Source organism: Nomascus leucogenys, chromosome 3 (assembly GCF_006542625.1).
Source record: "Nomascus leucogenys isolate Asia chromosome 3, Asia_NLE_v1, whole genome shotgun sequence".
Classification (NCBI taxonomy): domain Eukaryota; kingdom Metazoa; phylum Chordata; class Mammalia; order Primates; family Hylobatidae; genus Nomascus; species Nomascus leucogenys.
In genome coordinates, this window is record NC_044383.1 from 37,366,663 (window position 1) to 37,510,841 (window position 144,179).

At 40.8% G+C, this 144,179-nt stretch overlaps 2 protein-coding genes and 1 pseudogene across 5 annotated transcripts; 2 read left to right on the forward strand and 1 right to left on the reverse strand.

The window, feature by feature from the left end:
* Positions 1-2,388: 2,388 nt before the first annotated feature.
* Positions 2,389-81,718, forward strand: BLNK (B cell linker). The gene is made up of 17 exons (XM_030809132.1): positions 2,389-2,624; positions 26,843-26,908; positions 31,394-31,443; positions 43,243-43,283; positions 46,459-46,615; positions 49,502-49,665; positions 56,738-56,819; positions 58,226-58,294; positions 63,647-63,716; positions 65,659-65,686; positions 66,505-66,547; positions 68,933-69,017; positions 69,461-69,492; positions 72,426-72,502; positions 73,323-73,406; positions 76,377-76,532; positions 81,326-81,718. Exons 1-17 carry the CDS (start codon positions 2,578-2,580, stop codon positions 81,443-81,445), a joined length of 1,371 nt encoding a protein of 456 aa, XP_030664992.1. The 5' UTR covers positions 2,389-2,577; the 3' UTR covers positions 81,446-81,718.
* Positions 81,719-83,187: 1,469 nt separating this feature from the next.
* On the forward strand, positions 83,188-84,031 carry LOC100579308 (annotated as a pseudogene).
* A 25,970-nt stretch (positions 84,032-110,001) lies between these two features.
* ZNF518A (zinc finger protein 518A) lies at positions 110,002-143,998 on the reverse strand. Of its 4 annotated transcripts, none has more exons than XM_030809112.1 (6): positions 143,938-143,998; positions 141,399-141,483; positions 140,426-140,491; positions 122,211-122,357; positions 117,715-117,838; positions 110,002-117,564 (listed from the first exon to the last, which is right to left on the reverse strand). In XM_030809112.1, exon 6 carries the CDS (start codon positions 117,436-117,438, stop codon positions 112,990-112,992), a length of 4,449 nt encoding a protein of 1,482 aa, XP_030664972.1. In that variant the 5' UTR covers positions 117,439-117,564; positions 117,715-117,838; positions 122,211-122,357; positions 140,426-140,491; positions 141,399-141,483; positions 143,938-143,998; the 3' UTR covers positions 110,002-112,989. The 4 variants fall into 4 exon arrangements, with proteins under 4 accessions (XP_030664972.1, XP_030664978.1, XP_030664989.1 ...); XM_030809118.1 differs by lacking the exon at positions 143,938-143,998 and adding an exon at positions 143,303-143,369; XM_030809129.1 differs by lacking the exons at positions 122,211-122,357; positions 140,426-140,491; positions 141,399-141,483; positions 143,938-143,998 and adding an exon at positions 118,385-118,543.
* Between the last annotated feature and the right edge of the window lie 181 nt (positions 143,999-144,179).

Here is a 144,179-nt window from a genome sequence, read left to right on the forward strand (position 1 = left end):
GGGCAGATCACAAGGTGAGGAGATCGAGACCATCCTGGCTAACATGGTGAAACCCCGTCTCTACTAAAAAATACAAAAAATTAGCTGGGCGTGGTGGTGGGTGCCTGTAGTCCCAGCTACTCAGGAAGCTGAGGCAGGAGAATGGTGTGAACCCGGGAGCCGGAGCTTGCAGTGAGCCAAGATCGTGCCACTGCACTCCAGCCTGGGCCGTCTCAAAAAAAAAAAAAAAAAAAAAAAAAAAAAAAAAAAAGGTTTTCCGCACTTCAAAATTAGAGTCAAATAATTTAAAATTTTCATTTAGTCATGGAGCAACTTAGAAGCCAAAGCAGTTGTGGCAGGCCTGGAACATTAGGCTGTCACACTGTACTTCACATGGGGCAAAATGTCCAGTCTGGAAACGCAGTCTCTCATTTTCATCATGTTCGACTAAATACAGTAAAAAGAAGAAAGACAAGTGGCTGTAAAAAGAAAAAGCAGAAGTGTAACCTTTGCCTCTGGTCTTTTTCTCTGGGGAAATATGAAGTTGTCAGCCAGGTGTTGAGCAAAGTTGTTGGTGGAGAGAAAAGTCAAGTGACTTATGGGGTGCATTTTACAATAATTCAGAAAGAACGAGCTGACTATTATCATCTCATTCAGTGAAGCCTGAATTTCCTGATCTTTGATGACACTGTATGTGCTTTTACCATGCTAGTCTACTTGTTTCTTTCAGTTATGAACTATGGGAGAGGAGGAGGAGGCAGGGTCTAGAGCTCCTTCAGGATGCACTGCAAGAAAATTGAGCAGCCAGATTGGGGAAAAATGAATGATGGCAGGAGACAAGCACTTGCATTTTTCTCATGCAACATTGCTCTCTTGCTGGCCTGGCCAAGTCAGTGGCCTGGCCAAGCAGAAGGGCCCCACCCTTCAACAGCTCTGAAGATTCTGCTCCTAAACATCTGGTCAAACCAGAAATTCATAGGCAGTGATGAATGTGAATAATCAAGGTTACCTGGAGAAAGACAGAACATCCATTTGTGCAAAGAAGAGGCACAGGAGGGAAGAAATCCATCCACGGTTTCCACCTCTACCATTGCCGCTGTTCCTTCTCCCCCTCTGTCTCCTCCTCCTCCGCTTCTTCCTCCTCCTCCTCCTCTTCCTCCACCTCCTTCTCCTCTTCTGTCTTCTCCTCTTTCCCCACTGTCTTCAGCCAGATCTTGGGTCTGCAACAGGAGAGGTAACTGAGAGCTCTTTACTTTGTCCCGCTGTGTATTCTGACCCAGGAGAAGACTGGTTCCCTTGATAAATGTTGGAAATGTGTACTTTATTCCACAAGCGTGAGCAGGGCATTCTCAATGGCTGCAGAAAAGTGTGTCCAGGTACAAAAGGTCCCTTCCCTCCCATTTTCTTCCTCCCTGAGCCTAGACTGCGGGCTGCTCTTTAAACAACAGATAAATCAGCATTTTTCAGATTAGGCAGAAGGAAATATAAAGTCTTCCAGGAGGGAAGTAGAGTTCTCTGAATAGGTTCAGCCCCTACAGGTATGGCTCCCTCCTCCCAGCCTCACCCCACCTGTCCGAGCTCGAGATGGCCTCGTGTCTGGCGTGTCACTGGGTGTGATGAGCAAGTGGTGGACAGGACAGGAAGAGGCAAATGCAAGGAGGGGAGTGGCATTCTGCTTTTAGGACTTCAGAATGGCCTGATGTAGGAATTGCATTGTTGTGAAACTGTTAGATTTGTTCTCATCTGACTTTTGGGTACATCCTGGTTTGTTTGAAAGCAACTGGCTATCGGCAAGCTAACTCCTGACTCTATCAGGCAATAAGGAGGCTGCATATCTTACAATGGAGTTCATCTCCCCTTTCCTGAGTCATCCATCCCTACCCCCAGATGAACAGAGAATTGCCCATCCCATTTTAAATAGAGCTCCAGAAAAAGAGAGACTCTAATTCTCTGAGTAAACTGTTACCACCATGCCACTGCCAACCTGATATTTATTTTTAAACGTATTGCCCGCATCGGGGGGTAGGAAAAAGCACAAAAATGCGATTTTTATGTAATGGTTCTGTAAGTAGAAAAAGCTTATCCATGACTTTATGCAAATAAGCAGAAAGTCTCCAAGAGAGGTTCAGATGGACTTGATTACTCTGCTTTTCCTTGAGCCCAGGAAGTTCCCAGTTATAGCACGCACCTGCTGGAAACAGACTATATGTGTTTGGGACAAACAGGAAGTAGTGACCAGCCAGAAACTTGTCCTAACCTGGTTACAAATCTGATTGTAAAAGAAAGCAGCTGGAAAGAAATTTGCATGCCCAATAGGTTTCATTATTAAAGTTTACACAAAGTGGAGTAATCACCAAGCTGGCTGGCTATCCAGATCACATGATTATGTAGAAACATGAAACTTGATTATGTGCTCGGGCAAGTTTTACTTCTCCCTAGAGCAGGGGTGTTTGCCAGCAGCCTGCACTCTCGGAAATCAGACTTGAGTGGCCGGAACCCTTAAGACCAGAGGCTTACCATGCTGCTCCCTAGGAGGGCCAGGAACTGCTGACGTGACCACTGGACAGTTATTCGTGTCTCTTACAATTACCAAACAGAATGGACAAGCTTAATAAAATAACCGTCCCCGCCAGTCAGAAGTTGAGGTAAGATTTTCCCCACCCAATACTTACCCTTCTTCATCTCCTTTTTTTTCCCCCAATGCTCTTATGGCATCTCAGAAATACTGAAATCCTGGCATGCTTTGCTAGTTTCCAGTGAGTGGCACTTACTATAGGGAAGTGGACTGAGCTTTTGGGAAAAGCATTGGGTGGCACTTGCTATAGGGGAGTGGACTGAGTTCTTAAAGGAATGTGTAGGAACAAGAGAGACTTGCTTTAGCTGCCTCTTACAATAAAGTGTAAAGCTCTGGAAAGACAATAAAACAAATGCCAAGGGCTTAGATTCTACTGAAGGTCAACTTTTAGAATCTGAATGCAACCAACTTTTCTAAGGAAGGGTTTCTCTAAACTGAGTCCTCACCCATTTTATTGCAGGTTACTATTTAATTTTAAGGATAGCTGTAATCATTTGTTATTCATTGTTTTATTGTCTCATTTATTTTGTGGTTGTATATTACAAGTGTGTTTGGGGGGATTAGATCTGTCTTTCCAACGCCCTCATGTCAATGTAACAATGATCTATAACAAGTCTCTCAAAAAGAATAAACCAGAAGCGGCCCCATGGGCGTGAGTCAAGGAGCTATGGAAAAGACAACTTCCCCAAATGTTGCTTTTGAAGGTCTTCTTTTTGTCTCATTGTAATAGCATCATGGCTTTCAGAGACTGGAACTTTTAAAGTTCAGGGAGTGTTTTTTTTTTTTTTCACATTTTTAACAGTTTTTTTAAATTATACTTTTAAGTTCTGGGGTACGCGTACAGAAGGTGCAGGTTTGTTACATAGGTATACATGTCCCATGGTGGTTTGCTGCACCCATCAACCCGTCATCTACATTAGGTATTTCTCCTAATGCTCTCCCTCCCCTAGCTCCCCACCCTGACAGGCCCCGGTGCGTGATGTTCCCCTCCGTTCAGGGAGTGTTTTCTATTCTGACTACATATTGGAAATTAGCCAAATGTTCAGGGGGTGATGTGACACGTGTAGCAGACAAGTAATCACAGATAACAAGGAGCCAGAGAATTGAAGCTTTTGAGACAATATTTAAGAGAAAGTCTGGAATTGGCAGAGGGACAGCCCTTCACAGTAGAATACAGGTCTTATGCGTAGGAGGTGCTTGGTAAAAGGTAATGTGAAATGCACCAATGGTCTGGGATCAGTAGGCAACATCAGCTGCGTTCAACCATTTCAAGAACATTCTGTTGAGTGCTGCTGTGTGATCAGCACTGACGGGACAAGAAGGCACCTCATTCTTGCCCTTGGTCTCAAATAGCTACACCCTCATGAGGGGCGGGGGTGATACAATGGAAGCTGTAAGTGACTGAAGAAATATAAGAAGAGACTTAGAGTAGCGGGAGGAGGTTTCATAGAGAAGATACTTTTAAGGGGTAGGCTTTGAGAGGTGGGTAAAATTATAAAATACCAGAGAATTGGAGGAAACATGTTATGTGCTGGCAGGGAGGAAATACAGAGGCTGTCACTCAAAGCTTAACACAAGTATGGTCCATTTGTGGGATGGTGAGGAGAGTTTTCTGTCCAGCGGAAACTAAAGAGTAGGGAATGTGGAACCTGAAGGTCCTGGTATGATGGGACACATAGGGTGGGTCCAGGTTGCAATGGATGGTGAGTGCCCTAACCAAAGGAAGTTGGAGAACAGGTTATGTTGTTAGCGATGTCATGACAGTAGGCTTAAAAGAGCCTGGTAGGATGCATTGGAGTGGGAGGGACACTGGAGGCAGGGATCTGGTGGGAGGGAGGAGCGCTTAAGTAACCCAAGCATCCAGGGTTGTAGGCCTGGACTTGGGACATGGCAGTGAGAAGGAAGAGGGAAAGGGAGGGCAGAAAGACATGGCAAAGAAACTAACTAGGCACACTCCTCTGAAAGAACAGGAGGATTCCAAATGTTTTTTTTTCAGACATATTCCATAATGTAGAACTATACAGAAACGTATTCTCTTTCAGGGAATCTAGATGGGAATTTAAGTAAAGGTGCTAGAACTTAAACTCATTTTATGATTCCTCCCTTTGGGACAAAGTCCAGCTTGATCACAGAGCAGCTGATGGGCAATATACAACCATAGATTATGGGATAGAAGACCAAAATTATACCATGAATAATCATACACTACACTCATCTGCTTACATAAAAGTAACTTTTTTTCCACTTGATTACTCAGTTGTCTTTATAGAATCATCCTGTTGTGGTAAAATGTACTGTTGACGTGGAACTTTTCAAAGAAATAAAATTGTAAACTCAATGGGCTCGAAGCACCATCTTAACTCTTTTCCATAATCAGATAGATGGGATGGTGAGGAGTCAATAGATGAAATACTTGCCTCCTGTGATTTGTGTCCTCTGTCCTGACTGGTTGACATCAATTCTGAAGGTTGATTAACCATGTAATTATTTGGCACCAGATGACCATAAAAGTGGACAGTTATGTTTATACTCTTAGGCTTAGGTGAGAATTTGCTCAAATTTTTAGCCACAAAAATAGAAAGACGGTGAGTGTCTAACCAGAGGACTGAAAAGAATGACCTTGATCCAGGGAGTATATTCCCAGGACTGACAAGAGAGTGGAGCAGAAGGAATTACTAGGAGGAGAGGGGAAGCAGAGTCGTCCAAGGAAAGGAGGGCATGCAGGATTGGAAGGAGACAAGGAATTCTCAAAATGAAGAAGAAAAGGAATGTTCTGGATGAACCCAGTTGGGGACAGGTCATCACCTTGAGAGTTTCTGCTGTATAAGAATAGAGATAGGTGAGATGGCTAAGTTGCTTGTGACCACAGAGAGGTGTGAGCACAGATTCTCATGTTTTTGCTCCCACCGAGGCCTGCTAAAGTAGGCTTCTCTGTTAGTAGGAGTCCATAGACACTTAGGGTCTTTTTGTTGATTCTTAGCCATGATTTTCCCTTAATTGTATAAGGTAAAGATATCATCAGAAACCCAGCTAGACCTGGGTTCTCAATCGTTCCACAGTAAACATTCCTATGATCATAAAAATTTCACCTTTCTAGGGGAACATTTCAAAATTTACAATCCTGAATCACTTTGCAAGTATCCCTTTTCAAATTAGTAAAACTAACTTGAAAATGACATGTTTAGTTTTTAATAACCTCCCAATTGACTCATCATCTGTGCTTGTGTATTTTTCTTTGTAGCATAAACAAACACATACCTCCTCATTTTTACAACTAGAAAAGGTCTTTGACACAAGTGTGGTCAAATTGGGTCTCCCCAGTTATCTTACTGATTAAAGAATATGGCATTTTTCCATTAGAAAAATCAAGATTTGTGTGATTTTAGGCAAGACTGCCTAATCTCCTTGGTTTCCTCACCTGTAAGATAAAGATAATAATAACAGTACCAATGTCATAGGGCTATTGTAAGGTTTAAATAAATTTTTCTGTGAAGCAACTGGCACATAGTGATTATAGGATTTTTAAAATAGTAGCTATTAATATCATTACTGTTGTTATTCTAATTCTATAGTTGTGTAATTGATTTTCTGAAGATAAACAGGGGCTTTCCATTGATCCCCGATAAGTTTCATGTTGGTTCCATTTCTTCTTTCTGGCTATTTTGACTATTTTGTCTATTGATTCTGACATCTGTGACACTTGGCTTTGCACGGACTGCAGATGTGACAAACATTCCTTCTCTGCCTTCATCTAAGTGACTGATAATATTAAGCATGACAGAGCCCTGCCGTGGGTGTCTGGGTCTTCCTGGTAGGGGTCTCACTGAGACCTTATCTAATGGATTCTGAGACATGCCCTCTCTTCTCAGGGCTTGGAGTTTTCAACTGGAGTTTTTAGTTCCTTGATTTTTCTGGTTCAGTTCTTCAGAAACAAATTCACCTTCTTTTCACCTTTCCACAACTAGCTGCCTCTCAGATCCTCCCTGTTTGGTCGATGGTATCCTCGTCAGCCCTCACACTGACTCACCCTTCCCTCTCCACTTCAGCTGACACCCACTCCCGTACCACACCCTGCAGGTTTTCTTTATGGCTCTTCCATATATGCCTTTTCTTTCCTTTTCTTCCACAACACCCTGGATAGGTTCTTAGCTCCCCCATGTCCCCTATGTTTGTTTGGTTCAAACTACAAAATGAGAACATTTCCCAAAGTCCCTCTCAGCTCTGATGCTGTGATCCTTTAAGCACAGAGACCACGTCTGACATATGTTACATTCTCGAAGGCTACCATTTTGTCTCAGGACTCTCAGGAAATATTTCTTGATATATTTAGAAGGAGCATGCCATTGGGGCCCAACAGGGCTGATTCTAATGGCAAGTTACTAGCTGAAGCCATTCAGTTTCTCTACACCTCAGTTTTCCCAGCTGCCAAACGAAACTAGAGATGCCTTCCTCACAGGCTTGTGTGAAGACCAAATGAGACAACATGGACTGAAGTTCCCAGAACAGTATTTGCCCCTTAGTCAGTATACCAAGTCAATAAAAAGCAAACACAACCACCAGTACCTCAACCCACCCATGCTGAGTGGCATTTGCTGTCTCTCTTGCTCTTCATATTTGTGGTTCCAACTCCTTTTAACTGGGGTGGCAAAGTTCAGAGGAGCTGCAGGCAGGAGGCGCAGCATCTAGTGGTGGAGATTAGATCCACTTCCTGGACAGTCTGGTTTCCCATCCCCTCACACTGCCTATCTGCATCCCATTGGATGAGAAGCCACTTAACTGGGCCATCTTGCACCACACCAATGGCTGGACTACCCAGAGCAGCTGAGAAGGGTTCTTTCTCCCTGTGCGCAAGCCACATGGGAGCCACGTTATCAGAAACTGGCTTAGTGCGAGTGGACTTCAGAGTCATCAGCCAAGAAAACGCAAGGCAACCTCCTCACCCACTCTGGGCATGGCTGTGCTAAGAAAACCCTAAACCAGAGTCCACATGTCCGAAGAACCTCTCTCTCTCTTCTGGACCCAGTGATTGTGTACCATGGCTGAAAAACACCCTCCTCTTCACACAACATGTTTCCAAATGGACTATGATACAATCGATTCGGTTTCCAAGGACCAAATCACAGTTATTTTCCAGCCTTGCCTCCTAGATTACTGGATTGAAAAGAACTGGACTAGTGCCAAACTCTTCAGGCATGTATTTACAGACCATCTCTTGTTTTCTCCCTACAGGTGATTTAACCCCATCTGTTCTTGGGAGAATTTATCAGCTTGGTTCATTTTCAAAGAAGGTCTTACATGAGCAAGAAAAAAAGGGAGAGAAAAATTAAAGGATAGCTTATTCTAGGGAAATTAAAACACTTGGCTTTCTTTGGCTTCTTAATAGATTCCACGGAAGCATCCTTCCCCAGCCTCCCGCAAGACATAGCTGGATCATTTTGATCAATGGTTCTCCATCAGGGACAATTTTGTCCCCTAGGGAGCATCTGGTTGTCACAACTGGGGAGTGTTACAGACACTAGTAGTTAGCCCCCAAGGATACTGCTAAATATCCTACATTGTACAGGGCAGTCTCCACAACAGAGAATCATCTGGCCCAAAATGTCTATATTGCCACGTTGAGAAACCCTGATTCAGACTAAGTGGAATGTTCTCTTCAGAACAATAAGCAAATATTCATTTCTATTTGCTTATAGTGACAATATGTATTTAAAGTTCAGCATAGGCAATACATATCTTTGCCATTGTTGTGGTCTTTGCTCAGATCACACTGGGTTTCCTGTCTGGCATGATTTGGATGAGGGACTGCCTAGAGGAGGGGCAATAAATCCTTAGGCCTGCCTTTCAATTTGATGTTCCTTTTAAAAAGTTGTGTCAAACAAAACTAGATCCCATGAATTATATGCACCACTGAGGTATAAATTGCTCTCTCCTGGGTAGAAAAGTGAGAGCAGGAAAAGATTTCCAGACATAAGGTCATCTTGGAATAAATAGTCTGTTTCCACTTCTTCAAGTAGACTGAGCAAATCTTGAGTGGAAATTCTTAATGTTGAGGTAAAAAACATATTATGTGATAATAAGCCATTAAGAAGTTCAAGGGCTTGTGAGTCTGATCCAATGGCCAAATTCTGGCTGGGTGTAGTGAGTCGTGCCTGCAACCCCAGCACTTTGGGAGGCTGAGGCACGAGGATTGCTTGGAGCCAGAAGTTCAAGACCAGCCGGGTCAACATAACGAGACACCCATCTCTACAAAAATAAATAAATAAATAAATTAGTCTGGTGTGGTGGCATGCATCTGCAGTCCTGGCTACTTAGGAGGCTGAAATGGGAGGATCACCCAGGAGGTCGAGGCTGCAATGAGCCAAGATCATGCCACTGCACTCCAGCCTGGTGAAAGAATGAGACCATGTCTCAAAAATAATAATAATAATAAGCCTGAATTCTGGACAGAGGTGCACACGCTGTGCTTGTCCTAGAGCAGAATATGTTGCCTGAGGACATTGGATAAAAGACAAAGCAGCTGGTGGAGGAGAGATGAAATGCGTTTGCTTGTCCATCCTTTAATCTTCTTGGTTATATGTGAAAATTCTGTGGCAGTATCCAAGAGGCATGTATTTGGAATAATTCTTCCATGAGCTGGGAGAGTTTCTGGAGCAGGATTCACCCTGTCTTGTCTCGTCTCCCTGTGGCCAGTGTGTATATATTTTTTTGAAACCGATGGGTAGGTTTTAAGGGTTCAATCTTTTTCATTAAAGACTTTTTTCCAGCTCTATTAAGCATTTCTATGTCTCCCCTGCCCCCCTCCAAAATAACTCTTTAAATTGGTTTTGATTGTATCTAGATCTCAGGAAACGCTTTGTGTGATTGTTCTGCATATTAGGAATGATGAGAGGAGGTCTATGTGAAGGACCCAGGGTCCTGTGCTCAGAAGAGCCTGTGTTGTCTGTTGTAATGTCAGATGCTCAAGGCTTTTGGGTAATCCTGCCTCCAGGCTTGCAGGGCTGTGGTGCTCTTGCCCACTGTAGACAGAGCCTCACTAAGGAGGCCTTTTAAGTCCACCTAACCAAGACTCCGTCTCTGCAGAATGGAGGTCAGAGAGGTACTGCTACTGCCTCCCATTGGACACCCTGTGTCTCTGGATTGGTGATTACATTCCATCAGGTCCCCCTTAAATCTCACAGACTTGGGACCATTCTGCTTCTTGAGGGTGACCTTGCTTCTCTGTGTTTGCTCTGCCAGATGTTGAGGTTTAAGCGCTCAAAGGCAGCCTTAGTTTTTTCATTCCAAGTTTGTGCTGGGCTTCCTAGGCCCCTAGGAACCATGTACATTATTAAGAATTAAGAATATGATTCACCTGTTACTCCAGAAATGGGCCTCAGCTGCTGATGGTGGAATTCCAGCTCCTACCCAAGTCCCTGCTCCAGATCAAGGGAGCAGAGAACCCTGAAGTGTGATGCTGGCTGCTGTCCTCTAGGTCCCACATGACCTCAGGGTTCCCCAGCACAGCTGTAGGGAAGCAGCTTTTGTGTTGGGCTGACACTGGACACTGGGGTTGGCTGCTGCGGCGGAAACCCTCTCTCAGGAGGTTGCTCCTCTTCACTGTGTGTTGAGCCTCCTGGTTACTGGTGTATTTGTCTCCATCTAGCAATGAGCAAGAAAGTCTGACTTCACCTCTTTCCTCCCTGTGCTTTGTTCCACAGCTGAGGGCTATCTGCTGCCGCATAAAGAGCCCTCCCCACAAGCCCCTCCTCCTCCTTATTTCACCACCTTTTCCTACCTGTCCTGCCTTCACCTCCCTTCTGAAAGGGAGTCCACCGGAAGCTACACCTGCAGCCTTATTTTTTAACCTGATGTTTTCACAACACTTTTGCAGCACTATGGTTTAGGCCTCCAAACAGACCATTTCCCTCAGCCCAGCATGGCTATTTCAATGCTTATTTCAAAAGCAAGACAAAGAAGCCAGCTTGAGGGACATGTGGTGACTGCTTGCTGAGCCACACTTCTCTGTTGACCCGTTTCCTAAGGAAGGCCCTCATTACCCCAGGAGCATCCCTGCCTCCCATGCTGGCTGGGGGCCCCAGACCTACTCCAGATTCCCTTCCTTCATACATTGTAGGGAACACGCAGCACAGGTCCCTAGCTTCCTGGGCATGTGGCCATACAGTCGCACAGGGTCCTGTGCTCAGAGCTTGTGCCTGGTTTAATGCTCTGCTGTTGCAGTCCTGAAATTCTTAACAATTTCAACCAAGGGGCCCTGCATTTTCATTTTACACTGGGCCCCAGAAATTATGCAGCCAGTGCTGGTCGGGAGTTCCATGAGGACTCGGGCCTTGCCTGCTTCTACAATGTGCAGAGACACAGGCTTCCATGGAGAAGCACAGAGATTCGCCTTGCGAGGACTGAAAGGACACCTCTCCAGCTCCTTTATTCCACAGGTGAGAAAGCTGAGGCCCAGAGAGGCCAGGTCACCTGTTCAAGCTCTAGAACGACCCCTCCACGTCTGCCTGTGTAATTTACTGGCCAATGTAACATTCAGGCTTTGTCTGTGTTCTTTACTTTTCATAGACGTTTGTTTTAAAATTTAAAAAGCAGTCACTTAACTAGTCAGAAAGCCTTCTGAGGATTCCTGCTGTCAGTATTTCAGGCAATTGTGTGTTCCAGGCCCAAACTTGAATTCCACACTGACTCAGGCGTGTCTGGTATCCTACTGCTATATATTTTGCAAAGAATGCTCCCACAATTGTTCATGTAATCTGAGAGTGAGTTATAATTATGAAGAGCAGAGCCGGTCTTATATAAAGACCAAGCACACAGCACCAACGTGGTATTTTAAGAGGTGCCCCTGGAAGGTGTTTTTGTCTTACTGAAAAGAAAGAATCTGGCAGACGTGGATTTGAACATTTGCTCTGCACTTACCAGCTCATGGTCTTTGAGAAGATCACTTAATCCCTTTTAGCCTCAGGTTTTTCATCTGAATAATGGGAATAATAATATCTCAATAATATATAACATAAAGCAGGGGTATTAGAACGGTACCTCTGTATACTGGAGAGTAAGAGCTCAATGAATGCCCACTTCCTCCTGGTCTGTGCTTCCCTGGTGCCCTGGATTGTGTTGTTAGAGAGGCATCTACGTGGGATACGGCAGTGTCTCAATGTTCTGGTTCAAAATTAAACATCATTAAGTGTAACAGGTTCAGGCACTGAGTCATCTGTCACTAGCACCCACGCAGGACTCATTTATCTGATAACCAACTCAGATCAAGGGGGCAGAGAGCTCTCCTACCCACTCACAGAGGTGGTTCAATCAACAGTCTAGCTGGATAAATGGAACACTGTTCAAGAACATGGTGATAAGAAGGAGGGAAAGGCCAGAGGTGGGAGACCACACCTAAGTAAACGGGAGTTCCCCAGAGGGAGGTTATGACCAAGGGCGCTTGGAGTAGAAGACAAGAAAGTCTGAGCTCATACCTAGAGTGAAATGACCCCCAGCCCCATTCCATTTTTTACCCCTTCATTTTACAACCTAACTTGGTTCAAAGTATAAAAAGCTTCAGTATGAAAAATAATTTTTAAGCATAAAAAGTGTATTAATGTCCCTACTCAATATTGAACATAACCGGAAGGAAAGAGTATTTCATTTTAGTGCAAATAACTATTAGAATCACATACAAACATGAGAACTATAATTTCAAAAAAGAAAATGGCAAATGTAATACAAAATCATGGAAAAAAATGAACTGTCTACATATATATGATTGTTTCGGCTTTTAGATGATCTTTACAGCCTGTTCAGGGTCAAAGTTCTCTTTTTTACCATGGCAGGACTTCTGATTTCACATCATCTTCATACTCGAAGATCATCACAGTTGCCAAACCAATCTTAGATGATTGGGCTTAATATACCCGATGCTACCTATTAGGGTAAATTCTGTTAACAACCTCATAGCATGATGAAAACAAAAGCTATTCATGAAAATACCTCAAAAGTAAATTATTTTGAAAATCTGCTTTAAAATTGCTAATGACTGCTTCATGGGTCTGGGGTTTTATTTAGGGGTGATGAAAATATTCTGGAACTAGGTAGTGGTGGTGATTGCACAATATTGTGAATTTACTAAATGCCACTGAGTTGTACACTTTAAAATGGGTGAAATGGTGAATTTTACATTATGTATGTTTTACCACAATTAAAAAATTGATAATTAAACAATTTCCTATATTTACCATAAATGAGTGTATTTTGGGGACCCATGATTATATGTTTTTTTGACCCACTAGATATTGTTGGCCGGGCACAGTAGCTCATATCTGTAATCCCAGTACTTTGGGAGGCCAACGTGGACAAAGCCCTTGAGCTCAGGAGTTTGAGACCAGTCTGGGCAACATGGCGAAACCCCATCTCTACAAAAAATACAAAAAATTAGCTGGGCATGATGGCACATGCCTGTAGTTCTAGCTACTCAGGAGGCTGAGGTGGGAGGATCACTTGAGCCAGGGAGGTTGAGGCTTTAGTGAGCCGAGATAATGCCACTATACTCCAGCCTGGATGACAGAGTGAGACCCTGTCTCAAAAAAAAAGATATTGTTTCAAAGTTTTTATTTAAATGTATTATTGACAAACATTTGTAGATGCTTTTAATGAATTACAATGCTTCCTTTCACCCCTACCCCTACATACAAGACATTCCCAATATCTTTGTTTTCTCAGAGCCAAGAAGAATTTAACTGGGTCAAACTTTTTCAATAGATAAGAAATGCCATCCCTTAAAATCACTCTTTACTTCTTGAAAATATCTTTGCTTTTACCTGCAGAAATGGATGTCAGGACAAGTAGATGACAATACTATATATATCATGCCATGTAGATATAGCCAAAGTTCCTTTTTCCCCCATTAAGTTAATTTTTAAAAGAACATATTCAAATTCTTAAGACACTTTTATTTTCTGGAATTATGTAGAATTGCATTTTCAGAAACATGGCTAGAACTACTTATCAGTCGCTTGGTTTTACAAACCTGTTGGCAGCTGGTTCGATTTAAGAGACATCAGTTTCGCATTTTTATGCTGGTAGAGGACAGACAGTGAACACAGGCACAGTGCAGCTGTCAGCCCCTCATCAGAACAATGAGCACATCAGAGTCAGACACAGTGAAGGGACTCAATGACATAACCTCTTAGCGTTCTTCCAAACCTAAGAGTCTGTGTCATCTATGAACACGGGAGTCTCCCTTAACTTTTTTGGTTTTTGCAATCTGCTCTTATGAGGAAGTTTCCCTTTATCCAAGACCTCTGCCGGGTGGGTGGTGGCAGCAGGGTCCAGCAAGCATTCCAATGTGCTAAAGGAAAGGAAGGTGTTGTATCCCTGGAGGCCCCAAGGACTACTGGCCCCTGAAGTCAGAGAGGGGAAGGGCCATGCCAATTTCAGCCGTCAAATCAAGTGACCAAGCTTCTAAGAACTTCTTAAGGCAGGTATGGCATCATTTCCTTGCCATCTCATCAGTCCCAGGGTGGTGCGCCTGACGCCTAACTGCCTCTGATAGCGTAAATCCTACCAGGGTTTTTGAAGGACACAGGGTATTAGTGGAATCATCCCTACTCCTGCTTGTGCCAAGTCAGCCCAATTTCTGACTGCTTATAACCAAGCTCAGCCGTTCAGACATGCCAAAGATTACCACAAAATATCTGCAGATCTCAGTAGGAAAAAAAAGAAACAAGAAAAAAAAAAGGTAGGGTGTGAACTGCTTGGAGAAACTTACAAATTACTTTACACGGTTAATAAGTGGATAGTAAGAAAAGCCCTGGCAGCAAGATGCTCGTGTGTAAGGGAACACAGCCCCTCCACTCCAGGACCCTCAGGGGGCCTTTCTGCCTCGGGTGTTGAGAAAGGATGCATGGATTATGGTGGTGTCCTTCCAGCTGCTCTGTTCAGCCACCCTACTTCTGAGCACATTCCAGACCCTAGAGGGCCGCTACCGCTTTCCCTCCTGACTCCCACGTGCCCTACCCCCTCTCCTTCCCATTTCCCCTGCCATCTGTCCCTTCTTCTTTTTACTCTCCCTCTTCCTCCCAAAGTCTGAAACAGGCGCTTAAGAGCCAACGCTCCCCTCTAGAAAAACGTCTAACCTTGGGGACCAATAGCAAGGCAGGGGTGGGGGCACATGTGTCACAGTGAAGATTACTGGGCTGGTAGAGGGAATGAATGCTGTCTCCAGGGACAGAGAGGAAGGTATCCAGAGAGGTACATAGGTGCTGAAGCCAGTCACCTGCCCTGGTAAGGGGCCAAGTTGAAACAAGTTAGCCTGTATCATCCAGAGTGGGTTGAGAGCATGGGCTCTGGAGTCAGACCTGATTTTGAATTCCAGCTCTATCATTTATTTGCTGTAGGATCTGGGCAAATTATTTAACCTCTCTGAGTTAAATTTTCTCATCTATAAAAACAGGGATAACTACAACTATGTGAATATATTAATGCTATTGAACTGGACACTTAAAAATGGTTAAGACGGTAAATTTTTTGTTATGTGTTTTTTTTATCACAATATAAACATGGGGATAATAGGACCTCCCTCACAGGGTAGTTGTGAGGGTTAATGAGATAATGCTCACAAAGTACCTAGTACATAGTGAATGCTCAATAAATGCTGGCTTTTGCCGTTATTGATTTTCCAAGTCTGATCACTGGCATGCATGATGCTTCTTTCAACAATGGCTTACTGGGCTTGTACTATAAACACAGCTCTGAACTATGGCATAAGAAGGTGGGGGGTATCTCTGGCCATGGAGGTACCCCCCACCTTCTCTAGCAGGGGGCTCAAGCCTTGTGTGGAAGGGGAAGGAACCGGTATGACTAAAAGAGTTGGAGGAGTCCTCAACTAAATTAACCTCAGGGCAATCACAAAATTTCCCTGGAATTTAATTTCCTCCCTTGGTATAACAGGAGGTTAACCCAGGATATTCCCAAAGTCTCTCTCACTTCCAAATTGCTGTGACTACCTTAATTATAGGCAAAATTCAGAGTCAGCTGTATAGTCTGAGACACTCATGATCTCTGATCTCTTTGGGCTTCAGTATCTGCATCTGTGAAATGGAGGAGAAGGCCACTAACTCGACCTTGAGGGGTTTGTTCATATTATCACACCATGGAAGGGACTGCCAAAGCTGTCAAAACTCTGCCAGCTCCACCATGAGCTCACTCACCAGAAGGAAGCAGCCTCTAGTGCTGAATTTGCAAATCTAAATATAATTCTTGTTATTTCATAGCAAGGCCAGGCTGGAGGAAGTGAGCATTAGGAAGTCGGTGCCAGAAATGGACAAGGCTTTAGAAAGAGTGGAGGGGGAGAAGTTGTCATAGGAGTCCTGCTGCATGCAAATAACAGGATAGTCACTAAAAAGTATCATGCTGCTTCAAAACGATGGGTTGGTGGCCAAAGACTTCAGCTTTAAGACAGAAGTGACCTGACAGGAGGATGTTTTGTGTGAATCAGAGAATTCTCCAGTCTGCCTATATCTGTCCTCTGGCTTCACATAGGCCAGAAGGTTTCTGTCATGTGATAAGGTGGTAAAAGGGGCCCCTTTCCTGCATTACAAGAGGGTCAGTTTGTGTTCAGGTTAGCTCTGTCGTCTGCATGTGCCATGCCCAGTGTGCACACACTGAATATTTGTGGAATAAAACAAAATGAGTCATGTATAAAACAGCAAATCATGATATTAAATTTTAAGGGGTAACCCTCACTAATAAATTGATACAAATAGTATTTAATATAATATTTTAAAAATCAAAATGAATGCCCAAAAATCCATGACGAAGAAACTACTGGAATTTTAAAGGAAGACAGAATCAGTCCTGCTGATTTATTTTGTCTCAGGCCCCAGTATGGTCAACATGGCACTTTGTCTCAGTAATGTCCTCTTTGAGAGTTGTTGGTCCTTTCACACAGCTGAGGCCCACAGGGCACTCCTAGTGTTATTCCATTGCCTTTGGTACCACGCTGTCATGAGCTTGAGGCTTGGGCCTGGCAGAGTTGCCTCCATACTGGTGTTCCAGCCACCACTGTCCCAGGCCGAGGTCCTCCTCCATTCTTCCACCCTCATCATGACACACCCTGAGGAAAGGTCTCCAAGGGCTTCCAGCAGGAAGCCTGTAACCCCCCATCTCCTTGGCCTAACACATCCCTTGACTATCTGTCTCTGCTCCCATCTTTGTCTTATAAACATCCCCTCAACACCTACTTTCCTGACACTCTCAGCTGCTCACTGGACCTGAAACATCTCAGACAGTTTCACCTCTGAGCCTTTGCACTTGCTGTTCCTGGTAACTGGCTGCTGTTCCTCACCCTTTTGATGTGACTGGAGATGTGAGATGAAAAGTCAAAGAGAAAGAGAAAGGGTTAAAGAACATTCAGAAGTTTCAAGCCTGAAGATCCAAGGATGCCAGCTTATAAACTCCATTTTCTTCCTCTTCTTCTTTTTTTTTTTTGAGATGGAGTCTCACTGTGTTGCCCAGGGTGGAGTGCAGTGGCCCTATCTTGTCTCACTGCAACCTCTGCATCCCGGGTTCAAGTGATTCTCAGGCCTCAGCCTCCCAAGTAGCTGGGATTACAGGCACACGCCACCACTCCCAGCCGATTTTTCTATTTTTAGTAGAGCAAGGGTTTCACCATGTTGGCCAGGCTGGTCTTGAACTCCTGACCTCAAGTGATCCACCCTCCTTGGCTTCCCAAAGTGCTGGGATTACAGGCATAAGCCACCATGCCTGGCCCTTTTTCTTTTTCTTATTGTCAGTTTTCGATTTTCTATCATACAGCTGTTTTAAAATTTAGTAACAAAAATAAAATATACTATATTAGTGGCATCTTAAAAAGAAACCCAGAGTCAATTATATTAAACATGTAAAAAAGGAGGAAGTCAACTAGAGAATCAGCAGACCTAATGAGGAACATTAATTTTTTTATTTTTAAATTAAATGCATTTAAATGTATTTAAATTTTAAGTTTAAAAAAGTGTTTTTAAAAATCCATTCATAGTAAAAAGTATTCATGGATGCATTTTTGTTTCTATATAGGCCAAGGAAAACATTACAGAGATTTCTACTCCAAATTGATTTTAGAAACATATAAATTGGAGATACCAGGTCAATTGTACCAGCACAGATGTTCTAAGGATACCCAAGTATATGTGGATAAAGCAAAGGGCTGAGCCAGCAGCCCCCAGGGGTTCTTGCAGTACTTGAACTCCTGACCTCAAGTGATCCACCCTCCTCAGCCTCCCAAAGTGCTGGGATTACAGGCATGAACCACCACGCCCGGCCCTTTTCCTTTTTCTTATTGGCAGTTTTCAATTTTCTATCATCAAGCTGTTTTAAAATTTAGTAACAAAAATAAAATTTCTATATGAGCACGGAGCTCACGGTGAGACTGAGTGACTCTGAGCCATGACAAAAAGCTCAGGCTTGATTCAGTAGACGCCGGGGAGCTGCTGCACTCTTGAGGAGGGAGTGATCTGTTGAAATCCAGGTTTTAGAAACATTCGCTGAAAGAGGCCCTAACAAGCCCTCACAGCATGTATGGGAGGGCCCTGCTGCCAGCTGCTGCATTTGCCTGTTGTAAAGGGGAAAGTGTAGGCTTAGGTCTTGGCTCAGAGAGGAGGACCAGCCCTATGAACATTGAAAGGATGAAACTCAAGAACTGGACCTGAGGTTAAGATGCGGGGGATGAAGAAGGAAGGATTTATTTGTTCTGTTTGTTTACAAAGAGTCACTTTCATCTGAGACACTCTTTAATCCATTCCTACATGCAAATTAAACAGGGGTTTTCTCTGATTAGCAATGCTTTGCATTCCACCCTTTCTGAAAGACAAATGAAAAAAAAATCCTGAAACCTGCCTTTCATTTTCCTCTGTGACAGCACTAAAGAGCTACAAGGAAAACAAGATGTTTTTTGATCTTCTTATTTCTACTAAACTTTTTAAAAAAGTACTTCTTACAGATAATATCATCTGTTAAATCATCTCCTGTATTTAATAAAAATTATTGGAAAAGTGTTTTTGTCAAATATGTAATTTCTTGGACACCTCTTGTGATCTGGCCGAAATATCTGCATGAAGCTGCCCTCCCCGTGCCCTCTTGGCCCTGGAAGAGCTCGCTGTCCTTCAACTCCATCCTTCCTGAACTTGTTTATTCTTCTACGTGCCTGTGGCTGTTCTCAGCCTGCAGATACCCTTCTGTGGATTCTCTCTATGGATTCCTCTTGTGCTCTCATGGCCAGACGATCTTCCCTGGGGTATGTACAAAGTTCTCCTATCCTGATAACACTGTCAGTGGTTCTTAACCTTGGCTGCACATTGGATCCCCTGAGAGCCAATGATTCTGGTTTAAATGGTCGGGGGCAAGGCCTGGGTATCAAGATTATTAAAAGTCCCCTAAGTGATTCTAATGTGCAGCCAAAGTCAAGACCGTTTCTTTAACCTACCTTTTCATCCAAGGAGATGCAGAAAGATTGCCAATTGATGTAAGGTCTAAACTTCAATTCATAAAGGACTCATTGAAGGGCCAGGTGTGGTGGCTCACGCTTGTAATCCCAGCACTTTGGGAAGCCGAGGCGGGCGGATTACCTGAGGTCAGAAGTTCGAGACCAGCCTGGCCAACATGGTGAAACCCCGTCTCTACTAAAAATACAAAAGTTAGCCAGGCGTGGTGGCAGGTGCCTGTAATCCCAGCCACTCGGGAGGCTGAAGTAGGAGAATCGCTTGAACCTGGGAGGCGGAGGTTGCAGTGAGCCGAGATCACGCCATTGTACTACAGCCTGGGGGACAAGAGTGAGACTTCGTCTCAAAAAAAAAAAAAAAGACTCATTGAAGAAGGCTGGGCTGTATACATTCAGCTCCTGGGGTCAGAGTCCCTGCTCTGCCACCAGGCTGCCTGGGAAGAGAAGGCAGGCAGGCTGGAAGCATCACTGTGCCCGACTTGTATTAATCTGAGTCCAGGTAAAGGTGAATGCCTGGCCATTGGCAACCACAGCCAATTCCTTCTGCTGTCTTCCCCTTGTTGAAAGCAGACATCATACCATTGACTAAAATTCCATTGCCAGAGTCTTTCCTTTCCTGGGAAAATGCCTGGGTAAGCCTTTGGCCACTCATTATGGAGAAAAGAGTAAGATTTGTTGTTGAAGCTATTCCAGGCTATGGTGGATGGGGGAAGATACTCTGGAGGTTGGGGAGTCATCTTTTTGCTCTTTCCATTTAAACTTAGCCTAGAAGGAGATAAACCTGGCCTAATCCTTTTTTTTCCCTTTATATATATATATTTTTTGAGACAGAGTCTCGCTCTGTCGCCCAAGCTGGAGTGCAGTGGCACGATCTTAGCTCACTGCAAGCTCCACCTCCTGAGTTCAGGCCATTCTCCTGCCTCAGCCTCCCGAGTAGCTGGGACTACAGGTGCCCGCCACCATACCTGGCTAAATTTTTTTTGTGTTTTTAGTAGAGACAGGGTTTCACCGTGTTAGACAGCATGGTCTTGATCTCCTGACCTCGTGATCGACCCGCCTCAGCCTCCCAAAGTGCTGGGATTACAGGCTTGAGCCACCGCACCAGCCTGGCCTAATCCTTTAAAAATGGCTCTCAACCTTCTGTGTGCGTAAGAGTCACCAGGCCTAGAAAATTTGTTAAAATGCAGATTGCTGGGCCCTACCTGGAATTTTTATTCTATTGATATGGTTTAGGGTCCAGCAATCTGAATTTCTAATAAATAAATACAGGCAATCTTTAGACCTTACTCCAGAAAACACTGTTTCTGAGCGTGATCTGGAAGAGAGGCTGGGTGTGAAGGCACAAGAGGGAACCTGAGATTGTCCCCTCCCTCCCTGCCCCTCAGGTCCAAGCCTCTTGATCCCAGGCTCCCAGAAGCAAGGCATTCGGCACTTATTCTCACACAGCCTTTGCTTCTCCTGGTCTCAGATTGCCATGTGGTCTGGTCATCTCTCTGCTCCCTCAAGCTGAGGGGTCCTGATTCACTGCTTGTTGTCACACCTACTTGGATCAGAGTTTCAGCTATTTAAAAGCCTCTCAGTTTGCAGAGGAAGGAAAGGTGCAGGTAAAGCCTAAGGATGGTGCTCACTTATGAAAATATTCACAATATAGTAAGTGGAACACACAGATTTCAAAATGTCAAGAGTGATCTTAGTTGTGTAAAATCTGTACATCTTATGCATGGGTAGTAAAAATTGGAAAGCTATTCAATGGGAATCCTTCTAGAAGGTTCCTCTATTCAACCTGCAGCACAGGGACCAACAACCAGGAGGCCCCAGGAAGACAGGAAACATCACAGTACCAAGCCTGAGGCCTGCCTGCCACATCCTCATTTTCTTACATCCTTTTTCTAGGTTGGAGTCTTTGCAGGATGAGTGACAGTAAAGACAGCCCACCCCCACCAACAGGGATGAGGTCGAGTCTTAGTGCCACTGCCACTGCATTCTGTGTTGGTCACTTAGAGCACGATATTATAATAGCAATGGCAAAATGGTCCCGACCGTGGCACTCTGCTCCAAGAAGGGCCAGTCCCTTTTCCATTGTCACGCAAGGAGAGGGGCATGTTCTGCCTGTAGTCACTTCATCTCCATTCTACAGCTTTTGCAAACTGTGGCTCAAGAAGAAAGTACATGGCTATAAAATAAATTACAATATATAGGCATAGGTTTGTCTGAATTCATACAGAGAAAAGTCAGCAGTCCTGCAAAGAAGCTGCAGACTGAAAAGCACACACCCAAATTATGCTTCCAATTGACCACCCAACTTATTTGTCTGAAACTTTGCACTTGAGTTAATGAGAACTTAGTTTTTCCCCCAAACAGGTATTTGCTTTATTTGCACACAACTAAAAGGCCCACAATAGAAAAAGGCATGATCTATCATAGCCGTGCACAAAGGATGGTCTCCCAACTGGTAGCATCAGCACCACCTGGGAATTTGTTAGAAATGCAGGGGCTGGGCATGGTGGCTCATGCCTGTAATCCCAGCATTTTGGGAGGCCGGGGCAGGCAGATCACAAGGTCAGGAGTTCAAGACTAGCCTGGCCAACATAGTGAAACCCCATCTCTACTAAAAATACAAAAAATTAGCCCGGCATGGTGACAGGCGCCTGTATTCTCAGCTACTCGGGAGGCTGAGGCAGGAGAATCGCTTGAACCCTGGAGGCGGAAGTTGCAGTGAGCCGAGATTGCGCCATCGCACCCCAGCCTGGGCAACAAGAGTGAGACTCTGTCTCAAAATAATAATAATAACAAAAATTAAAAAATAAATGCAGATTTTCTGACGCACCACAGACAACCCAGTGAGAATCTCCAGGGGTGAGGCCCAGCCAGTTGTGATCCAATAGCCCTCCTGAGGTCTATCGGATTCTAAAGTAAGACACTTTAAAGGCAAAAAAACCGCTGTAACTTTCAAATGGTGACTTTTCTACTCTCAATGCATCCTGGAATTTAAATCTCTCAAGATTCAGACTTACCCAGGGTCACAATACTACAGTGTGACTAAGTTACATGTCTTAATTCAAAGCTTGAAAATTAAAAATAAAAGAGAGAATATAAAATTTGATTTGGTTTACACAAGTATTATAATTATTTATATGACCTGCTCACCATTTTTAAATACCAAAATGCCATACTGCTTAAAATTACAATACTAACATATATTTTAAAACATGTATTAGATAAGCTTTGTTCTTCATTTTATTTTGTTACATGAGCATGGCTGTCTCTCTATGACTTTAGAAGATTAGGACATTGTGACCTTATTATCCATCTCCCCACCATGGAAGGATATCTCTGAATGAGATAATCAAAGTGAAGCTGTTTTATGCCTTACCTATCTTTACCTACACACAACTCATCTCAGTAAAAGGATTGCTGTTTGAATCCAGAACAACCCCTCCTGGAACAGACCAGTTGTGCATTCTTTTGCTATGGCATGTGCTATAAGTTGTAATAAGGAGCAAAAAGCACTTCAAAATGAAATGGCCAATGCTAGAGAGCAGCAGAGCTGTGCGTCACCAGATGCATGGACAGTTGATATAATGAGCTAACAGCATCACAGTAAATCTTGGTTTGGGGTCACTATGTCTTCCCAGATCACAGAAGTTTGGCAGTTGTAACAAAGCAGTCTATAGACATCAGAATTTGTGTGAACGAGATACAGAGAGAGAAGAAAACTTTAAAATATAAAAAGTATAATTTATCTAGGGTGACTATAGTTAACTATAATTTATTGTATATTTCAAAATAGCTAGAAGAAAAGATTTGGAATGTGCTCAGCACAAAGAAATGATAAATGTTTGAGGTGAGGTGATGGGTTTCCCCATTATCCTTATCTGATCATTACACATTGTATGCATGTATCAAAATATCACATGCACCCATAAATATCTACTGCTATTATGCATCAACTTTAAAAAGTATAGTTTATGTAACACTTCAGTAACTTACTGTAATTATATAGTTACGTAGTATAATTGTTATTGTTATAATAATACACAATAAAAAGTAATTAGGAAATGCCAAGAAGCACCAAATGCCAAATTGAGCAAATGACAAAATTGCATCCAATTCTTTTGCAACATTTTGCATCTGTTTATTTACATCCACAGCAAAATCACTTATGCAAATTGGCCCCTGGTTCCCTATTACTCTGCCTGTGTCCCACTCTTGACAAATTTCTGATAGGATTCTTCACTGCTGGCTCATTTTGCTCCTCAACCTGGTTAAGCATTAACTTAGGCTAAAGATACTCCATCCAGTTACAGTCAGCTTACAATCAGAGCTGCCCTCTGCCCTCCATATGAGATTATTGAGTTTTTTCCAATCAATCCACTTCAACCTCTCTTTCTCTCTTTCTCTCTTCCTCTCTCTCTCTCTTTCTCCCCCTCTCTCTCTGTCTGTCTCTCAATCTCTCTTTCTCCCCACTGCCAGATCCATTATTTTCATTTCCTTCTTTCCTCTATCTCGAAGATTCTCTATAATTCCTCAGGAAAAGGAGAAAAGGGTTTGGCATACAGTATATGTGAACAAATTCTAGAAAACTGTAGCGTTCTGAGGCAACTCAAGGGCCCATCTGAGGGACCCTCTGTGTGTCTCTCAACCATCCTTTTCTCTCTGCTACTGAGCCCATAATATGTGCCTGGCTCTTTCCTGAGCTCTTACACTTGTATCATCAGTGTGCCTGGCCTCCCTAGCTAGGGAGTATAAGATGTGGTCTCATTTCCTTTGTTACCCAAATTACAATGACTTGGCACAAGACCCCTGACACATACATTTGAACGTGGGCCCCTCAGTGGGTCCCTCACTTATGTAGATAATTCTCCAAGATGCAGCCATACGGCTGTCCCAAAAGAAGTTTCTCCTATCCTTCTACTTCACACTCCAGCCTGTCCTCCCTCCACCCTTCCATGCCAGTGGAACACTCTCTTCCCCAAGGCCCAGCTGAGGCCGGGCTGCAGCTACTACAAGATCTTACTGAAGATTCAGGGACAGCAGAGAGGGATTATGTGGTTGAAAATAGCTAGCGATGGCTCTGGCTATGGCTTTTCTCAGAGCAGAGGCGCAGACCCAGCCTCAGATTCAGGGATATCACCCCCTGCCATCGCCCCAACCCCCACCACTGAAAATCCCTCAGGTTTGTCTGTGCTCTTCAGCACTCTAGCGCCTAACAGCCATTAGCCCTAGAAGGAGAGAGATCTCCCCAAAATCCGCAGCTTAAGTTCGCATTTTACGTTTGAGCAATCTCCCTTTTCCCAATTCCCTATCCAGTAAATTTCACTCCACTCCCTAAGTGCTAGATGGCCTGCCCTCAATAGAGCAGCCCCGGCAGAGCACCAGCATCACTGCACTGTTTAGCTTTAAATTAACACTTGGTAGAGGACAGCCACAGGCCTGCCCAGGCAGAGTTCTGAGAAGCTGTCCTCTTACCCTCTAAACTGCTCCACTGCTGCACAAAAAAGTAACCCTTCTGCCGCACGGGCGTTCTAAATTCACAAAGGGCCAAGGTATTATTTCTCCCAGATGTCCTCAACCGACAGTTTCCTAGACCTATGCTAAACTATTTCTATTACCTAACCCAAGGCCTAGCTCCCAGAGTCAGAGAAATCTGCCTTCAGGATTATGGGAAAATCACCATTTCCTACAAGAACAATAGCTGTGTACAGCTCATTATCTCAAGGGTCCAGTCAAGTGGTTTTCTCAGAACAAAGGAAGCATTTACCTGAAAGGTGAATTAAAACATCCTACTCTTTCAGGGAAGAACCATGTGAAATTTTATTATACATTTTTTAAGTCAGAAAATTATTATGAGGAAAACATAACATGGCCCTATCCTCCCATTTAATATTTTTCTCCATATTTGTATATAACACAGATAATACAAATGATATCTACACATGCTATAAAAATTCAAATATTTTAAAACATCATAAAGTAATAATCCCTTTTTTAGAAAGTAGAAGTTCCAGGCAGCAATATAGATGTATATTCCTCTTTTTTTTAGGGTTCTGTGGCATTCCATTGCATGGATCTATCAGAATTTATTTAACTAGTTCCCTTTTAATGATTAATGAGCATTGGGTTGTTTTCAGAGTTATGGTTGTGGCGGAGGGGGGGTGGGGCAGAAGAAGCAGGGAGAGGATTAGAGAGTTCTTACACATCATGCTGCAATAAACATGCTTATATGTATATACTGATATCATTTTGTGACCATTTTCATAAGACAAATTCCTAGCAGTCCAATTGCTGGGTCAAAAGTCATGGATGTTTTAAATCTTGACAGATTTGATTGTAACCATTTACCTTCTTAACACTGGATATTATCACACTTGTTATGTTTTGCCAGTCTGACAGGCGAAAAGACATCTCACTGTTGTTTAGATTTAGATTTGTTTAAATATAAGTTATGTTCAATGTCTTTTCATTGGTCTATTGGCCACTTGTATTTGTTTTCTGTTAGCTGTGTGTTCATATCTTTTGCTCATTTTTCTATTGAATTATTTCTCTTTTTCTTACTGAGTGGTAAGATTTCTTTGTAAATCGAGAAAGGCTGGTGCAAAAATAATCGTAGTTTTTGCCATTACTTTCAGTGGCAAAAACCGTGATTACTTTTGCAGCAAACTCATATGTAGTTCTTATTATTATTACTATATACTGCAAATATTTCTTTCAGCATGTCATTTATCTTTTGATTTTGTACATATTCTTACCAGTGGAGGGTCTTGATACATATTGTTACCAGTGGAGGGTCTTGACAATGAGTCTTCAAGGTTCTTGGCATTTTGAACAAAGAATTGGACAAAATGCACAAACAAAGCAACAAAAGAATGAAACAATGAAAGCATAGATTTACTGAAATGAAAGTACACTCTACAGAGTGGGAATGGGCTTGACCAAGTGGCTCAAGAGCGCTGGTTACAGTATTTTCCTTCTAGGGGTTTCCCATTGGTTACTTGGTTACATCCTATGTAAATGAAGGAGTGGCCTACGACCAGTCTGATTGGTTGCAGAAGTTGATCAGTCAGAGGCTGAAGTTAAGGTACAAAGTTACACAGGAAGACTTGGCCTGGGACCAGTCTGATTGGTTACAGGAGGGGATCAATCAGAAGCACTTTCCATTTTTCATCTATAACACAGTGCAAAGGTAGTAGCCTCTGATCCTTTTGTTACTTGTGCATGGAGAGGTGGGGTTTTCCATTTGATTCAGTTCTAGAAAGTCAGTGCAAATTGGCCTTAGGTTCCCTGCCTCCAGACCCTATTCTCCTGCCTCAATATTACTTTTTGTTCTACAGAAGTTTCAAATATCAGCCAGATTTAATAGTCATTTTCTTTATGACTCCTAGGTAAGGAATAACTTTTAAATGGAAGTTTTAATAGATGCTACCTACTAACATTTAACGAAAAAGAACCTTGGGCCTGATTGAAGCCTCTGCTGTGTCCACAGAGTAGCATCTATATTCGTAATGTGGATGCTCTAAGACAATGAGCAAGGAATCAGAATATCTTTCGTCACAGCCTGAGACTGGTCCAGACATCCCAGCGGAGGGGGACACAGCCCAGTGACCACATTCCTTATAGAATCAGTCATGCTTCTCCTTTGCTAAAGTAGCAGATGGTCAATTTAATTAAATACAATATAATTCATCCTATTTGGAGGTTGTTTTGGTAGGGGTTTTTCCCCTTCTTTTTTGTATTCGAGAAGAGTAGAAGACTTTTTTAAAAAGTCAGACCAGTTATTAATATCTTATATTTAATTTTGTTTTTTACAGGCAGCTTCAAAAGATGGTCCATGATATTAAAAACAATGAAGGTGGAATAATGAATAAAATTAAAAAGTAAGTTCGACTCTATTTAAATAATTATATAAAATAAGTCAACATGTGCTACATGGAAGAAAACAAATTTCTCTGTTACCTGGATGAGAAGTTTCAGCCTCTTTAGCATGTAACCCTTCTTTACTGTTGGCTGGAATCCATGGTGGCCGGGTCTACATTCTGGAACAGGACAAGTGAGTACGGTGGTACTCAGTGGACTTTGATTTTCCTTCTCACTGCAGGGAAGGTGAGCTATGCCCATTCAAGGTACCTAACAAATGTCAAAGCAGGAAAATCATTTATATAACCATTTAGCTAAGTGCTATGAAAACACGTATGGAGAAATCCAAATGAAAAGTTACAAAACACAGCCCTAGCTTCTTCAAGATGCCATGTGAGTTTTCCTTTTTTGGTTTTCTTTCTTTCTTTTTTTTTTGAGATGGAGTTTTGCTCTTGTTGCCCAGGCTGGAGTACAATGGCACAATATCAGCTCACCACAACCTCCGCCTCCTGGGTTCAAGCGATTCTCTTGCCTCGGCCTCCCGAGTAGCTGGAATTACAGGCACCCGCCAGCATACCTGGCTAATTTTGTATTTTTAGTAGAGACAGGGTTTCTCCATGTTGGTCAGGCTGGTCTTGAACTCCCGACCTCAGGTGATCCGCCCGCCTCAGCCTCCCAAAATGCTGGGATTACAGGTGTGAGCCACTGCCCTCAGCCAGTTTTCCATATTTTGATTTCTGCTTTTTGAATTATTACCTGAAAATGAACTTTTCGGTTGGCACTTGGAGAGGGAAAGCTAGCATCTCAAAACTTCTTGTACATCAAAAACTCTTAAGGTTTTTTTTTTAAAAAGAGAATAAAAATTGTACATATCTGCATTTGCCACTCAAAATCTAAGGTAGACGTACCTTAGTAGGTCTTATATACCTTAGTAGGTAAGTCTCTTTCAAGAGAAAATGGGAAATGGTATTCTGTTAAGTCTTTAAATTTTTTAAATAAAACTAATACAGATTCACCAGGGAAAAAAAATCAAACAGGCCAGAATTTTATGAAGTCAAAATCTCCCATTTCCTTATATCTCCATCTTAACCCACTCCCCAGAAAGGGACATTGTCATGGTAAGTTCAATGTGTGTATATATGTATGTATGTGTGTATAAGTATGTATATATGTATGTATGTGTATGCTTAAACACATACATACATACACTGACATGTACATACTATACACATACATTTTGGTCATAAATGGTATAATAGTGCATACACCATTCTACCAACTTGCTTTGTTGGTTTTACTTAAGCTATTTCATGGACATCTTTATTTGTTAGTAAGTAAAAATTAACCATATTCTTTTCTGAACAGATGATTTAATAGTCTACCTTAGGCCGGGCGCGGTGGCTCACGTTTGTAATCCCAGCACTTTGGGAGGCCGAGGGGGGCGGATCACGAGGTCAGGACATCGAGATCACGGTGAAACCCCATCTCTACTAAAAAATACAAAAAATTAGCCGGGCATGGTGGCGGGCGCCTGTAGTCCCAGCTACTCGGAGAGGCTGAGGCAGGAGAATGGCGTGAACCCAGGAGGCGGAGCTTGCAGTGAGCCGAGATTGCGCCACTGCACTCCAGCCTGGGCGACAGAGCGAGACTCCGTCTCAAAAAAAAAAAAAAAAAAAAGTCTACCTTAAATGTATTACAATTCAATTAACTAGCTATATATTGGTGGCCATCTTTAAGGGGGGATTTGAATTTAAACTGGTACAACATTTGTGGATAGCAATTTGATAATAGCAATCAAAATTCTCTGGTTGTTTCTTCCAATTTAAATGTCATGAATAATACTTTAATAAATGTTCATTGCAGACCTTGAATATACCAGTAGGCTAAATTCCTAAAATGAAATTTCCAAATGGAAGAAGTTGTGTCCTTAAAGTTTTGATTGCTATTACCAAATTTTTCTCCCCAAATTTTGGACCAAAAAGTAGTTTATAGAAGTTCATTTCTCTATGCATTCAAAAGAGCATCCTTATTCTTTTTAATCTATGCTAAAATTAAAAGTAAGAAATCACTTTTGGTGGTATTTCCAGGCTATGAAATGTAAATGAGTCTCTATGCATAAGTGATCATCATAAAACATAAATGGCCTTCTGCTTTTGAGGTGGTGGTCGTCTTACAGAGGAGGAGAATTTGGCTTCATGTTCTGTCTGATGAGTGGGAGAGGTGTGTGATGATTTTCGCTTATTATTTCTGCTACAGATAGAATCTCATTCTTTATGAGACAGTCCTTGTTACAATCACTAGCAATTCTAGTTGCCAGTTTTACAATACACCAGTTCTCAATAACATGAAGCCTCTGCATAAAATGTTTCTCTATTCCTTGGCCCCCAGTTGCCAGTTTTACAATACACCAGTTCTCAGTAACATGAAGCCTCTGCATAAAATGTCTCTCTATTCCATGGCCAGTCATATTTACAGCAGCTGTGGAGCTCAAGTTTTTTCTAACAGCCTCTATTTCAAACGTTCTGCCCATTGGATGACCAAAGCACTTTTACATGACAAACCATGTTTCTTCTCAGCCTGGAAATTATGGCCACCATAGTCATTACCCCGGGTGACGTCAGGGGCCCTTTAGCTCAAAGTGACTTGCAGTTACACTTTTACTTGAAGCCAGGCCACAGGTGCTACCCTGAATGGAGGAAGCACGCTTGAACACGCTGGTTCCCTAACACAAGACTGTGACAGAGTTTTCACTGGTCTACGGCCGCGTGAGAAAATAAGGACCATGAAGTGCTGGGGGTTGTGTGCAGCAGCCAGCTACAGAGCAAAGTTCAACTACGCCTTTTATTCCTAGTGTTGAGTGGCCAACAGTCCTTTAGTGAGTTTTTCCTTTATTCTGAGATGATTTGGGGGTGTTAAAATACCCTTCCTTTTCTTTTATGAAATGATAGTAATAATGGATAACAGGTGGTTTGTACTTTTGGAAATTTTACTATTCCTTGAACCAACCTGGGCACCAGACCCAGTTTTGTTTTTGTTTTTCTTCCTTGCAACACCTTGGATGATCTCTGTCTCTGTGCCTCATCATGTGCCTAATGATAGTATCTTCCCAGCCCACCCTGCTGGCTTGTGAGGAGAATTGAATGAAATAATAGATATTGAGAGCCTATGAGAAAAAGAAAACCAGAATTTCTATGTAAATATATGTATATTTTTGCAAATTACAATTTTGGTTTGTAAATTCTTTTTGTGTGCGTTTTTTAATCAAACACAAATTTCTATGCTTTTTTTTTTCAAAACATGAAAAGTTTATATATAATAGCAGTTATACTGCTTCTATTGAAGGATATGATATTTTAGTAAATAAAGGATACTGGATATAAGTTTTATTTATGTATATTTTAAATTTCATTAAGCAAATAATTCTTAGTTAAAATGGGTAATAATTATTCAAAAATAATTGACTATAAACCTTACTCATTTCAAGTAGTGGAAAGGGAGGTATCAGAACTTACAAAACTTGGAATAGTTTTCTAAAATGTAATTTCAATTTTCTTCTTTTATTGAACGAAGAAGGATCGTGACTATTTAGCACATTTCATATGAGCATAAAGGTACTAAAGTACCTTTATTTTAGTAAAGTTTTGAGAGTGCTTAAAACAAGTTGAATACTAAATATGCTAAGTCTCATAATCTCCAATCCTGAGACACTCACTGTTCACTTGTTCGGCTTTTTTTTCTTTTTAAAGACAGTGTCTCGCTCTGTCGCCCAAGCTGGAGTGCAGGGGCGTGATCATGGCTCACTTCAGCTTTGACCTCTGGGGCCCAAGTGATCCTCCCACCTTAGCCCCTCAAGTAGCTGGGACCACAGGTGCATGCCACCATGGCTGGCTCATTTTGTTTATTTTTTTGTAGAGATGAAGTCTCACTATGTTACCCAAGCTGGTTTTGAACTCCTAGGTACAAGTGATCCTCCTGCCTTGGCCTCCCAAACTGCTGGGATTACAGAAATGAGCCAGTGTGTCTGGCTTACTTGCATTTTTAAAATGGTGCAAACGTAATTTTAGCCCAACCTACAACCAAAATGCTTACTGTAGCTGATTTTTTCCTGTTAAACATTTGTAAGTCATTAAAATATAGTTCATCTTATCTAACCTTCTTATCAACACGTACCTTACCAACCAATCAACACTTATCTTCCTTGAACCTCTGAACTCAGTGCTTACTATTATCATATTCTGACCTCTCTGAGCCCTTCTCCACCTGACTTCACCTTTGCCAAGTCTTAGCCACATTGTGCATGCATTGGGGAGATGGGGAGAGGTGGAAAACCCCTGACTAATGGCTTCACTACATTTACAATACATCAGATCTGTGCATTGATGGGTCCAAGAGAAGCCATTATGCTATTAGTTGTCTATCTATTCTCTCTATATCAGCTTCTAGCATCGGCTTTGACCATCATTGTTCTGCTCACTGACCTTTTGTCTTACGGTTGTTACCTCCAGGCTAAAAGTCAAAGCACCTCCAAGTGTTCCTCGAAGGGACTATGCTTCAGGTAAGGTATTTCTCAGATACTTTAACTGACTCTTGACTAATTTAATGTTCATATTTACATTGATGCTTATGGAGAGGGAAATATGCTATCCTCATTTGAAAACAAAAGGTATCTTTTCTAATTTCAAGAATGACTAAATCTATTAGGCATTTTGACTACAGTGGAGATGTAGTTTTTTTATCCATCCATCCACCCACCTATTTATTGGTTACGTATTAAACATCTTCCATGTGCCAGGCACATGCAGATCTGAGGCAGGAATACAGTGCTAAAAGTTAAAGATAGACTCTACATTTGAGGAATTTATAGTCTAGAAAGGAAGATAGATTATTGTATTAGTCTGTTTTCACACTGCTGATAAAGATATACCCGAGACTGGGTAATTTATAAAGAAAAAGAGGTTTAATGGACTCACAGTTCCACATGGCTGGGGAGGCCTCACAATCATAGTAGAAGGCAAAAGGCATGTCTTACATGGCAGCAGGCAAGGTAGAATGAGAGCCAAGAGAAAGGGGAAACCCTGGATAAAATCATCAGATTTTGTGAGCCTTATTCACTGCCACCAGAACAGTATAGGGGAAACTGCACCCATGATTCAATTATCTCCTACAAGGTCCCTCCCACAACATGTGGGAATTATGGGAGCTACAATTCAAGATGAGATTTGGGGGTTACAAAGCCAAACCATATCAATTATGTTAAAAGTAATTATAGGCCCAGGTGCAGTGGCTCACACCTGCAATCCTAGCATTTTGGGAGGTTGAGGAAGGCAGATTACTTGAGCCCAGGAGTTTGAGATCAGCCTGGGCAACATGGCAAAACCCTGTCTCTACAAAAAATGCAAATTATCCAGGTGTGGTGGCATGCACCTGTAGTCCCAGCTACTCAGGATGCTGAGGTGGGAGGATCACTGAGGTCAAGGCTGCAGTGAGCTGTGATCATGCTACTGCAATCCAGCCAGGGCAACAGAGTGAGACCCTGTCTCAAAAAAAAAAAAAAAAAAAAAGAAAGAAAGAAAAGAAAAGTAATTACAATTCAGTGATAGGGGAAGCACAAAGTTCTGTGGAATTCCACAGCAGCACTAATGAATCTAATCTGTGGCTGGGAGTGTGGGGGAAGTGGGGAAGAGACTACTTCCTCCATCAAAAGCTGTTTAAATTGATACTTGAGGATTGTTGAAGGGGTGGGGGTAATAAATTATTGCTGGCACATTGCTGACACTCAATCCTGACACTCAATCCTCTCCAAGTTTAGCCTGCAACCTCATTCCAACTAGGATCAACTTTGGCAGGAAAGAAGGGTTGAGATTTGTAGTGTTTCTGGCAGTGGTGAGCCAAATAAAATATTCAATACACGTTTCTTTATTAGAACAAATACGTTGGAGGATAGTTTTAAAATCTCTTTCTATAGCGTTAATTATAAAGATTTCCTGAATATCCCTTAGTGAAAACCACAGAGCTACAGACATCATTGATGATTCTCAACAGGGCAACAGCCTAAAATCAAACCATAACCTTAAATGAAGCTTACTATTTTATTTTATTTTTTCTGCCACTGATCAAGATAGCAATAAGTCAGATAGTGCAGTTCCTCCTAAGGGAATCTTATCACACTGAGAAATGCTGACCAACCTGCCCAAGTCTGGTTACAGGCCTGTTGGACCACTCACTAATTCACAGAGTAGTTATTGGCATCACCCTGCCAATCAGTCAGCAAGTTTAGACAGTTGGCCAGGGGATGCCAGTACAGTCTGGCGCTAAAAGAGAGACCCTGTTCTGGGCTTTAATATCTACCTAATCAATAAGTCAAGGAAGCTTCCTACTTATATGAGAACAAACACATTCTTCCTTCCAAGTTCTAAATAAAGAAAAGAAACAAAAGCAGACTCAACCTGTTAAAGAACTAAATAAGTTTGATGGGAAAATTATAAAATCATGGAGTCTTGGGTTTAAAAGGAACCCCAGAGGTCATGTAGATCAATATCTGATCCAGGGCTTAACCCCTATCCCACCACCATGCACCTCCACACACAAGGCCCAGCTTCTGCTTGGACACTTTCTGTGATGGTTTCCCATGGTCTAGCAAGGGACAGACAGCCCTGGCTGGATATAGATACAATCCATTTCCTTATGGCTTCCTATGTCTCTCCTGATGGCCACACAGTTCAAGCCTTTAAATATTAAGAAAAGTAGAGCCAGGCACGGTGGCTCACACCTGTAATCCCAGCACTTTGGGAGGCCAAGATGGGAGGATCGCTTGAGGCCAGGAGTTTAAGACCAGCTTGGTCAATACAGTGAGATCCCATCTCTTAAAGTATAAGAAAAAAATATTAAGAAAAATAGGAATAGAGTTGTCCTGTGCAACTTCAAAGGAGAGAATTAAGAAGTTAGGCCATCTGAGTGGTTTCTTCTCTGGGATAAACATCTCCAGGTGCTTCAGCTGTTTCGCACATTTTCTGATTCATTCAACACGTGTTTCATGAGTGTGTCCTGTGTGACTCTCACTGTGCTAGATCTGGAGTGGGGAACAAAATACAACCCCTGACCTTACAGTGCTGAGTGACTAGTGGGGAGTCAGATAAGAAACAAGAAAGCAAACAGGTAAATATAAATTAGCAAACATGGTACCTGCTGTGAGGGAAGATGGAAGGGTGCAATGATGGGGAATCAGTGTGGGGTAGGAGAAGAGCTTAGGTGGTCTGGGAAGGTCTGTCTGAGAAGGTGATATTTAATTCGAGGATTTGGGGACAAATGTGCAGGAATATTTGCCACTTTTAGATGAACCAACAGCATCAGAGATACTGGACACAGATGCCAGGAGTTCAGAGTCAATTGTTGGAAACCTAAATGGACTGACATATCTGATTTCAGGGCGGACATCTCTCCTGATTGTCCCCTCACACTCACCTGTCTGCCTGCTCATCCACCCACCCAGGCCCTCTCCTTTCCGTCTATTTCTGCTTAGGGAAAAGGGAGGTAGCATCCATCTATTATTCATCCTTTTGCCTAATGCACACACTTGGGATCAACCTTGATGCCTCCTTTTCCCTCACCTTCTACAAAAATTAATCTTCAAATCTCATTGATTTGCTCTTAAATGCCTCTTAAATATTTTTTCCCTCTCTATTCCCATTGCTACAGCTAAGGCCTTCATCATCTCTTGCTTGTCCTAGGGTAGAAGGCTCTAAGTAATCTGCTTAATTCCTGATTGCATGTAGTACTCTCAAATTCCACCAGAAAATTATTCTGAAATAAAATTCTCTTTAAATCTTTTCATGGCTCTACATTGCCAACAAGAGGAACTGCAAACCACTGAGCCCACATACAAGGTCTTTCAGCTTAGCCACTAACTGGCTGTGTAACCTTGGGCATCTCATGCTCCTTTCCTCATCTATATTATGCAGGCCTGAACTAGAAGATCTGTCAGTTTCCCTCTAATACTAATTGTTCTGCACTCCTGCAGAAACACAGATCTCTGGGGCTCGGGGCCCAGTGATGAAGTGAGCCTCTCCTAACATTCCCTGGCTTTAGGAATTCACATCTTCCAATCTCCCTGATGCTCTGAAGTGTTCTCTTTTTTGTCCTCAGACACCTGCTCCCTATCCTGGAACCCTTCCAAATAGTCTTGATGTCAGAACATTTAATCCCTCCTGGAATGCAGAAGTGTGGCCCAACAGGATCTTCTAAGCCTTGGCAACACAAAGTTTGATTCCCAGCTAGACAGCATCAACCTCATCTGGAGCTTCTTAGAAATGCAGAATCTTGGCCCCACCCTAGAACTACTGGATCAGAATTTACGTTTGAGCAAGATCTCCTGGGGATCTGAATGTAAATCACACTTAAGAAACCCTGCTATAAACCACCATCTCTGTCCCTACTGCCTTTCCTGAACTAAAAGACAAGTAGATTTTACTCCCTCAATCCCTGACCCCTGCAAATCCATTGATGTTCCAGGGTCTCAGAAATGCATCTTATTGCTTTGCCAGATGACTGGGGCCTTGCCCGGTTTCCCCTGCTCTTACACTCAATCCCCGGAAATGGTCCAAAACCACCATCACCACCTGCAGTTAGCATCCTTCCTTGCCGTTCTCTCCCCCACCCTAGCTCACGTCCCAGGAGCATTTCCAGCTGCTTCCCCTGAGCCTTGAGGTTTCTGCACAGCTGCATGTCCAGAGCCTCAGAAATCAGCCCTGAGAGCTCCTCCCGAACCTGGGGAGTCTTTAGGATCTTGGAAACCGTAGTGTGTGGAGGCCAGAGCCCACCAGACCTCCTGAGCCTGGGAGGCCAATCATGTGTCCTATGGAGCACTTGAACCACTAAAGCCTCCTGAAGTGCTCCAGCTATTTTCCCCCCACACGCTGGATTTATGTCCTCTTTCCAGTTCTGGAAACAAGTGGCTTCCCAAAACCCTCTAAGCCAAGAGTGCGTTGACCTTGGTGATGCTGACCTTCAGAGGGCAGAGGATAGAGAAGACCAGCAACTGCCCCGCAGGAGGTCAGTAAAAGAGTCACCATACCCTCTTCCCTAGTTAGAGTACAGAAGGACAAAGCTTGAATTACACAAAGCATGGAGACCTGGGTCTCCTCCAGGGATGCAGATCAGGCCAGTGTGGAGCCTGCTGCCTTCAGTTCAGACCCAGCAATCCCAGTTCAGTCCTTCCCCGAGGAGGAAACATCGCCGCTAAGGAATTGCTGGCCCACTGGGCAGAATGCATTGCCCCAAGCAGCTGGCATTGCTGTGGGAAGGGAAGATATCCAAAATCTGTTGAGTATTGACTCTGTTCTGGGCATTAAGCTAAGCTCTTCACAGACATATCTCATTTAATCTTCTCATTAGCACTGTTATATAGAAATTACGATCTCGGTTTTGCAGATGAGGAAAATGTGTCTCAAGGACATTAAGTATCCTGTCCAAGGTGACTGCAGCCACTAAGAGGAAAACCCATCCCAGACTCCCATTTTGCAGCTCCTTGCTTTGACCGAAGCTCAAGTGTTTACGCTTTTGGGGGAAATTTTTTTCTTATTCTGAAGGCACTAGAGCTCCTGACATTAACGCAAGAACTCGCTTCCCAGTTCCTGAGCTTTCACAGTTGAACAGCCTTCGGTATCTTTGAAGTCTGAGGTCTGGCTGGGGATGGAGGTCAGGGGGAGACCAGTCATGGTGCCCGAGAGTCTACTGGGATCACTGCAGATGCCCCATTGGTTACCCCACAAGTCCCTGAGGAGTCAGAACTGAACAGAGCCCCTCTCTTGTACCCTTGGGCTCTGATGTCCAGGGCTCTGATGGGGTAGCACCCCTGGGAGGTCCACCTGTGACTCCTCCTCTGGCTCTGCTAACACGCAGGGAGGAGATCAGAGCAAATATGTGGTGGAGGGGCGGCAAACTCACTTACATGGAAAAAATAAAAATCCAGAGCAAAGAAGGCACTTGGACAGGGATTCTTGGGTAAATGCCCACACAGAAATATGGGGTATGCATAACGATCCTTTGTCCACTAAAGAAGTGAGATTTAACATTGCTTTTGTCATGGGCCTGGTGCTCCTAGTGGAGCCAGCATTTACCTAGTTTTCTGTCTCCCTGTTCACATTCCCCTGGAGGTACTGGTCTTACGCTGACATGGGAGAGCTATATCCAACATCAGTCCTGCCACAGGGAACTAAGAATAGAGGAATGACACTTGGGCTCAAAGGTATTTTAAAGCTTAGAAAGTCCTGAAGGATTGTCCAACCCAAGCTTCTCATTTTAGGAATAACTGGAGACCAGAGAGGCAAAGTGACTCCTGAGGTCATGCAGTGAGGTGATGGCTGAGCCAGGACTATGTCCGCCATTGCTGTACCCCCAACCCTCTGTTAATGATCCTGTGAAGGGATGAATAGACATACAGACAAAGGGAGTTTCTATGATGATAAGTATTTCTTTTTTCGCCCTGTCACCCAGGCTGGGGTCCAGGGGTACAATCATGGCTCACTGCAGCCTCATCCTCCTGGGCTCAAGTGATCCTCCTGCTTCAGCCTCCTGAGTAGCTGGGACCACAGGCATGTGCCACCATGCCTGGCTAATTTTCTAAAATCTTTTTTGTAGAGACAATGTCTCACTATGTTGTCCAGGGTGTTCTCAAATTCCTGGGCTCAAGCGATCCTCCTGCCCTGGCCTCCCAAAGTGCTGGGATTACAGGTGTGAGCCCACCATGCCCGGCCTAAGATGTTCAGTATTTAGACTCAGAACACCTCTCCCAGCCAGCCTGAATCTGGGTCTTGTCCTCAGTTCCCCATATTAAATCATGTCCCTTTCTCCTCTTAGGGCGGCACTGGTGGGACTGGCCACCCACCTCCTCCCCTGCAGCCTCTGTAGTTCTGCTTTCTGTTCCTTTTCGGTGTCTGTCCCCACCACCACAGCCGGCCCACCCTCCTTCTTTCCTTCCTTCTGTGTCCCACTGCAGTCTTCCTGCTGGCTCCCTGCATGCCACCACCTGCTCTTTTGGGGGAGAGATGGGCAGGGTCTGGCAGCTGGGTAGCCTCCAGAGCAGGACCAGGGCTGCAGCTGAGGCAGAATGTCAGTCATGCTGTGATGCCACCAGCATCTGCCCCAGGGGCTCTGGTGCTCCTATTGACTCAGAACTGAGAGGCTGGATTCATACTCCCTTTGCCCCAGCCACCACCACAGAGTCCTGTACTGTCCTTCCAGCCATGCCTTCCCATTCCCAGACCCCCTGGTCTGGATCAGCTTTCGTCTCTCCATGCCTGAGTTCCTAAACACCAACCACATCAGCTCCCCATCTCAGCTTGTCACTGGAGCCTGCGGTGTCCACTATGGCTGGAGCCCCCATTGGCCGGCAGCACATCAGATTTGTGTGAGCGCTCAGCAGAATCTCCTCTCCCTCTCCAGCCCAGCACATTCATTCTGCACACATCTGCCTCTAAGCCCTGCTTCTGGGGCTGACACATAAGCCCCTCTCTCAGATGATGGAGGAGGACACACTCCTTCATCCTTATTCTCTCACCCAAATCCTGCTCATCCTTCAAGGCCCCATTCGGCCCCACCTCGGGCACATGGCCTGATGCAAATTTTTGGCTGTCACTGGGCACACCTTTCTCTGACCCTTCCCTGCTCCTGGCAATAATTCCAGATGTGGGGACATTTCTCAGAAAACTACATGGCCCCGAGTTGTCCTCAGTCTCATGTGGTCATTCTTCTGGCCCTTAGTCTTTATTTGTATTATGCAACGTGGCTTGGTGAGAAGACCTTGGACTCTAAGGTCCTTTAGGCCTGGGTTGGAATCCTGGCTTTGCTCCCTAAGCACTGTGTGAGCTTGGAACAGTTTTGTAACTTGAGTGAGCCTACAATTTCTGACCTGGGGATAAGAATACCTATCCTTTAGATTGTTCTGAGAATTGCAGAGACTGTAAGTTCATTGTAATAGCTAACATTCATTGAGCCCTTTACTCTATGTCAGATACTTTTCTAAGCACGATTAATAAATAATGTCCATTTTAGCAAAGGGGAAGCTGAGGCCCAGAGGTGAAGCAATTCAGCTAGGATCTCACTCCTAGAAAATGGCAGAATAAGGATTCTAAGTTAGGCAGTCTGACCCCAGAGCCTAAGCCCAAATGTGGGCCGCTGTGGCCATTCTCACATCTCCTCACGTCTGGTGCTGTGCCCACAGGCTGGGGAGGGCTACATGAATCTTAAAACCTGGGTCAGGCAAAGGGAGGAGTCCCTCTATTGTGTGGCATGGGATTATGACATGGTGAATGGAGCATAAGCCCCAAACCAGGTAAACCACACCATAGGAAAGGCTTTACCTAACAAGAGGGCCCGCCCAGGACCTCAGCTTCCTGGCAGAGACCATGGAATCACACACACAAAATCAAACCACCTGGCCTACATGAAGCTTGAACTTCTCCTCCCCCAAATTTTACTCACTACAATAGAGGCTTTCTTGGATCCATGCCTTTGTGGTAGCCACAGTGTGTGATTGACGTGGGAGTAAATTAGAATCAGTGGTGTTTTCAGTGTTAATTGAGGCATTCTTTGCAATGCTCAAGATGACAGTAACATTACTAAAGCATTACTGTGTGCCAGGCTTTGCTAAGAGCTTCAGATATATTTTATTATTTGATTCTCACAAAAATATGATGCAGGCACTGTTCTTATCCTTGCTTTACAGGTGAGGAAATGAAGCTTTAAACAATATTAAATTATTGGTCCAAGACCAAGCAGCTTGTAAAGGGCAGAGCCAGGATTTGAACCTAGAAAGCCTGGCTCTAAACTATCACCTGTGCACTTTGGGAAGCTCCCTGAGATACTGGAAAACTGACTACTGTTTTGGACCTAATACCTTGGACTCCCATGCTTTTTAGTCTTGGCAATTGCCTGCAAGGCTGTAACTTTATGAATATGATGCTGCGAGTTGCACTTGGGACCTGAAGTAGATAGTCTAGCTAGGGATCGATGGGGTACCAACAAACAACCTCTATCCCATACCATATGATGCTTTTCTCTTTTCTGTCTCCATGTGCCAAGATGTCTGGATTGGGTCATTCTCGTTTCACCATGGTTTTATCTAAGTGCTCAGCAGAGGGCTAAGTGGCTCACATGAGATTTCAGCTGCAGGAGCCAACACAGCCTGGCTTCCAACCCAGCTCCCAGACTCACTAGCCAAGTAGCCTCAGGCAGGTTTTACAACCTCTTTCAAAACCAAGTTTCTCCACTGTAAAACAGAGATAAAGATAACACCTACCACATAGTGCTGTTATAAGAATATACTTTTATAACACTTAGCCTGGCACCCAGCACACAGCAAGTGTTCAGTAAATGAAATCTATTGTTGCTATCCTAATGTTCCTTTATTTGAGTCATTTATTAATTCACACTTTTATTAATACATTAATTACAAATGCAAAATTCTGTCCAGATGCAAAGATAAATTAGATAGGCCCTACTTTTCAGTACAGAGAGACATGAATGACTTAATCACAGCACAGGACAGAACGAAATACATGTGACATCACGGTGCCACTAGCCTCCAGGAGGGCCCAGACAAAGAAGTGATTGATTATGACAAGAGACTGTGGTAGACTTTGTGGAGGAGGAGTGATAGGGATTTCCATGGAAGAAGGAAGATGGGCTGCAGGAACGGCACGAGCAGAGCAGAGAATCAGCAAAGTGCACGACGGGAGGAGGAAGCTGTCTGGTGTTACTGCCAGTGAGCGTGGGAGCCTGCTGCAAGAAGTCGGTGGTGGGACAGAAGGTGGAGGCATTGGAATGTGTTGACACGGAACCTCGACTTGATTCCATAGGGAGTCACTGATGACTCTTAAGGAAAGGAACAGCATAATCCAAACTTTATTTTAATAAAATAACTACAAACAGTAGGATGGATGGATTGGAGAAGAAAGAAAATGGAGATAGGGACACTAGTTAGATAGCTAATGTGCTACTTTCACCAGTGACTGATCATAAAGTAGGCCCCCACTCACTGAGGAAGGGTGGAGCAAATGCAGTTATCCAGGCAGGGAAGTGGGTTTCATAAAGGCATTTTATAAAGGTTTCTATTTAAATGGTTGTTACAAAAACTCTTGCCATCTTAAGTGTTGATCTTCAGTGATCCCCAGACTTAAGGTATTAGAAACACACTGACCAGATGCGGTGGCTTATGCCTGTAATCCCAGCACTTTTGGAAGCAGAGGCGGGTGAGTCATTTGAATCCAGGAGTTCAAGACCAGCCTGGGCAACATGGCAAATCCCCATCTCTACAAAAAATACAAAAGTTAGCTGGGCATGGTGGCACGTGCCAGCTACTCAGGAGGCTGAGGTAGCAGGATCGCTTGCACCAAGGAGGTTGAGGCTGCAGTGAGCCACGATTGTGCCACTGCACTCCCACCTGGGCAACAGAGTGAGACTGTCTCAAAAAAAAAAAAAAAAAGAAAAAGAAAAGAAAAGAAAAAGAAATGTACTCCCCCATTGTGCCAGGTAATCATATTGGGAAGAGGATTTATTCACCCCATCTTCTAGAGTTTCTTGGCCAACACCAATGATTGCAGTACACTCTAATTCAGCATTAGTCAACCCAAAGAATAATGTAAGAATTCTTTTCTGTGCACGTCAAAGTGTGACCCATGTTTGGCTTATAGAGTGAGGCTCTTTCTTAGCACCTATCATGTTTTTCCCAAAAGAGGGTGCTGCTGCCGCCATTGCTTAAAATGCGGCCACTCCGATCCCACAGTCTCCTTCCTGACCTCTGCAATTCCTTGCTAGTGCCTTTGGAGACCCCAAATGTTTGACTCTCTGGAGTCTGGTGGTCTGCTGTGGCAGGGGTAGAAATAGCAAAAACAGAAAAATAAAACTAGAAAAGGTTCTGTTAGGTTCTGGGGAATTTAGGAACATCTACTGGGTCCTCTGTGGCAGTGGCTGCTCAGCGGGGCAGGAGGGAGCTGGGACCCTCTGTGGTGCTGTCGTGGAGCCACTCTGCCACATGGGCCTGTGTCTGCTTGATTCCTACACAGCAGAGTGAATCCCGTTTAACCTCTAAGGTCAGTTTATGTGATAGACTAGATGCTAAGTTTCTCATATTCGAAATGTGTTTTGGAGGGAAAGGGGTCATATATTCGCCTGGGCTGTCATAATTCAGACTTATTTTATTCTACAAGCTCATAAACTACTTAAGGGCCACAACCTGTCATATACATTTTTCTATGCCCATGCAGAGCCCAGGACGGCACCTCCTGCCCCTGGAGCGAGGCAGCACCATGTGGGGGCTCAGCGCATGCCCGTGGAAGGCAACCTGTAGGGTTCAACTCCTGGCTTCGCCATTTATTACACTATCTGACCTTGGGCATGTGACTTATCTGCTCTAGGCCTCAGTTTTCTCACAAGGTTTAGGTGATTTTTTTTTTTTTTTTTTTTCTGAGACAGGGTCTTACTCTGTCACCCTAGCTAGAGAGCAATGGCACGATCACAGCTCACTGCAGCTTCGACCTCCTGGGCTCAAGCAATCCTCCCACCTCAGCCTGCTAAGTAGCTGGAACTACAGATGTGAACCACCACACTCAGCTAATTATTTTATTTTTTGTAGAGATGGGGCCTTGCCATGTTGCCCAGACTGGTCTTGAACTCCTGGGCTCAAGCAACCCTCTTGCCTTGGCCTCTCAAAGTGCTGGGACTACAGTGCTGAGATTACAGGCATAAGTCCCAATGCCCAGCCCCTCACAGGGTCTTTGAGAGGGCTAAAAGACGGCAAAGCTCTGATAATATTGCCTGGCACATTCTAAGGCATTGGATAATTTTTTTTTTAACAAGAAAAGTCAAAGTAAGAGCCAGAGAGGATCACAGAAATGATCCCCTCATTGTATAGATCTGGAAACTGAGGCTCAGAGATGGTAGAGGTCTTGCCCACACTCCAACGCATTTGGAACAGAGCCTGGGTAAGAACTTAGGTCTGTCTGATTCCCTGTCCGGTGCTGTTCCTACTACACCATCCTCTGAAGTCCTTAGAAGCCACATAGTATGAATTGTAGGTCTCTACTGGGGGACCCAGAAATGTCCCTTAACAAAGCCCACACATGGATCAGACGCACATTGCTCTGCCCAGTGGGACTTCTCTCTATGCTTTGAGAATTAATATTTTTTAAAAAGTCAAAAGCAAGTGAACATATGGTTATAGTAACCAACCCAAGGTCAAGTATATGGCACCAGAAAGCCCAAAGGGAAGGGAAGGCAGGTGCAAAGTGTGTGTGGATGGGCTGGGGCTGGCCAGCTGAGGCTCACACTTGTGCCTTCTGCTTCTCCCCTGCTGTTGCAGAGAGCCCCGCTGACGAAGAGGAGCAGTGGTCCGATGACTTTGTAAGTATTTGCTCCTGGGACCAGGAGGGCATCAGGGTCCTATGGGAGGCCTTTTGATGGTCTTATTTCTGAATTGCATGCTGGTGGTCAGCCGCATGTCCCAAGAGGGAAGACTCGGAAAGGTCAACTACAGGCAAGGCATACTGCATACCAGCTGACTTGATTGGCACTCAGTGTGTGCCTGGCTAAGAGCTTTCCACACATAACCCCATTTAAACCTTTGAGGTAGGTGTTCTTATGCCCACCTTCAGTGCTGGTGTTCAGAGTACTCACCAGCACATCCAAAACAGGTGTAAAAATGTTTAAATGTTTCCATATCAGTTAGCAAATGCCTCTGCCCTAAACTCCCCAGTGCCCATCACTGCCTGACTCCTGCCCAGGAGCCCTAAACAAACCAACAACTAAAGAATAAGTGTCTGGCACATCACGGGGCCTCCAGGACCAAGGTATAGAAAGTTTCAGTCACTTGCAGTTCCACAGTTCAGACTCAGGCCCTCAGATCTCAGGACCAGGCTCTTTGCCACCAAGGTGCTTGCTGTGATCAAGAGAACATTAGCAGAGCTCCGGAGCCACAGAGAGAGGGACCTGGCCATGATGACACTGGGGATGTTGTATCAGAATTACCTCTTTGAGGTAGCTCTGAAATCTGCAAGGCCCGACATCCTAAAAACTTTTCTTCACAATAATTATTCCTCACTTACATCAAATTCATCCAGAATGTTAGCCTGCTCCAACCTGTGAGTTTTAGATCTGGAAGGGGCCCAAGAAGTCTTCTATACAACCAATTACCCATTTCACAGGTAAGAAAACTGAGGCCAAGAGAATGAAAATCACCCAGGTCAGTGGAATGAGAACCTAGGACTCAGACCTCCAGTCCTGTGCCCGGCTCTAGGCTGTGCACACTACCTGGAGTTTATACAGAGTCTCAGTAGGGAGTTCCTCCTTCCTCAACTGCAGAAAAAGAAAAGAAAAATGAGGGGAAGTGGTGACTTTTCTGCCCATCTCTTGGTCATGGAGCTCCTCCTGGGGCCCAGCAGCCGCAGCTCCCTGAGATGCACTGCAGCTGCGCCCCCTGCTGGCTGCACACACACACAGGGCCACATGTAAAGCAAAGAAATTGGTCGGTTCCACATCCAGAGGTAAGAGAAGAAAACTGAGCAAGCTGGCTGGATGAAAAAGAGCACACAAGGGGACTTAGAAAGCACAGAATAAAATCAGCCTGGAGAGGAGGGAATGACTTGCCCCAAAATCAAACAACCAAAATGAAGATACCAGCTGTACTAAAGACTGAATAAGCATTCACTCACAACTCTTTTGACTTCAGTAGATGGATCCCCACTGCATGCAGAATGAAAACCAGGCTTGTTAATAAAGCCTCCAGGATTTCTTGATTTAAAAAAAAAAATCCTGCTATATGTTCTCATTCATTTGTAGGAGCTAAAAATTAAAACACTTGAACTCATAAAGACAGGCAGTAGAATGATGTTTACCAGAGGCTGGGAAGGGTGGTCGAGGGGGCAGCAGGTGGGGGAGGGAAATGGGGACAGTTAATGGGTGCAAAAATATAGTTAGGATGAATAAGACCTAGTGTTTGACAACAGGGTAACTAGAGTCAACAATAATTTATCGTACATTTAAAAATAACTAAAAGAATATAATTGGAATGTTTATAACACAAAAAAAGATGAATGCCTGAGTGATGGATACCCCATTTACCCAGATGTTATTACTACACATTGTACGCCTGTTTCAAAATATCTCATATGCCCCATACATATATCTACCTACTATGTACCTCTACAATTCTTTTTTTTAAAAGACCAACAGGAAAAAAAGAATCCTGCCATATAAAATTGCTCATGAAAGGCGACAGGCCAAAGAGCAAGTGGAAAGTCATGTACAGATCATGCAATGTGATAGGCAGAGTGTGGGGGCGGTGGACACAGAGGCCAGAGGACCTCTTATGTCCTGAGTCAAATATTCCCTCCACATTAATGTATGTACAAATGGTATATACATAAACTACCTCTGAAAAACATGCACAAGAAGCCTAGTAACTCTTTTTGCCTCTGCGGTGAGAAGCAGAGGGGCTGAGAAGGAGACTGCACTTTATATCCTTCTAAGCCATTTGGACTTCAGACCATGACAATGTATTTTCAGTGTGGACTTAAATAAAATGTGGATTTTTAAAAAACACGCCGGGCGCGGTGGCTCATGCCTGTAATCTCAGCGCTTTGGGAGGCCAAGGTTGGCGGATCACCTGAGGTCAGGAGTTTGAGACCAGCCTGGCCAACATGGTGAAACCCCATCTTTACTAAAAGCACAAAAATTAGCCCGGCGTGGTGGTGCAATTTGTAATCCCAGCTACTTGAGAGACTGAGACAGGAGAATAACTTGAACCCAGGAAGTAGAGGTTGCAGTGAGCTGAAATCCTGCCACTGCACTCTAGCCTAGGTGACAAAGCAATACTCGGTTTCAAAAAAAAAAAAAAATTAGCCAGGCACGGTGGTGCATGCCTGTAATCCCAGCTACTTGGGAGACTGGGGCAGGAGAATCGCTGGAACCCAGGAGGCAGAGGCTGCAGTGAGCTGAGATTGCGCCACTGCACTCCAGCCTGGGCAACAGAGCGAGACTCCATCTCAAAAAAAGAAAAAAAACAAAAACAAAGAGTCCGTTTGAAGCCTTGACCCTGCAGCTTACCAACTCTGCTTGAAATTTAAAAAAAAATCTCATCTGAAAGCTATCTAGCTGGCCCTGTGTGTCTCCTCACCCTCTTCGTATTAAACCTACTTTCTCTTCAGTGATCAGCATTCTTAATAGATAAAACCCATTGGTTATTCTATTTTATTGGGTCCTTTTTCTATCTTTTAAAAATATGTTTTATTATCTCCTATTGTTACTCTTTGTGGATCTACAGAGTGTCAGCTCCCGTTAGCGTTAAGTAGTTCCTGTGTACCCCCAGGACAGCGCAGTGGTGGAGACAATAAACTTTGGAGGCAGAAAGGCCTGCTTCAAACCCCACCTTTGCCTCTTATCGGCTGCCTAGCCTTGTGAAATCAACCTCTCCAAGCCTCGTCTCCTGTCACTGCTCTGGCCTCCCAAGGCAGGAGTGGTCCTGACGGCCAGGCAGCACAGACAGGGACGCTGAGCACAGTGTCTGCATCTGCACTTGCAGGACAGCGACTATGAAAATCCAGACGAGCACTCGGACTCAGAGATGTACGTGATGCCCGCCGAGGAGAATGCTGATGACAGCTATGAGCCGCCTCCAGTAGAGCAGGAAACCAGGCCGGTTCACCCAGCCCTGCCCTTCGCCAGGGGCGAGTATATAGGTGAGGTCCCCCGCAGACCCGGGCATTCTGCCTTCCAGGCCCATGGGGAGGTGGGGGTGGCCAAGATTGCAGGGTGGGGACAAACCTGGCTGCTGCCTGAGGGCCTCTGCCTGCGGGCCTCTGCCTGCCTCCAGCTCCCACCACCTCCAAGCAGGGGATCTGGGCTCCGAGGTAAAGGATCCCAAGCTGTAGGGCTTTCCCATTCCAGGGGAAGAGCCGTCTTTCCTAGATTGGGAACACTGAAAGCAGGCATAAACAAACAAACAAACCCAGCATACCCTGATGGTTGCGCCCCTGCCCAACACTCCAAGGGAAAGCAACCCTGAGATTAGTCCCACTTTTAGGGCTTTGTGTGCTCAAGGTTCTGGGATTTATCTTAAGAAGTCTGTACAGAACAATGACCTTCGAGGATCCCAGTGTCTGCCTTACCTTCCTCCCATGCCTAGTCCAGTCTGTGGGGTTTTACCAGGGGGTACAGGTGCTCAGGAGCCCCAAGCCTGGAATCAGCCTCATGGGTTAAATGGACACAGCTTGGGTCTGGCCGAGTATGCTTTTTTTTTTTTTTTTTTTTTTTTGAGACAGAGTCTAACTCTGTCACCCAGGCTGGAATGCAGGGGCATGAACTCGCCTCACTGCAACCTCTGCCTCCTGGGTTCAACCTCCTACCTCAGCCTCCTGAGTAGCTGGGACGACAGGCACCCACCACCATGCCCGGCTAACTTTTGTATTTTTAGTAGAGAGTGAACTGACTGGGCCAAGATTCTCTAAGTGATGGAGCTGGGATACAAGCCAGGTATCATCACAACTCTGCTCTATGCACTACCCACCATACTTGGTGAATGACCTTTTTCAATCATCACAACAACCCTGGGGAGGAAAGGGCTACTGCAATTCAGGGTGGTTAAGTGGCTCATTCAAGAACACACTCTTGGCCGAGTGTGGTGGCTCACACCTGTAATCCCAGCACTTTGGGAGGCCAAAGTGGATGGATCACCTGACGTCAAGAGTTCAAGAGCAGCCTGGCCAACGTGGTAAAACCCCGTCTCTACTAAAAACACAAAAAAATTAGCCAGGCATGGTGGTGCATGCCAGTAATCCCAGCTACTAGGGAGGCTGAGGCAGTAGAATCGCTTGAACCCGGGAGACGGAGGTTGCAGTGAGCCAAGATTGCACCACTGCACTCCAGCCTGGGCAACAAGAGTGAAACTCTGTCTCGAAACAAAACAAAACAAAAATCAGACTCTTCAAAGCCTGTCTCCTGTGTTTTGCTACTTCTGATGGGCTTAAATATTACATTAAATATTTGTTTACTCAGAAATCTGAGTAAACTCCAGGAGCTGCAAATAAAACTGACAAGAGTTATAGGCACAGAAGGAAGGATGCCCTCATGCCTGAGTACAGCCACACCACCAGAAAGAGGCTTCTGAGGAGGCGGTGGAGGTGAAGTTAACCACATACCTTCAACAAGGAGTGAGGGCCGAGGGCAGTGGCAGGCACCAGGAGCATAGAGGCAGGGGCCTAACAAGCAAGGACAGCTGCACCAGGTGAGGTGGGGCTGTAACAGGAAGAAGCAGCAAGAAGCCAGTGATGCAATCCAGGGGCCAGTGCTAGCACCTGTGCTGCTCCCAGTATGAAGAACACGCCAGGTTATTCCTATGCTAAGATTTTCCTAAAACACATCAGTCTGAATCTATGCTCAGCTCACTGAATCGCTGGGTAGACTTGAGGCTGCCCAAGGCCTCTCTCACATGGCACAGGTGATATAAGTTCTACTTATTAGGCAGACACACCGTACCTACTGCCTTCATTGCCATCTTCCTAATCCCCACAAGATCTCTAAGATCGATATTAGGATCCTCATTTTAAAAATGAAGAATGTTGGCCGGGTGTGGTGGCTCATGCCTGTAATCCTAACACTTCAGGAGGCTGAGGTGGGTGAATCACTTGAGGTCAGGAGTTCAAAACCAGCCTGGCCAACATGGTAAAACCCCATCTCTACTAAAAATACAAAAATTAGCCAGGCATGGTGGTGGGTGCCTATAATCCCAGCTACTTCGGAGGCTGAGGCAGGAGGATCACTTGAACCTGGGAGGCGGAGGTTGCAGTAACCAGAGATCATGCCGCTGCACTCCAGCCTGGGCAACAGAACAAGACTTTGTCTCAAAAAACTAAAAAATTAAAAAATTAAAAATAACAATGAAGAATGAGTCCCAGAGAGGTTGAATAACCAGCCCCAAAGAGCACAGCTAGTGAGTGGCAGAGCAAGGGACAGAACTCAGATCCAGCTGGCCTTAGAGCCTGACTCCTTTTCTGATACCTGCTGAGAAGGACAGTCCTGAACCAAAGGGATCCCACAGATTCCCTGTGAATGGAGCACAATTGCTGAGGGAAGGAGCATGGAAGTTGATCCACATGAGTAATCACCACCTGGATACACTTTAGCATAACCTGGAGAACTTTTCCAACCCGTAATGCCAGGCTCCTCCCGAGGAGTTCAAACATTGCCAGGCTGGGGTGGAGCCTAGGCCTTGGCATTTTTAAAAGCCAGGAGCACCTCACCCCCACCCTGCGCCCTCCAGTGCTGCTTCCATCCCCTCTGTGTGGCCAAGTGTTGGGTTGTTGGCTCTCCTGAACCTCTGGGTGTCCATCACTGCCCCAGAAGGATGTTTTTAATGAGGACATTCTTCCAGTTTTTGTCGTTTAAGTCAATGAGCAGTTGAAATTTTTGGCCTAACATTTCACTTTACTCTTTCAAGGAATGCCCCATGGATCATTTGTGGCTACATAGACACCCGTGGTTTTATACTTTCTAGATCTCAATGGCTTCCACCCAGGAAATGATCCAGAGCCTCTTTTATGTTATGTTTTTTGTTTGTTCCTTTCAAGACAATCGATCAAGCCAGAGGCATTCCCCACCCTTCAGCAAGACACTTCCCAGTAAGTCCAGCTGGCCTTCAGAGAAAGCAAGGCTCACCTCCACCCTGCCAGCCCTGACTGCTCTGCAGAAACCTCAAGTCCCACCCAAACCCAAAGGCCTCCTTGAGGATGAGGTAAAGTAAATCTGTGCTAAAGGCTTCCCAGGACACAGAGGGGGGTGGGGCAAGCGACCAGGACAGCCTGCCTGCTGGCTGTCCTCCTTCTTTTATATTGTCTCCACTATTATACCAAAGGGACTTGGTTTTCTCCAAAATGGCTTATTGTAAATATGTCAGTTTACTAGAGGTGTATGGTAGAATATCAATACTGAGTCTGTGCCCCTCATATTATCCCTTCCTTCCCTGTGGTTTCCTGTGAATCTCTTCTTTCCTTCCTAAGATGTTCTTCCCCTCTCTTTATTCTCCTTTGCTTCTCTGTCCTGTTGTTACTGACAGCAAATCCATACGGGTCTGCAGCAATCTCAGTTCTTGCCACCTGGGCATAAGGCAGAAGGAGAGACCAAGGCAAGTTTCAGAGCAGAAATGAAAAGAAGTCAAGTACACTTAGAAGAGGGCCAAGTGGACGACTTCAGAGATCCAGTGTGCTGTTTGACCTTTGAGTTGGGGTTTTATACGCTGGCACACTGCCGGGGTCTCGTGTCCCTTCTCCCCTGATTCTTCCTTTGTGTGGGCTGTCCGCTTGTGCAGTGCCCTGCTAGCATTTGGGAGGTGAGCATGTGCAGTGTGCTTACCGGAGTTGTATGCACGCTCCCTTGAAGCATTCTTGCCTTACCAGCTGAATGTTTCTAGAAGGTCAAATACCAGTTAAACTCTTCCATTTTGCCTCTTAATGCGCATGCTTGAGCCCACTTGCCCAACTCCTGAGATCTTATCAGGAAACGGCTCATCACCAGTTTCAGGTTTTTTCTATCTATTGGGAGACTGCCTTTCCCTGGCGCTGGCTGTAACCAATTATTATTTTAGAGAGACAATTAACAACCACCTGACAATCACCTGATGATCTCTTGACATTCCTGGGGGACGGGAGCCGTCTCCTGCCCTGCTCATGCCTGACTAGATGTTATACCCACTGTAACACTGTCGCCACCTTGCTTTCTTTCCTCTACCTTCTTTTCTCTCTGCTCCTCCACTTTCCTCTTCTCAGATGCAGAGGGGACATGGGCCAGGATGTACAATGGAGATGGCTAGTCTGTAAGGTACCCCCCACAACCTGTGGAGGAGCTAATCCCTCACTTCCCTTTGACAGCTCTTGCTTCTCACTTCCTCCCTCCCCACAGCTGCCCTGCCCCACCAGGTGTCCAGAGACCCACCTTTTCAGATGGCCCAGCATCCAACTCTGGGTTTACCTCCTCAATCTCCCCTGCCTCAGCACCTAGCCCTGGTGTGTCATTTTCCCTATGAAATAGCTCCTATTTGAAAATGAATAGGTAAATTCATCCAAACTGTTGTAGTAACCGATAAAGCCTAATGTGTTATGGCTCCCAGAGGTCCTTGCATTTTAAATAAGGACAGAGACCAGCCTGCAGCTTCTCTAAGAAATAACTTGCCTATAGAGGATAAAACTTATGGCTTACACACATGTTGTGAAATGACCTTCATTCCGCCTTTATAAAATTTGCAGCCCAGCAGGAGATGGAAAAGATGGACTTTTAAATCAAAATAGATGCAGCATCTAGGCCTAAATTCCTGCTTTGGCACTTCTAGGTGTATGATTTAGGGCAAGCTAGACAACTTCTTTGAGTCTGTTTTTCATCTCTGTTATTTTGAGAATTTAATAAGAGAACACATGTACAGCACTAAATACAGTGCCTCACACACAGAGGGGTTTAATATATGTCGGATTCCTTTCTACCATATTCTAGAGTCTTGACAAAATCCAATTTTCTAGTTTCTTCTGAAAACCGAAGATCTGGCAACACCAGGCCAGCCATGGCCTCAAAGCAACTGGGCCCCAGGGCATCCCCCTCTCTCTCAGCTGTGAATCCTGGTCTCTTTTTTGATTTGTCATAGCTCCCACAATATACAGTGCATGTACACACCCTCACCCTGCACACACTCCTTCTTACTATTACCTACCCATCTGAGAGATGATGTTGTCCTTTCAAGGGTGGGAATAGGGTGGCAAAGAGAAGCTGAGCAGGGGAGGGGACAGGACGGGGAGACCAGCTGTTAGGGTCTCACTGTAAATTATTTCAGCATTTGGCAATTCCACATGAAGACACAAATTCAGCTATAGAATGCAAATGAATACTGTGGGTTATGTAAGGCTCTTCATTTCTGTAAATAACTGAGAATGGACCCTAGGGAGGCAGGGCAGAGGTTTGCTAATAGCAGCCTTATGGAGGTGGCTCAGGCAAGTCTGCACCAGTGGGAAAAAGAGAAGTATAAAGGTGGGGGCATTCTGGAATGGGCAGATAGAGAGCCAATATAAGAAAGAGGTGTAAAAACAAATAGACAAACAAACAAACAGAGGCCAACATTAAGATATGGCTGAACCATTAGTTGGGAAAAGAAGAAGTCAAGTACAAACATAAATAAAAGTGTTTAACCCTGCTGTACAGGTTATAGGCAAAATATAGAGATACAGGCTAAACAGAGAGCTGGAGGTGGGGCAAAGACATTCAGGGGGAAGAAGCATCTGTGCTATAATGAGACAGGCTAACACTTGGTGAATGCTGTGTATCCACTGGTGTTCTGAGCACTTTGTATGCATTATCTCATTAAATCCTCACACTAACCCTATGAAGTCTATCATCAGCCCCACTTTACAGATGAGGAAACAAAGGTGTAAAGGGGCTAAAAAAACTTGTCCAAGGTCACAGAGGGAATATACCTAGAGGGTATTTTTATAAGAATTCAATAAAATAATGTATGGAAAGCTTTTAAATGCTCATATGAGTGGTAATGAGGATGCAGCTCATGTGGGCATTTAATAGCTAATCGAAATGACTCCTGCTAAGTAATAGGGTATGAGCCAATAGGAAAGTGAAAATAAGATAAATTCACGCTACTCCTGTTTTTCAAATCTGTAGTCCTAGGGGGAGGCAAACATGTACACATTTATGACAAGTGTCTTATTAATACTGAAACATCTAAACATTGGAGTTGATCTAAGATGATTTTTAATCTATTTTTAATTTTGAATCATGTCATTGTAATAATTGAAGAAGGATTTCTAATACCGGTAGGTCATGGTAGTATAATAATCTACCTGGCTTCAAAAGACCAATCACTGATTCACTAAAGTCAAGTTTTTGTGTTTTGTTCATGAAATAAGGGGGTTGATATTAAACTCTTCAGCAATGTCAAAGTGGTCAATAAGACCACATTATGTCCTAATAAAGGATATAAAATGTGATGGTTCTTGGTCATTTACTTATTTCAGCAATAACAACGTTAAAGCATTGAATTGCAATGCTGGGAATATACATTGTATATTCCTTCTCCTAAAACTCTATATAAAGATGAGAGAGTTGGGCAGACACTACAAACAGAATTTGTTGAGATCGGATCAAGTCTTTTTTCCTATCATTCTTCTTTGGGAATACAAATGTCTCCATTCCAGAAATATCACTGAAGTGGCATCGTTGTCTGGGGTAAATACCTGGGGTTCGTCGTCTCGCACTGAGAAGATTAATGACATGGACACGTGTGGGTGGGTTAAGGAGCAGAAAGTTTAATAGACAGAAGAAAGGAGAGAGGAGAGCGTCTCTCTCTCTCTTGCAAGACAGTGGAATCTGAAGGGAAAACCAGGCCTGCAGTGGACCATAGCAGATTTTATAGGCAGGCTTCAGGAGGTGATATCTGATTTACATAGGGTCCACAGATTGATTTGATCAGGAGTGACATTTACATGGTGCAGAAGAGGCTGGTCGCCCCACCCTAATCTTATTATACGAATGGGTTTTCTACTTGGCCAGTGCCATCTTGTCTGCTCCTTACTGTACAGGCAAAGAGAGGGGAAGACAGAGCCACCATTTTGATCATGCCTAGTCACAGGTAGCATTTTCCTATTGGCACAACTGCCAGCATTCACCCATGCAAGCTTCCAGCTTGCTTGTCTATACCAGCAGCTTGATTCCATAGGCTGCTCTTTGTTAGAAAAGAAAATGATTTTGGGGCTGCTTTTTATTAAAAGGAAAACCTTACCAAGGACATCTTACCCTCACTATCTGCCTAAGTAATTTTTTCTTAACTCCTATATCATCATGACTCTAAACAGCTCGATTCTAAACACTGCAGATAAAAACATTTTCTGTAATCAAGCACTGCAGAACAAAACAAGTATAAAATTAAGAATACAGAGGAAAGAATAAATTTTGAAGTGGTTAAGTAGGACTGGGTTAGGGCGTGGAGCTTCCAACTTCCCTATATCCATTCAGGCATCATTGCCGAGTGTCAATACCAATATTCTGTGTTCAGATATAGGATATTTAAGGATTTTGTTGACTACAGGGTTTAAGAGGGTGGCATGCCTCCTGGGGGCTCAGCCTCTCCTTTTATAGGAACTAACGCCTAGAAGACAAGTTGGGTTCCTATAAAGCATGTCACTCTGGCTAATAATGAATCCAAAAAGGTGAACCCATAGAACCAAAAAGGTCCCGCAGGGATACCGCAGCCGCTCAACATCCCATTATTCAAAGCTGCTAAGTCAGCCCATCCCAGCCTTGGCTATTGGGTTAGGCAACTTCAATTCAATTCAGTGAGGCATTTGACTGGCCAGGCACTGGAAACACAAACACATAGAAGGAGAAGGCCCTGTCCTTCAGGAGTTCATAGTTTGACACTGTGGGGCCAGAGACGAAGCAGAGATGAGGACCAGGTTCCCTGTGCCACAGAGGAGCAAGTGCCCACCTCTGAATGGCAGAATCCAGGAGAACTTCTGATGATTCAGCAATTAACTCCCCCACAGGTCATACATCTAGAAAAGACCCAAGCACAGATTTCCTCCCAGGTCTGCATGATTCCAAAGCCTCATCTCCCTCAGCCAGATCATCTCTAAATATAACTGCAGATTGAGATGTGTGAGTAGAACTCTCTGGTGCCTCTTGGCCAGCTTCAGAGGTGAAGAAAGAGATAAGAAATAGCAATTAAATGGAGGGTAGATAGGACAGAAAGAGGAGGGGGAGGATGGAAGGTACTAGAATGTGGTGGATAAAAGTATGGGTGCTAAATTATTAAACTGCTTGAGTTCAAATCCTGGATCTACCACTTTTTTTTTTTTTTTTTTTTTGGAGACAAGGTCTCATTCTGTTGCCAAGCGCAATCACAACTCACTGCAGCCTCAGCTTCCTGGGCTCAAGCAATCTTCCCACCTCAGCCTCCGGAGTAGCTGGGACTACAAGTGCATACCACTATGTTTGGCTAATTTTTTCTATATTTTTTGTAGAGACAGGGTTTCACCATATTGCCCAGGCTGGTTTTGAACTCCTGGACTCTATCTATCCACCTATCTCAGCCTCCCAACGTTCTGGGATTACAGGCACGAGCCACTGTGCCCTTCTGGGTCTACCACTTTTAAACTTGACAACTTGAGCAAACTACTTAATTTTTCTGTGCCTCAGTTTCTTCATCTGGAAATGGAGCCGATGGTGGTATCTCTCTTACTGTGTTGTTAGAAGGATTAAATGAGAAAAAAAAACCATGTAAAGTACTTAGAAGAACACCTAGCAATGAATTTTTGTTTTTGTTTCTCCCAGTACCCTTCTTGGCTGCCCACCAGGGAAGGTGGTAAAAACCAGTTTTGAGATCTGGTTACCTCATTTGTGTCTTGTCAATATAAAATCTCTCCCTCCCTACATTTATCATCATTTAATTATTGACAAAAGTGCTAAGATGATTAAATGGAGAAATATTTTTTTAAAACAAATTGGTGCTAGGTAAATGGTGTTAGATGTATCCACAGGTAAAAAATGAAATTGGACTTCTAATCTCACACCATACACAAAAATTAACTGAAAATGTAGGATAGACCTAACTGTAAGAGCTAAAACTATAAAACTCTTAGAGGAAAACACAGGTATGAGTCTTTATGGCTTTGAGTTAGGCATTGGTTTCTTAGATATGACATCAAAAGTACAAGCAATAAAAGAATAAATAAAACAGACTTCAAAATTTAAACATTTTGTGCCGCCAATGATACCAATAAGAGAGTAAAAAAGCAACCTACAGAATGGAAGAAAAGTTTTGCAAATTGTATATCTGATGAAGAACTTATAACTAGAATATATAGATAACTCTTATAACTCAATAAAAAGATAAACAACCCAATTAAAAATGGGCAAAGAGTTGAATAGACATGTCTCCAAAGAATATACAAAAGTTGACAACAAGTATATACAAAGATACTCAACATCGTTAGTCTTCAGGGAAATGCAGATCAAAACTATAATGAGATATCATTTTGCACACACAAGGATGGCTGTAATAAAAAGGATGATAACAAGTGTTGGTGAGGATATGGAAAAACTGGAGCCCTCATACATTGCTGGCACGAATGAAAAATGGTGCAGCCTCTTTGGAAAACAGTTTGGCAGTTTCTCCGACTGTTAAACTTAGAGCTACCATATGACTCAACAATTTCACCTCTAGGATATTCCCAAGAGAAATGCATGTCTACACAAAAACTAGTACATGAATAGTCATGACACCATTATTCATTACAGCCAAAAAGTGGAAAAAAACTCAAATGTCCATCAGCTGATGAATGGATAAGCAAATGTGGCATACTCATAAAATAGAATATTATTTGGCCATTAAAAAGACTGGAGTTGTGATACATACTATACCACAGGAAAACCTTGAAAACATTATACTAAGTGAAAGAAGTCTCAAAAGACTACAGATTGTGTGAGTCTGTGTATATTCAATGTCCAGAATGGGCAAAATCTATAGAGAAAGAAAGTAGATTTGTGGTCAACTAGGTCAAGGGAGCGGTGGATGGGGAGTGACTAATGGGTGCAAGGTTTCTTTTTGGGGTCATAAAAATGTCCTAAAATTAGATTGTGGTGATGGTTGTATACGTCTGTGAATATACTAAAAGTCACCAAATTGTACAATTTACATTGTAGAATTTTATGGTATGTGAATTGCATCTCAATAATGCTTTTTAAAAAAATCACTCCCTCCTGTACAGTCAACTATGAATGTACAGCATTCTTCTCATTCAGTTTTATATTTCTGTTAGGCTGATTATGTGGTCCCCGTGGAAGATAATGATGAAAACTATATTCATCCCACAGAAAGCAGTTCACCTCCACCTGAGAAAGGTAAGAGTTTGTCGCCTTAAGCACCTGAAAATTTTTAGCAGTTGATCAGGATGTACAAGAGTATTTGGTAGTAAGCACTAAGAGGCTCAGAAATGACAGTGCCCAGGACTTTCTCCTCTGGGCCATAGTGTGTGCTTCTTTGGCTGGTTGGGCAGACAGCATCAGTGGCAAGCCATCTCTGTGTGTCATAGCCCTTCCCTGCCTTCCCCTTCCTCTTCCATGATTTAATCTTCCCATCTCACATTATGAAAGCACCTGGGTAGTTCTCTTCAGCTGCCCTCGCTTCAAATGGATTTCTCATAAAACCTAATACAATGTCGCAAGCCACCATGTTGGCCTTGTAAACATTGCACCAAGAACAGTTTCTGCAGAGGAGTGAAAAAATGAAAGAGTGAAATATGCCCTGAGTCCTGGTTCTTTAAATTTAGTAGTATGTTAGGCCTATGAAACATTTCATCCGTAAACCCTTCACAGAACAACAAATGCTATGACGAATGAATTACCTGAAAAAGCCAGTGCTACATAAGATTAGGCATGGAAACAGGGTAAGTTTACTCTGAATATAGTCACTATGGAGAATATGATCCAGTACAAGTGATACCTCTTCAGGTAACATTACTCATCTACTACTCTCAACTCCATGGTAGCCATATTGAGGTTTCAGTCTGCCATCATGTAGCAACCCTCTCCCATACTCCTTACCTATCACCAACAGCTTCAAGACCCACCTGAATTCCCAAGCCACCCGTTACCACAAAACAACAAATATACATTCCCTCCTTACCAATCCCTCTTTAAAAAAACAAAAAATAAAAGAAAAGAACCCATGAAATCCCAGAGCAATGGTGTGTATTGCATCTGGTAGGGGAGGTGGAGCTATTAATTAAGCCCCTCCAGTAAGGGGTTCAATACACTCTTGATGAAAAACAAAAACAATAAAACTCCTTTATCTCTTAGACCTCCCATTTGGCAAATGAAATTTGAAGCCATTATTCACTTTAACAAGATCTCTATCATCAACTAATCAAATAATAATATATCAGATTATGAATCTGTCATTGATATTTCCATTCTAAAGATATTTCTTCTGAGAAGACTTCTTTTATTGGTTTGTGTGTCCAATAAGTGTGTCTCCAATTCTTTGCAAATTCTCTGGTCTGGTCATCATTTTTCCCTGAGTGTGAATTTCCCTCAATGGCATGTATCTGTAATGGTTTTATATATATATGTATATATATAAAAAATATATACATATATATAAATATTTACATATATATAAAATATATACATATATAAATATATACATATATATAAAATATATACATATATGTGTGTGTGTGTGTATATATATATATATATATATATATATATATATATATATACATATACACATTTCTGTGTTTAAGCTCCCATGGTGAATAGATCAACCAAGCCAAATTCGTCAACGCCTGCCTCTCCTCCAGGAACAGCTTCAGGTAAAGTGTATGTGTGATTTGGTTTGATTTTATGTCTCTTTCAAATAAGAAAAACGACTCAGATCAACTATGAAGAAGTAATCACTTGCATTTCCAAATGTCTTAATAATGGGAACAGAAAGCTAGTCCTCATCCTCATGCACTGTCTGGTGGCACGTGTATGGAAGCGGCCATTTCCCCAGGCCTTTTGGCATCTGCTAGACAAGTTCTGGTTTTCACCCTACCTTCCTGGGCACCTTGCTGGCTTCTCCGTGTCCCCTCCCTTGACTGAGGGGGTCCCAGAGTTTAGCCCTCAGCCCTCAACCCACAGTTCTTTCAGAACATCATGATGGTTACAAGCTTGGTTTTGAGCCAGACAGACCTCGGTTGGAACCCCAGTGTGCCCCCTTACCAGCTATGCCACCTTGGGCTTGTACTTCACCTCTCCAAGCATCAGATTTTCTTGTCTGTAAATGGTGCTCATAGCCCCTACTCTGTGACAGGAGAATTCTGCAAATGTGAATGCGAAACTCTTAATGAGTGCCTGCTACACACTGAGAGCTGAGGAGAGAGAATGATTTTTCACTTCTGTAGCATTCATCGATTAATCTGGCTTCATGTCTCAAGTCTACACTGGTAACTCCCTGGCATCCAACCCCGACCTGACTTCCCTTCTGAACACCTTGATGCTCCCACGCAGGACTCTGAACTCACTCCTCCCTCCCATGCGGGCACCCCTGTTTCTCAATGCGTAGAGCCTCCAGGCCACATGCTCCAAATCCTGCTTTTTTTTTCTCCTGAATTTGCTGTTCCATTTTAGCTGTGACCACCCTAGTCCAGGCTTTCTTTAGTCAGCCACCTTGCACCTTCTCGTCCACCAGCCACACCTCTGCCTCTCGGCTCTCTCCTCAGTGACAAGGACTGAGCCACTGAACTCCTCCAGATGTTACCAGTTTCATCTCATCACAAAGCTAGTTTTTGCCATGTCACTCCTACCCCCAAACCATGAATGTTCCTGGTTGCTCCTATAGGTTTTGGCAACCCCCAAGGCTGAGCCCAAGACACTGAGGGGTGCCCATGACCCCCATTAACAGCACAGAGCGGTGTAGGAGCCTGCTCTCCAGCATTCTCACGGGCATTTCCTCTCCCTCTCTCCCCTTGTCCTCTCCCCTAGGCACACATATGTGCGCGCACGCACACACACACACACACACACACATTCATACACACACACTCTTCTCTCACAGAGCTGAACACAAGTCATTGAGAGGCTGAGCTCTGCTTCCAGAGACAGGTTCCTTAATAGAAAATGAAAGAAGAGTCGAGTATTTTAAAAATCTTTTCTGGACTCATTTCTTGTGAAATTATTCACTTTCTTCACAAGTTCTGGTTTTACTTATTCTCTCCTCAGAACCCACAAGCGCTTTATAAGTGGGGAGTGGAGCTCAGAGCCATCTTAGCCAGCTCATCTTACCCTCTGGAGAGACAAAGGCTAACATGCCAATCTAAAACATTGTGACCAGGTTGCTTAGGCCCCAGCCGAAATGGAGACTCCTAACTCCCGATAACTCAGGATGAGGGCTGTTGTTACTGGAATAGAAAACCTTTAACAAATAAATAAATGAAGACCTCAACCCTCCTTTAGAGAAATAGATTACTAATATCTGGTGTTTGCCTCTTACAAAGCTCTACTTGCCTTGCAAGGACCTCCTCTTCCTAAAACACACCCAGGACCCCAATCAGCCTGTATTTCGCGGGTCTTGCTTCTTGGTCTTTGTGTTTTCACTTTTAGGACACCTAATCCTACCCATCCTTCAAGGCCCAGCTTGAGGTCTCCACCTCCAGGAAGCCTCATCTGGTTTCTGTAGCCCTCAGAGAGCTCTCCTTTGCAGGAAGTCTCTTCCCCCTTACACTTAGCCTGTACTTATTCCCTAATTACTTTGTGTCTCAGTCTAATCGCTTCCTAAGTACAGTGCAAGCTCCTTGAAGACCTTGCCTTCAATATCATTGCTCAGGAGGCTTTACCTGGCCCCACGCTGGGACAGATCCCTCTAGTGCCCTGCACATGCCCTGAGATTTCTTTCTTTGCTCACAGCTGTCTCCAGGGCCTACCCCAGGATCTGGCTCAGGGGAGGTGCTGAGACTGTGGAGGGGTCAGTTGGTTGACAGGATGAATGAATCCTCAAACACTGGTTGTATTAAATATTTAAAGAATCACCAAGGGGGCATTAGCCAGTTGGATTTATTACTCATAAGTTTGCTATTAACCTGGTATAGCTGTATTTTAATACTAGAGACATCAGATGAAGAAAGCAAATCTAAACAAGAAAATAATGTCCTGGTTATGTGATTGTCACATACAGGTGGGAGCACCTACAGGAGGGGGGAAGAAGTGAAATAGTTTTGAAGAGACAAGCCTAAACAGTGAGTTTCCAAGTGTGCAAACAGTGGAACCTTCAGAGATTATTTTTACAAAAGAAATGATCAGACTACTAGCCTGTGTCTTTGAATAACCATCCATTCCCCTTTAAAGGCTTCAGATAGTCCCCCAGTGGGCATCACAAAAGTGTCCATCAGGTGCCTAGTTGGTGTTTCTGTCAAGGCACCACACCACATCAATTTCCTCTGGTCAATATTGCTCTTGGTCCTTTGATAGCCAGCAAGGTGCCTGCCGAGGATGACACAGTAAATCTGGTGCAGTGACAGCCTCTGCCCTCCCTGTTGTGCTTGAGAAACCAGTAGAATGGATTTAGCTGACTTCCAAGCCAGAGGTTTAGGTCCTGGCTCTGACATTTGCTAGGTGCTGGACTGTGAACAGTGAAGTCATCTCTGTTTCTTAGTTTCTTCCTCTGAAAAAATGGCACCTATGCCTAGGGGTATCATGAGTAGATATCATGAGAATTAAGTGACTCAATATAGACAACTTGCACTCATAAAATGCTAGTGCTTTGTTATTATTATTGTTATTATTCAGAATCCCTTGTTCAACCTGCCTTGATCCATGACCATTCTGGCAGATATTATTAGGGAACAATATTGTTTCATGGGTTACTGGCCCATGAAATAGAGGAGTCATGCTCCATCCTTCCCTAGAACTCTGTCTTCCTGAGGCAAGACCATAGGCTTTCCACCAGTGCTCATGCTGTCCTCTGATTGCCAGAAGTTATTTATAGGGAGGGAAAGGAAAAGGAAGGTTTTGACAGACTATTTTGAGATATGCAAGAAAAGGAAGCATAGTAGAAAAGCCAGGCGGAAGGTCTGACAAAGATAATACAGTGGCCAAAGGAGCCCTTAACATTTCAGAAGAGGGAAAACCCCTGGGATGAAATTCAGACTTAGACCTTCTTTCTACTTCCTTATTTTTCAGACAAGATTTTGTTCCACTTCCCCGAGATCTTCCATCAAATTCTATGAGTAGTCAAGGGTACTTTAACAGTGTCAGTCTTAAGTATTCAATTTGATACACCAGCTACTTAAACACAGTGAGACTCCTACTACACATTCAGGTGACATTTCAGTTTATTGTTTTCATGTTGTCACATGAAATGTAAACATTCCAAATGCAACCTCTTTTCCAAAATGTTTCAAAAAATCAGACCCAGTTCAGGTACCATGGAAGACAGCTGTCATGGAGGGGGCATTGCTTCCCAGGGTGCTGGGGAAGGCCGCCAGGTACAATCCACACCACCCACTCTTTGCTGTTGCTCCCACCCTTGAGGGTTTAGGAAAAGAGTCAATGGGCTCTGAGTGGAAGCCTGGGGGCCTCTCTCCAGTGACATACATGGGAAGGAACTTCCTGATCTCTATTTCAATATTTTTTGAGGCCTTTTCTTTTTCTTGTTTGTATTTGGATGAGATGATATGGGGGTGCATGTATCTTCCCTGTTATACATTCTGAGAGGGCAGAGGCCTATGTCTGCTTCTTCACCTCTTCCTCGGCCCCTAACATGGTGCCTTCATGTGCTTTACATGTACCAAGTCCTCAATAATCCTTGGTAATGGATTATTACTCCAATGTGTGCTTATCTGTGCTCTATCTCATAAACTAAGAAAGTACAGACTGACAGCAGCAGGTCCAGCCTGTACTTACAGAGTATGCCCTATAAATACATTAGGAATTGTAGGCCGGGCACCGCGGCTCACGCCTGTAATCCCAGCACTTTGGGAGACCAAGGCAGGTGGATGGATTGAGTCCAGAGATTCAAGACCAGCCTGGGCAACATGGCAAAATCTCATCTCGACAAAAAATTAGCGAGGTGTGGTGGTGCACGCCTGTAGTCCCAGCTACTCAGGAGCTACTTAGCGGGGAGGATCACTTGAGTCCAGGAGTTTGAAGCCTCCAGTAAGCTGTGATCACCCCACTGCACTCCAGCCTGGGTGACAGAACAAGACTCTGTCTCAAAAAAAAAAAAAAAAAAAAAAAAAAAAAGGGAATTGTGGACTTGTATGTGTAGTAAGTTCTTAACAAAACATTTATTCAGTTCAGTTAAATTAATGAAGGGCCCCCTTGGTCTCACCGAGCAATGGTGTCCAAGCAGGTGAGCATCATGTCTGAGGCAGCCAGCGGATGCTGAGGGGGCTGGCTCAGCTCTGGCCTCTCCCCTCCTGGCCTGCCCTCTGTCCCACAGTGAAGATCCATCCTGCTTCTCTCTCACTTCCTCCCTCATAACGACTGTCTGGCATCTATCTTCAGGTACAGGAAGGGAGGTTGGGTGCAGGGGACAAGACCCTTTGGGTCCCTTCTATGACTTGAGAAGATGAGATTTGGGCAGCAGCCTGCACTTGTCTCAATTTGTCCATTAAGGAAAACCTGTTGGCGAAAGCCCTTGAGAACTCAGAGATGAATGAGTAAATATCCTCTGAATGTGAAGTTAGAGGCATTTACTGTATTTAAGTGTTCTTATAAAGGAGCAGTGTCTGAGGTCTGTGTCAGGAGGGGCGGGTTGGAGCCTCTGTCTCTGGGCACCTCTGCCATGCACATTTGTGCAGTGTGCACAGTTGCAGGTGTGAGCTGTTGGCTCACTTCCTGAAGGACCTCTGTGGGGGTCCTCACTGAGTCCTCAGAATCAGTGGGCTCAGGACTTGCCCCACAGGGCAGGGGTCGGGTAAGGAGAAGGTCCTTTAGAAATGTTAAGGTGGAGTCCCTAACCCCCATCCCAGCTCTGAGCTTATACACTGACACTTTTAAAATGTGTCATCACCTTTGCCCACAGGTTTTCCTTAATAGCTTCAGTATAACTACCTATATGTGCTTAACTGAAAGCAACACAATACGTGCAAATATTTCTGAGCCTGCCAGAAAGGCCAGCCTCACTGTGACCATCAGCCCCCGGTTCAGGACTTGGGGACTGAGTAGTGTATATGTTTGTGCAGGTCGAAACAGTGGGGCCTGGGAAACCAAGTCACCTTCACCAGCTGCACCATCCCCGTTGCCACGGGCCGGGTAAGTACCTGTTGCAGGAAGCAGCTTTTGAGATCTGGGGAGTGAGGATGGTGATACCCCACTGCCCTGTTGACTTCATTAGAAGTTCTCCCCATGGCAGGCTGCAACTTGGACCAAGAGTAAGGAGCCCGGCTAACATCAAATGAGCCAGGCATGGTGGCTCAAGCCTGTCATCCCAGCACTTTGGGAGGCCAAGGCGGGCAGCTCACTTGAAGCCAGGAGTTCAAGACCAGCCTGGCCAACATGGCGAAATTCCATCTCTACTAAAAATATAAAAATTAGCCAGGCATGGTGGCACACACCTGTAATCCCAGCTACTTGGGAGGCTGAGGCAGGAGGATCACTTGAACCTCTGCAGGTTGCAGTGAGCTGAGATCACAGCACTGCACTCCAGCCTGGGCAACAGAGCAAGACTCCATCTCAAATAAATAAATAAATGAATAAATAAATAAATAAATAAATCTAGGAGTATTTCCTCCTGTGAAGTTTTAGTGAAGTCTTGAGTTCACTAACTTACAGTGTTGCACAAGACACCCCGACTTTCAGAAGCTCCAGCACCTGAATCATTTTCAGAGTCTCTAGCAGGTTTTGTCTTTACTTACTACTGCTCAGTTTTATGGTCTGTAAATAAGTGTGTGGATATATACCATGTGCTGGTCATACCAGGGCACTCCCTCAAAGCCATACGACTGAAGTTCCTCTCAAAAGTGACAGTCATTCTTTCTTATTGAATTTAGAAGGGCTTTGTAAACAGTCAGGTGAGGATTGTAATGTGTTCATATTACAAACGTCACCCCGTAAAATTATGTTGGCTCAACAGGTTATTTGGAAAGCAAATTTAAATATGTCTAAACTGGCCTGCATGGCTCTAATCTTATTTCTGCCTCTGTGTAAACCAAAGAAAGCCTCCATGTTGAAGGTTTATTAACCAAAACTCTGCACACGTCTGTCTTAGTTCAGCTGTATCACTTTGGGCAAATTACTTCGTCTCTCTGAGCCTCAGTTTCCTCACCTTAAAATGTCACTGTAAGGTTTAAATAACATGTGAGGAGCCTAACCCAGTGCCAGGCATCTTACAGGTGCTCAGGAATTCTTAGTGTTCTTTCCCCACACTCCAGCTCTCAGCCAAAAACAAAGCGAGAGAGAGAAATGGTGAGGGTTTTTAAATTAAGAAATTTAACATACAGAAAAGGAGCATACAACCTTACCAGTATTAGACTCCAGTCTCTATTGGAATCTTGAGTTCATTGACTTACAGTGTTCCACAAGACACCCCGACTTTCAGAAGCTCCAGCACCTGAATCACTTTGCAAACTAGAATGTTAGTGCAGGCAAGTACCTTCAGGACCACACATCAGTGGTTTTCAAACTTGTTTTGGTCTCGGATCTCTCTGAAAGAAAGCCTGCACAGAAGACCAGTGGAGAATAGTCCCTAGAGACAGGGAGGAAGCTGGAGTGGGCAAGTGCGGCTGCAACCTCACCTGCTGGACCACCCTCTTACCTCTACCCTCTGTCCTGGACGGTAACCCCTACAGGGAGCTGCTGGGGAAGAGGGGACTCCACAGAAACACTGAAAATACTGATCCTGGTCCTCAATTGACAGGTGAGGAATCTAACCTCACACCCAAGACAAAGAGGCCCAAGGTCACCCGCGGAGTAATTAGAGCAACTGGTGCAAGAGTCCAGTTCTGCCGGTTCCCTGGCAACTGGTGCCCTACTTTATCCCCAGTTGACCCCTTCCCCATCTGTCAACAGACTCCATCTGAGCCTAGGAGGATCATAACTAAATCCCACTTCCATTCCTCTCCACCCTGCCAGGATAGTCTTCTACACACTCGTATCACTTTCATAATTCTAGCTTAAATTTGAGACTAAAATTGGTAAATAGCTCCATTTTGTCTTCGTTATGTTTTAACAAAGCTCATCTCTTTTTATTCCCCAGGAAAAAACCAACAAAACCACTGAAGACAGTAAGTTAATTTTGCATTTAAAAGTGCTTCATATTTCCTGCAGTGTTTATTCTTATCCATTTATTTAAAGTTGAAAATGCTTCCAGCTATGGTGAACACAGCAATCTTAGCAACTGAAGTTGCTGCCCAAGCAGTCCAAGAGAAGCTTCAAATCCTCAGGTAGCCAGGGAGGATGCTCCTCCCTGGAGCATAGAAGGAGCTCATCCTCACTTGATCCCAGCAGCGTCACTGAGTGTGTGCAGCAGATCAGAGGGGCAGCCAGGTTCCCTGCCCTCCCCACAGGAAGCCCCTGTGTCCACTCCCCACCACAGCTAATGGTAGACCATTGCGTATCAGGCACACATAGGCCTCACTAAACTCAGATTCTGGCTAGAACACGGTGAACCTGGGCCACAACACTACACGTAAGGGAGCCCACCTGGACCTAGTCCTTACTGTGAAGCCTGACATTTACAATCATTTAGCAAACACACAGAAGGAGGGGTCATGAGACCAAAGCAGATGCCAGATGCCTGCTGTACATGGGCTACTATGTGGCAGCTGCTGGGGAGTCATGATTTCCATCAACCCTGTTAACAAGGCAGGGAGGTTTCTGCATCACAGTGACATTGCTCCTTCATAAGACACTTCCGGCTGTTTGTTGCTTAATGCAAAGGTTGGGCTAGGGACTGTGGGTTTGTAATTGTTGTCATGATTGAAAGAATAGCAATGCATCAAAGAAGAGTGCTCCCAAAATATTTATTTTAATAATATTGCTCTGGCATTTATTTCCACATTCTGCTATATTGAATATCCTTGCCTTTTTTTCTTTTACATAGACTCCAGTTGCCTCTCAACAGAATGCTTCAAGTGTTTGTGAAGGTAAAGTCTTATTATTTTGAAGGATGAGCATGTCCTCTAAAAGTTATTTTAATTAAGGATTTGTATATACACATTTATTACATTATTTCTGGGGCAATTGTAAACATAAAACTCAATTTTCTAAACAAAATAGTTTTTGCAATGAGCAATGAACAGCAGCAAAACTAGCGGAGAACCTCAGTATCTTTAGAGTAGGCTACAGAATGCATGCAAAAACCTGCCTGTTGGCAGACAGATATGACTTGCCAGGAAACAGTGCTAGGACCTTACATAGATGTGAAAACTAATGTAGGGCCATTCACATGTTTTAGAACTATTAGCTTACTTAAAGTAATGAAAATTTTAAAAATCTGTTTATTTGAACAAGTTCTTTGGCTAAGTTTTCAAGATAATGTTTTCAAAGTTCAAATGTCTGTCTTCTTAGCACATCTTCAATTGCTTCCTTTTTTTTTTTTTTTTTTTTGAGTTAGGGTCTTACTTTGTAGTCCAGACTGGAGTGCAGTGGTGCATAATTATAGCTCACTGCAGCCTCAAATTCCTGGGCTCAAGCTGTCTTTCTGCCTCAGCCTCCTGAGTAATTTAGAATTTTTTCCTTTATCATCACTCAAAAATCTTATATATATTTTTAGAAACTGCTCATGTTAAAAAAAATTGTGTTTGGAAATTACCAGAAAAAAATAGAAGAATCATCTATAATATCAGCACTTAAAACATTATATAGAAGTTCATGCCCTGTACCCATTTAATTCCATACTTGAAGATACCCAGGGTTAAAAATGTAGTGAGTATTCTCCCTCTTCCCTGAGGTGATGTGCGTATATCTACATAAAGCACTCTCCTTTCTCTGATGATGGACAGTGGATCTTTTCTGAGCATGCACTACAACTCACCTCTCTGCTTTAATGATGCCATTAGGTTTTTTCATCCTGTCTCCCATATCTTGCTTCCCTAGGCTATTTCTGAGGCATCACCCCTTTTCTGCTGTATTGCTTTCTTCTGCCTTCCCTTTGAGGCTTTTGTCTTTTCTGTCCTTCCATTCCTTGCAGCCTCTCAGACCTGCTGAGTCCGGGTTGTGGAGTGATAGTGACTTCAGGGGCTCTGAGCATCTGTAGGAAGTAAGTACAACCCTGTGCAGACTTCATGGCTACAAGAGCCTCCAAAACCCAGGAGATAAGCGGGGTCCAAGGCATGTCCTCTGCTGCTTAGGTGTCCTCATTCTCAACGGGCTCCCAGTACAGGAACCTGCCAGGCATGCTTTGTTATTTATTTCAAGAGCATAGGCAATTGCCATCCAAATGCAAAGCGAGTGAGTGGCCTCTACTGGCCTAGGAAGGAATCAGGATGGCGGGGGCAGAGCAGGTGTGGTCAAAGCTTACGGGCTGGCAAGACCTAAGGTGTTCATTGTTTCTCCTTCTGAAATTACCAAGTTTTAATGTCATGAGCAAAACGTGTAACATAGAGGTTTGAAGTAGCTTGCCACAAATTCAAAATACAATCTTCAGAGGTTCAAGGTTCCCAAGCTTTAGTGCACCACTGAATGGTAAGAAACCCTGACATCTATCTTACCATTTATTTGAATCTTTGAGTTCTTACTACTTTTATTTCTTTGAGGTTTCTATAGTTCTCAGCCTTTCTTCCATGCAGACTCACACATGAACATACCAAGATTTTAACACACCCCACCCCCCAAGGACAAATTTGAGGGAGAGTAAAGTATTAAAATAATTTGTGATCACATTTATTAATGGTTCAGCAGTAGAGTTCACTATGGGCTTCAACATAAACTTCTTACACTTCAGATTTATGCTCATTTCCCACCCTTTCCTCTTATGCTCAGGAAAACACTGAAATGCAAGTGAGATTTACATTATTATAGGGATAACCTTGAATTTGATCCAGTTAATTTTGCAAAAAGAGATCATTTATGAACTCAGTAGTGTGCCTCTTATCAGTAACACACTGCTTATACCACGTCTTATGACTAATCAAGGCCCACCAGGGTGTTGCCTCCACCTGTGTGGAGGCCACATGGAAAATAGAGGGTGAGTTGTTTAGAGGGTGGCTAAAATGTTCTCATCTTCTGGCTTTCACCTATACTCACACACTTAAAGTTTCAGGGGGTTCAGTCGCTATGTACATTGCCAGTGGTTGAATGCAGAGGTGGTAGGATGTACATGTAACACTGCTGGGAGGGAGTCCTGGTCCTAACAGCACAACCACATCAACAGACTGGCAAGTGCACAGATCCATGACATCTCAGTAACTAAGACATGTTCCCGGGAAGACTTCTGATCAAATTTGGTTCTTCTCAGCTGATGTTGCTGGGTTTGGGGATGAGGACAGACATTTCACTCTAATCCTAATATGATAATTTTCCTGATCCAGAAAAACCTATACCTGCCGAACGCCACCGAGGGTCAAGTCACAGACAAGAAGCTGTGCAGTCACCAGTGTTTCCTCCTGCCCAGAAGTAAGAATCCTTTCCTTTAAAGATCAATTTCCTCTTGTTGCTGCAGGAATTAACATGTGCATTGTTTCACTGCACAGTGACACTGACTTGTAGTGCTAGGTAAAAATCCAACATTTCATTGTTTTGCAATTACATGTTAAAAGGTGTTAAGCAACTTTAAAATAACTGTGTAGAGTTGCAGAGACCTACTAATTGGGTTAATTATTGAACTTGACTAAAATGCAATACTTTAGTCAAGATTTCCTCCTTTTTCAAAACTAAAAGGAAGAGTCTTACTTATCTTTAAGTTTCTGGTGCCTCTTTTATCTTTAGATACATTTTATTGGCCATTTGTATTGATTTATTTGTGATGTGCCTGTTCACAGCATCATCAGTGTAAACAAAAAGTCAAACTTACTCATATTGTGCTTTGTCCTTTAATTATCTGAAATTCTTCCTTGCAGACAAATCCAACAAAAACCCATACCTCTGCCAAGTAAGTACAACGAAGCCATGTAGTGTATCAGGGTGTGGTCGAGGCTGGATCTTTGAGTCTGATAGGCCTGGATTCTAACATAGCACTGGCTCTTCCAGCTGCATTATCCTGGCATCTTCTCCCACTTGTTTCCTTACCTGTAAAATGGGGCCAAGAATGTTTATTTCACAGAGTTGTTTTGAAAAGTAAATATATTTGAGGCAATTTTTACTTTTTTTAGTAGCGATTTAATATTTTACTGGTCATGCATCCTTTTCTAACTTTTTTTTTTTTTACAAAAACAATACAGCTGTTTTCAAAATAATAAGATCAAGTAGAACAACATATGGGAAGCACCAGCTATAGTGTTTGGTTCTAAACAAACAATACCGATTTAAATTAAGTCTAAAATACATTTTAAAGATCACAAAATATATCTACAAAAGGTACCTTAAAAAGAAGATACGGCGAATATCTGGATAATTTTTCCAAGGCAAACATCACCCTAAAAATATATTAATCGGATAAGTCAGGCTCACAGAACATAGCTGCCCAAACCTTAATTTGCCTTCAACTCCATGTGGGAAAAAAGGAAGAAAAAAAACTCTGCTTTACATAGATAATTTGGGATCTATTCCAAAATAATCAAGCTTAAATCCATTTAAATAAACAGTAATTGTCCACATGCAAAATTTATATGCATTTTTTTTACTAAACATAAATTGGCTTTTTAGATTTTTAATAATATTCATCCTAAATGAAACTTTTACTAGTTTTTAAAAAAATTCTGACAACACAAAGTGAAAATGATTTGGGTACAGAAATGTATTTTTCATTATTTAAAAAGCTTTATTATACCTTTTACCATTTTTCAAACCAAGTTATTCATTCAGTTGTTAGTGACTGTACGCCGTGTGCCAGGCACTGTTCTAGGCACAGGAGATACAAGGATGAACGAAACAAATGAAGACCCTGTCCTCATGAAGCTTATATTCTATTGAAGGAGACAGATAGTAAAAATAAACGCACAAATAATATCATATCAGGTAAATGCTGAAGTGATATAAAGAAAAATACAGCGCAGCAGCAGGGGCAGGTGGCAGAGAGTAACGGAGGCAGGGAGGGTTGCTGCTATAGACAGGGTGGTCTGAGAAGGCCTAGTCTATAAAATGGGCATAATAGCTCCTTCCACAAAGAGCTGGTAAAAGGACGAGATGCGCACATGTTGAAAACAGAATAGGCCTAGCACATTCGGGTGTCAGAAAATATTAGCCATGGGTAATCTTCCAACTGCCAGAACTGCAGAAACCACCAACCGCCCTGCACTGTGCACCTAGGGAAAGTCTGTTCGCTCACTCACGTTTGTTGCTCTCACCTGGGAGTACTGTTCCCCTCCTATTAGAATACATCCTTCCTTTTGGCCCATCTTTGTTGGGCCTGCCAAGCCCTCACTGCCCCCTCCTCTTACAATGGTGGCTGCTTTCTCTGAACATCCAGGGCACTATTATCTGAAGCACTTAGTTTATCCAGAATTCTTTCTCCTGCAGACTTCCCCATCTTAATAAAGGACAACTCTGGTTGCTCTTGTCAAAAACCTTAGAGTCACCCTTGACTTCTCACTTGCTTTCTTTACACGCCTTCCAGCTATTCCTTCAAAATAGATCCAGAATCCAACCACTCTCTCTACTTCCACTGCTGTGATCTGTCCAAGCCACTGTCATCTCCTGCAAGAACACCTAATTGGCCTCCCCCACTCTGCTCTTGCCACCCTCTGTTTCCAGCCCAGCAGCCGGAATGACCCTGTTAAAAGACAGGCAGATCATGTTACCCTCCTGTTCAAAACCCTCCAAAAGCTTCCCTTATCATGTTCATTACAGCTCTTGAGTCACGTTAAGGGTCCACCAAGTCCTATAAATCTGGTCCCTTCATTGCCTCCTGTCTGACTGTATCTCTTATTCTTCTCCCCTTTTCTTACTGTACTCCAGGCACAGTGGTGCCCTTGCTATTCCTTAGATATGCCAGACCTTGCCTTCACAGCTCCCTGCACCCGGGACATTCTTTCCTAATATTATATATATATTTTTTTACTTTTATATTTTTATTTTTTTTACTTTTATATTTTTATATTTTTTTACTTATGATTTTATTGCCAATCTCAATCCATTAAAATTTAAGTTCCAGGAGAGCAGGGCATTTTGCTGTTTTGTTAACTGCTGTATATCCCCACTGCCTTTGATCCATGGCAGAGAAACAAGAATGAATGAATGAATGAATGACTGCAGATAAGTCTTTTCCATATTTCACATGTTTCCACATTTAGACTGTAAACTCTTTGAGGGAGTTGATGCCTGAAGACAGCAATTCTCAAACATTTTGGTCTCGGAACCACTTTAACACTCTTAAAATAATTGTAGAGCCAAAGAGCTTTAAGTTTACATGTTTCTATTGATACCTAGTATTTTAAGAATTAAAACTGAGACATTTAAAACATTTATTAATCCATTTAAAAATAATATTAAACTCATTACATGTTAACATAAATAATATTTTTATGAAAAATAACTATATTTTCCAAACAAGAACAATTTAGGGAAAAGAGTGGCATTAGTTTACATTTTGTAAATCTCTTTAATGTATGTTACTGCAGCGTAACAGAGACTGCTGGATTCTCGTCTCTGTTTCTATGTTTAATCTGTTGCAATGTTTTTCTGGTGGAACTACATGAAGAAAATTGGGTTTTGTAGTGACAGGTAATTGGAAAAGAAAAGACCTCTTGAACCACCTGAAAGGATTGTTGCGATTTCCAGGGGTCCTTGGACCACACTTTTGGAACCATTGCCTTAAGGATTTTTTTGGTGCATGTGTCCCTGGCAGCACCTAGTGTTAGGGTATAGGCATAGAAAGAGTTCAAGAAATATGAAGATTAATTGAAGGACTTTTCTGATCCCTTTCAGGATTTACAGAAGGGGGAAACCCAACTGTGGATGGGCCCCTACCCAGCTTTTCATCTAATTCCACTATTTCAGAACAGGTATGAAATGAACTCTTGATGTCACTAAATTGTTACCAGGAAACTGCAGGAAAGAGCATGTCTTCTAGGAAGAGGGCATTTGGAGTGAACCTTGAGAACAGAGACTGTATTTTACATCATTATGTGAACGGTCATTTGGTAATAGGGACAGAATACCCAGTTGTTGTTTTTTTTCAATGACTAAGACATTGCTCCAGTTAATGTTTCCTCAAAACTAGCAAGGAAATGTGTTTTCATTGTTCTCACATAGATTTTATTTATACTTTGTGATTTCCTCCAAATAGATCTGTAGAGGCTGATGACATTAAATCACATTTAAGGTGGCACAGTTTATAAAGGGACAGAGAAAGGACTCTGTGTGCCCTTGGGCAAGTCTTTCTAAGTTTCCATAAAAATATATGTAAAAATATAAAATACGGATAATAGCATGTGTCCTTCTTGCCTTCAAAGAAGGCATATATCCTTTCTTGCAAGAATCAAATAAGATAATATTTGTAAAAATGCTTTGGAAATTATAAAGCACTCCACAAAGTAAGAGCAATAAGAGCACAATGGAAAGGGGATTATTACTTATTTAGAAGAAAGAAAGAAATAATTCAGGAACCTAGCTAAGGCCAAATGAAAAAAAAAAAAACACAAAAAACAAGTTAACGGTATAATCCTTGTGTTTGATCAAAGGAAAAATAAAACTCATCTTAGAATTATTGGTCTAAATGTAGAGGCCTGTCTTGATAATGCAAATGGGTCTTTGTTTCTAGTACACAGAAATTAGAGTTAAGTAGGGACCAGCCCATGCTGACCAGTGCCCTCCATTTCACAGGAAGCTGGCGTTCTCTGCAAGCCATGGTATGCTGGTGCCTGTGATCGAAAGTCTGCTGAAGAGGCATTGCACAGATCAAACAAGGTCTGATCATTTTTACTATTTATTATTTTTATTTTATTTATTTATTTGTTTTGAGACACAGTTTCACTGGAGTGCAGTGGCTCAATCTCGGCTCACTGCAACCCCTGCCTCCTGGGTTCAAGCGATTCTCATACCTCAGCCTCCCAAGTAGCTGGGATTACATGTGTGTGCCCCCATGCCCAGCTAATTTTTGTATTTTTAGTAGAGATGGGGTTTCACCATGTTGGCCAGGCTGCTCTCGAACTCCTGACCTCAGTTGATCCACCCAGCGGCCTTGGCCTCCCAAAGTGCTGGGATTACAGGCATGAGCCACCGCGCCCGGCCAAGGTCTGATCATTTTTAAATCACACGTTTGCCCTCAGCCTGTAATAGACACAGTTGTCGTCCTTATGATATGCTAATTGAATAATTGCAACAAGTGTAGATGCAAGGATCTTTTTCCTTTACTTACTCAAGAGAAACTGCTATCCCCTCCTCTCTTTCAAGTTCCTCCATCTCATTTCTACTTGTCCTTTCATCTCCTCAAGGACCCACAGCCTCCACTGCCCTCCAAACAGTGGGAGAGAAGAAAGCTCCAGGGGAGGTCTATGGAAGGCTTGGTGCTGCATGAGCTCCACTGAGGAGTGAACAGTGACAGGCTATTTTGGATCAATGTGCAGGATTAAAAATTTGAGTCAAGATGGCAAACAAACAAACAAACAAAAAATACCTGGAAGTAAATGTTTGGAGAGCTCAACTTCAATCATGTAGGAACACCAGGGACAGCTTGGACAATTCAAGATTAAAGTGACACTTTTTCTTTCTCTCTTCTCCTCCCATTTTTGTTTGTTTGTTTTCTTGCACCCTACTTTGTCGGAATATATAGCATTTACATACTGTTCTTCCTCACCCTTGTTTTAGTCCTAGCTCTACAAGTAAATATATTAGTGTGTTCCATCAGTCCTTTGGTGGACTTCCACCATTGTCTCTTTCCTTTGATGAAGTGTACCTGTAGTAGATTCTGAGGAAAAACCGTGTTTACATTATTCCCTGAGTTCTTGCACATTCAAAACTGTTTTCTCAGCCAGGCGCAGTGGCTCATGCCTGTAACCCTAGCACTGTGGGAGGCCAAGGTGAGTGGATCACTTGAGGTCAGGAGTTTGAGACCAGCCTGGCCAAGATGGCAAAACCTCATCTCTACTGAAAATACAAGAATTAGCCAGGCATGATGGCAGGCGCCTATAATCCCAGCTCCTTAGGAGGCTGAAGCAGGAGAATCAGTTGAGTGTAGGAGGCAGAGGTTGCAGTGAGCCGAGTTCGTGCCACTGCTCTCCAGCCTGGGCAACAAGAGTGAGACTGCTGTGGGGGAATAAAAAGAGAAAGAGTTAAAAAATTGTTTTCTCATATCCTAGTAGTTGGGAGAAACCTTGGCTGGCTATAAAATCCTTAATTTGAGTTTGAGAAGTGTTGCCGCACTAGATTGTGTTGTTCTGTATGAAGCTCTTGAGAAGTCTGATACCATTGTGACTTTCTTGCCCTTCTATGTAATTTGATACTTTATAGTCTGGTGGCTCTGCAGACTTTTTGTTTTTAAAATCTAATCATTTTACCAGAATATATCTCTGAGTTGATAATTCCAAATCAATTTTCTCAAGTAGACAGAAGCCCTTTCAATATGTAGATTTAAGTTTTCTCTTATATCCAATAAGTTTTCTTAGATCGTAGTCTTAAAGGGTAGTTCTGTTCCCTTATTTGTTTTTCTTCTGTAAGCACTCAATTTACATGCGTTTTGGATCTTTTTTTGTCATTTTTTCTCCCATCACTGTCTTTGATTCTATGGTACTTATTTTATTAAATCCCATTTTCTCTCCTGGTTGTTTCCACACCTTCCTTCAAGTGTCATTTCTTAAATCTTCATTTGAAGCTCTCGTCCCTGGACATCTTGTAATTTTTTTCTTTGTTGAGATAGGTTTGTCTTTTTCTTCAATTTCTTCCCTGAGTTTGATCAACTCTTGTTGCATTTCATTCTGCTTTTTGTCCATCTTTTGTTTGTAATTCTTTATTTTATGATTCTAAATATTTTTATAAAAATATTTAATAAAATTTGAATTACTGTGTTACAGTTTTGGGATTTTTTTTTTTTTTTTTATGTTGTCTGGCTCTGTCACCCAGGCTGGAGTGCAGTGGCACGATCTTGGCTCACTGCAAACTCCATCTCCTGGGTTCACGCCATTCTTCTGCTTCAGCCTCCTCAGTAGCTGGTACTACAGGTGCCCACCACCATGCCCGGCTAGGGATTTTTTTCTTATAAAAGTTATTTGAGGAGAGAATTTTCATAATGAGGTCAGTCTGACCCAAGATTTAAGTCCAGGGGCAAATATAAAATGAAAGTTTTGATTCCCAACCTCTGTTTTCTTCTTATAGTACTTATGAATGGAATTTGATATATTTTTTTCATAGACAACTGGTGGCTATGGTTCCCAGTTCAAGAGAGTCCTCTAGATTTGATCTTAATGTGTCCCTTCACGTATTTCTAAATTTTATAAACATAAAACCTTATTTAGCACATTAAAAAGCTAGCATTTAGCTGGGCATGGTGGTGCATGCCAGTAGTCCCAGGTACTCAGGAGGCTGAGGTGGGAGGATCGCTTGAACTCAGGAGTTCCAGGCTATAGTGAACTGTGATTGCACCACTGCATACCAGCCTGGGCAACAAAGTAAGACTGTTTCTAAAAATAATTAATTAATTATTACCTTTTTTTCAAAAAAGGCAAGCATTGATCTCACTCAGGATTTTCCATGAGTATATATTTTCCTGGACTATTTTCTTAGAAAATAAGAGGACAAGCACTAATCAATAATAAAAATAATGTAGCTAAATAATTTACCTTTGGAATGTAATATAGGTGTTCTTCACAAAATGATTTTTTGAACCTGTAGAAATATAAGTAATACTAACCGTAATTATGTTTTTTTAAAAAAATTAAACAGGATGGATCATTTCTTATTCGGAAAAGCTCTGGCCATGATTCCAAACAACCATATACACTAGTTGTATTCTTTAATAAGCGAGTATATAATATTCCTGTGCGATTTATTGAAGCAACAAAACAATATGCCTTGGGCAGAAAGAAAAATGGTGAAGAGGTCAGTGATTTCTTTTTAAATTCAATTCTGTAACTATGCATTGAGTATAATGACATCAAATACTGTATTAGATGCTAGAGATGAGGAGAAAGGATACAAAAGTACTTGTTCTAATGCTTGCATAAATTTCATAGAGAACAAGATAAAATACTATATTTAGGCAGTATATCCTATAAGAACACAGAAAAGGAAAAAGTCATGTGATGTACATCCTAGTCCTTTCATTCAGTTATTTAATGAGGTCAGTCTGACCCAAGATTTTAGTCCAGGGGCAAATATAAATCAAGGTTGAAATGTCAAGTTGAATTAAGGTTGTAAGAATTAAGGTCAAGTTTCAGACCTCCAAAGTCAAGACCTAAAATCTCAACTCAAGTACCAAGGTAGATTACCAGGGAAGGATCCAGAAGAGATGCAGAAACTTGAGTTAAAACATTAGACTATAGCCCTTGTACCAGAATGAGCTTACGGGCCTGGAGCAAGAAAAAAAAAATCACATGGGTCTTAAATATTAACCAAACATTAACTTTAATGCCTCTTTAATCTGGATCAAACTCAGTGCTTACCATATCTCAGTTTAGCCAGCCTGCTCCTATAAATGAACCCTGAAATATGAGCTGGAGTAACCCATGAATGGTCTAGAAATGGAGTGATACTTATTCTGGTTTTGAATTATGGGTTGAATTTGAATGGGTAGAATGTAAGTTGGAGGGAAGGAGAAGGAGAAAAATGGGAAGAACAATCTATGCAGAGAAAACAGCATAAACAAAATTCAAGGTAAGAAATATTTACTTTCAAGTTTCCTTCAGAAAAAGGTACACCATTCCAAACCCAGCACCTGTTAGAAAATATTTGAATTGTTGGAAAGTGTCATGATTGCTGAAGTGTCTGTTTTCCCCACTACATGAAGCCAAGGACAATGTCTTTTCATCTCTGTATTTCCAGAATCAGAGCACAGTAACTGGCTTCAGTGTACACTTGATAAATAATTATTAAGCGACTGAATTGATTTGGTTGAGTGATTACAGGCAGGAGAATAGCATTTGCAAAACAAACTGAAAAAGTCATGTGTATTCTTTATTTTGCCTTTTAGACAATTGTGGTTAAAAAACCACATACAGGCCGGGCGCGGTGGCTCACGCTTGTAATCCCAGCACTTTGGGAGGCCGAGGCGGGCGGATCACGAGGTCAGGAGATCGAGACCACGGTGAAACCCCGTCTCTACTAAAAATACAAAAAAATTAGCCGGGCGTGGTGGCGGGCGCCTGTCGTCCCAGCTACTCGGAGAGGCTGAGGCAGGATAATGGCGTGAACCCCGGGGGGCGGAGCCTGCAGTGAGCCGAGATCGCGCCACTGCACTCCAGCCTGGGCGACAGCGAGACTCTGTCTCAAAAAAAAAAAAAAAAAAAAAAAAAAACACATATAAAATTTACCATCTTAATCATTTTAAGTACAGCTCAGTAATGTTAAATATATTTACATTGTAAAACAGATCTCCAGAACTTGTTCATCTTATAGAACTAAAACCCTATACCCACTGAACAACAATTTCCCTTTTCCCCCTCCTTCCAGCCCCTAGCAACCACGTTCTATTTTTATGAATTTGAATACTTTAGATACCTCATACAAGTGGAATCACACAGTATTTGTCCTTTATGACCAGCTTATTTAACTTATCATGATGTCCTTGAGACTCACCTATGTTGTAGCGTGTCTCAGGATTTCCTTCCTTTTTAAGGCTGCATAGTATCTCATTGTATCTATATACCACATTTTGTGTGTCTGATATCCATCAGTGGACATTTGTGTTGCTTCTACCTCTTGGCTATTGTGAATAGTGCCGCTGTAAACATGGGTGTGCAAATCTCTCCAGGACACTGCTTTCAATTATTTGGGGGTATATACCCAGAAGTGGGATTGCTGGATGATATGGGTATTCTATTTTTAATTTTTTGAGAACCTCCCATACTTTTTTCCATAGCAGTTGCACCATTTTACAGTTCCACCAACAGCACACGAGGGTTTAACTTCTTCACATCCCCACCAGCACTTGTTATATTCTGAATCGTGTTGTTGTTTTATAGTAGCTGTCCAAATGGTTGTGAGGTGATAGCTCATTGTGGTTTTAATTTGCATTTCTCTGATGATTAGTGATGTTGAACATTTTTCATATGCTTTTTTGGCTACTTGTAGGTCATCTTCAGAGAAATGTTTATTCCATTTTATAATCAGGTTATTTGATTTTTGTTGTTGCTGAGTTTTAGGAGTTCTTTATATTTCTGGATAGTAACCCCTTATCAGATAAATGATTTGCAAATATTTTTCCCACTCCATAGGTTACCTTTTCACTCTGTTGATTGTTATTTGCTGAGCAAAAGCTTTTAAGCTTGATATTGTCTTGTCTATTTTTGCTTTTTTTGCCTATGCTTTTAATGTCATATCCAAAAAATCATTGCTAAATCCAGTGTCATGGTGTTTCCCCCCTACATTTTCTTCTAGAATTTTTATATTGGGGAATTTTATTTTGCTTTTAACAAAGTCTCAGATAATTTTAAAATGCAAAACTCTTGAATCTGAGAGCACTAATCAAGACCAATCTTTGGTTTTAAAATGTAGACTGCATTATCATTTAACATCCTAAAGCTTCTCCAGCAGTCTAGCTTTTCTATAAGAGGCTTAAGGGTGGGTGAAGAAGCTGTCCTATTTCGAGGTCCTGAAATTCTCTCACAAATTTTGAACTCCCTGAGGGGCTCTGGATTTCGTTGTCCTGCTAGGAAACTCTGGTAAACAGGAATTCCTCTTGGCCTAATGAATCTTCATCTCCACTTTAGAATGAATAGACTAGAGCTTCACCTCACTTCCAACATATTCAGCCTATGGATTCCAAAATAAGTAATATATTACTATAATAGCATCTGGAGGTACTGACAGCCAATTAAAACTCTTACTTAAAGTATCTATAATAAAAAGATTATGTCCCCTATACACTGAACATCTGAATGGAAAATTACAGTGTTGGTTACATTATGTCAATCATGTGGATGTTTTTTAAAAAGTCTGTGTGTATTTGTGTGTATATGGCCAGAAAAAGTAACCAATTCATTAACTATTTAACTGTTTATGCAGCTATTTTGGCATTGTATGGTACAACATTGAGTAATTTTACAGTTTGACAACTGTCTGCTTTATCTTATTGGCCAATAAGTTGTTTTTCTGTCCACAAATACACTGAAGGTATCTGTCTCAAATACACTGAATTAATAAAAACAGAAAAAAAGGAGACTGAGGGGAAGCTGTAACTATGTTATGCCCAATTCTTTTTTAAATTAAATCACAAATATTCTTCAATTTCATTCCCTACTTCAAATGTTTCAACTCAGCTCAACTCCCTACTGCAAACACTTCAATCCCCAAACACCACAACAAAGCAATACTCACAAATATTCAGGGACTAGAGGGACAGAATGAGATATTAGTTTGTATAAGTACAGCAATCCTCTCCTATGCTTCCTAGGTTCAGGACACACTTTTTCCCTTGTAATCCACTTCAAAGAGATTGTGCTGTTTCATTTTCTGGCCCTTGAGTCCATAACTTTAACTTTCAACTGCATTTGGTTTAGCAACATATTATGCCAAACAAGCAGAATGAATGTTTTATGGGATTTATAATGAAAGAATTTCATTGGCAATTGCAAGATGGCGGAATGATTGAATAGGAAGTAAAGAATAAAGACTAAAGGTATTTGAAAGTCCCTGTCTCTTACCTCTCTCCTGACTGAATATTCAGCTAGCCAATTATCTAAAAGACAACTGGTATTTCATTTGAAAATGTTGGCCAATATTCTGAATATTTTACTTTATTCAATATGTAGATACTTGGGAGTCATCCAAACAATTAATAAACATTTAAAAATTTTACTGCAGATGTTTGTCTTTATCTAAAAAAATCGAGAAAGTAAAATCAATTTATAGTAACTGCTAAACTCATGGCACTGTTGTAAAACACTCACCACTTTTAAAAAGTGATTCTAAATACATTTAATGAGTGTGAACTTGTAGCACTTTTGTATACTCAATGAATTTAATTTCATGATCTGTGTTACATTTGTTTTTATCTTTCCTTCAAAACTTTAATTATTTTTCAGAACAAAATTTGTGATAATTTTAAATTAAAACCCATAGACAACAAGGATCAAAACTTGGAAAAATAAGTATGTATGGAGAGAGCCTAGCATGAAATTTCATTATTAATTAGGCACTAAGTTAACTCTAAGCTTACCAGAAACCAAGTAAAAATGGAAATATGAAGGTTTATAAAGCTTTATTTGTTTAAAAAAGAAAACAAAACATAATTTTGTTTAGGAGATGACTGTTTCCTTGTACTAAATTCTAAGGTTAATTTATTACATCAGTTCTTGTATCTGAGACTTGTGCAAAGTAAGAGATGATCTATGTTTTGTAAAGAATGTAGAAAAATGCGTTGTATGATAGTTTTACATTTAACGGTAAATAAAAAGCAATATACTGTAATATTTTATCATAACAGTGAAGTAATCTCTCTAAGCAGCTATGCTAATTGAGGCTGTCAGTGTGTTTTTCTTCATACTTAATACAGCAAAGTCCAAAGTCTGCTACCTTGAAGGTTACAGGCTTTGTTAAACTAGATTTTTTTGTGCAGAATGTCAGCTGGGGTGTAATAACTTTTACTAACTTGAGAATGAGAGAAGATGGGAGGAATGGAGCTCAAAGTTAACACAAATGCCAGTGTATAATTCATCTATGTTTTCTTCCTCTAGTACTTTGGAAGTGTTGCTGAAATCATCAAGAATCATCAACATAGTCCTTTGGTTCTTATTGACAGTCAGAATAACACAAAAGATTCCACCAGACTGAAGTATGCAGTTAAAGTTTCATAAAGGAAAAAAAAAAGATCAATACCATTGCTTCAGACACTTTCCCCAAGTTTCTCCTTTTGAGAAAAAGTCCCAAAACTTCATATTTTGGATTATGAATCAAACAGTAATAAAATGGAAGGTGGAGTCAGCTATTGAGGTGGTCATCCATTTCTTTTTAAGAAGCTCACATGGACTTGTTCTACCTGTTGCCTGACCTGATGAACTGTTAATATCTGGTGAGATTGAGTTATCATGCTACTAATATTTTCCAAATAAATATCTTTATTTTAAAAATAAGTGTAAAGTATATTATCAAAATAAGAAAATAATTCTCTTGCATAAAACAAAGTGGCTGGAAATTTAAACCTCCACAATGATCATTGGTACACTAATGTAGCTGGGCTCTCCACTGCCAATGCTTGACAATGAAGTCTTAGTTAAAATTTTAATTTGTAGAAAATAAGGTATTACAGGTAATGTATTATATCTGTAAGTATAGGCAAGAAGGATGTAATGGTTCCTTTTTGTGAGCACTCTCAACCATGGGAGATATATAGGGATATGAACTTTCTATAAGTTCATGTCTAGGATTATGCTGTTAGTTTTGCTTACTAAAGATAATTATACCCTCTTTGATCTGCATGTCTATCAAATAGAACGTAAACTTGATATGAGGTTTGTATTAGTCCATTCTCACGCTGCTAATAAAGACATACTCAAGACTGGGTGATTTACAAAAAAAAAAAAAAGAGGTTTAATGGACTCACAGTTCCACATGGCTGGGGAGGCCTCACAATCATGGCAGAAGGTGAAGAAGAAGCAAAGGCATGTTTTACATGGCAGGCAAGAGAGCATGTGCAGGGAAACTGCCCTTTATAAAACCATCAGATCTCATGAGACTTACTCACTATCACAACAACATGGGAAAACCTGCCCCCATGATTCAGTTACCTCCCACCAGGTCCCTCCCATGGCACGTGGGGATTATGGGAGCTACAATTCAAGATGAGATTTGGGTGAGGACACAGCCAAACCACATCAAGTTTCAAAGTGGAATGACAGCGAAGCTAGACTAAAAGCCAGTTCCTAGAGAAATATCCCACAAAACAAGAGCAGAAAAGCAGACATTGGTGAACACCAAGGAATAAAAGAGATACCATCATGGAGAATCAGGTCCAAGGTCTTAGATCATCCCAGAAATGTATCATACTTTGTCATATATTTCTACTCTGTACTTCAGACAGCACTGAAATGATAAAGCAGCTAATTAAGTCTAATAATTAAATGGGGAACACACTTGGCCACTGCATAACATAGCAAATCTATGAAAGTATTTTGAAAGGCCAGAAGGTAATAATTTCAGAGGAACTCATGACTCACTTGTAAAGATAATTGTACATTTAAATGTCATACACTTTCATAATTACCACCTATGTTATGGATTGAATTGTGGTCCCCCCAAAAAGATATGCTGAAGTCCTAATCCATAAGGCCACATATCTCAGAATGTGACCTTATTTGGGAATGAAGTCTTTACAGATGTAGTCAAGGTAAGATGAGGTCAGTAGGGTGGGCCTTAATACAATGGCTGGTGTCCTTATAAAAGTAGGAAATTTGGATGCAGGCACAGAGAGAAGACTATATGAAGAGACACACAGGAATAATACTACTGGTGTGATTCCATCCTGTATGGCTGTTCTCTTAAGCAGTGGTTGTTTATCTCCATCTGCTTTCTCTCCCACCTAAGTGTGTGCCACCACCCGATGGAAGATTCAATGGACATGGACCCCCTGAGGCCCAGAACTATCTTTTCAGTTGTGAACTAAAGGTTGACAAAGATTATCACTTTAAGGTGGATAATGATGAAAATTAGCACCAATTATCTTTAAGAACGGTCAGTTTAGGGGCTGGTGCAAAGGATGAATTGCATATTGTTGAAGCAGAGGCAATGAATTACGAAGGCAGTCCAATTAAAGTAACACTGGCAACTTTGAAAATGTCTGTACAGCCAACGGTTTCCCTTGGGGGCTTTGAAATCACACCACCAGTGCTTTTATGATTGAAGTGTGGCTCAGGGCCAGTGCATATTAGTGGACAGCACTTAGTAGCTGTGGAGGAAGATGCAGAGTCAGAAGATGAAGAGGAGGAGGGTGTGAAACTCTTAAGGATATCTGGAAAGCGATCTGTCCCTGGAGGTGGTAGCAAGATTCCAGAGAATAAAAGTAAAACTTGCTGCTGATGAAGATGATGATGATGATGATGATGATTGTGATGATGAGGAAACTGAAGAAAAAGCACCAGTGAAGAAATCTATATGAGATACTCCAGCCAAAAATGCATAAAAGTCAAATCAGAATGGAAAACACTCAAACCCATCAACACCGAGATCAAAAGGACAAGAATCCTTCAAAAAACAGGAAAAACTCCTAAAACACCAAAAGGGCCTAGTTCTGTAGAAGACATTAAAGCAAAAATGCAAGCAAGTATAGAAAAAGGTGGTTCTCTTCCCAAAGTGGAAGCCAAGTTCATCAATTATGTGAAGAATTGCTTCTGGACAACTGACCAGGAGGCTATTCAAGATCCTGGCAGTGGAGGAAGTCTCTTTAAGAAAATAGTTAACAATTTGTTAAAAGTTTTCCATCTTATTTCATTTCTGTAACAGTCAATATCTGGCTGTCCTTTCTATAATGCAGAGTGAGAACTTTCCCTACTGTATTTAATAAATGTTGTCCAGGTTCCATTGCCAAGAATGTGTTGTCCAAAATGCCTGTTTCATTGTTAAAGATGGAACTCCACCCTTTGCTTGGTTTAAAATATGTATGGAATGTTATGATAGGACATAGTAGTAGCAGTGGTCAGACATGGAAATGGTGGGGAGATGAAATATACATGTGAACTAAAACTCGGCATTTTAATAAAGTAGCACGGTTTCTATTGAAAAAAAGAGATTACTACATGAAGATGAGGAACTGGAGTGATGCATCTGCAGGCCTGGGAGTGCCAAAGATTGCCTGCAAACCATCAGAAGCTAGGAAGAGGCAAGAACAGACTTCCCTCCAGGTTTTAGAGGGAGCATGGCCCTGATGGCAACTTGATTTTGGACTTCAAGTGTCCGGAACTTGAAGACAATAAATTTCTGGCTTTTTAAGCCACCCAGTTTATTATGGCGGCCATAGAAACCTAATAAAATTTATATGCATTTTTTACATTCAGGTATATAGGGGTTTGGGAAATTTCGTATGGAAAGGTTTTTTTTCTCCTTTTAGGAAAACCATTGAATCATTTTGAATGTACTAGAAAGGATGACTCACAATTTAAACTGGGAAACTGGGGTAATTTTTTGGTAAAGCAAAGCATCTGTTTGTAGTATGTGGTATCAACTCTCTAGTTTCAGTTTTCCTCAGTGTTACATGGAATTATTTTCTATTTAAGTAAATCCTCATTAATTCCCACTGCTACCACAGCAACCCTGGCTCTATAACAACCTCTTCTGCCTCATTCTTCCTCTCTTCCTCCAAGTGTCCTACTCCAGCTAGGTGATCAGCATAGCTGTTAAGATTATACTAATCCTCAGTTGGTTGATATACAGTACTGTGTGGTGGATTTCTTGGAGCAGAGGCTGGGAGAATTTCTGAGAGACAGGCCATTCTCTGCTAAGGGCTCTACTCCTCCCCAAAGCTGGGAGAAATACCCAATCCAACATGCCAGTCTTTTCCCTCATCTTGCAGAAGAGTCCACTGAGGGTGATCCTACCTGCTTCTCTAAAGCCCACCTCTGCAGGTGGTATTCTTGATGAGATTAGAAAAGTCTTTAAGAGGCTGGGCATGGTGGCTTACATCTATAATCACAGTAGTTTGGCAGGCCAAAGCAGGTGGATCACTTGAGGCCAGGAGTTCAAGACCAACCTGGTCAACACACGGAAACCCTGTCTCTACTAAAACTAGAAAAAATCAACTGGGCATGGTGGCACTCGCCTGTAATTTCAGCTACTACTCAGGAGGCTGAGGCATGAGAATCACTTGAACCCGGGAGGCGGAGGTTGTAGTGAGCCAAGATCATGCCACTGCACTCCAGCCTGGGCCACAGAGTGAGACTCTGTTTCAAAATAAATAAGAAATTTCAAAACACCTGTCTGTGATCTCAATGTCTTAATGGCTGACAAACAAATGGTTTTGCATAAAGAAATTTTCAGGCAAGCTAGGTGGTGGAATAGGAGACATTAGTCAAGAAGTACATGTGTAGCAGCTGAAGAAGGAAAAAAAACACACCCCAGTTCTTGTCTTCTGTTGCAAATTAGATTGCAGCTATGGTAGTAGGAAGGCTGTTCAAGTTTGTTCAAAAGGACAATAGACATGAAAAAGCTAGGCCTGTGTCCAGCACAAGCCTGAATTGTGTTATCATGTTAGCCAGGGCAATGGTTTGGAGACCTTGCACTCTGGGAGCTAAACTACTCTTACTGTAGTAGCTGGGATAGTCTTGCCTAAAAGGAAGTCCCAGAGAACAGAATTCAGTGATGTGAGGCAAAACCAGCACCACCTGAGACATGTTCTTAAAACAGGACTGAATTCCTCTCCTTCAAAATGGTCTTAAGACACCATATAACTTAGCCTCTATTTCTAGGTAAGGGTAAACAATATTTTTCCAGTAATGATTCAAGAGCTAAAGTAAGCTACTTGTGCCTGACAAACATTACCTCCTAGTCCCCTAACCAAAATCTTCTTTGCAGACATAAAAAGTGATCTGTGGATAACTCTTCAAATGAACCCATCTATAAATATTTTAGAACACTTAGTAATTATAATTGTGTATTAGGAAAATCTCAAATATTTTCTCTACATTTGTGGTTCTTAATCTTTTAGTAGTTACAAAATTCTTTGAGAATCTGATGAGAACTATGGGTCTTTGGCCTGAGGAAAAATTCATTTATGTATATACACAGAAACTCACAGCAAATATCATGAGATTCCTGGGCCTCTGGGGCCTATCCGTGGACAAAAGATCCAAACATCCAAGACTAAGGACTCAACATTTTTCTTAACCTTTAATGCATCAAGATGGACATATTATTCTACTAAATATGTGAATGACCCTAAAAGTAACTCCTCCATTAGACGAGAAGGATATTGCTGTGGTTTAGCGCAAGTTATTTGGTGTGAGTTGCAATAATTCTAATCCCAGCTTTACCAATAACAGACTGTGTGAACTTGGGAAAGTTATTTGTCTTGGTTTCTCCATTTGTAAAATGAAGATAATAATGCAATCTAGGCCAGGTGCAGTGGCTCACACCTGTAATCCCAGCACTTTGGGAGGCCAAGGCAGGCGAATCATGAGGTCAAGAGATCAAGACCATCTTGGCCAACATGGTGAAACCCCATCTCTACTACAAATACAAAAATTAGCTGGGCATGGTGGCACATGCCTGTAGTCCCAGCTACTCAGGAGGCTGAGGCAGAAGAATCAGTTGAACCAGGAGGTGAAGGTTGCAGTGAGCCAAGATCGTGCTACTGCACTCCAGCCTGTGACAGAGAGAGACTCCATCAAAAAAAAAAAAAAAGGCAACCTACTTTATGTTATTGTTCCATGAGCATATTAAAAATTGTAAAAGCTGGTCCATTCCAAGATTGCCGAATAGGAACAGCTCCGGTCTGCAGCTCCCAGTGTGATCGATGCAGAAGACAGGTGATTTCTGTATTTCCAATTGAGGTACCTGGTTCATCTCACTGGGACTGGTTGGAGTGCAGCCCATGGAGGGCGAGCCAAAGCAGGGTGGGGCATCGCCTCACCCAGGAAGTGCAAGGGGTCAGGGATTTCCCTATCCTAGCCAAGGGAAGCTGTGACAGACTGTACCAGGAAAATTGGGACACTGCCATCCAAATAGCGCACTTTTCCAATGGTCTTAGCAAATGGAACACCAGGAGATTATATTCAGTGCCTGGCTCAGTGGGTCCCACGCCCACGGAGCCTTGCTCACTGCTAGCGCAGCAGTCTGAGATCGAACTGCAAGGCAGCAGCCTGGCTGGGGGAGGAGCATCTGCCATTGCTGAGGCTTGAATAGGTAAATGAAGCAGCCTGGAAGCTCGAACTGGGTGGAGCCCACTGCAGCTCAAGGAGGCCTGCCTGCCTCTGTAGACTCCACCCCTGGGGACAGGGCATAGCTGAACAAAAGGCAGCAGAAACTTCTGCAGACTTAAACGTCCCCCCGTGTAGCCTAACTGGGAGACACCTCCCAGTAGGGGCCGACTGACACCTCATACAGCCGGGTGCCCCTCTGAGACGAAGCTTCCAGAGGAAGGATCAGGCAGCAATATTCACTGTTCTGCAATATTTGCTGTTCTGCAGCCTCCACTGGTGATACCCAGGCAAACAGGGTCTGGAGTGTACCTCCAGCAAACTCCAGCAGGCCAGCAGCTGAGGGGCCTGACTGTTCAAGGAAAATAACAAACAGAAAGGAATAGCATCAGCATCAACAAAAAGAACATCCACACCAAAACCCCATCTGTAGGTCACCATCATCAAAGACAAAAGGTAGATAAAACCACAAAGATGGGGAGAAACCAGAGCAGAAAAGCTGAAAAATTTGAAAGCCAGAGCGCCTCTTCTCCTCCAAAGGATTGCAGCTCCTCTCCTCGCCAGCAACTGAACAAAGCTGGATGGAGAATGACTTTGATGAACTGACAGAAGTAGGCTTCAGAAGGTCAGTAATAACAAACTTCTCCGAGCTAAAGGAGGATGTTCGAACCCATCACAAGGAAGCTAAAAACCTTGAAAAAAGATTAGAAGAATGGCTAACTAGAATAAACAGTGTAGAGAAGACCTTAAATAACCTGATGGAGCTGAAAACCATGGCATGAGAACTATGTGACGCATGAACAGGCTTCAGTAGCTGATTCGATCAAGGGAAGAAAGGGTATCAGTGATTGAAGATGAAATAATGAAATGAAGTGAGAAGAGAAGTTTAGAGAAAAACGAGTAAAAAGAAATGAACAAAGCCTCTAAGAAATATGGGACTATGTGAAAAGACCAAATCTGCATTTGATTGGTGTACCTGAAAGTGACAGGGAGAATGGAACCAAGCTGGAAAACACTCTTCAGGATATTATCCAGGAGAACTTCCCCAACCTAGCAAGGCAGGCCAACATTCAAATTCAGGAAATACATAGAATGCCACAAAGATACTCCTCAAGAAGAGCAACCCCAAGACACATAATTGTCACATTCACCAAGGTTGAAATGAAGGAAACAATGTTAAGGGCAGCCAGAGAGAAAGGTCGGGTTACCCACAAAGGGATGCCCATCAGACTAACAGCAGATCTCTCGGCAGAAACTCTACAAGCCAGAAGAGAGTGGGGGCTGATATTCAACATTCTTAAAGAAAAGAATTTTCAACGCAGAATTTCATATCCAGCCAAACTAAGCTTCATAAGTCAAGGAAAAATAAAATCCTTTATAGACAAGCACATGCTGAGAGATTTTGTCACCACCAGTCCTGCCTTACAAGAGCTCCTGAAGGAAGCACTAAACATGGAAAGGAACAACCAGTACCAGCCACTGCAAAAACATGCCAAATTGTAAAGACCATAGATGCTAGGAAGAAACTGCATCAATTAACGGGCAAAATAACCAGCTAACATCATAATGACAGGATCAAATTCATACATAACAATATTAACCTTAAATGTAAATGGGCTAAATGCCCCAATTAAAAGACACAGACTGGCAAATTGGATTAAGAGTCAAGACCCATCAGTGTGCTGTATTCAGGAGACCCATCTCACGTGCAGAGACACACATAGGCTCAAAATAAAGGGATGGAGGAAGATCTACCAAGCAAATGGAAAGCAAAAAATGCAATCCTAGTCTGATAAAACAGACTTTAAACCAACTCAAGAGACAAAAAAGGCCATTAAATAATGGTAAAGGAATCAATTCAACAAGAAGAGCTAACTATCCTAAATATATATGCACCCAATACAGGAGCACCCAGATTCCTAAAGCAAGTACTTAAAGACCTACAAAGAGACTTAAACACCCAACAATAATAATGGGAGAATTTAACACCCCATTGTCAATATTAGACACATCAACGAGACAGAAGGTTAACAAGGATATCCAGGACTTGAACTCAGCTCTGCACCAAGCAGGCCTAATAGACATCTACAGAACTCTCCACCCGAAATAAACAGAATATACATTATTCTCATCACCACATCGCACTTATTCCAAAATTGACCACATAGTTGGAAGTAAAGCACTCCTCAGCAAATGCAGAAGAACAGAAATCACAACAAACTGTCTCTCAGACTACAGTGAAATCAAATTAGAACTCAGGATTAAGAAACTCACTCAAGGCCGGGCATGGTGGCTCACACCTGTAATCCCAGCACTTTGGGAGGCTGAGGCAGGCGGATCACAAGGTCAGGAGATCGAGACCATCCTGGCTAACATGGTGAAACCCTGTCTCTATTAAAAATACAAAAAAATTAGCCAGGCATGGTAGCGGGTGACTGTAGTCCCAGCTACTCGGGAGGCTGAGGCAGGAGAATGGCGTGAACCCAGGAGGTGGAGCTTTCAGTGAGCCAAGATCGCGCCACTGCACTCCAACCTGGGGGAGAGCGAGACTCCATCTCAAAAAAAAAAAAGAAACTCACTCAAAACCGCTCAACTACATGGAAACTGAACAACCTGCTCCTGAATGACCACTGGGTAAATAACAAAATGAAGGCAGAACTAAAGATGTTCTTTGAAACGAATGAGAACAAAGACACAAAGTACCAGAATCTCTGTGACACATTTAAAGCAGTGTGTAGAGGGAAATTTATAGCACTAAATGCCCACAAGAGAAAGCAGGAAAGATCTAAAATCGACACCCTAACATCACAATTAAAAGAACTAGAGAAGCAAGAGCAAATGCATTCAAAAGCTAGCAGAAGGCAAGAAATAACTAAGATCAGAGCAGAACTGAAGGAGATAGAGACATTAAAAAACCTTCAAAAAATCAATGAATCCAGGAGCTGTTTTTTTGAAAAGATCAACAAAATTGATAGACCACTAGCAAGACTAATAAAGAAGAGAGAAGAATCAAACAGATGCAATAAAAAATGATAAAGGGGATATCACCACCAATCCCACAGAAACACAAAGTACCATCCGAGAATACTATAAACACCTCTACACAAATAAACTAGAAAATCTAGAAGAAATGGATAAATTCCTGGACACACACACCCTCCCAAGACTAAACCAGGAAGAAGTGAATCCCTGAATAGACAAATAACAGGCTCTGAAATTGAGGCAATAATTAATAGCCTACCAACCAAAAAAAGTCCAGGACCAGACAGATTCACAGCCGAATTCTACCAGAGGTACAAAGAGGAGGTTGTACCATTCCTTCTGAAACTGTTCCAATCAATAGAAAAAGAGGGAATCCTCCCTAATGCTTTTTATGAGGCCAGCATCATCTTGATACCAAAGCCTGGCAGAGACACAACAAAAAGAATTTTAGAGCAATATCCTTGATGAATATCGATGCAAAAATCCTCAATAAAATACTGGCAAACCGAATCCAGCAGCACATCAAAAAGCTTATCCACTATGATCAAGTTGGCTTCATAAGTGGGATGCAAGGCTGGTTCAACATATGCAAATCAGTAAACATAATCCATCACATAAACAGAACAAAAGACAAAAATCACATGATTATCTCAATAGATGCAGAAAAGGCCTGCAACAAAATTCAACAGCCTTCATGCTAAAAACTCAATAAACTAGGTATTGATGGAACGTATCTCAAAATAATAAGAGTTATTTATGACAAACCCACAGCCACCATCATACTGAATGGGCAAAAACTGGAAGCATTCCCTTTGAAAACTGGCACAAGACAGGGATGTCCTCTTTCTCACCACTCCTATTCAACATAGTGTTGGAAGTTCTGGCCAGGGCAATCAGGCAAGAGAAAGAAATAAAGGGTATTCAATTAGGAAATGAGGAAGTCTAATTGTCCCTGTTTGCAGATGACATAATTGTATATTTACAAAACCCTATTGTCTCAGCCCAAAATTTCCTTAAGCTGATAAGCAACTTCAGGAAAGTCTCAGGATGCAAAATCAATGTGCAAAAATCACAAGCATTCCTATACACCAATAACAGACAAACAGAGAGTCAAATCATGAGTGAACTCCCATTCACAACTGCTTCAAAGAGAATAAAATACCTAGGAATCCAACTTACAAGGGATGTGAAGGACCTCTTCAAGGAGAACTACAAACCACTGCTCAACGAAATAAAAGAGGACACAAACAAATGGAAGAACATTCCATGCTCACGGATAGGAAGAATCAATATCGTGAAAATGGCCATACTACCCAAGGTAACTTATAGATTCAATGCCATCCCCATCAAGCTACCAATGACTTTCTTCACAGAACTGGAAAAACTATTTTAAAGTTCATATGGAACCAAAAAAGATCCCGCATTGCCAAGACAATCCTAAGCCAAAAGAACAAAGCTGGAGGCATCACGATACCTGACTTCAAACTATACTACAAGGCTACAGTAACCAAAACAGCATGGTACTGGTACCAAAACAGATAGACCAATGGAACAGAATAGAGGCCTCAGAAATAACACCACACATCTACAACCATGTGATCTTTGACAAACCTGACAAAAACAAGAAATGGGGAAAGATTCCCTATTCAATGGTGCTGGGAAAACTGGCTGGCCATATATAGAAAGCTGAAACTGGATCCCTTCCTTCCACCTTATACAAAAATTAATTCAAGATGGATTAATGACTTATATGTTAGACCTAAAACCATAAAAGCCCTAGAAGAAAACCTAGGCAATACCACTCAGGACATAGGCATGGGCAAGGACTTCATGACTATAACACCAAAAACAATGGCAACAAAAGCCAAAATTGACAAATGGGACCTAATTAAACTAAAGAGCTTCTGCACAGCAAAAGAAACCACCATCAGAGTGAACAGGCAACCTACAGAATGGGAGAAAATTTTTGCAATCTATCCATCTGACAAAGTGCTAATATCCAGAATCTACAAAGAACTTAAACAAATTTACAAGAAAAAATCAAACAACCCCATCAAAAAGTGGGTGAAGGATATGAACAGACACTATTCAAAAGAAGACATTTATGCAGCCAACAGACACATGAAAAAATGCTCATCATCACTGGTCATCAGAGAAATGCAAATCAAAACCACAATGAGATACCATCTCACACCAGTTAGAATGGCCATCATTAAAAAGTCAGGAAACAACAGGTGCTGGAGAGGATGTGGAGAAATAGGAACACTTTTACACTGTTGGTGGGACTGTAAACTAGTTCAACCATTGTGGAAGACAGTGTGGCGATTCCTCAAGGATTTAGAACTAGAAATACCATTTGACCCAGCCATCCCATTACTGGGTATATACCCAAAGAATTATAAATCATGCTGCTATAAAGACACATGCACATGTATGTTTATTGCGGCACTATTCACAATAGCAAAGATGTGGAACCAACCCAAATGTCCATTAATGATAGACTGGATTAAGAAAATGTGGCACATATACACCATGGAATACTATGCAGCCATAAAAAAGGATGAGTTCATGTCCTTTGTAGGGACATGGATGAAGATGTTAACCATCATTCTGAGCAAACTATCACAAGGACAGAAAACCTAACACCGCATGTTCTCACTCATAGGTGGGAAATGAACAATGAGAACACTTGGACACAGGCAGGGAACATCACACACTGGGGCCTATTGTGGGGTGGGGGGATGGGGGAGGGATAGTATTAGGAGAAATACCTAATGTAAATGATGAGTTAATGGGTGCAGCAAACCAACATGGCACATGTATATATATGTAACAAACCTGCATGTTGTGCACATGTACCCTAGAACTTAAAGTATATGTATAAAAAAACATGAAAAAAATTGTAAAAGCTCAAGGCTGGGTGCAGTGGCTCACAGCTGTAATTCTAGCACTTTGGGAGGCCAAGGCAGAGGATCACTTGAATTCAGGAATTTGAGATCAGGCTGGGCAACATAGCAACATTTCATCTCTATTAAAAAAAAAAAAAAAAAGGCCGGGAGCTGTGGTTCATGACTGTAACCCCAGCATTTTGGGAGGCCAAGACAGGCAGATCACCTAAGGTCAAGAGTTCGAGACCAACCTGGCCAACAGGGTGAAACCCTGTCTCTACTAAAAATACAAAAAATCAGCCAGGCGCGATGGCAGGTGCCTGTAATCCCAGCTAATCAGGAGGCCAAATAAGGAGAATCACTTGAACCCAGGAAGCAGAGGTTGCAGTGAGCCGAGGTTGTGCCACTGCACTCCAGCCTGAACTAGAGAGTGAGACTCCATGTCAAAAAAAAAAAAAAAAGAAATGAAAGAAAGAAGAAAAAAAGAAGAAGAAGGAGGAGGAGAAGGAGGAGGAGGAGAGGAGAAGGAGGAGGAAGAAGAGGAAGAAGAGGAGGAGGAGGAGGAGGAGGAGGAAGAAGAATTGTAAAAGATTCAAAAGTGTTATTTTTTCATTCAACCAGCGAACATTTATTGAGCCTGCTGTATGTCTGTCAGTATGTGTGTTAGGGTTTTGTGTGGAAGTTTCCGTGTTTTCATTCCTCTTAGAAAAAATATCTAGGAGTATAATCCTGGGTCACATAGAAAGTACATGTTCATAAGAAACTGCCAAAATGTTTATAAAGTCGATGTACTTTGGATAAACTCTATGGGGACATCAGCAATGTATGAGAGTTCAGTTGCTTTACACCCTAATCAGTACTTGATATTGTCAGTTTTAATTTTAGCCATTCTACTAGCTGTGTAGTAGTATCTTATTGTGGCTTTAATTAGCAATTTTTTGATGATTAATGATATTGAGTATCCTTTTCATGTGCCCATATATCCTCTTTTTTGAGGAATCTGTTCCTTTGTCTATTTTAAAAATTAGGTTGTCTTTTTATTAAATGGTAAAAATGTTATATTTTCTAGACATAAGTCCCTTGGCAGACATATGTATTGTGAATATTTTATTTTTCTTGCCTGCAGTAAACCCTATTTAACATACAGTATCCATTTTATATATTGCTGGGTTTTTAATGCTAATATATTAAGGATTTTTAACATAGACATCCACAGGGAACACTGGTCTGTAGTTTTCTCTACTTACAATGTCTTCATCAAATTTTAGTATCAGGATAGTGCTGGACTCATAAAACGACATAAAAATGTTCTCCTCTATTTTTTGAAGGAATTTGTGCAGCATTGATATTATTTATTCCTAATACATTTGATAGAGTTCACCAATGAAGTCATCTGGGCTGGAGCTTTCTTCGTGTGAAGGTTTTCAATTATGATTTCAATTTTTTAATAGATATAGGCTATTGTGATCTTCTATTTCTTGTTTTGTTCATTTGTCTTTCAAGGAATTTGTCCATTTCAACTAGGATACCAAATTTATTTGTATAATATAGTCTAATATATATTCTAATATAATGCTTCTAAGATATGTCGGATCTGTAGTAATGTCCCCTCTTTAACTTTTTTCTCTTGATTCATCTAGCTAAAGTTTTATCAATTTTATTGACCTTTGCAAAGAACCAAGTTTTCATTTCATTAATTTTCCCTACTGTTTGTCTGTTTTCTACTCATTGATTACCATAAATAATGTTATTATTTCCTTTCTTCTGCTCATTTTGGGTTTAATTTGCTCTTCTTTACATACTTTCTTAAGATGGAAGCTTACATAATTGACTATAAACCTTTATTGTTTTCTAATACAAGTATTTGAAGCTTAAAATGTCCCTCCAAACACAGGTTTAGTAAAATTCAATGAATTGTATTATAGATTTCTCAATTTCATTCACTTAAAAATATTTCTAAATTTCCCTTGTGACTTCTTCTTTAACTCATGGGTTAATCATAAAAGGGCTGTTTAATTTCCATGTATTCAGGAATTTTCCAAGGATTGTTCTGAGATTGATTTCTAATTGAATTCTGTTAAGGATATTACATAATCTGCATGAATTCAATCCTTTTAAATTTATTGAAAATTGTAAATTTAGTGGATGTTCTACATGGACTTGTGAAGAAGGCATAGTCTGCTAATTTTAGATGGAATGTTCTGTAAAATCATTTAGTTGAAGTTGACTGATAATATGGCTCTAGTCTTCTATGTCATTACTGATTTCTTTTTGCCTAGTTGTTCTATCAATTACTGAGAGAGGAGTATTGGAATAGCTAACTATAATTGTGGATTTGTCAATTTCTCTCTATAGTTCTGTCGCTTTTACTTCATGTATTGAGAAGCTTTGGTATTATATGCATAGACTTTTAGGATTGTTATATCTTCCTAATGAATGGAACTCTTTATCACTGAGGTATTTCTTTTTATCCCTAGTATCATTTTTTTCTGAAGTCTACATTTTTTTATCCTGACAAATTTCTGCCTTTTAATTGGAGTGTTTATAACTTTGATATAATTGGGTTTAAAGCTGCCATCTCTGTTTTCTATATTTTCTCACCAGCTTTTGTTTTCCATTTTGTGCCTTCTGTTGGCTTCAGGTTTTAAAATCTATTTTATCTTCAATATTCTCTTAGTAATTACATGTTTTTTACAATGGTTCCTCTAGGCTATACAATACACATATGTGACTTATCACAGTCTATCTTCAAATACAACAGTACTCCTCCATTTCCCCTTCCCTGCCTTTGTGCTACTGTTGTCATACATTTTACTTCTACATGTAATAAACCCTATATGTTATTATTTTTGCTTTCAATGATTTTCTTTAAAAGAAATTAAACAATGAGGGAAAAGTCCAGTGCTCTTAATTCCTTTGTGTAGATACCATTTTTCTTCTATCTAAAAAATTTCTCTTAATATTTAAGATAGCGCAGTTGTGCTGAATTATCTCAGATTTCTCTTATGTTAAACTGTATTTGTTTTGTCTTCATTCTTGAAAGATGATTTCACTAGATATAGAATTCTAGGATGACTTATTTTTCCCTTCAATATTTTAAAAATATCATTCCACTATCTTCTGGATTGCATAGTTTCTGATGTAAGTCTGCAGTAACTCTTATCTTTGTTTCTCAACACATATGTATACTTTCTTCCTCTGGCTTCTGTTACATTTTTTATCACTTGCTTTCAGAAATGTGATTTCTTTTTTTTTTTTTGAGACAGAGACTCACTCTGTTGCCCTGGCTGGAGTGCAGTGTGGCATGATCATGGCTCACTGCAGCCTTAACCTCATGGGCTCAAGTATCCTCCCACTGCAGCCACTGAAGTAGCTGGGACTACAGGCATGCACAACTACACCTAGCTAAGTTGTTTTTATTGCTTTTTGTTTGTTTTGAGACAGAGTCTCACTCTGTCACCCAGGCTGGAATGCAGTGGCACGATCTCAGCTCACTGCAACCTCTGCCTCCCAGGTTCAAGTGATTCTCCTGCCTCAGCCTCCTGAGTAGCTGCAATGACAGGTGCCTGCCACCACACCCGGCTAATTTTTGTATTTTTAGTAGAGATGGAGTTTCACCATGTTGGCCAGGCTGGTCTCAAACTCCTGACCTCAGGTGATCTGCCTGCCTTGGCTTCCCAGTGTTGGGATTACAGGCATGAGCCACTGTGCCCACCCTTGTTTTGTTTTTTGTAGAGACAAGGTCTCACTATGTTTCCCAGGGTAGTCTGAAACTCCTGGCTCAAGTGATCCTTCCATCTCAGCCCTCCAAAATGCTGGGATTATAGGCACTCAGCCAGAAATGTGATTATGATGTGTTTGGGATGGTTTTCTTCATGCTTTTCCTGCTTGGGCTTCACATAGCTTCTTGGACCTTTAAGTTTATCGTTTTCATAAAATTTAGGGAAAATTTTCAGTTATTATTGCTTCAAATATTTTTTTCTCCCTTTTCTCCTCCTTTTCTGGGACTCAAGTTACATAAATGTTTTACTACTCAATATTGCCCTATAGTGTGGCATTCATGGAAGTGTACAGCTTGGATCTCCCTTCAAGAAAAAATTTATAGGCTGAGTGTAGTGGCTCACATCTACAACACTGCTTTGGGAAGCCAAGGCAGGAGGATCACTTGAGGCCAGGAGTCTGAGACCAGCCTGGGCAACACAGACCCTGTCTCTACAAAAACTTAAAAAATAATAATAACCAGGCAGGGTGCCATGCACCTGAAGTCCTGGCTACTCAGAAGGCAAGATTGCTTGAGCCCAGGAATTTGAGGTTACAATGATTGCACTGCACTCCAGCCTGAGAGATAGAATAAGACCTATCTCTAAAAAACAAAAGAAAGGAAGGAGGAAAGAAAAGAAGGAAGGAAGGAAGGAAGGAAGAAAGGAAGGAAGGAAGGGAGAGAGGGAGGGAAGGAGGGAGGGAGAGAGGGAGGGAGGGAGGGAGGGAGGGAATACTTGTAATTCAGCTGCAAGGAGTGCAATTAGGTTGACAGCCACTAGCTATTAGGGCTTTCAGAATCTGTCTCAGGATTCAAGACAAATATATGGTCTTCCTGAGCACCCTTCAGTCTACATTTTTGCCCAACATGGAACTCTTCTAAAAGACAGACTTTGACCTGAAATACCCACTGGGTTGGCTGACTGTATATGAGATGCATGACAATCTGAGGCTCTCTATAACCAACGTGGCTTCCACTCACCAACCCCTTTCTCTCTCCAGTTATCAGACCTGCCTTATGGTTTGGAGGCTTTTCTTACTCAATTCTCCTCCCTCTCCTTTAAATTTTCCCAAGCATTACTGCCCAATAAACTTCTTGCATTCCAAACTCCATGTCAGCATCTTATCCAGAAGACCCAACTGACAGAGTTAGTACCTAAAGTAGTCCAAGAAAGCAGGAAGTAAAGATGAGGTTTGGGGACCAGATTACTCATCACCCAGCTGGCAACCAGGACCCATCCTGTGGGTATGTAAGGCATGAATTGCCCCAATTAAAGTGGTGGCCCAGATACTAATGTCTTGCAGTGATTTGTTTTATATGTCCCCAGGCTTGATTTACTGGTCTTTATTGCATCTATATTCATAAGGAAATTTTCTTTAGATGTCTTTGGCCTCATAGAATGACCTGGGAAGTGTACATTTCTTAGTCAGCTCTGGGTGCTATAACAAAAATATCATAGACTGAGTGGCTCAAACAACAGGCATTTATTTCCCACAGTTACGGAAGCTGGGAAGTTTGAGACCAGGCGGCCAGGATAGATGGGTTCTAGTGAGGCCACTCTTCTTGCCTTACAAATGGGGACTTCCTGTTGTATCCTCATGGCAGAGAAAAAAAATTATGCTGTCTCTTACTCTTCTTATAAGGGAATAATTCCATTGTGAGGGCTCTATCTTCACGACCTCATCTAAACTTAAGTATCTCCCTAAGGCCCCACATCCTAATAACTTAATTGGAGGTTAAAGCACCAACATATGCATTTGGGGGAGTGGGGGACTCAAACATTCAATATATAACATCTATTCCATGTTTTGTAAGTTTGTAAGTCTATCTATCTATCTATCATCTATAATTTTTTTGGTAGAGTTTACTAATGTATTCTGAAGCCATCTAAACCTGGGTTTTTCTTATAATTTTTGTGGTATTTCAATACCTTACTTGTCATAGGTTTCTTCTGATTTTATATTTCCTCTTACGCCATTTTTTAAAATAGTTTTTGTGTCTTTCTAGGAATTTGTCAATTTAATCTAGGTCATCTAACTATTGGGCATTCAATTGTTCATAGTATTCCCTTACATTCATTTTCATTTTGTAAGAGCAGTAGTATTGTCCACTGTTTCATTCTGTTTTTAGTAACTTGAGTCTTCTTATTTTCTTGGCCAGTCTAGCTAAAGCTTGTCAATTTTGTTGACCTTTGATAAGAACCAAATTTTGGTTTCCTTAATGTTCTCTATTGTCTTTCTATTCTCAATGCAATTTCCTTCCATCTCATTTTTTATGATTTTCTTCCTTTGGCTTGCTTTGGGTTTACTTTGCTCTTTTTTTCTTGTTCCTTAAAGTATAAAGTTATGCTATTAATTTGAAATCTTTCTTCTTGTTTATTGTGGTAAATATACATAAAAGTTAACATTTTAGCCATTTTTAATTGTACAGTTCTGTTGCAGTAAGTTTTTTTATTTTTTAAATGTACTCACAGATATAAATTTCCCTTTAAGCACTGCTTTAGTCACATCTCACAAGATTTGGTAGGTTATGTTTTTTCTTTTATTAACCTCAAGAGAGTTTGTTACTTGATTCATTGATTATTTATGAGTATTGTTCAATTGCCATATATTTACGAGTTTTCAAAATTTCCTTTAAGTTCTAATTTAATTCTATTGAACATACATTGTATCATTCCCATCCTCTCAAATTCATTGAGACTTGTTTTATATGGTATATCCTGGAGAATGTTCCGTGTACTTTGGAAAAGAATATCTATTCTGCTGTTTTGGGGTGGATTTCATAGATATAGTAGATCTAGTTTGTAGTGCTGTTCAAGTTTTCTATTTCCTTGCCAAACTTTTGTTGTTATTTTATTCATGTATGCAAAGTGGAGTATCAAAGTCTCCAACTATTATTCTTTACTTGTCTACTTCTCCCTTCAATTCTGTCAGTTTTTGCTTCATGGATTTTGTGGTTCTGTTATTAGGTGCATATATGTTTAAAATTGTTATAGCTTCCTGATGAGTTGACACTTTTACTGTCATAAAATTTCCCTCTTTATAGTTAGTAATGTTTTTTGAAAATAAATTTTTGTTGTTTCATCCCCTCAGTCTACGGTATTTTGTTATGGCAGCCCAAAATGACTGAGACAACATGTTTTTCCATTTTTAAAATTTCAACCTATTAATATCTTTGAGTCTGAAATGTAGCTCCTGTTGACAGAATGATTTGTTCAGATTCATGGGACAAAAACTAGAACTGTGATCTCCACAGAGGGTGCTGGTGAAATCAGCTCTCCTGGTCAGGGGTTGTAAAAAGCCCTGGTTTGTATCTGTTGCCAATTTCCATAATATAAACAGTTGTCTCTTAGCCTCCATGGGGGACTGGTTCTAGAAGCTCTTGTGGAAACTAAAATTACAGATGTTCAAATCCCTTATGTAAAATGGCATAGTATTCACATATAACCTACAAATATCCTCCTGTATATTTTAATCTCCAGATTATTTATAATACCTAATACAATGCAAATGCTATCTAAATAGTTGTTATACTGTATTGTTTAGGGAATAAGAAAAAAAAGTCTGTAGATGTTCAGACACAATCATCATAAGCCTAACTACATTTTTGATCCGTGATTGATTGAATCTGCAGATGCAGAACCCACAGATATGGAGAGTTTACTGCACATGAATCTTATTTATCCAGTCTGAAAATTTCTGCCTTTTGATTGGACTGTTTAATCCATTCACATTTAATGTTATATTAATATGGTTGGATTTAGGTCTACCAGTGTGCTTTTGTTTTTTATAGGTTTCATTCCTTTTTTATTAATTTGTTTCTCCTTTACTGTCTTCTTTGGCTATTCTAAAATAAATTTTAATCCCTTTAATGATGTTTTATTTTTGAGGAATTTTCTTAGTGGTTGCTCTAGGGCTTACAATATACATCTTTATCAGAATCTATTTCAGATAAATACAAACTTAATTCCAGTGAAATATCAAAACTTTACTACTATATGGCTCTATTCCCACGCCCACCTTATTATTGTTACACACAATAGGTTTACATGTTACAAACCTGAGAATAAACTGTTATACTTATTAATAAGTTTTTGTCTTTTAAAGGTAATTTAATAAGAACAAGTATATATTTATAGAGTTTTTCATATGAGCCTTATTTACTATTATGGTTCTTTTCACTTCTTCCTGTGGATTTGAGATACTATCTGGTGTCATTTCCTTACTGCAGAATAGCTTTGTTCCCATCTACTTTCCTTGTGTTGTTATAACATTTCTGCTATTGGCCCCAAAATACAATTATATGCATAATGTTTTATTTGATGGCCTTTTAAGAGAAAGGAAAATAAAGATGCAATTATATTCTCTTTTATACTTACTTAATTACTTTCATGTAATGTCTTTTTTCCTGTGAATTCAAATTATTTTCTGGTGTCATTTGCTTTCAGTCTTAAGAACTTTTAGTATTTGCTGAAAGGTAGGTTTGCAACCAATGAATTCTCATTTTGCTTATTTATCTCATTTTGCTTATTTATCTCATTTTGAATATCCGTTTTGCCTTCAATTTTGAAAGACAGTTTTGTTTCTATTTCAAAACTTTGAATAAGTTATCCACTTCCCTTTAGCCTTCTTGGTTTTGCTGAGAAGTCAGCTATTAATCTTATTGGGGGTTCCATGCATCATTTTTCTTATGATAATTTCAAGATTTTTTTTGTCTTTCAACATTATGACAATAACATGTCTACTTTTGAATCTCTTTGCATTTACCCTACTTGGAGTATGTTGAGCTTCTGGAAATACGTTTTTCACCAAACTTGGGAAGTTTCTAGTCGTTATTTGACTACTTAAAAAATTTTTCATTACACATATGTTGCCCTTAATGGTGTCCCACATTATACGTGTCTATGTGTGCTTACTAAGATATCATTTGCATACCATATAATTCACACATATAAAATGTACACTTCAATGGTTTCTTAGTGAATTCCCAGAATTACACAACAATCACAATTTTAGAATATTTTTATCACTCCTTGTCCTTTAGCAGTTCCCTCTGTATTTCCTTTAAACACTTTTAGCTCCAAGTAACCACTACTAATCTACTTTCATTCTTTGTAAATGTGCCTATTCTTGACATTTCATATGAATGGACTCATGTTTTTGTTACTGGCTTCTTTCACTTAACCTAATGTTTCCAACATTCATCCAAGTTGTAGCATAAATTACTATTTCATTTATTTTTATGATTGAATAATATTCAATTGTATAGATATATCACATTTATTTATGCATTCATCAGTTGATGGACTTTGCGTTGTTCCTACTTTAAGGCCACTATGAATAATACTGCTATGAACATCCTTGTATAAATTTTTGTGTGAACACCTGTTTTAAATTATTTGGGGTATATACTTAGGAGAAGCAGCTCTGGGCCACAGGGTAACATTACATGTAACCTATTGAGAAACTCCCATACTGTTTTCCAAGATGGCTGTACCATTTTGCATTCCCACCAACAGTGTATGAGGGTTCCCAACTCTTCCTGGCCTCATCATCTGGGTTTTTTTTAATACCCATCCAAGAGGGTATAAAATGGTATCTCACATGGTTTTGGTTTTCATTTCCCTAATGACTAATGATGTTGAGCATCTTTTCATGTGCTTTTTGGCCATCTGTATATCTTCTTTAGAGAAATGCTATTCAGATCTTTTGCCCACTTTATATTGGGTTACGTCTTCTAAGTTGTAAGGGTTCATTATTCTAAATTAAAATGCATAATCAGATGTATGATATACAACATTTCTTCCCAATCTGTGGGTTGTCTTTTCACTTTCTTGATGATATCCACTGAAGCAATAATTTTTTTCAAATTTCGATGAAGTTAAATTTATCTATAATGTGGTGTCAGTGAAAATAGCAAAGACTCTGAAATTCTGCCCTAACATAAAAGCAATTAAAAGTCTGTCAAAGAAACTGTCACAATCAACTTTTTTGGAACTTTTGAAACTAATCAAAAGTTTTTAGCATCCCAGGAAGTGCTTACCCAAGAAAAATGGCTGAATCTCAGAACAGCTTTGTGGTATTTTAAGTTACTCTAGTCTCATTCTCCACTCCTCACCTCAGCAACAGCACTGAAAATAACAGCCCTCATTCCCAGTACCAGAGGAAGAACAGTCTTTAATCACAAAATACTTTAACTATTTATACTGACCTGTCTGGTGGCTCCCTGGAAGGCCAGCTCAGAAGGCCTGTCTTTATTTTGCCTAACTTGGAGTTGGTCCAGAGTTAAAGTTGCTAACTAGGGGTAATGTTTAAAATATAAGCAGCCAAATGCTTTATTTGCTGCTGCCTGGGGTGACAGATAAAAACTGGGGCAGGCGATAGACTAACCAAAAAGCTTGGAAGAAAAGCCTGGGAAATGAGATGTCCATAGGGACTTTGTAAAGCTTTAACATATTCCTGAGAATCTAGAAGGTCACACTCATGCCCAGGACTGTATGTGTGCTTAGAAAGATGTGAGAAGGCACTAAACTCTCACAATGGCCAACCTGGAGGCTGAAGGTGAAGGCAGAGTTGTAAGCCACCTGGCTGAATGTCGATGTGTCACGAAAACACACAAGTCCCTTAGCAAACACTGGAAGATTTATTCATTCCAGGTGTTTATCTCTGTCTACTTATTAGCTGACCATTAAACTCACAGAACAAAGACTTTCGCGGCCACAAATGGCAAAGAATACAAGCATTACAAAATCAGTTCAGAGAAGTCACTAGACAACAAGTACAAAACACGGTAAGAATAACAAACCTGAGAGGTTGGAGGGGAGAATCTGATTTTCAGTTGTCACATTACAAAATTCGTACTTTTAAATTCTTCAACAACAACAAAAAAATGAGACATGCAAAGAGGAAAGTATGACCCATGCATAGAGAAAAAAGCATTCAGTAGAAATTATCCCTAAGGCATTGTACATTTTGAACAAAGACTTCAACTCAGCTATCTTAAGTATGTTCAAAGAACTAAAAGAAACCATGTTTAAATAACTAAAGAGAATTACAGCTCACCCAAATAGAGAACATCAATAAAGGGATAGAAATTATTAAAAGAACCAAATTGAAATTCTACAGTTGAAAAGCACAGTAACTGAAATAAAAATTCAATAAAGTGGCTCAACAGTAGATGTAAGCTAGCAAAACAAAGATCTGTGAACTCTAAGATTGATCAGTTGACATACAGTCTGAGAAATCGAAAGAAAACCAAAAAACGAACACAGCCTGAAAGACCTGTAAGATACCATGAAGAATATCAGCATATGGCCAAACACAGCGGCTCACACCTGTAATCACAGTGTTTTGGGAGGCCAAGGAAGGAGGGTTCCTTGAGGCCAAGAGTTCAAGACCAGACTGGGCAACACAGTAAGATTCTATCTCTACAAAAATTTTTTTAAAAGTTAGCTAGGCTATTTGGGAAGTGGTGGTGGAAGGAATGCTTGAGTCTAGGAGTTCAATGCTGCAGTGAGCTATGACTGCACCACTGCACTCCAGCCTGGGGAACAGAGCAAGAACCTGCCTCTCTAAATAGATAAGTTAGTAATAATACCAGCATACCCATAAGATGAGTCTCAGAAAGAGATAAAAGAGAGAATTCATCAGGGAGAATATTTGAATAACTGAAAACCTCTCAAATTTAATGAAATAAAAATGAGATTTAACGAAAATTAATCTACCATTCTACAAAGCTCCAGAACCTCCAAGTAACATAAACTCAAAGATATGGATACTGGCACATCATAATCAAACTGTTGAAAGACAAGGACAAAAAGAGAATCTTGAAAGCAGCAAGACAGAAAGAAGTGAGTCATCACATCCAAAGGTCCTCAGGAGAATTAACAGCTGATTTCTCATCAGAAATCACGGAGGCCAGATGGCAATGGGATAACATATTAGAAGTGTTGAATGGAAAATTAAAAAAACAAAACAAAACTGTCAACCAAAAATTCTATATCCAGCAAAGCTATTCTTTTAAAAAGAAAAATTAAGATGTTCATAGATAGACAAAAACTGAGTTTGTTGCTAGCAGAAGTGCTCTACAAGAAAAAAAAAAAAAGCTAAAGGGAGTATCAAGCTAAAATGAAAGAACCCTAGACAGTAACTCAAACTCACATGAAGGAAAAAAAAAAAACAAAACACTGGAAAGGTAAATATATTCACCGGCACAAATAAACATAAGACAATGTATTTTTTTTTTAACTTGGAACACAAATGCTTTAAGGGTGCATCTCAATTCCCGTGTGGTGAGCAAAAAATAAAATAAAGGAGCAGATCGTGGCACACCATTCCCACTGGCCAAGTGGTTGAACCCTGCATCCAAGACCCAGTGAGCAGCCAAGTGATGTGCAACCTCTGGGCCTCTCACTCATGACTCCAACAGAATTAGCACATCGCCCTTGTGCATGAGGCCTTTTACACTGCAGATTTTGGAGCAGCAAGACAATGTATATCTGTTTGTAACTCTTGTTCTTCCGTCCTACCTGATTTTTAAAACTACATAATTATAAAACTATGTTGATGGACACATAATTATTATAAAGATGTAGTTTGTGACAATAACAGCATGGGCAGAATGAAGGCATATAGAGCAAACTTTTCATTACTGAAATTAAGTTGAGATTAATCTGAAACAGATAACACAGACTAGTTTTACAATCTCCTGTAATAAAAATGCTGTCTTTTAAAACAAATTATCTATTGCACTTTTTTGTTTTTGGTGTCATAGCTATGAAAGCTTTGCCTAGAGAATTATCACAAATATTTACTTACATTTTTTGTAAGAGTTTTACAGTTTTTGCTTGTATTTAGGTCTATGATCCATTTTGAGTTAATTTTTGTGTACACAATGTGAGGAACACTTTTTCTTCAAACTTATGTTTCTGTTTCAGATTGCATATCCTCTATCAGTCTATCTGCAAGTTTGCTGATTCTTTCTTCTGCCAGCTCAAATCTAGTATTGAGCCTTTCTAGTAACTTTCAAAATTGTAGTTATTGTACTTTTCAACTCCAGAATTTTCATTTAGTTCTTTAAAAAAAATTTCTATCTCTATGTTCTCTACTTGGTGAGACATTAGAATACTTTCCTTAATTCTTTACATCTGGCTTCCTTTAGTTCTTTGGGTTTACTTATTTTGAGGTGGAGTCTCGCTGTCTCCCAGGCTGGACAGCAATGGCGCGATCTTGGCTCACTGCAATCTCTCTCTCCTGAGTTCAAGCGATTCTCCTGCCTCAGCCTCCTGAGTAGCTGGGACTACAGGCGCCCACCACCACGCTTGGCCAATTTATTTTTAGTAGAGACGGGGTTTCACCATTTTGGCCAGGCTGGTCTCAAACTCCTGGCCTCAAGCGATCCACCCACCTCAGCCTCCCAAACTGCTGGCATTACAGGCATGAACCACTGCACCCAGCCTTTTGAACATATAACAGCTGCTTAGCATTTATCCTAAATTTAGTATCCCTCAAAACAACTTTATATTTCCTATATTTCTGTCATATACGACACATAATTTCCTCTTTGCATATCTCAATTTTTGTGTTGAAACTGGCCATTTTAGGTAACACAGATCTCTGCATACTGATCATCTTCCCTTAGTGACTTGGCTTGACTAATTAATGTATGGCTTGAAGACTGCTTTCACTACTTAGGGAGTTTACAAGTTTGCCCTGCATTTGGCCAGGAACTTGTAGTTTAGAAGTTCTCTCTGGTCACTCCTCTGAGATGGCAGGCTTCAGCATGCACAGTCTTCCTGATCACAAGTGATGTCTGTAGTTTTATCTAGGTCCTTTGTCTCTTTCCCTGATCCTTTCTTCTTTTTTTTTGAGACAGAGTCTTGCTCTGTCACCTAGGCTGGAGTGCAGTGGCGCGATCTCAGCTCACTGCAAGTTCTGCCTCCCTGGTTCACGTCATCCTCCTGCCTCAGCCTCTCGAGTAGCTGGGACTACAGGTGCACGCTGCCACGCCTGGCTATTTTTTTGTATTTTTAGTAGAGACGCAGTTTCACCATGTTAGCCAGGATGGTCTTGATCTCCTGACCTTGTGATCCGCTCGCCTCGGCCTCCCAAAGTGCTGGGATTACAGGCGTGAGCCACTGCGCCTGGCCTCCTTGATCCTTTCTTTAAGCTTCTGGTTATCTACTGGAATGACCTGGCAACTGTTTAACCTCCACTGTTACTGATTGCTCTACTGTTTTCTACAATACTCTGAAGTCTGTTACAAATAAAGTCAGGCCTTGTGACAGTTAATTTTCAGTGTCAACTTGAATGGATTAAGGAATACCTAGAGAACTGGTGAAACATTATTTCTGGGTGTGTCTGTGAGGGTGTTTTCAGAGACTGGCATGTGAGCCATTAGACTGAATGGGGAAGATTTGCCCTCAATGTGATTGAGGCACAAGCCAAACAGCTAGAAGCCTGGACAGAAGGAAAAGAGAAAAAGCTAATTCTCTCTCCCCTAATCTTCTCCCCCCATGCCTAACCCCATACCCCAGGAGATGAGACAGCTTTATTCTCATGCCCTTGGACATCAGAACTCCAGGCTTTCAGGCCTTTGGGTTCGAGGACTTACACCCGTGGCTCCTTGGTTCTCAGGCCTTCTACCTCAGTCTGAGAGTTACACCATCAGTTTTCCTGGTTCTGAGGCTTCTGGACTTCGACTGAGTCATGCTACCACCATCACTACGTCTCTAGCTTGCAGACAGCCTAGTGTGGGACTTCCTAGCCTCCATAATTACGTAACCTAATTCCCTCAAGACATGCCCTCTTATATTGGTTCTGCATCTCTGAAAAACCCTAATTCAGGCCTCTTGTAATGATGTGTTCAGTTTTTGAAGCTTACTCCAACCCTCCACTAAACAGAACCTCTGTACCTTTATGCTATGGAACAGCTGGAGGATAGAAAGAATGGGAAATCAGCTCTTCAGTGAATGCCCAAACCACAATCCTCCCTGTAAAGCAGCTCTGTTGGAGGAAGAGGGTAATGGGGGTAGGGGTGGGGGACAAAGTTCTAAAAATGTAACCTGCCAAGCGGGTATATTTAGTCTTCCACTCAGAAATACTATGTATCTCCCAGTTACATCTTACAGGTTTGGTTTGGTGTCTGGTTTTTTTTTTTGGTGGTGGTTGTTTTTTGGCAGGCTTGTATTATTTTGTGCCTCTTATTATACATGGGTCTTATTGGCTGGGCGTGGTGGCTCATGCCTATAATCCCAGCACTTTGGGAGGTCAAGGCAGGTGGATCACTTGAGGTCAGGAGTTCGGGACCAGCCTAGCCAACATGGTGAAACCCCATCGCTACTAAAAATATGAAAATTAGCTGGGCATCGTGGTGGGCACCTGCAATCCCACTACAGGAGCGGCACTTGAACCCGGGAGGCAGAGGCTGCAGTGAGCCAAGACTGCGCCACTGCACTCCAGCCTGAGGAACCGAGTGAGACTCCATCTCACAAAGTAAATAAATGGGTCTTCTTTTATTGTTTCCCAGTTGATTACTGTTAATTGTTCAGGAAAGTAACTAATTTTCAGTGTACTCCTTTAAACTTTCAAGATATTAAAAGCAAGTCATCTACAAGAGTATTTTGGTCTCTCTCCCAAATTTAACTTTCATTTTGCTTTCCTATTCTTTGACATTAGCAATAGCTTATGATGTAATTGATGATCGCAGGCAACATTTCACTTCTTAATTGAAAGATGTATTTCAAGAGTTGCCACACAAACATAACCCTCACTTTTGGTTTAAGCACTTTAAAGTATATGGAAAAATTCTTATTTTAACACATTAGAAATGTCTTTACTAGGAATAAGTATTTAAATTAAGCACATTCTTGGCATCTCCTAAATTCATGACTTCTAAAATTGATGTACATTATATTTTTTCCACACTATTTACTTGAAAGTTTCCACTCTTGTAACAATTATTCTCGTTTTAAAAAGATTCCTAAATTTGGAGGCATTAACAGAAGCTTTGTTAAACTAGTCAAAAAGCACCTCAAAGATGACTTCATGAAATACTTCCTCCAAGATACTAATTACTTCTCAATTCTCCAGTTATTAAGAGAGGCATACATAAATTAACAAACATCAAACTCAACCATTTCAACTCTCCATTACAGGGAAAAGTTTCCACTAATGCCATACTCTGCTAACTAGCAACAAATACCACCCTGAAAAATCCCCCCAGTAAGTTTTGCTAGATGAGATCCCCAATGGGTCAAGGTAGTATGCTGACAGCCAGGATCCTAACAAGTTGCTAAGGCAAAGAACAGAGCCAATGCCCCAAATGGCTTTGTTAAGAAAGTTAAGGAAGGAAGTAGATGTCAACGGTGAAAAGGAATCTTATTTTTAAAAAATCAAGATAAGCTGTATGGAATTAATATGTAATATTCTGTTTTTAATTCACCTCCATTTTCTCCCATCCCAAGAACTTCTATTACTTTTTCTTAACAGCTATTTCAAATCACTAAAAGAATATCTAAGTCCTTTTCCCATCTAACCTGGACATAAATTCTCACAGCATTTCTGCACTATCTCATTTTTAATCCCTTCATAAGTTGCACTACTCTTAGCACACAAATGACCTATTTTACCCACTAACCATTTTCATTACATTTACAGTCTCTTCGTTGTTATACAAATACATCTATACTGGAAACTTTATATACATACATTTTAGTTCGTACTTTGTAGCTCTTTTACACAGGTGAGGTACATCACGAAACTTATCAAGCTTGTGTTTTTTAAATAAAAATCCCATTCTGAAAGCAGACTCTAGGGAATTCAAGCAACAGTTGGTAAACTATGTCTGGTGGGCCAAATTCAGCCCACTTCCTGTTTTTGTAAATTGTTTTGTTAAAACATAGCCACACTAATTCATTTATATATTGTCTATGGTTTTTTCTGCATTATGAGAATTGAGTAGTTAGGACAGAAACTAGAAGGCCTACGAAGCTTATTTATCTGACCTTTTATTGAAAAAATTTGCTAATCCCTCAATGAAAATATTTTCCATTAAAAAAACTATTACATTTCAATTTGTGTTACTGAATACTTAACAAGATAAATTCTTTGAAAAGTGAATTATGTTTTTTAAGTACTTGCCAAATAGTGAGAAACCCACTTCAGTGGAGATGGACAAACTGGAAAAAATAAAACAAATTCCTGACCCAGAAATTCAACTGCAAAACTAAAACTAACTCTTCAATTGTAATAAGAACCTTGAACTACCGAATATACTTTGGAAAGCCCTCTTTGGAAAGCCACACACAAAAAAAAATAATAATAATAAAGGATATAGGCTTTTGTTTTGGATTTTCTGCAATGGCAATAATGAAGCTCTAAGCAGGTTTGCCTCCCTCAGAATAACCTAAGTTAACAAAATCAGAAAAAGTTCCAACTAGAATATCTGGAGCACAAAGCTTACTTTAAATGGCTGTTAAAACTTTAAGGCAAGAAGTACATATCTCGACATTATTTTCCTGATATGGCTATTCTGAAATGTAATTTTATAGTGCTGTGAATATTAGCAGGAAAGTTCCTTCTCTCTCCTCGCTATTTACAGCAGGTGATGCCTCATAACAGATCTATATGTAACAAACACAGCATTTTAATTTTATTGCTGTTAGGGTACAGAAGACTATAAGCCACTCTATGGCTTACCTTGCCAGCATAACCATAGTAAAATTATGGTATATGTTACCTTTCTTAAACAATATATCATCTATGATTTTGGGAAGAAAAAAAAAATCCCACACTTTATCTATCTTGTATAGTTAACGAGCATTGAAAAAACACATACACTTTAAAATCTGTATTTCCTAGAGAATAAAATTTCCATTAGATTTTAGCACAGTAAAAAAATTCTTGTGTAAACACAAACAAGATAAATTTAATTGAAAATGTTCATTACAGAAATTAACAATGCTTACCATTCTTTAAACACCATATACATTATTAATATATACTGTATATTTCCAATTAACTCCATTCTTAGGCTCAATTTAAGAAACACAATTCTAACATTTTATACAAAAAATACTTCACTAAGAAAGTAGACAAACTGCACAAAACAGTACAAGTATAATGTGCATAGCAAGATAGCTTGAAGCATTCTATGTATGGCTTTCTTTAAAATAAAACTATTAGGGGAATGGGCCCATTTGGGACCTACTGTTACAGCTGACATATGTAAACTGTTTCACATCTTTTTTAGGCACTTGCTAACAATAGTGTTCAATCCCTGAAGAATGAATTTACCTCAAAAACAAAATCTACATCTGAAATAAAAACCAAGAAAATAACATGGGTAAAGTCTTATATATTCCTTTTAAATTAAACAACCAGTTTTATTAGTGCATGCACTGAACTAAACTGAAAGAAAATAAACTTGTGCCAAAACTTTCTGTGCAAAATTTACATAAAAAGTACAAAAATATGTACAGACTTAATTTGTTATATACAGAAAAGAAGCCCTGAAGTTTTCATCCAATTAATGAAAATGTCATTAACACTTGTAACAATGTTAACAAAAAATCATATAGCACGTAATTTTTTAACACAAGAACTCCATTATCCAAAGATCCAACAAAATTTGATCCAAACTTACAAAGTGAAAAATCTAAATCTATGATTCTGTTGTCATCATGAAAACATCCATTTTAAAACTCTGTTGGGCATATCCCTTAGGAATCTGTCCTAAGGTTTTATGCACTGCCTCTGGGTCCACTATTGATGCTTCCTTTTTCAAATGCCAACAACCTGTATATATGTTTTGGGTTGTCACTCACACTGAGAAGCAGCTAACAGAAATGCTTTGTCCTAATTTGGACATGTTCAAATAATAAAGTGAATACAGACAAAAATATAATCTTGCTTCAAAATACTGTTTTGGTAAAAAATTTTAACTTTCAAGAAAAGCCACTCCCTTGGAAGTGCTCCTACGTTCCATTCTTTTTAAAGGGATGGGAACCAAGAAGAAAAAAATGGCCATTTGTTTATGGAGGACAAACAAATGAGATAAGCATAGTTCTGTGCAAGAGGATCATCAGAGAATATAATCAAATTCAGAACTATGTTCAAGTTCTTTAACCAAACTTTCAATGAGACAAAGAGTTTAAATTCTTCTCTTGAAGCTGCCCATCTACTGCAACGTTTGACATAGTCATTTAGAAAAAGAAAATCACCTTGGGAGAGTGTCCCCAATCTCTAACAAGTGACAGAGTTCAACTGGAAAAAAAATGTACTTGCCAAAAACTCTTCAAGCATTGTATGAGGTGTAACTGTAGTGAGTTAAATGTACTTTCAAGGAGCCTAATATCCTTCAAAATAACTGTATTTAGCAGACATAGAGTGACTTCTTTACCCAAGCTCTCTCAAAGTATGTTCACAAATGTGAGAAACTCCTTCAGTTCTATGATGAAAGAGCTCTCCATCTCCAGCTACACTTAGATGCATAAGGCTGGTGGAAGAGGAGAGAGAATGGGGGTGTCAGCCATTACCCTCTACTAAGAGTCACTAAAGAACTAAAGTGGGAAAATTGTTTTATCAAAATTTTCTTTAGCCCTAACTTCCCAAGAACACATGTTTAAAAAATTAAATCAAGGTACTTCTGTGCTGTGATTAGTTTCTTTCAAAACTTTTGAGTGCAGGGATAGCATTTTCAAATATCATACATACAACTTTTACTCTTCCACAGAAATATAATCAACTTTTAAAATGTTTGATTTCAGGTACTATAATGAAGTAGAAAATGTCTGCATTACGGTAATTCAACCCATTGTTTTCTTCTAAGGTAATTTTACTTTTCTTTTCCTTGGTAATTATGGTAAACTATTCTAACATGTTCCAATCCCGAGTAGCTTCCATTAAATGTCTCTGCCCATGACCAGCCCAAGTATCCTGATTGTCAAATACTCTACCACAAAACCAACAGTTAAATTTAGCCTTCAAAATATTTTCAGAGGTAGTCTTCACAATCTGATAATTGTTTTTGCTTGTCTTTTTGAGTGTTAATTTTAGCACAAATCTTTCTTTCACAGAACTAACAGGTTTAAATGTTTTGTGCCTCTTGGAAAAATCATCATAAGTTGTTTTAGGAGGGTTATAACAAACTGGTTTCAGTAAAGCATTTATAGTTCTTTTTGACAATGAAACCTTAAGTACATGTCCATTAAATTTAGCAATAGTTTTCATTACACTTACTACTTCTGGTGCATCTGCGTCAGGATGATTCAAAACTACAACTGGTTGGTTTCTCCTAGGACATTTCACAAGCTGTTTAGAACTAAAAGGGAAAAGCCGCAAAGTTCTGATGGAATCTTTTGAAAGCCTAGGTCTGCTAAATCCAAATGTTTCACGGACATCTTCAGGTTTCGCCTTTTCTTTACACTTTCTATGCAATGTTGCTTTTCTTCTTGGAGGTTCTTGGTAACTATCCCTACACTTTCGTTTACAGTTTCTGTTTCTAGATACAAAGGCAGTTTCAGAGTCTTTACTTTCATGAGTTTTTGTTTTTGAAAAAAATCTTTTGGAAGTCTTTTTTCTATTGAAGTTCCTCTCAATTGTGCAATTTGTTTTACACCTTAATACCCTGGACTCTGAACAGTCACTGACACATATTGGTTCCTCAGAAGATTCTGGGCATGTTGCAGTAGAAGTTATCACAATTTCATTTGCTGGCATTAAGTCATCTAGTAAGAAGGGTAAGGCATCTCTAGAAGATTCTGGCTCTTTCTGCTCTCCTCCTATAATCTGATGAGATGGTACGTTGTCTTTTTGCAATGAGGATGCAGAGTTGCTTACTGACAGATTATTAGCAGCAGTCACATTTAAAACAGGGTTAAAAATTTTCAGCAATATTCTTTGTGGTGTTCCTTCAGGTTTCTTTGGCTGTATATTTTGATAAGTACTATTTTGGACTAACTTGGGCTTAAGCAGCTCAGTTTTATTTGGCATCACACACTTTAAAAAAACAGCTTGTTTGCCATCAGGCAAGAAGGTATAAAGAGGTGGTTTTGAAAAAATCTCATTCTGCTGTTTTACTGAATCGGAGATATTCAACTTAGTGCTCTGTTGCTCAGATAGCATGTTAGGAATAAGAACAGCTTTCACAGAACTCGCTGGTTTTAAAATGTAAGGGCCTTTTAATGGCAAAGTATTTTCTGAGCTACTTTTCATGCTCAAACAACTGCCAATGCTGGAACACAGTCCAGGTGTAAGACAATTATTGTTTGGTTCTACCTTCAAAATAGGTGTTTTGCAAGGCTCCTTAGTCATAGTTCCACAAGCTTGGGCACCCTCGGTTTTGACAGCAGAAACACCTTCAAGTTTCCCATTATTAAGTGTTAAAATCATCCCAGGTTTCTTGTTTACAACAAGAGAAGCAGGGATACCTTGTGAATTAACCAATGGAAGTGTGTTTCCAGGAATAACCGGTAGCCCAGGCTTGTTAGTAATGTTCAATGGTATTAAAAATCCTTTTGATGTCTGAAGAATTATAGTTTTTTTTTGTTCTGAATTTAAAAGTGGACTCTGCATATAAAAAGAACCTAAATTTTGTGTAGTGGCTCGTAGTTTGTCTTTTACAAGCTGCTGTGTTATTATCGCATCTGACTGAGTCTTAAGCAATGTGCCAAAACCTGAAATTCTAGGCATCTTCTCTGAATCTCTCACATCTTGTGGCATTGATGACACTTGTTTTTCTTTTCCAGATTTCAAATTCAAGTCATTTGTAGGCACATTAATACCCACACTGCCAGGTGGAACCGGGAAGATGCCTTGCACTTTGAAATCTTTCGAAGATTCAACAATTTTGCCTTCTCCCTCATGTTTTTGAAATGACTGGTCACAATGAAGTGGCAGGCCTTTATTTGGAGTGTTACTAGAGTCTTGTTTTACATCAGGTTTTATTTTCAGTACATCCTGAAGCAACTGGTTTACTTCAGGTGGCAGAAATTCTGATGCCTGTTTGCTCTGGAGAGAGAAAACAGATGTGATTCTAGGCATCATAGGTGAATCGACATTAGAAAAGTCTTCCCATTTAGATTTTTCAGTCGCACACTCTAAATTTTGATTTTCATTACTGTACAGGTTTTGTCCATCAATGTTTTGTCCTTTTTCTAAAACATACTGTTCTTCAATTTCAGATTTTGCTTTTAAAGTTCCATCTTTATCACTTAAAAGGCTAATAGATGCTAACAGGCTATCTGGTTTTGAGCTCTCCTGCCTCACTAGTGATAAAAATGATTCACTAATTGGTTGTTGGACAACTGTTTTGCTGGATGAAGATTCTCTTTGAGGGTTTTCATACACTGCTGTTCCTGAAAACCTACGACGTTTATTGGAATTATTCACTTTTGAGTAATTATGAAAAGGTAATGATCCTTGGTTGGAGGATTCAACAGGTAATTCAGAGTTGCCATAATTAATGCAATAATTATGCATATCTCCACTGTTGTATGCATTTGGTTTGGCAACACAGTTGACTTTATCTGGACTTTTAATGGTGGTACCTAATACCTCGGGGTGACTCTGAGTGAGATGATTTCCCCAGAAGTCAATATTATCTCTTGTTTCAGATTTTGTGGTCAAATTCACTGATGCTGTAACCAATTCTGACGTTGCTGACAAAGAAGATACACTTTTCTCATAATCCATTGTTTGAAGCATATTATTCCTTTGAGATATCAAAGTCATTTCTTTTTCTGAACTTGCTTTCCCTGAAAGTATAGAAGATGAACATGAAAATGGAGTAGTTGCTTTCATATAAACTGTGTCATTTAACTCAGTTGTTACTCCTGTTAAGAATCCATTAGTGTCCAAAGTCTGGGGCTGCAAATTAGCAGTACTGTCCTTTGCAGCACCTGAGTGTGAGCCTGGTGAACACACATTTTGTTTGATAGGCACCAATTTTAATACAATATGCTGTTTTCCATCCATCATCTTGAAGCCCATAAACTTAGCACTATAGTTAGGGGGAACTGCTGATTTATTACTTTTCAGCATTAACAGTGTAGATCCTAGTACAGCAGTCTTCATGAAACCTGAACTAGCGTTTGGTCCCTCTTCAGCTCTATTACCTTGCCCAGTGGACAGAGGAGTTGGCTTCTCTGACTCTGATTCAGGGGCTTTATCATTATTCTCACAGTGTCGTCTCTCATCCTTTTCCTCACTTAAACGCTCTTGAACAACATGGCTCTGGTCTTCAGATTTAGTCTGTGTTTTGTTCATTTTCTTAAGCACTTGAGTGTTCTTTTCTATACTCCTGTCACTTCCACTGTTAATTTTCTTACGTTTCCAGAATGTCTTCCTTGATGCACCTATTTTATATCTTTTCAGTATTAGCTTAAGTCCTGCAGAAGTCTTTGCCATTCTTTTTTCATACTTGTCTTTTTCCAGTTTTTCTTTTGCATATAAATGTTCTTTGTGCAAAGTTATAACATGTCTTACAAGGTGTTCTCTCCTGGTGGCACCATAGCTACAATATTGACAAGTGAAGGGAAAAGTACCAGAATGAATATGAAGGTGCTTCTGAAGCTCTCCTTTGGTAAAACATACATGATGACATTTACCACACTTATAATGAATTTCATTATGTCTATGAATGTGCTGAACAAATGTGCCAACATCCTGGGTGGAGAACTTACACTTTTCACATTGAAAATTACCATTAACACAATGTGTGGATGTGAAATGCTTTGTCAAGTTCAGTAAAGTATATACACTCTCATTGTTACAAATGTCACATTTTACTAAAGTGCTTCTATGGGTTCGTCTGTGTTGTTTAAATACCTGAAAGTCATTTGCTGAAAAGTTGCACATTTCACAAGGATATGAAGGTAATTCGCCATGGTGCCACATTTGAAAGTGTTTCTGCAAATCATTTGGGCTATATCGAGTGTTGTCTCGGCATTTTAAACAGCTGAAATTGAGTATTTTTGCAGACATTTTTATACCCTCTTCTTCAGCTCTCTCAGACTTATGAAGCAATGTACACTCCTCTACACAGCTTACAGTCTTTATACTGATAGATTTTCTTGCAGTCTGCTGTTTATTCTGAAATAATTTTCTGTATTTGTCAACTTCATGTTTCAATAGGACTTCATTTGGAATATTTATTTTTGGCAAATCAATTTTCACATTTTTTAGTTCATAATGAATACTTTCTGAAATTTTCGGTTTAGGTCTCAACCTATCAACTATCTCATTTTTCACATCATAATCTTTTTTTAAAGTAGTTTGTTTTTCATCACAAAATAACTGTTTCTGTTCAGATGGCATGATTTAACCAAAAAAGTCCCAATTTCTTTTTTTCTGAAAACTCTTGAAGTTATCTGTAATTTAAACAGGAAACGATACTGTGTAGAGACATCTTCAATATACAGGATTTTTCCCACAATAACTCACCTAAAATTAAACAAAGAATTGAAATTCTCATCACAAAAATAATAGTAAATTTCATATCTGTAAGTTCATTTTGGCATAAAGTAGGAATGTTAATCAAAAACATAAATTAAATATACAAAAGACTTGTTAAGTATTTTAAGAACAGCTTACCAAGAAGTAATAGTTTGAAGTAAAAATAACACTAATCTGGAAGTCAGGAAATGCAAGCTCTAGTTCCAGCTCTGCTGTGTGACCTTGGGAAAGCTTCAACTTCTCTGGACCTCAGTTTCCTCATCTAAAGAAAACCACAGTTGGGTAAGTACGCTCAAGCGCTAAGATTTTTATATTAAGGTGATGATACAGTTTTTAAACAAGATTTTAAAAATCTTAGAATCCTAAAAAGTTCCAATTACACACATGTGGTTTATCCATATACTATTAACTTTTTCATTTGCTTAGTTATCTAATAGCTATTCCCTGTGAGAATCCCAACAGACTTCTCTCCAGATTTTCTATTTCCTTAGTTCCTCAGGGATAATCTATAGTTAAAATAAAAGCTTCATTCATCTAACAGAAACAACCAAAGACGGTATCTGCTTATCATTACTAACAGGTTAGAAACCAAACAAAAAGAACAAAAAGAAAGAAATTAAAAAGAACAGCGGCACCATTTCCCTAGTGTAGTCCTAAAGTCCATCTACTCATTACCTTTCTGGTTCCCTACCATTTTGGCTATGTGAATTTATATCCTTAGAACTCAAGCCAGATGACAGCAACGAAAAGACCTTGGCAGATTAGAACATACCCATCACTACCTACCTGCATTAATTCAAGCACTTACTGGTCATGTTACTTTAGACAAGTCTCAACCTCTGTGTTTCAGTTCTTTCATCTGTAAAATGGGGGGAAAAATTAGTACTTCCCCTATGTCTTTCACAAGGTTGTTGTGAAGACAAAATGAGAAAATATATGTAAAAATGTCCTTTAAAGTGCTATATAAATCACAGCTACCACTATTACTCTATGTGATTACCATGTATGGGACATAACAATATATTGCTGAGACAGGAATCTGAATACTGAAGGTTCAGTCATTAATATATCAAACTGTATTATTAGAAAAATTACGTTTTTAATTTTGTGCTTTATATATATATATATATATGTATATATGAAGACAAAATCAGATAAGCTAAACAAAACATAGTACAAATCACATTAAGCTCCTCATCCATAATGCCTATCCAAAGGTCTCAGCTTTAAACTTCAATTAATCTAAATACCTACGAACTTTACTGTTTTAGAAATCCTTTACTGAGGGAATGATTAAAAGTTGAATTACTTACATATTAAGAGATCTACAATAAATTAATCAGATGGGTACCAATTATTGAATTGTTTTACATGCCATGACTAATACAGTAAAATGTGAATCCAGAATGGGATGTTTGTCATAAAACTTTAGTATTACAAAGAAAAGGTAATACAAGATGAAGGCCTCACAAAGGATTTTTAGGGCCCTAAAAGAAGAAAAGCTGAAAAGGTAACTGGAACTGTCAGGAAACCAGGAGAAAAGGCTGAGAAGAATTATCTGACGGCTATTCTTAAACTAAGATGGGGCTTACAGATGATTTCAGAATGACTAGCCAAGCAGAGCACTTGTCTTTCTAGGAGAATGAACTAGACACTAATTGAAGGCTCTACAATCCAACAGTCAGGTTTTAACTCACTGCTTTGTCAAGAGAAAAGAAAAGAAAAAAAAAAGAAAAGAAGAAAGGATGGAAGGAAAAAAAAAGAAAGGAAGGAAGGAGGGAGGGAGAAGAAAGAAAGAAACAAAAGAAGGAAGGAAAGGAAGAAACAGAGAAAGAGAAAGAAAAGATTGATGACAGGGTCTCACTCTGTCGCTCAGGCTGTAGTGCAGTGACACCATCACGGCTCACTGCAGGCTTGACCTCCGAGGCTCAGGTGATCCTCCCACCTCAGCCTCCCGAGAGCAGCAGGGACTACAGGCGTGTGCCACCATACCCAACTAATGTTCTGTATTTTTTGTAGACATGAGGTTTCGCCATGTTGCCCAGGCTGGGTGTAGAAAGAATTATATGAGTTGATTAAAAAGAAAACAGTATTACTAAATCATGTGTTCAGTTCTCCTTCAGGGACTAGGGCAAGAGTGGGGAAATGGAATATATGAAGAGGCAGGAAATCAAACTGTCTAATCTCATAAGATACTCTAATATGTGACTCAGGAGTCAAAATGGTTGTGAAATAAAACATAACAGACAGCTTTGGCTTCCTTCTCTAATAATGCCTCACTTAGACCTTGAGAATAGGATTATTAAAATGTAATACATACTTTTTCTGTTTCTGAGTATCAAAAGATTTTAGATGCCTAGGAGATGGAAACTCAGTATTTACACCGCTTATGTCCTATTTCACATTTGAAACCTGTTCTGCGCTACTCAGGTTTTCATGTGTTTTCACTAGTTTCAACTTCAAATACAAGAGGTTCAAGAGCTTCATTGGGAACATTTTTGTAAGTCAAAAAAATGGCATAACAATAAGGATAAAAGAGGCCATCTTATTAAGAAATCCACTTAGCTCTTACTTAAGCTTGGTAACTGTTAAATAAAGCTGAATGTCAATCTTTTTTGTATTTAATGTATGGCATACACAATATGGCATTAGAGGAGTTTGTATTTTAGGTAGTTTGGGTTTGTTATTTACCCTCAAATTTTAAGTTTCTCTAGAGAGTCTATTCTGTCTTCAATTATGTTCAACTTGTTGCATGGGGAAGCAATCCGTGATGGTTAATTTTAGGTATCAACTTGACTGGATTAAGGAATACCTAGAAAACCAGTAAAACATTACTTCTGGGTTTGTCTGTGAGGGTATTTCCAGAGACCAGGAGGTGAGTCAGTAGATTGAGTGGGGCAGATTTGCCTCAGTGTGGGTGGGCACCATCCAATCGGCCAGGGGCCTTGACAGAACAAAAAAGGAGAGAAAAGGATTTCCCCTGCCTCTCTCTTGGAGCAAGGGATACTCTCTTCCTCCTGCCCTTGGGCATCAGAACTCCAGGCTCTCTAGCCTTAGGACTCCAGGACTTAGACCAGCAGCCCTGCTTTAGTCAGGCCTTTAACCTCAGACTGAGAATTGGACCATCAGTTTCTCTGGTTCTGAGGGGTTTGGACTTGGACTGAATCATACTACCAGCATCCCAGGGTCTCTAGTTTGCAGACAACCTGTTACAGGATTTCTCAGCCTCCATAATCATGAGTCAATTCCCCTAATAAATCCCCTCTCATGTATTTATATATCTATCAATCAATCTATATACAGTCACATGCTGCATAATTATGTTTTGGTCAACAATGAACCAAATAAACAAACGTGGTCCCATGAGATTATAATACTGTAATTTTGCTGCATCTTTTCTACATTTAGATACATAAATACTCATCACTGTGTTACATTTGCCTACACTATTCAGTACAGTAATATGCTATACAGGTAGCCTAGAAGCAACAGGCTATACCATACAGCCTAAGTGTGTAACAGGTTTACCATCTAGGTTTATGTAAGTACACTCTGATGTTCACGCAATGACAAAATAACCTCATGACTCATTTCTCAGAACATATTCCCATTGTTAAACAAGGTATGACTGTGTATGTATCTTATTGGTTCTGCATCTCTGGAGAACTCTGACTAATACACAAACATGATATCTGACAGCAATTTATACTAAGGTTGCCACGTATGGACAAAAAATGTTGGCATGTTGTGAACGTCTCAACATAAAAAAAGAAAAATTTTATTACAGTTGTAATCCTCCAACCTATGAGCTAATGCTCTTTTTACTACAGTCCAATCTCTACCCACCAACAAAGATTGCTGGTTTTATTTATTTATTATTTATTTATTTTGAGACAGGGTCTCGCTGTTGCCCAGGCTGGAGTGCAGTGGCGTGATCTCAGCTCACTGCAGCCTCAACCTCCCGGGCTCAAGTAATCCTCCCACTTCAGCCTCCCAAGTAACAGGGACTACAGGTATACACCATCACAGTCCACTGATTTTTGTATTTTTCTGCATAGATGAGGTTTTGCCATGTTGCCCAGGCTGGTGTTGAACTTCTGAGCTCAAGCGATCCACTTGCCTTGGCCTCCCAAAGTGTTGAGATTATAGGTGTGTGCCACAACGTCCAGCCCAGATTACTGGTTTTAAATGTGCTATTTAAACTACTGCCTTCTATATATGTATTATTACAGCATAAGACTTGACCAACATCTCAGAAAGTCTTGAAATAATACAATTTTGTAAAAGTATTAAAATAATCTGTAGTTTCCTATACGAACACGGCAACTGAAAATATCTGACTTCCTCCTTCTCCTAACTGCCCACTGAAACAACCAAAAAATATAATTTAAAAACTCCTACAAAATGGCTGGGAACTAGAAAAACATTCCATATACATATGGCAAGGTGTCTGACAGGAAACAGTCTGGTGAGAGGGGAGTAAAAACAAATGCCGACCCACTGCCAACCACCATTTTTAAAGAGGGAGTTCACTAGGAACATTCATCCAATCAGTATTTAATGAGGATCTGCCCATTATGCCCAAGTAAGGAAGTGAGAGACATAATTCTGCCTACTCCTTCCCCTAAACATACCTTGGAAGATAAAGTGAGGCCTGAGTGAAAAACCAGCTGGAGCCCTTTGGGTGACAGAAGGCTCAGGCTGAGGTACAAGGAAGAAGGAAATGAATCCAGAACTTCAAGCTAGGTCCAGAGGCCAGAGTAGGGGATTGCTAGCACCAACTGTCAGGAGAGATGTAAAGAGGATATTATTTTTGACCAAAGACGAATCTTCCTACACCCATGGCTATCTTCCTCTGTTTAAGAGCCCTGTCCTTTCGCCACATAACTCAATTATCTCTACACTGTAAGAAAAATAAATGTGGTTAACCCTCAACTTCCCCTTCTCCTAACAAAAACACTGAGAAAATCTTGGTGTATTATTTAGGAATTCATCTCAACCACCAATGCCAACAAAAAAGATAAGTAGGCAGAAACATCACTGGATGCAGCAGCTCTAAAAAGAGAAAATAATCTGAACCCTCAGAGAAACCTCTCCCGTTCTCCCATCCAGCAGTGACCATAATGAAAGTTACTGCAGTAAGACTGGGCGTGCTAGCTCACACCTGTAATCCCAGCACTTTGGGAGGCCGAGCGGGGCGGATCACCTGAGGTCAGGAGTTGGAGACCAGCCTGGCCAACATGGTGAAACCCCGTCTCTACTAAAAATACAAAAATTAGTCAGGCATGGTGTTGGGTGCCTGCAATCGCAGCTCCTCAGGAGGCTGAGGCTCAAGAATTGTTTGAACCTGGGACGTGGAGGTAGAGACTGCAGTGAGCCGAGATCACGCCACTGCACTCCAGGCTGGGTGACAGAGTGAGACTCTGTCTCAAAAAAAAAAAAAAAAAAAAAAAAAAAGAAAGGTGCTGCAATAAAAAAAAGAGAAAACTTAAAAAAAAAATCAGGTAATAACTAGCAATCTCAGTAAGATTTAGCATATTGAAAAAAAGAGCATACTGACTGTCATAAAAGAGAGAACAAAGCAGATGCGGGAGGAATAATGATTTTGAAAATGAGAAAAAATTGTACCTAGGGTTTTTTTTTTCCAAAAAGATCTGAATTTGTAAAATCAAACGCTCTCCAAATACCAGGCAAGATTACAAGCTCAGTATCTACAACTTATTCTTGTAAAAATTTTTAGCTTAAAAGATAAAAATGAAATGCTATCCAAAAAGGTGGTGATAGTTACCTTAAAAAAAGGGATTTTTCATCAGCAACACCACCTTTAATCAGACACCAATTTTTTTTTTTTTTTTTTGAAATGGAGTCTCACTCTGTCGCCCAGGCTGGAGTGCAGTGGTGCAATCTCGGCTCACTGCAAGCTCCGCCTCCCAGGTTCACACCATTCTCCTGCCTCAGCCTCCCGAGTAGCTGGGACTACAGGAGCCACCATGCCTGGTTAATCTTTTTTTTTTTTTTTTGGTATTTTTAGGAGAGATGGACGGGGTTTCACTGTGTTAGCCAGGATGGTCTCGATCTCCTGACCTCGTGATCTGCCCGTCTCAGCCTCCCAAAGTGCTCAGATTACAGCTGTGAGCCACTGCGCCCGGCCCAGACACCAATATTAATCAGACATTTTATTCACAACTCTAAACATGAGAAGACAATGGAATAACATTTATATAGAGTTCTGAGGTAACCCAAGATTAATTTCACGTCCAGAAAAGCTCCCATATGTGAGGGAAAAGCACAATTTTAGATATGCAAAGATTCAGAAAACATACTACATATGTACTCTTTGAGGAAAAAAGTTTTGAGTAAATACTTCAGCAAATTCAAATTTAAATCACAAAGAAAACCAAAAAAATGTAATATAGAAGAAATATCTGTGAACAATATAACCTACAACATAGAAATGAATATAAACATTGTTATTAATATAGTTAAGAAAGCAGAAAAGACTGGAGAAAAAGAACACCTGTGACATCAAATATTTGGAATCCCTTACAGCAAAATTCACAATGGAAAACAGAAGAGGAAGCAATAGCAACAAAATTTTGGATACTGAAAAGCAGATAAATGACCCTGCAGACAGTTGGGAAAGCTAGGAACTAACACATTTTACATTCTGAATCTTTACGAGGCCTAAGAACTGGCAGCACCAAGCAACTCTGAAATGGGAGGAAGGAGGGAGGGGGAAGCTAAAACAGAAAGAAATTTGGAGAAAGCTGGTTGACTTTTAGTTAGATGCTAAGATTCTCTTCCCCACTCTATCATGCTATCGGTTACTGTTGTTTCCCCACTACAGAAGTCTAGAGGCTTACTCTCTATAGTGGGTAAAACAGAATCTTTGTTTTAGGGGAGATGAGGCATAGGGGAGAGTGTAGGCACTATGCCAAAACCAAGAGGATTAAATGACCATATACATGAGACACAAACCCTCACCTCAAATCCCTTTTTTTTCTGCTTCTAATTGGCTCCTAGGCGACAGCAATGCTCCTTAAACTATGGTCTGCTGATGGTCCATAAGCCATCTGTCACCAGTCCATGACAAGGTAAGTACCGAAACCGAAAATAAACATTTATAAACTATTACAGGAATTTTCAGGGTTAGGCTTATCGGTTGAATCTAATAATAAAAATATGTACTTGTGTTTTGTGTGTCTTCATTTTTAAAATTTCGTTATTCTGGCAATTTATTTTTATTATGCTTTAAAACTATCAGCTGTAATAGATTGAGGTAACAGAAAAAAAATCAGGCTGGGCACGGTGGCTCACGCCTGTAATCCCAGCACTTTGGGAGGCCAAGGCAGGCAGATCACCAGGTCAGGAGATCAAGATCATCCTGGCTAACACGGTGAAACCCCGTCTTTACTAAAAATACAAAAAATTAGCCGGGTGTGGTGGTGGGAGCCTGTAGTCCCAGCTACTCGGGAGGCTAAGGCAGGAGAATGGTGTGAACCCGGGAGGCGGAGCTTGCAGTGAGCCAAGACCATGCCACTGCACTCCAGCCTGGGCGACAGAGAGAGACTCCGTCTCAAAACAAAAACAAACAAACAAACAAAAAAATCCTGGAGCTTCACCAGTTGGAGAAGCACTGGGCCAGATTCTGGTGCCTGGCCCAGCCCAAAGAGCTCCCCACAGTGAGAGTCAAAACCTTGTGTTACAAGCCCTTCTATGGGTTCAGACAGGGCTTTCCATGAGCTTCTGAGACACAAGCAGACAGCCAAGGATTACTGGACATCTGAGAAAACCCTCTAATATTAGTTCAAGATCCAGACCAATTAAATCAAAAAAAGTAATTTGTTAGAAACTGAGACTATGTATTAAGACAAAACATTTTTTTTTTTTTGAGACGGAGTTCCACTCTTATTACCCAGGCTGGAGTGCAATGGCACGATCTCGGCTCACCGCAACCTCCACCTCCCAGGTTCAAGCGATTCTCGTGCCTCAGCCTCCCTAGTAGCTGGGATTATAGGCATGTGCCACCACGCCAGGCTAATTTTGTATTTTTAGTAGAGAAGTGGTTTCTCCATGTTGGCCAGGCTGGTTCTCGAACTCCTGACCTCAGGTGATCCACCCACCTCAGCCTCCCAAAGTGCTGGGATTACAGGCGTGAGCCACGACACCCGGCCAAGACAAAACATTTTTTAAAACTCATTGATTTCTAGGGATATAAGAAATAAGAACAGGATGCCACAAAAAGCGAACATCAAAAGAACAAAAAGAACTCTAAGAAATAAGAAAACATAAAGAACCAAAAAGGGGCAACGGAGGGGCTGTAAGGTAAAGGTCAAACAACCTCTCAGAAAAAAACAAAACACAGAGATGAAAAATAGGAGAAACAAGGTAAGAAAGTTAGAGGAGCAATCTAGGAGGTCTAACATTTGACTAACAGGAGGGCAGGAAGAGAGTACAAAGAAAAAGGGGAAGGAAATCATCAATAAAATAACTTTTTAAAGTACTGAGCTGTAGGAAATCAGTTTCCAGGATGACAATGTCCACCAAGTGCTCAGTGTAATGTACCCAGGCATATCATTGCAAAGATTCATAACAGTAGAGACAAAATCCAGTTTCTAAAAAGAAACAAAAAAGGTCAGAAAACAAAGGATTAGAAATCAAATGACTTTATATTTCTCAGCAACAATAACAGATGGACAAAGACAAAGGGGCAATACCTTCGAATTCTGGCATAAAGCTTTCAACCGAGAATTCTACATTTTGCCAAGGGTCTAAGTATAAGGGTAAAATGAAGACATGCAAAATCTCAAAATTTACCTGCCAGACATCCTTCCCCAAGTTGTTACTATAAGACATACTCCAGCAAAATAAAAGAATCAACCAAGAGAGAAAAAGACATGACATAATATGCATTGGGTGATCAAACGGAGGAGAGAGAAATAAATATCCCCAAGATGACAGTAAAGGGAAATACCAGGATAACAAACAGTTGGACCACAGATCACATGCTCCTGTCAGTCCAAAGACAAGACATCTTTGACATCAAAAGACACATTGAGGACTTCCATCACCAAAAATGTCACTGACACTACCATCTTTTCAACCATTGGACAGAATCCCCAGGTAAGCCTGGCCCAGATTCTCATCTGTATTTGGCTTGTGCTGACATAAAATCATGACGTTCCTGCTTTTCCCTCCATACCTTTGCATCCAGATCAGCTGCATGGTGAGCTTAGAAACCAAAATTACAGAGCAGCCTCTCTCAGACATCCACTATCTGGTCTACACTCTGGGCCTGCCAGATTCTCTGCCCACAGTGAGCCCTAAGGTTGCTAGGATTCACTCATGATTTACCCAGACTTCCCCAAAAGCGGCTCTGATAAACTCCAGAGAAGCTAAAACCAGACTATGATCCAGGTATGCTGTTACCTTAACTTCTCCTGGGAGCCTTCATCTACTAGTGGCACTGTTACCTTTTCACTGTATAGCCAGATTTAGGCTTGCTACCAAATTTTCAAAACTAAACAATTTGGTGTTTATAGTCACCAAAATACCAAAAGTCAGAATGGTAGTTTCATATTCGTTAGGAGCAGAGAAGAGGATATGACCAGAGAGAACACAATGAGGGTAGAGGAAAGGAGCTTCTGTTTCCTAAATAGTTGGTATGCAGATATTTGTTTTATTTTTAAACCACATACATAGTGTGCATTTTGTACACAAACACATTTCATAATAAAAATAAAAACAAGTTACAAACTGGACAAAAGACCCAAAGAAGAAAGTCACAGAGGAATATAAGTGAAAACATGCCCAACTTCACTAGAATTCAAAACAAATGAAAATAAGAAAACTTCTGCCAATCAGATTGCAAAAGATGTTACATATTTCTAATACCTAGTGTTGGTCAGTGAGGGAAAAAAGGCATAATGATATACTGATGGAGATAAAAACTGGCATGACCTTTATAAAGAACAGTTTGCAATACATACATAAAAAGTCTGGAGAAAAGGCATACAACTTCTGATTCACTTCTAGAAATGCATCCTAAAGCTAATAATCAGAAATATTATTTGTGCCATTGTTTATAAAATCACAAAATTAAAAATAAGTGTCCACCAATAAATAATGATTAAATCAATTACAGTATTTTAAGGGAATATTATGCAATTTAAAAACCAATACTGTAAACTCACATTTATTAACACAATGATATCTAACACACTTCAAGTGAGAAAAAAAAAAAAACAGTAGACATATAGAGTTTAATTTATTCAAATTCTGATAGATGGATAGAGAATGGATAAACAAATGCGTAAAAAATTAAAAGTCAAGAATACACATACAAAAATGTTCCTAGTGATCACTGGTTACTCTTAGGTCAGTGTTTCATAAAATGCTATCTTAGATCACCATGGCCTCCACACTGGCATACCACCTTATGATAGCACAAGCAAACACCTTACATTTGGACTTTGTGAGAACAGCAATCTTTTTGTCTCTAGACTGCAATTTTATGAAACTTTATGAAAAAGTGGCATGATGCAAATTCTCAAACAAAGCAAGTGATTTCTGTGGTAAACCGAGTTTTTCTTAAACAAACTCAAAATAATATACTTGCTGCCAGTATAAAATAGATCAATGTTGACACTAAAGGTGAAGAGATCAAAACAATATAGGTATCATTCAATTCTGTGTTCTCCATATCAACACACACGTACCCAGTCATACCACCACAGAGAACACTTTAACACAAGCGTCAAAGTTAATGGTAAACACTCAAGAGAATGATGAATTATGTTACTGAATTTCATTCATGCTATATAAATTCATGCTATAAGAGAAGTGTTTTTAGTTGGTTTATTTAACAATTAATTTGTGAGGAATGAGGCTACCCAAAAAGTAATGGGAATTAGTACAACCAGAATAGCAGTTATGTATGCAGTGTTGCTATATAAATAAAAAGATGCGGCCAGGAGCGGTGGCTCACGTCTTTAATCCCAACACTTTGGGAAGCCAAGGTGGGAGGATGACCTGAGGTCAGGAGTTCAAGACCAGCCTGACCAACATGGTGAAACCCCATCTCTACTAAAAATACAAAAATCAGCCGGGTGTTGTGGCGCATGTCTGTAATCCCACCTACTCGGGAGGCTGAGGCAGGAGAATTGCTTGAACCCAGGAGGTGGAGGATGCAGTGAGCTGAGATTATGCCACTGCACTCCAGCCTGGGCGACAGAGCAAGACTCCATCTCAACAAAAAAATAAAAAAATAAAAAGATACATGTATTTTATACAAAAACAAATGGTATTCAACTAATAATATGTTTCCTGATCTTGATACTGTTAAAAGAAATACTAAAAATTGTAACACCAACCTAATTTTGCCTATATATTTCTATATGCTATACAAAGAAATGAATAGCAACTATAATGTTGAACTATTTTTGCAATATGCAGCATATTATTCTTTAATAAAGTGCTGAATTTCGTCTGACAAAATGGTACTTAGAATTTTTTTTTGCTATCTATAACAGTTTTGGTAGTGGTATTACAGAGGGTTTGTAAAATGAATTGGAGTACTTACCAATATTTCATCTGCTCTGAAATAGTTCACTAACCAAACTACTGACAATAGTTTAATTTTTGTTCTTTCCTTAAAATTATACAGACTGCACCAAGAACACCACATGGACCTAGTAACACTTCAGATTTTTAGACTTTACAACCTTTGCAAGTTCTTCTATGGTTTCTGGGCTCTTCAGATTTTCTACTCCTTGAGGCACTTTGGTAATTTATATTTTCCTTGAAAATACTCAATTTTGTATACTCACAAAAACCTCACTTTTAAGAATATCCTCCCCCTCAACCAAAAAAGCATAACATATAAATATGGATATATCAGTTATCACTTAAATGCCCAGAATAGGAAAATTATAAAATTATGGAACATCCACATGAAGTTATACAGAAAGAAGTATGTGTACTGAATTGACTTGGAATAGTATTTATTCTAAGTAATTTTTTTTTTTAATTTTTAAAAAGGAAGTTGTAGGCTAGGCATGGTGACTCATGCCTATAATCTAGCACTTTGGGAAACCAAGGCGGGTAGATGGCTTACGCTGAGGAGTTCAAGACCAGCCTGGGAAACATGGCGAAACCCCATTTCTACAAAAAAAAACAAAAATTAGCTGAGCGTGGTGGCATGCGCCTGTAGTCCCAGCTCCTTGGGAGGCTGAGATGGAAGCATTGCTTGAGCTTGGGCGGTCAAGGCTGCAGTGAGCCGTGATCATGCTACTGCACTCCAGCCTAGGTGACAGAGCGAGACCCTGTCTATAAAAACAACAACGAAGGAGACTGAGGCACAGAATACATTTTTAAATTAGGAGAAATGACCCTCGTTTTCATGCTAAGAGGAAAGATCTTGTAAGCATACATGTGTATAAGCACAGATCTGCAGAAGGATATCCTCCAAACTACTGACAATAGTTTAATTTTTTTTTTTTAAGAAACGACAGCATGGCATAGCAAAAAACAAACCAGAAAACCAAATCAATAAGAGAAAAATCATCAGCTCTCCTAAGAACTCTGACTGAAACCAAGAGGGCAATGTCACCACCACAAGCCTTTATGAGGTCTGCCTATATATTCCCCCTCTTCAATTCCAGGAAATCCTGTATCCTTCAAATAATTCCCCCTTTCAACATAAGCTAGCTCACATTGGTTTCTACTGCTTGTAATCAAAGGCTTCTTACGTACTACAGAAAGTCGACAAATTGGCCGGGCACGGTGGCTCACGCCTGTAATCCCAGCACTTTGGGAGGCCGAGGCGGGAGGATCACAAGGTCAGGAAATCGAGACCATCCTGGCTAACACGGTGAAACCCTGTCTCTACTAAAAATACAAAAAATTAGCCGGGTGAGGTGGTGGGCGCCTGTAGTCCCAGCTATGCGGGAGGCTGAGGCAGGAGAATGGCGTGAACCCCGGGGGGGCGGAGCCTGCAGTGAGCCGAGATCGCACCACTGCACTCCAGCCTGGGCGACAGAGTGAGACTCCGTCTCAAAAAAAAAAAAAAAAAAAGAAGAAAGTCGACAAATCAACGATGACTGTGTTTACTTCACAGAAAGGTAGGTTTTGTGAGGACCCTTTAAAGAGTAGCAGGACTTAAACATGTAAGAAAGGAGCAAAGGCAATCTGAACCAGAAGAACAGAATAAAGAAACAATGGAAGAAAAGTATTTTTCTCCTAAGGTACCACAGGGTCTAGATCAAAAAGAGAATGCACAATAGGGAGGTTAAGTGAGAACAGACTATAGTGGACAGATCTGAACTGGAAATGAAAGGTAAACAGAAGCAATTGTTAATTTAAGAACAGAAAAAAGTTATAAAAGCAGTACATTAGAAATACCAGAAGGGTACTAGACAGCAAGATAAACTGGAGAAAGAGTAAAAATAGAAATGAGGAAATTAAATGACTAGAGTGACAATCCAAATAAAAAGTGAGGAGCCAAGGAACTGGTAATGTTAACATACATAGGTCAGAAATCAGGGCTGGGAGCAGTGGCTCACGCCTATAATCCCAGCACTTTGTGAGGCCAAGGCGGGCAGATCACCTGAGGTTAGGAGTTCAAGAACAGCCTGGCCAACATGGCAAAACCCCATCTGTACTAAAAATACAAAAAGTTAGCAGGGCATGGTTGCAGGTGCCCGTAATCCCAGCTACTCAGGAGGCTGAGACATGAGAATCATTTGAACCCTGGTGGCAGAGGTTGGCAGTGAGCCGGGATCACGCCACTGTACTCCAGCCTGGGTGACAGAGTGAGACTGTCGCAATAAAAAAAAAAAAAAAAAAAAAAGAAATCACACACTGGGTCCAGAAAGATTTTTAAAAGATAATTCCCAAAGTAAAATGCCAAAGATAAGGAAGATTTGAAGAGTTCATCAAAAGGCAACATTCCTAGACAGTTATATTTGCTTTCTAAAATAATTAAAAGTCAAAGGCATTCTATAGAGTCTAAAAAGGAAGAATCTATCTGCTACTTAACTATATTCAAATTGCTTAAACACTAAAAAAAACTAAAAAACTCTAGTTTTAGCTTAGCTATATTCGTGACTCAGCATGTAGCTCTGTAAGTTGTCTCATCACATAAAAAACTACTGCATTCCTTAAGTCATTCAATCCTTTTTCTGCAGATAAATACAGGCAAAAAAGTCATATGAATGAATACATGAGTGATCAAACCAAAGCAGCAGGTAACAGTAAAAGCTTATTGAAAAATATAAGGTTCTGCTAAAAGGAATCTAGAAACACACACACACACACACACACACACACACACACACACACACCCCTAAGAATATTACTTTCAAAGCAGAATCTATTTTAGTGCCCTCAAAATAACTATTATCTATTCATGACTTGAAACAAACATTTTGGGCTTACTTTTTTTTGTAGCTGTTTTAAGTTTTCAAAAAGTTTACCTGAGAGACTAATGCCTATCACATTTTAAGAGTGCAAGAAATGGTTGTATACAGTTTACATATGTAACCAAAGCTAGCTCCTTCCAAATCACTGTGGTCTAATGCACAACTTAAACATAGAAAAAGAAATGTAGGCTGGGCACGGTGGCTCAGGCCTATAATCCCAGCACTTTGGGAGGCAGAGGCAGGAGAACTGCTTAAGTCCAGGAGTTCAAGACCAGCCTGAGCAATATAGTGAAACCTCATCTCTACGAAAGTATTTTAAAAATTAGGCAAGTGTGGTGCCATGTGCCTGTATTCTCAGGTACTCAGGAGGCTGAGGTGGGTGGATCACTTAAACCTGGGTGGCAGAGGTTGCAGCAAGCCAAGCACCACTGCACTCCAGACCAACAGAGCTAGACCCTGTCTCAAAAAAAAAAAAAAAAAAATGAAGAAGAAGAAAAAAAGAAATGTAGGGTTAAATATGCAAAAGTAATTAAATACAGATATAGAAACGTTCAAAATTCTAGTGTATCTGTGAGTCACATACCATTCTGGTATGCAGTTGATATTGGTATACAATTATAAAGGAGTTTAAAATTAAAAATTAAAATACAGAAGCAGTTCTTGGTTCAGCCTTATTCTTTATTACTCCCTGAAACTATGACTTCTCACTGTGCCCAATATAAAAGATGCTTACCCACACATACACCTTTATTTACCTTTGTTCTGTTCATACAGTTTTCGGTCACCAGGCATGGCATCTCCTTCCTTCTATCTAAATTCAATACTATTCAAACTTCCTCTCAAATTCTGCTTCCTATAGGGACATGTAACCTTCTACAATACACACTAAATCTCTTTCTCTGAGTATCCACTTAAAGAGTAGCCAGTGCTCACCATTTATTACAAATTGCTTTATACTATTACATAATTTCATTATTTAAGTTTTACCTCCCCAGATAATTTATAAGCTTCCTAAATGCAAGTTTTACTTAATATTTCTCATTTTTCTCTCACAAAAACCAGAAGGCTGGGTACACTGGTACCTAACCCATATATTTTTAAGTGATTCATTCTCTCATTTTCAAATCAAATATATGACTATGATTTTAGATTAAACCACTTTCTAGCAAACTTCAAAGAGCACGTAAACTTTTTTGCTGCAATAATTTGGAACTTGGTTTAAAACACAAAGTCAGAAATCACTCCCACAACCCCCCCATCTTTTTTTTTGAGACAGGGTCTCACTCTGTCTCCCAGGCTGAAGTGCAATGGCACAATTATGGCTCATTACTGCCTCGCCTTCCTGGGCTCAATTGATTCTCCCACCTCAGTTTCCCAAGTAGCTGGGACTACAGGTGTGCACCACCATGCCCAGCTAATTTTTCCAATTTTTTTTTTTTTTTAAGAGATGGGGTTTCACCATGTTGCCCAGGTTGGTCTTGAACTCCTGGTCTCAAGCAATTTGCCCACCTCAGCCTCCCAAAGTGCTGAAACTACAAACATAAGCCACCACACTCTGGCAGAAATCACCTTTTTAATAGGTAGGAATTGGGAGAAAAATTTGAACTAATTTGTCCAAAGTGACATAAGGACCATTGAATTCAGTATAGGAAAGGGATTATTTTCATCTCTTGCTCTTTTCTTTTTCTGTTTGTCATTTCGCTTCGACAGTGATTTAGAACAGGCAGATTTTGATTTGGAATACATGAGGGGAGGGAAGAAAATCAAAAGATGTACTGCTGTTTGCTGGGAGAACATGTTATTATGTGATCCATTCCTACTCAGCTTCACAAAATAATATAAATGGTTTAATTTTTCTCTAAGTCTATACAGCACCTGCCTCCATGATTAGAAGTTCCACTCCCTGGATGTCCCCATCTTAGTATATGGCACTAAAATCCATACAGTTTCACGACCCAGAAATCAAGACTCATCCTTGATTCCTCCATCCCTTACTCCCCACATTAATCCATAAGCAAGCCTGGTCAATTCTATCTCAAAACTAGACCTTGGGCCGGGCGAGGTGGCTCACGCCTGTAATCCCAGCTACTCAGGAGGCAGAGGCAGGAGAATCACTTGAACCCAGGAGGTGGAGGTTGCAGTGAGCCGAGATCACACCATTGCACTCCAGCCTGGGTAACAAAAGCAAAACTCCGTCTCGAAAAAACAAAAACTAAAACTAAACCAACAGATCTTGTATTTCCCTTCCTCTCTTCCTATCCACTGTCATCATCTTAGTCCAGGCCACCATCATTTCTAACATAAATGAAAATGTCCTCCTAACTGGCATCCATGCTTCCACCTTGTCCACCACCCTCCTCTGAGTCCATCCTCCACACAGGAGCAAATGTTCTTCTTAAAATAAAACATATCACAAAGCTCCCCTGCTTAAAGCTCTTTGGTAGTTTCCCAAGTGTCTCACTCTGTTCTGGCTGCTGTAACAAAGAGTACCATAGACTGGGTGACTTAATTCTCACAATTCTGAAGGCTAGGAAGTCTAAGATCAAGGCACTAGTGATTTGGTGTCTGGGGAGGGCCTACTTCCTGGTTCACAGATGGCCATCTTCTCACTGTGTCCTCACATGACAAAATAGAGCTCTCTGGGGTCTCTTTTATAAGGGTACTAATTCCATTCATAAGGACTCTGCCCTCATGACCTAATCATCTCTTAAAAAGGCCCCATTTCCAAATGCCATCACACTGGAGAACAGGTTTCAATGTATCAATTTGAGGATGGGGAAGGGGGACATAAACATTCAGTCTATAGCAGCAAGGCACTTAAAATAAAATTTAATCTCTTTACAAAGGCCTGCAAGAAACAGCGGTATCTGGTCTTGGGCCTTTTTCTTCAACTTCATCTCACACCACTCTCCCCATTGTACATATACTCCAACAAGCTGCCACAGATTCTCAGCTCCTCAAATATTCTTCCTATCCATCCTATCTCAGGCCTTTGCACCTGCTGTTCCCTACTTGAAATGTGCTTTCTTCCATTCTTCAAAAGGCTAGATCCTTCTCATCTTTTAGGTCTCAGCTCAAATGCCACCACCTCAGAAGGGCCCTTCCCTATAAACTATCCCTTCCTCAAAAAAAAAAATTATTTGCCACATTATCCTTTTCTATTTCTTTTTTGTAACACTTAATATCTCTGGCAATATTTTATTTATTTGCCAATTTATTTTCTATCTGTCTCTACCACTGGAATATAAGCTGCGTAAGGGTGAGAACTACATCTGTAATGTTCTTTACTATATCACCAGCATGTGGGATGGTGCCAGGCTTGTAGCTAGCACCACATCTATGTTCTAAACATTGGGAATATGGCAGTAAACAAAACAGACAAAAATCCCTCCCCTCACGGAGATAACATTTTACTGATTATTTAGGTAATAAACAAAGTAAGTAAATTATAAAGTATATTCAAAGGCAACAATTGCTACAGAGAAAAATAAAGCAAAGACAGAAAGGCAGAATCAGAGTTTTGTAATTTTAAATATTAAGTCAGGGAGCCCTCACTTGAAAAGGTCTTATTGGAGTCAATATCTTAAAGAGCTGAGGAAGCCAACAATCCAAGAAAAGAAAACAGTAAGTGCCATGACCCTGAGTGTGCAATGTGCCTAACACATTTGGGGACCAGCAAGAAAATCAGTATGACCACAACAGAAAGCGTTAGAGGGAAAGCTAGAAGATGAGGTCAGAGAAGTAACAAGGGGACAGAAACAGGCCCTAATAGAAACTGTAAAGGCTTTGGTTTTATTCTGAATCAGAGAAGAAGCTACCGGAGCATTGTGGGCAGAGAATTACCATGAGTTGAATTACTTCTATCACTTGAGCTGCTATGCTAAGAACAGAGTATTCAGGAGGGATTAAGAGTAAAGACAAAGAAACACAATACAATTATCCAAGTAAGAGTTGATGGTGGTTTGGCTGAGACAATGAGACATGGTCAGACTGAATATATTTTGAAGCTAGCACCTACAAGATATCCTGACATGCTTTCTCTGAAAGAAAGAGACATGTCAAGGATAACTCTAGAAGTTCTGACAGCAATAGAAAGAACTGAGTTGCTACTTACCGAGATATAAAAGATTGTTAAAGTAGTAGGAAAGTATATCAAAAGTTCCATTTTAGGCATGTAATATCTGAGATGTCTATTTGACATCCAAGAGGAAATGTGGACTGTGTGGCTGGATATGGAATACAGAGGGCTAGGTGGATGATGAAATTTGGGGAGTTATCGGTGTGTGTATATGTACGTATGTACCTTTAAGTACTTGGAGCAGGATGAAATCACCAGGGGGAATAAACAAAAAGAGGAGTCCAAGGCCCGAGCCTCAAGATTCTATAACACATTCAACAGAAAGAGATTAAAAAGAACCAGCAAGTGAGACAGAAAAGAAATGACCAATAAGACTTAAGGTAAATCAAGAATGTGGTATCCTCAAAGCAAAATGAAGAAAATGTTTACTGGATAAGGGATTGAACAACTCTCTCAAGTAAGAAGACGACTAACTAGACTTCATGTGAAGATCACTGGTACCATGGATTAGAACAGTTTCAGTGGAGTTATAGAGGAGAAAGGCTGACAAGCTTGGATGTAAGGCAAAATGGGAAGAAAGGAAGTAGTGATGTAGTGCAGACAACTCTTTCAAGGAGTTTTAAGATAAAGGAGTTGTTTTGTTTTGTTTCATTTTATTGTTTTTTAAAGGTGGGAGAAATTACAGTATGACTGCATGCTTATTAAAATGATCTAGTAAAAATAAAAAAAATTGATGATGGAGGATAGGAAAGAAATGCAGCAGTGACGCCCTTCAGGTTAGAATGGACGGAATCTAGTGAACGAGTTGAAGACGTGAACTTAGAAAGGAGCAAACATGATCCATCTATAGTAACTAGAGGGGAGGATAAATAAAGATGCTAGCAGGTGCGCAGATGTGACTCAGAGAGTTTGTGGAATGAAAATGACAGCCTGCGGGCCAAATCTGGCCGGTTGCCTGTTTTTGTAAATTAAGTTTCATTGGAATACAGCCACACTCACTCATTTACATATTGCCTATGGCTTCTTTTGTGTTACAATAGTTGCACCAGAAACCATATGGCCCACAAAGCCTAAAATATTTACTATCTGGCCATTTATAGCAAAAGCTTGCCAACCTTGGTATAATGGAATAATCCAACTGCTACTCTCTGAGTTGAGGGTCAGATGCGAGGCTATGAGGAAAGAAGGTAGGCAAGGACATAGAAAACTACAGCATTTAATGAGACAATGACACAACAATAAATTCTACATCATTCCTAGTTTCTGGAGCCCAAAATGAACATTCTCTGAGCAATCAATCATCACTTTAAGTTTGTTCCTTATCTTTAAAAACATTTTTTTTAAATAGAGATGGGGTCTCACTATGTTGCCCTGGCTAGTCTTGAACTCCTGGGCTCAAGCGATCCTCCCAGCTCAGCTGCTCAATGTGCTGGGACTACAGGCATAAGCCACCTCCCCAGCCTTTAAATGTTTTTACATCTATTGCTACATTCGTTTCAAACTAGCTTTATCACTAAGGAATAGGGTATGGCTTTGACTATTACTAAGAGATCTCTCAAAAAGGGAAAGGTAAGAAGAAATAAATAAATATATCTAACATTTCTTCTTACCTTTCCCTTTTTGAGAAAGGTTATATATACATATTTATAAATTGGCATTCCAAGTTAATTGCTATTTTTAAAAATTTTTCAAGACAGATGAATAAAACAAAGGTTTTTGCCATAATGAGTAATTTTACAGTATTTCATCACACTTAAATTTATATTTTAGCATACAAAAATGAAATTATATGAAAAGAAATACACACATTTTTTCAAAGAAATCTCCATCTTAGTAGAAAGGGCCAAAATTTCTGCTTGGCTTTCCAAATGCCTCATACATAGATTTACCTAAAACAGTCACCTTATTTTCCACTACCTCATTTCCAAAGAACACACATTGTTACAGTGAAACCAATCTCCACTCCAACCTGGATCAGCCTACAATCATTCTTAACTCCATCCTTTCTTCAATTATTCTCTGTGCCTATCAAAGCCATATTCATAAGCAGAAATACATTTAAAGTTGTATATTCTTCAGGAAATCTTCCTAAATGGGCCAACCTGCTCACTTCCTTCCCATCAAAACTGACTTAAAATAAAACTGTGCATTCATTTATCTGTTTTTTCTGTTGTGTTTGCTGTATATTAATATGAATTCCTTAACTAGAAGCACTTCCAAGACAAGGAATTCTTCTTGTTTTTACATATTACTTAGATGCCAAGCACCATAGTCATTATTCTCAACACACACTTATTGATCTGTGCACCAGAAATAAATAAAAATATGCTATATATCCACCATACACTCAGTCTAGTACACATAATCTTGCCTATCCAGGCAGTTGCACATACTCGTACATAGTGGACACTCAAAAAAATGTTTGTAGGTTGAGTCAAAGTAGATTGAATGCATGCACAAATGATGAATAAATAAAGGGAACTTTTTATAAGGTATAGGAAAGTGGCAAACTACAGAAGGATGTGAATGATCAATCTGAAACTTTAGACCTTAAATTCATAAGGGCCACATATTCATCAGAACACTTTCTGCTGCAATCCAATTCAAACCAATTTACACAAAGAATTTTGGCACAAGGACTGAGGACACCAGGATAGTTCACAAAATCAAAAGAAAAGTAGGTACCACTTACCATGTTCCCTGAGATTGAAACTGGCACTACCACCATCCATCTCCCATCTCCTTATGGCTTCACTTTCTCCCACTACACAGATGCGCTTTTCATACACGTGGTAAAGAATGTCACCAGCACCTTCCCAGATTAACAATTTCAGTGAAAAGGTAGTATCTTTGTCCTAGCATTCACCCATAAATTTCAAAAAAGGATTCTGACTGGCTCTGCATGAGTAACAGCAATCACTGTTGCAATAGGGATGACCAAGCTCAGGTTATAAGACAGTAGGACTGAGAGACAGCCCACCAACCACTCAGAATAGGGGAGGGGTGGTTCTCTAAATGAAGAGATATTGAGTTGACAAAAACAATATATGATATGTCTTTCACCAGCCACAACCTTCAACAAACCAATGTTAATCAGGAATTGACAATAAGCTTACCACATTTTGAAATTATTTGACTTTCCTCATGAAATGAGACCTATGTGAAGCCCACTTAATTTTCTGAAACTTCACATCATGTACCTTCATTCTAATATTCTGACACTTGTTTCATGCAGCCATACCAGTCACAACTTTAAATTTTTAGTCAGACTTTACTCACAACTTTTCAAGATAAATTAATACAAATCGTTTTGGTCAGTCATCACATAGCAGTCTCTTATTTACTTCACTACAACTAAAGCTTTCCCTATTCATTACATTACTTTTTCTGAGTAGTCTGGCTCGAATAGTACAAACTGAATATTCCTTAACCAAAATACTTGGAAGTAGGCCGGGAGCAGTGGCTCATGCCTGTAATCCAGTGGCTCAGCCCTGTAATTCCAGCACTTTGGGAGGCCAAAGCAGACAGATCACTCGAGGTCAGGAGTTCGAGACCAGCCTGGCCAACATGGCGAAGCCTCATCTCCACTAAAAATAAAAAAAAAATTAGCCAGGCATGATGGCATGCGGTCCCAGCTACTCGGGAGGCTGAGGCAGAAGAATTGCTTGCACCCGGGAGGCAGAGGTTGTAGTGAGCCGAGAAGATCGCGCCACTGCACTCCAGCCTGGGTGGCAGAATGAGACTCCGTCTCAAAAAAACAAAACAAAAACAAAACAAAACAAAAAAGCTTGGAACTAGAAGTGTTTCAGATTTCAGATTTTTGTGGATTTTGGAATATTTGCATTACTTACTGGCTGAATATCCAAAATCCAAAATGTTCCAATGATGATTGCCTTTGAGCTTCATGTCAGCACTCAAAAAGTTTCAGATTTTGGAGTATTTTGGATTTCAGGTTTTTAGATTTGGGATGCTCAACCTTTAGGAAAATTCTTAGCATTCAGAATTACTTCATCTCTTCAGGAATAACACAGTACCCATGAGAATCTCGTCGTAGGAAGTCAAACAAATGTTACACAGGAAAAAGTTACTTAACGACATAAACGATAACGTGGTACCTCAACTCAGCTCTACTGCTCTCTACTCAATGTACATTATTTTCTGACAAAATAAAAATTCATGCCTTTGTAAAAAACGGCCCTGAACAGAAATCCATTTGCTGGTGAAGTTCAGGGAAGAACACGGTTATTATGATAATTAAAGCAATACCGTGATATAGTCTATGTCAGCTATTTCAGCAGTTACACAAATAATCTCATTCCTAATTTACGGTTATACTTATGTGTATACTTACTGCATTTAGAGGAATTTTATGATACTGTGGTATCCAAGAATCTTAGGATTTCAAAGATCCCAGGACCTATCCAACACAAACAGTAAGAGACATCTGTGTTTTGAGGGTAGAAAAAACATGTTTTTTTACATGGGTACAATATTTTCCACTACATTTCCAAAGCTTTCCTTATAATACCATAGATTTGTTGGCATATTTTTCCTCCTTTTTTGTCTACACCCAGACATTCACATGATTGTCTTCAAGAAACCAATCATAACACTATAGTGATTCCCAAGTCCCTTTCCTGATTCATAATGAAGATGCTATTAGTCATAATACAAACACATATCAGATAATTTTTCTTTAGGTACATTGCTTTGTACTTACTAGACCAAAACCACACTCTTCTGGCCATTCATATACCTTTGAAACATCTATCTACCACCTTTATCTCCACTGTTCATTACCAGAAGCCTTTAATGCCACCTTTCTATTTAGAAGGATGACACAGTTAAAGTCATATTTGGATCTCTAATAAAATGTTAAGTAATAAACTATGAAACCAAAAATTACTTTTTTTGCTTAGATTAAAATTAAAACTCATGTTTAAGTATTTTATTTTAGCCAAAAAATAAAACTATAACTTATATAACTTATGAAAACTCATGTATATGTAAACTACAGGTTGAGTGTCTCTTATTTGAAATGCTTGGGAACAGAAGGGTTTCATTCTTTTCTTCTTTTTCTTTTTTAGGATTTTAGAATATTTGCATTATACCAGTTGAGCATCCCAAATCCAAAAATTCAAAATCCAAAATGTTCCAAAGAGCATTTCCTTTGACCATCATGTCAGCACTCAAAAAATTTTGCATTTTGGATTTTTGGATTTGGGATACTTAACCTGTATTTTACTTTATTTAGTCCAATATTAAAACACACCAACTTACTACTTAATAGACTATATACTCCAGTATTTCAATCTTTACCATACCTCTTTCCTCAGGAACAAAAGGCACACAATTTAACACTTGCACAATGCCACAATCAGGAACAGTGATCAAAAGAAGAGATGATATCTGGAAATGAAGACCAAGATTTTAAAACTTTTGACTACAAAAACTGTTCAATTACACTTCACATTCAACTTAGGTGTATAAAGAAATCTAAAAAAAAAAAAAAAAAAAAACTTCTATACACTTAAGCATACATCATTGATGACCAGTGATAACATCTCATAAATTTGCAAAAGTCACAACCTAAAGCTTAGAATCAATCTAACTCAGTATCTTCATTTATTACAAGAAAAAGAAAATGAGCCTTGCCCAAAGTCACAAAACTAGAAATAATATCTGGATCTGGTTCCAACTCAGTTATCTTACCACCACAATACTAACCCTTAATACTCATTTCTGGTATCTAACATGCCATGAAAACTGCTCACCACGAGAAGCCAATACCCCACATAGAACTGAAATACTCACAGCCTACACATCTGGGACCAGATAATAAAAATTTCAAGACTGTGTTAAAACCTTTTTCTTCTGCTAATAGCACTTTGCCACAAAACCTTCAGTAGTATACCTGAAGGAATGTGGGCAAGATTCAGTCTCCCATCATTAAAAAAAAAAAAAAAAGTTGTATTAAGTGCTCTGAAGTATGCAATGTCACAATGCCTCAATGAGAACAATTCTAAACAACTATAAACAGAAAAGTAAACAATAAAAATACACTTAAAGGGCATTTAAAGCGTATCTTGAAGTCAAATTATAGATCTAGGCTAAAGTATAGTCCCTCTGTAATATTTCAAAATATAGAAACTTCTGGGATTACAGCATACTATTACCAAAGAGACTAGAACAGAATCCGAAGTGTGACCATGGCAAAAAATTGAAGCATTTACAAGTTCATACATTATCAATGCGCATAGTGGGTGTTCATTGTGGTTACTGTCTTTTGTCCTTCCATAAAACCAGATATAAAACGTTTTAATGGGTAATCATACTTAATTTCACTGCAACAAACAGGAAACATTTGGTTGTGTAACATACCTACATTTTATTCTCCTTCCCCTTTTGTTGACAATTTTCTGTTTCTAGGGATGATCTAATTTATAGTTTTTATAGCAAAAATCAACATCGTTTACTATGCTTACCTTCCCCAGGAAATCCCAACACCCTCAAAGTGTTAACAGAACGCAATGTCTCTTTATAAATTTCAGAAAAGATAATTTTGCTGAAAGGTAGTGAATGCACTTCTATAAATTTGCAGTTAAACTCTGAAAATGTTAGGAAATTTCACTGAATCAATTTAAATGTTTTAAATTAAACCTGAGGATACCAACCTTAGAGTACACTCAAATCAGACCCCTTGCTGCAGAAAAAGCAATTCGACAATTACCAGTAACTAGATCTAACATGCACACTTTCAAGTTAATAGAATTCCTATCCTGACAGTTTGGTGTCTTCATGTTTTATCACTGTGACAACCGTACAAATTCCAACATTCTTATGAATTCCTTGAACATTGACTTATTTTATTTTTCTAGGGTTTTTTAGACGTTTGACAACATACTCAACAATGTTTGCACTAAAACAGCTCACATACACTACTTGCTCTCAAATTTAAACCTAAAAAGAAAACTGAGTCTTAACTGTTGTATTCTGAACTTTAAAGCTACATCTGTTTGATCGGTCCGCTTAAGAGTTAAAACATTTTTCCTTATATACATTTGCTCTATGTACTTTTCAATTACCACAGCCACCTAGGAAGAGACTACTTGACAAAGAGGACACCATGTAAAGAACAGAGTCAAAATGAACCCCTACATGTGAGAAAGCCAGTTACAAAGAAATCCAACTGCCACTGGGTGTGGTTAGGGTCTGCGGGGAAGAGCACCTTTGGCCAACTCTGGAGAAGAGCGAGCGCGTCAGGGAGCAGGGCATCTCTGCAAGAAATGGCCCCCAATGACCATAGGCTGGGCCAGCAATGGGGACGCCGTCGAGTCGGGCCTGCCAACCTATAGCTCGACGGGTGCGGTCTGCGGGGCGCCCTTGCTGTCTCCACCAACCACGAAACCCGCCGAGTGAATGCTTCGAGCGCCGCGCGCCCAGCTTCGCCCCAAACACCGCGCCCGATCCGCCCCTTCCTCCGGGGTTCGGCTGCCCCGCGGGGAGCGCGGAGGCACACCGTCTCCTACTCCCACCCAGCTCCTAGAATGTAGGAGAGTGTAGAGTTCAAAAAGCCCGGACGTAAAACAACCCCAGGTTAAGAAAGTAAGGGTCAGCTCTAGCAGTCGGCAAAAGCGCTCGGCAAAAAAAAACCCGACTTCTCCAGAAAAACTTTGCGGCAAGTTAAGCGGAAGCGCTGAATGGCCGGGACTATTTAACTCGCGCTTCCTCTCACAAGAGGCGGATCCCTGGACCTGTTTGGGGGACCCTGACGGTCCACGAACTCGCCATTTGCCTGCTGGGTGGCCCTCTATAAGTTCTGACATCCTAAAAGGTCTGGGCAGTCCCGCTCACGGGGAATACCTGTCGTAGTCCCCATTGCTTGCGAGTCCCTGATGGCGGCCATTACACTTCCATCCGGGTACTGCCGAAAAGCTGATCGCAGCGCTACCGGGAGCGCACGCTGCGGCGGAGGGATCTGCGCTTTACCTGAGACAAGCGGAAGAGAACGGAGGCCGGCAGGGTCCGCGCTCGGTCTGACGAGACTAGGCCGTGGAGCTGGGCTCGCCGCTGACCTCTCCACCTAGCGCGCGGCCCCGGCGCCT

What these genes read in the sequence shown, in the direction of transcription:
- BLNK (XM_030809132.1), top strand. Translation starts at nt 2,578, where the DNA reads ATGGACAAGCTTAATAAAATAACCGTCCCCGCCAGTCAGAAGTTGAG. An exon ending in TCCCCGTTGCCACGGGCCGG is followed by an intron (nt 63,717 to 65,658) that starts GTAAGTACCTGT and finishes TTTATTCCCCAG; the next exon opens with GAAAAAACCAACAAAACCAC. An exon ending in CATTGCACAGATCAAACAAG is followed by an intron (nt 73,407 to 76,376) that starts GTCTGATCATTT and finishes AAAATTAAACAG; the next exon opens with GATGGATCATTTCTTATTCG.
- ZNF518A (XM_030809112.1), bottom strand. Translation starts at nt 117,438, where the DNA reads ATGCCATCTGAACAGAAACAGTTATTTTGTGATGAAAAACAAACTACT.